Here is a 123,732-nt window from a genome sequence, read left to right on the forward strand (position 1 = left end):
AAGAGCTCTTCAAGGAGGAATTCAAGAAGGAGAAAGAAGAATGGATGGAGAAGTACAGACTTCATAAACACAGCAGAGAGAGCAGCAACAGCAGCAGCATGAACCTGACAGAGGCTTTGTCAACAGTTGTATCGACACCAAAGAGTTCTTCTTCTCTTTTCCGAAGAAGCAGACCTTATCCTGTGAGAAAGCCTGTCGTCAGAGGAGGCAACCATCTTATAACCTAAGCCATCGCCATAGCTTCAAGTTCCAAAAAAAATTTCAGGGCTACCCCATACTCTCGAAAAGAAATAACATTCCATTGCCTATGATATGTTAGTCAGTTAGAAGACAAAATACAGAAGTGAGTCTATCAGCACATGATTTCTTTATCTTGGTTAGAAAGTGCGACTCTAAGTCCTTCGTTTCCGTCGCTTATCAAAATTTTAAAAATAGTAATATTCTGTAAAAAAGTGAGTGAGTGTTTCTTTTAGGTCTGTGCGGGTTTTTTTTGTTGGTGATAATATGGATAATGTAAGTTTGGGTACAACGAAATTAAAAGAATAAGGCCCAGAACTCGGTGTGGAGAGAAGAAATATACGCAACAGTAGCGGAAGCAAGAAATGCAGACCTAGCCAGTTAGCACTCCACCCACCTCGAGAACACAAATAACATCTAGTCAACAGCCGACTATACCTAACAAACAACCTGCCCCGGAAAGAGTGGTGGCAAAACAAAGGGCCAATTATGTTAGACAAACGGTATGGCAAACTCAAATGTAATTATCGGAGGCACTACGTTCTTTTCTGGGGCCCCGAGTGGCCGAGTGATCTAAAGCGCTCTCCGTTACAGATCACTGTCATCTCACCTTTGTCTGCGTGGGTTCGAGTCTCGGATTCGGCTAATGTGGGTATGTGAGAAAGCTTGCCAGTAGCTTCTCGTGGGTCGGTGGTTCTTTCCGGGGTTTTCCCGGGTTCTTCCTCCACCATTAATACTGGCCGCCATGTATAGCCTATCGCGTGCTGAAAAATGGCGTTAACCCTACAACAACAACAACGTTCTTTTCTCACTCCGATACTACAGGCAATCTCAGCTGAAAGAACAACCACAACAACAATAACAGCGACAGACACCATAGCAGCGGATTTGAAACTATCTACCTCAACTAAAGAATTAGTATCCGAACCAGAAGAGAAAATTGAGGCGGTTGAGGAGGAGGAGGGGGACGCTAACCCTCGTTGAGAAGTACACCGAAATGGGACTAGATCAAGCATTGTATGACGTCAACAAAGCAAGGCAGTTTATTAGAGCCATACAATACGTTGCCTACAAATCTCTAGACACCTTTAAACCAAGACCTTCTCAATGGGGATTAGGGTCAGAGTTCTTCCCCAATTCTACAGACAAACCTACACTGGATACCCCCTCAGTCAACTGGTAGAAGCGCTTACATTGCCGCCCATCATGGCTACGCATTTCCTGATATCAAGAATCATGAGACTAGGAGTGCGGGAAAGAACGTGAAAGCAAAAGAGAGACGTGTTACCTTCTAACAGAAAAAACAAACTTTTTTAGGGCTCCAAAAGATTGCTTTTTATTAAATAGGGAACCATATTTGGCTTGGTATCCCTCCTTGACTAAACTATTCTCGAAACAAATTTGACCCATTGGAACACCGCAACAAACTTAACTTTTTAAACCTAACAGTGACCAAACTGGTATATGTCTCTTAGACATAATAATTTAAATAAGATCAGTATGGCTATTTTTATGTACACTAAGTACTAATATTAGATAGATATGTTAGGAAGTAGGAAATTTAACAGACTCGTTAGATTTGAACTAATTGCACAAGTGGTTAACACATTATTGGCACTTTTTACTGTCCATTAGCAAAAACGGGACTTCATTTGAAATAAGTACGGGCTAGCGTTTTGTTGAGTACTTAACACCCATGGCTGTCTTTTGGAGCACCTTTTTCCTCCTTTACCACGCTCGGACAGAAAAATGAGTGTGTGGTGAGACTATTCCCACTCATGTTTAAAGCCTTTCAGTCAGGTTGTTAAGGACTAGTTAGTCCTACACCTGAGTGGCTAAATTTAAAAGTAGTCTGTGAGTACATAAAAGCCTGGGAGATGAGGCTCTCTTTCCTTCCCCAGGAGTAATTAAAAATCACGCGGTGCGTTATTAAACCAGTGATATATGCTCCATTAGAGCGAAAATCACTTTAATTCAAGTAAGCAAGCAAGCAAGTTTGGGTACCGTCTCTAGCACTCTTGATGACACCAACAGTCTGGGTTATTTTCTTTCTTGCAAGCCCCTATGTTCCACTTCTGTTTGTGATAATAACTTGTGATACTTCACATTTTCTAAAGTGGAAATCTTTACAAGCCGTACAAAATACAAAACTTATATGACTTTTTGGCTTTTGACACTTGCACAGACTCTTCACTTTATAAGTGTCACGAGAAAATTGTATATCCCATTTTTACCATTTTCAAAAACACGCACACACTTGCAGCTTGACCAGAAATATGTACATCTTGTTTTGTGGATAAGTCACAGACAAGTCCAAGTCCATAGGTGGTTATGAACGTTAGGAATATCCCCTCATTTTTTCAGAAATATCAAAGCTTGTATGTGCCTTTTCCCTTTTCCACTCTATATTAGTGCTTAGATTTGTTCCAAAAAAAGAAAAAAGAAACGAAACAATTTTGAAGAAAAAACAACTGAATTTTGAATTCAGGTTTCTCTCTGTTTATAATTTTTTTCAAGTTGATGTTGCATGACAGAGTACATTCGTCTACCTTTCCAAAGTGAGAGACATTTCTTCACATGTCATTGCCTTTGTTAAATTCGGTTTCATTGGTTAGTTATCGTTAATCTTTAATTTTTTGATGCATTTCTTTTTGATAGAAGATTTAAGGCTTTCTATTGTTGTAACGGTATTTATGTTGTTTAGTCTGTTGATGAAATTATCTATAGCAAAGTGCTTAAGATTTTTCAGTTTTTTTATTATTTCAAGCCCTACAAAAGGAGACCAAGTTTGTCTTCAAAGACGATTGAAACTCTAAATTACACGGGCGTGAAGGAAAACATCGTTGTGTTTAATCTAATCATGCTTGCCGTATCTCTTTCTGTTTTAGAGGTCATATTTCTTCTTAAGTAAATACACGCATCAATAGACAGACAGATTGGGTCATCATCCTTGAGTTTCACTGTACTTTCGGTTCTTTACTTCATACAAACCCCAAATTTATTAGTCTGAAAAAAAAGATAACATGCCCCTCAATACTGTAACACGTCTGTTCTGACTCTACCGATGTGAGTGTGAGTGTTTATGTTAAAATGTTTAAGTGAGATATAAAAAATGGTCAGCTTGAAAACGCGAACCAATACTGTGAAGCTCAGTATCTTGATGTGGTAAGAAGAAATGGTACAACACACACACACACACACACAAAGAGGGCCTGTAAGCTCACATTTCAGTCTGTCTGCACTGTAATGGTAACAACGCAAGAACATAGGGATTATCATGCCACACAGTCCTAGAACAAAACAATGCATCACCCGTTGTAAGCCATTTCATTGGCTATACTTATTTTCTTACCGCGTTCGCTTCGAATTGACTTGAGTAGCTATTCAGACAGTGACGAGAATGGCCATGCTTTACTGGGTCTATCCTATAGGCGATTTATATAAAAAAAATATTTAAAAAAATTAAACTAATGCACGAACAATGGTTCCATGGGCGATCCCATGGAAATTGTGTCCGTCTTATTGCAAAATACATCAACATTTAATTTAACCGTGCAGATCACTAGAACAAACCTCTAATAATACACATTTTGAAAAGTGATGTGTGACACTGATCGCCATTGTCGCTTGGTGTCTGCTTTCTTCTTCGAAAAGAGATCGTTTCGTCTTGACTATAAAAATTTAATTTGACTAAGTTTTACGCACTACTTGAACTCATACATTTCACGTTGTAGGTGTAAGCCGTCGTTCTCATTTTTCTGGAAGTTCGTTTTTGCGTTTCTCAGATGTGATACTATTTTTTTTGGACCGAACGAAATTTCTTTTGGCGTGAAGCAGGACTCGTGGTTTTGTGGCATAAATGGAGAGCATTGATGAAAGCTCAGTTATGTCGTCTTCGAAATCGCTGACACGGATCTGAGCTAACACTTCAGGTTTTGTGTGAGGCGATACGGTACATCATTGCCTTTTACTTCCTCAATGAAATCGTTTCATCTTATTGCAAAATTACATTTGACTAGGTTTAATACGCAGCAGGTCCCTATATATAAGGAGAGTGTCATAGCGTCAGAGTATTCATTCCACTCTCAAACGATCAAGAAGATGGAAGAGTCAGCACAGATCGACCTGCTGGTCAAATATTTGCTAAAAGTCATACGAAAGCATAATTCACATGCGAAAGTGGCAACAAAACTTACTCTTTTGGTCGTTGATTTGATGAGAGTCATACGAAAGTGTGTGCTAATGAAGTTTGCTATATCTGCAAAGGTAAATGGGTATTTGTCTCCAGAATACCTGCTTCGTATAAGAAAGAGAGACAAAAGTCAAGATACCTAATATCGTTGTCAGGAGAAAGGACACTGGAATTCAGAGTGCCCTACGAGAAAAGAGAAGAAACAGAAACAAGACGAAACAGAGAAGAGGGATTCAGAAGAAGAAGAAGAAATTGAAGATGATGAAGAACTTGTGTCAGTAAAGACATGGAAATGGAAAAAGTGACAATGTGAGCGGATGCGTTGGCCCTGATGTGAAATTTCATACTATCTTCTTAAAGAGAATAGACCAGAAAGAAAACGTAAGTGTCTCTTGGTCTTGACATTGTATAATAAGGATGGCGTGTTTTGTTTTTACTCACACTTTATGAAATTGTCCTCTTTCACCTCTCTCTATCCCTCTGGATCATGTTTTAGTTAGAATTGAAATGGAAAGATGTTTTCCTTCACGCACGCTCTTTAGGCATGCAAGTCCGTAAACAATAGTCAGTCTATTCATCCATCATTTTGTGTCTTGATGTTTCCTAAAGCACACACTGATGCCATAAAATAACGGGTTAAATGGGTTTTGTAGTGTTGGGAGTGGGGTGTGGGGTGTAGGTGTTTGGCAGAGTTGGTCATTGCAGGTGAGGGCTTAGGTGCTTTCAAGAAACTTTTTCTTCTTCACTCTGTGTTGATGGAATATAATGGGTTATTTTCTTCACTCTCTGTTGATAGTATATATAAAGGGTTATTTCTTCACTCCGTGTGGATAGTGTATAATGGTTTTCTTCTTCCCTCTGTGGTGTGTGTGTGTGTGTGAGAGTGTTCGCGGACGTTGTGTAGATCGTATATTTGGTTGTTTTTTTCTTCTTCCTCCCGAGTGTGGATAGTATATTTGGGGTTTGTATGCGTTAGCGACGTTCTGTGGATAGTATATTTGGGTTTTTTTATGCGTTTGCGTACGTTTGTGTGGATAGTATATTTGGGGTTTGTATGCGTTCGCGTACGTTTGTGTGGATAGTATATTTGGAGTTTGTATGCGTTCGCGTACGTTTGTGTGGATAGTATATTTGGGGTTTGTATGCGTTCGCGTACGTTTGTATGGATAGTATATTTGGGGTTTTATGCATTCGCGTACGTTTGTGTGGATAATATATTTGGGGTTTGTATGCGGTCGCGTACGTTTGTGTGGATAGTTTATTTGGGGTTGTATGCGTTCGCGTACGTTTGTGTGGATAGTATATTTGGGGTTTTGTATGCGTTCGCGTACGTTTGTATGGATAGTATATTTGGGGTTTGTATGCGTTTGCGTACGTTTGTGTGGATAGTTTATTTGGGGTTTGTATGCGTTCGCGTACGTTTGTATGGATAGTATATTTGGGGTTTGTATGCGTTCGCGTACGTTTGTGTGGATAGTTTATTTGGGGTTTGTATTATCTCCCTTCTGTGTTGATAGTATATTTGGGGTTTGTTTTTTCCTCTTCCCTCTGTGTGTGTGTGTGTGTGTGTGTGTGTGTGTTTGGACTATGTTTGTCCCTATAAAACTCACTTTATCCCTATCAGATACACTCTACCTACCTACCTACAGTAGCGCGTATTCAGGTCAGCCACTTGCAACACTGTTGCCATTTATCCCCTAGTGTTCAGTACAGTGACGTCACTGACGCTGGAAATTTTGAGACTATAAATATGGACTTGGGGATTTCCACATTTTGTAGCTATACATATATAATAGAGTTCATAAACAGGAACGTCACTCAAGCTGAGGCTACAAAAAGATAGTGGGATTTTCCAAAGGAATAACCCACAAGTTGGAGCTATAAATAGATAGTGGGATTTCATAGGAATTTCAGCTGATTATAGATACATAGGTATTTATCCACGATCGTCACACAAGTTGATATTGTAAGTAGTTACTAATTTTATCCATTTTATAGTGTGTGTGTGTGTGTGTGTGTGCGTATGCCTGCGCGCGTACGTTGTGTGTGTGTGTGTGTCTGTGTGTGTGTGTATTGGTCTCTGTTTGTCCCTATAAAACTCACTTTATCCCTATCAGATACACTCTACCTACCTACCTGCAGAAGCGTGTATTCAGGTCAGCCACTTGCAACACTGTTGACATTTATCCTCTAGTGTTCAGTACAGTGACGTCACTGACGCTGGAAATTTCGAGACTATAAATATGGACTTGGGGATTTCCACAGGTTGTAGCTATACATATGTACTAGAGTTCATAAACAGGAACGTCACTCAAGCTGAGGCTATAAAAAGATAGTGGGGTTTTCCAAAGGAATAACCCACAAGTTGTAGTATAAATAGATAGTGGGATTTCATAGGAATTTTAGCTGATTATAACTATAAATAGATACATGGGTGTTTATCCACGATCGTCACACAAGTTGATATTGTAAGTAGTTACTAATTTTATCCATTTTAGTCTAAACCATTGTAACTTAATTTTCGGGGATATGTTTATTTTCCTTTAGATTCTGGGACAATTTCGTCATTTTAGCGTTACTTTTAGTCACATCCATTTTGTCGTTGATTATAGCTATTTATAGCATCATTACAATTATGCAAATTTTTGAACACCCCAGCAAGATTTCAGTTTTTGGTAATGCTTTATATATAAATCTCACGCTTGTACTAGTGTATGTATGTCTCTGTCTCTGTTGTGTTTGACCCTCTACCATCATTGTCCCTAGACAATCCCACCATGTTCAATTCCCCTTGACGCTATACAGACGCACCATGTTCAATTTCCATATGTTAAATTCCCCTAGTCTCTAGACAGACCCACACTCTATTCCTATGTTCAATTCCCTTTGTCCCTAGAGTGACCCAGCAATATTTCCCATGTTCAATTTCCCTTGACGCTATACAGTCCCACCCTGTTTAAATTCCTTTGACGCTATACAGACCCAAAATCTATTCCCATGTTCAATTTCCCTTGAGGCTATACAGTCCCACCCATGCTAATTTCCCCTTGAGGCTATACAGTCCCAAAATCTATTCCCATGTTAATTTCCCTTGAGGCTATATAGTCCCAGGGGTTTCCGTAATGTTAAATTTCCCATTGAGGCTATATGGTCCCAGGGGGGGTCTGTAATGCTAATACCCATTGAGGCTATATCGTCCCCATTCACTACTGCCAACATTTATAACAGTGGTGGATAATTTCATAAAGACATACGTTTCTACCTCGCGATTAATACGATTACGTACTTAAAATAGCAAAATTGAATATTTTCTGGAAGTGACATATAGGAAAGATCTAAGTCCTGTAAACATACCTTGCAATATGGCATGGTTAAGAATGGGTCATGCGTGTTCGTCCTCCATGAAAAGTAATATCAATTATGCGAATGTAAATTCTATTTTTATCGAACACGAGTTGTAGAAATTTAATTGTAATGATTTTCGAGAGAAAATATATTTCTTTAAGGTAAGATTCAATTAAATGTTGTTGTTATTGTTTTGGGTTTAACGCCATTTCTCAGCGCAATATAGGCTATACATGGCGGCCTGTATAACTGGTGGAGGAAAAGCCCGGGAAAACCCTGGTAAGAACCATCGACCAGCGGGAACCTGAGATTCGAACACAAGCTGACAGAGGTGAGAAGGCAGTGGTCGGTAAAGGCGAGCACTTCAGACCACTCGACCACCAAGGCCCTGAGACTGAATTAAATGGTAATGCTTAATCGCGCGATTTTTCATCTGTAATCATGGTATATCAGCACGCGATTCTCTTCTAAACAATAACGATTTCACTCGTGCTAGTGATGTGCACAACGACAGGAACATGATGGGCAATATCTGTTATGGTGTGCGGTTTTGTGGTTTGCAACAATTGTTCAGCGGCCAGTAAATTTGCCAGAGGAAGAACCCCTGGAAAACCTCGAGAAGAACCACCCACCCAGGTGAAGCTACTGGCAAGCTTTCTCAGATATTCACGTTGGACGAGTTGAGACTCGAATCTACGCGGGAAAAGGTGAGAAATCAGTGATATGTAATGGCGAGCGCCATAGACTACTCGGCCACAACGGGGACTCGAATAGTAGCATTAAAGGGATTTGAAAAAGAGCTGACTGTTCCAAATCTCTAAACCTCTTTTACATTTTCCCATTCGGAATTTTTGCATAGGTGTACGCATGCGATATAACCCCTATCGGCCCCAAAACAAGCATCTAAGACTGCGCTCGCCGATTATTGTTCTCAACTAGCACGTGAGACGGCTTCGTTAAATGAAACTTCCACTCCAGTACCACCTCGGGAATCGAGACTCGAGCAAAACACGTGCACGAGCTTGGCTGAGCAAACCCTAATCCTAGTAGACAACCGTTTGCTTTATGTTAATCATTGTTGTTCCATAAAATGTCCAATGCTTTTTACACTAAAGCGTAAACAGCTGCCTCTCAGGTGCTCTGCATTAAGAGGTTAGTGTAAGGACTGGTCAGCCTGCTTTCGGGATAATGTGACTGGGTGGGACATGATGCTACATGTCTGCGGCATGATCATCACTATAAACTGCCGCACTGCAGACACTAATAAAAATCCAAATCACACGCCCAGATATACAAAATATACTTGGACATAAAATAAAAGACTGGAAACAACCTTTATTCGCAATGTCTGGTTCTGTACAATATAAAACACCCAAAAATAAACAAACTAATATTTAAATATTCTTGCAACATTTTAATTATCATGTTGTACAAATGCAGCATCACAGGTAAGAATGTTATAATAAAAAAACAAAGAAAAAGCTAAGACGTGTGTGTGTGTGTGTGTGTGTGTGTGTGTGTGTGTGTGTGTGTGAACAACAAGAAAAGGTAAAATAATCCAGACTCTAAATGTATTTTCCTAAAATATAAAATCAAACACAATGAAAGAATTAAAAATAACTTACAGTATGGTATGAATTTCTAAAATTTCTGAATGTACTATCAATTTCACAATAATCTGGAAACGATCCAAAAGTATTCCGAGTGAAGGCTCTAATGTGCTTTAGTGCTGACACCACATAGAATAACTGTTTTAATATACAAAGGTTTTTACATCTAGGTAAATCCAACGAAAGTAATGTCACAAATGTCCTCGAATGCGTTATGGTATTCCAACGAAATTAAATAATATCCAAGTCCTTGAATAATTTCACAAAAATCTAGCAAGATACAGTCTGTTTAGAATAAATATTTTCTGCCCTACAATTTCAACGAAAACATAGTAAATAAATTTAATTCCTCTCATGACTCTTATAAACTAAATTATACAGACAGAATGAAACGCTGTATACTTATTTCATTTATATAAATATTAGGGCAGAATTTTTGAGTAAAAGTATTAAGATGGAAATTTTCTCTAAATCGTATTAAAAGTAATTTTTCATTAAATTATATTGAAAGTAATTTTCCACTGAAATATATTGAGAGTAATTTTAGGTATTTCTGTATTAGAATTGTATACTGTTTTAATAAAGATTGCGCCTTTATGGGCAAGTACAAAAAAACCCTTGTACTATACATTTCTTTGGTATCTAAGAGTCACCAAATTTTACACTCGGTTGTAAGTTGTGTAAGTTGCTGAACAAGCAAAGTCCTAAAATTTTCTTTGATTGAATAAGCTAGAAGATTCAAGCGTTTCTTGAAACAAGTAAGTAAATGCAGCAGAATTGTCTGTCTGATGAAGTAATAAAACGTAGACGGTTTCAGTGGGAAGAGACGAGATCCTCGTTCTGATTCGAAATGAACATACACAAGTACCCAGACGAAGGTCTCTATTTGGCCATGAGCATACGTTCAAAACTGCGTATAAGTTACTAACAAGCTTGCGCAAACTCAGTTCGTTCGTTGAGAATATGAAGGTTCTGTCTATGCTAACAGGTAAGACTCATCTGTGTCGTAAACTTCTTTAGAGAATATGGACTTTTTAATAGTTGAGATTTTCAGGGTAAAGTTCATATTTTTGCATCATTTTTCTGAGTTCTTTCTATCTTATATTCTAATGTAATGGAATGTTTAATTGTTTAAAAGAATTTATATTCATTCGTATTTATGCTATATATTATTGGAAAAGACGAATTCGCTACCAAATTCATGTTTAGATTTAATTTGGAAATAAAATATTCTTTAAGTAATGAAGAACAATGTTTTAGTAATCTATTCCAAATTAGTATTTCATTTTAAATTTAGTAAAATACATTTCTTCAAAACGAGTGTTGCATTAATCGCAACTACTGATTTATATACTCTTTTACTATCATGAATTTTGTCGAGATTTAATTATCTGTCTTATATTCTAAAATGCAGAAATTATACAATATATATATATATATATATATATATATATATATATATATATATATATATATATATATATATATATATATATATATATATATATATATATATATATATATATATATAATAAAGTTCGTTCATCGATAACCTGAAGGCTTTGTATCTCCTTACAGCGATTCCCGTACTTCACTCCCCAAGATGTAGCCATATCTACACCACTAGTAGTGACAGCCCTTTGTTAAGAAAGCCTGAACACCTGAACTCTCTCTCTCTCTCTCTCTCTCTCTCTCTCTCTCTCACCATGGGCAAAGACATTTCTTAACTGTTGAGTAATTCCTTCTCATAGCAAGAAATGAGAAGAAGGTTATGAGAAAAATCCTCTATCACAACATAACCACTATATACGCTTCAAATAAAAAAAAATCTATATCACTGAAATATAATTCCAGGTATGTAAATTCTTTAATATTTCGAAATATCTTTGACAGTCAATATCTGACTTTTTGAATAATTGAGCCAATCAGCAGCTATGCTGGTCATGCTATCTAGAATATAGCTGTTCTTCTAGGTTCACGTGATATTTTTATGACCTCCGTTTAACTAGTTCGTGGCCTACTTCAATCAAATCAATGGTTTACGTGAACTTTGCAATTTGACCTTTATTTATGAATGAGGAAACTGCATACGTGCATTCCCCTTATAGTACAGGTCAGCTACAAAATTGAAGAATTTAAGAATATGTCATTGTCTAAATGACCAAAATTAAACTATATTATTAAAATCATATATGTGATATAGATATCCGTAATATCCATTGTGCGCATTTCTCTTCATCAGTAAAAAAATATGGATTCTCTCTTGCCCATTTTCCAACTTTTTGGACACTACTTCCCTACAAACGATGAAAAGGTAGCATGTTGGTTCCTGATTATTGTGGCTGTCTTTAATCTTTAGAGCGACAAAACAGTTTAAGGCAGTGGATAAACAAAATCGTCATGGAACGCTGGGAAACACATTTTACTAACCAGTGATATCAACATTGTAAATATGTTCATTATTAACTGTTCGTATTGCATTGTACATCGTAAGTAGTATTCTCCAGTTCTTTTTGCCCAGTTAGAACTTAGGTACAATACACGAAATCAAGGGACTGTCGTAATCCTCGATGAGTAAATGAACACCTTGAGCGGGGCTCAATAAAATATTGACTTTTTTAAAGTATGGTCTTTTGAAGAAAACAATTAAAATTTCGAATTTCCAATTTCTTAGTAACAATATATAAATAATATGAATAAGACAAAAAGGGGTTGGGCTTAGAAATTCATTAATGATACTTTCCGATAGTAAATATCACCAAGCAATCCTGCATTAAATCAGCATTTAAGATAGCACACAACTGTGAAGTAACGCCGAAGCAATTAACATGTTTGCTTGTTTTAAATCGGTGTTGTTGCTTTCTTAAATCATCTGTTAAATCAGTATAAATTTTAAAGAAAAAACATTAAAACTGTTTGACAATAAAGACAATGACTGTTTGTAACGAGCTTCAAAACTTAAATTCGTCTTTCAAACATGCGTTTGAAGATAAAGGTGAGAAATGTTCCTCGCCTAAAGGATAACTAACTCTTATTTTCATATATGCCTTGAATGAATATATTAAGTAAATATGAATATTTACCAGAATGGTATTGATTTCAATTGTGGACTTTTAACAATATGACCGATTCATTTTTTTTTTAAATTTGCTACAACAGTCTGGTTTTGAAAGACACCATTCTGGATAGTCTGGTTCCCTGCTTCGTATGCTCCCTGCGTTGCACTCCGCTATTAAGAAAACACTTAGGACATGTATTTGAATGAATGATTCTGACAGTGAAAGAAATCAACATAGGGTTCCTTTCCATAGATCAATTTGGTAATGATGGAAAGTACAATTTTTCTGAACTTATCAACTTTTTTCTTTATTAATCTCTCAACATTTTACTGATACTGACAAAAATATTAGGTTTACACTAAGGTTTGGATTTTTATTAACCAAATATTGCAAACAGTATTCACTATGGAAGTAAATTAAATCAATGATGAAAACATTAAAAATTGATTTTCTGCACTTAACGTTAAACATAATATCATTGTCTTTCAGAGTTATGATGATACAACAAATGATTGTTGAACAGATCTTAACAATAGACGCATGTCAATGAAACCTGAATGCATTTCACAGAAATAAAAGATATTAACTACTTTTTACTGGATTGTCCTTACCACTTGTTCAAAATAAAGTTCATCCCCCCAGCTTTCATTTGACACCAATGTCAAATCTGACTGACCATTCTGTTTCCTTTACCCTGATAAAGACGTGAGATTCATGTAGACTTCATTAATACTGACTGAAAAGTAGGTGTCTAGTATAGACCTGTATATACTATGAACAAGGTTTTTAAACCATATGATGTTTGGTTTGTTTTGGGGAATCTTAATATTTTTTTAAAAAATCACAACAGCACATTAAATTTTGTATCATGCTGGGGCAAGTGATGTGCCTTGCCTAATGACACACAATGAATATAATGTATGTAAAACAATATATAGATATCAATATAACATTGTTCAAGGAGTGGCACAGCAAGAAATTCTACCATTTCTCCACCCAGACTTGATGCTGGGGCCCTCTACCCCCAAAAAGATTGTTTTATGGTAATTTCAGCTCCTACCCCCAGTTGTGAGGGTTGCTTGGGCAGTTGCTAAGCCATTTTGTTTAAGGAATCAATTGAATTGGAATTTTTTAGGTGACAGTCAGAAGAAATGTCCAGTATTGGCCAAAACATCGTACTCCCCCTCATAGAAGATGGTGTTTTGGTCTAGATGTTTGTCAAAATCTGAGTTGTCATAAACGATACATCAATATCAGTGTACACTTGATCAAGGAATCAATTTCAAATCGAAATTTCTGATGGTGTAGCCTCAGAGACACTTTTTTGACAAAATATTGCCACCAACCCCATGCAACCGTGATCGACCGGAGACCTTCAGCATGGGTACGATGCTAAATGTAAAATGAGTTTTAAATTTCGCTGTCAATCCCTCCATTCCCCACCCAACTTTTGAACATGTCTTTATTAGTTTACAAAATTTTGATATTTCATAATACGCGTAAAACACTAATAACATAATAATTATCCAGGTAACGTTAGATTACACCACAATTCCGATTTTCAGCAATAATATTTTTGTGTTCGTTTGACTTCATTTTATATTCCTTTAAGTTCATTTTCTATTGCAGCTCCTTCCGGTGGGTTGAGTTAAATTCATTTCCAGCGAATCTTCGTTCGCGTTTCGCTCATTTCGATAATTAGGCATGTACCGTCCTTTCCCCAATTTGACATAATTATATTCCCGTGAAAGTCGAAAGTAGACAAAACGAAATCTCAATACAGCTGCCCAAATCAGACCTGTTCATTACAGCTAAACATCTCATTATCTAGTTTAGACTCGCTATAATTCACCATTATTAAAGATCTAATTTAATAATGAATTTTATTTTCTGCATGTACAATTTCGGTTGCCTTTAAATTTCGATTTGTAAATATTTGCTTGTTATCTATATTTTGGTAATTAGGCACAAACTACTTCTGTCGTATATTTGAGGAGCCCTTACGTCTCCTTCATAACCTACTGACGGTAACCTAGAAAATCAGATTAACAATTGAACAGTATGTAATCATTGGCCCCTGGTATTGTATATCTATATTTTTTATAACACCTGGTGCATGATTTTATATATAATTTTTGTAACTTTTATTTATGATTGTAAGTCGTATTGATTATCTATACTATATATATATGTTCTTGTTGTACCATTTTTATAATTCTTTGGCATGACTCGGCCGGGTATCGAACCCGCGACCTCTCGCATCCGAGGCAGACGCTCTAACCAATATGCCACCGGAGCTGTGGACTATAATATTATGCTGGAACTATTGTGAATAAACTCAAAGGAGTTATAAACAAAGAGGACGTTTTAGGATTATTTTGGATTCAATTCATATCAGTATATGTTCCACTTGAAATTTCACAAACAATTTCGGATATGTAGAAACGGCATAGGTAAGCCAAATCCTTTGACACCCTCCAGGACAACGTATTTATATTGTAGAAAAAATTCGAAATAACAAAAAGATAATAAAAGACGTACAGGTGGGTGAGGCAATATTTTTCCAATACTGTTATTGGTCTGCATTCGTGTAAGGTTTCTAATAAAATGTCAATTAAAAATATGCATTGCAATTAGCGGTAAATTATGAGCGATTTTGAAAACAAACACCAATAAGTAGATAATCAGGCATAAATGCGCACGGAATATTCGAGATAAATTCGTATTATGCACGATGAATAGATTTATAATACTATCAGTTTTGTGCAACTTCCTCCAATAACCTACTGATTTTCAATGCTGCTTGATAACTAAATATGATTCCTTATGACGTAACTTTACGTTTTATCAAGACATTCCAAGATACAGGTAAAACGTATACTTTTCTTTTGAAATAAAATTATATCCAAATTAAATCCCAACTTTCAAACATATTGTGGGTAACAGGAATGGCCTGCACTTCAGAACAGGTACGGATAATTACTTTCACAGTTACGGATAATTGCTACTTTCACAGGTGAAGAGATTAGTAGCATGGTGGTATTTTGTGGGTCTGGAAAGTCGTCGATTTCATGGAGAAAAAAAAATCAACAGATTATCCCTTGTAAAAGTGTTATAAAGGCAAACTTCAATTAATATAAAAATTTCTGCATATATTTAAAAAAATACTATATATCACTTCAAGCATCGTTTGTTTTGTGTGTGTAAACATAGAACAACGTAATTTGATCATTAAAATTCTCTCTCTCTCTCTCTCTCTCTCTCTCTCTCTCTCTCTCTCTCTCTCTCGTGCCTGCTAATCAGCAGTAAGATTAACGAAACATTCACAAACCAATATAATGGGGAGTCTTTATCGGAAATTATGGCTCAAGCTTGTTCCACATATATCAATGACCACCGGTTATCTGTGATCAATAGCAATTTGCGTCTATGAGCAAATTATTAATTTTGTTATCGTTCATAATTACGATCGCGTATGCGCGAAAAAAGATCTAAGGCAAGAGGATCGTTTTATCGACTTGATCCTTATACAATTATGAACGGTATTCGGAAATTACATGGGAAAGGAAATTAATACCATCCCTATCCTACCCTGCATTATGTCGGAAATAGGAAAATAGGACAAAAGTCCTGGTTAGGAAAAGCATTTGTATTATTAATAATTATTTGATTATTCACTGTGACTGATATATCGTATGCGCCTATTAAAACACAAAGTAACCAAACTTTTTACACAGTTATAAGACAGTACAGTGAAACTTCACTTCCAGGCTCCAGAATATTTAAAATCCCCTGTAATTTCCGCTTCAAAATCGGTCTGTCTTTACTCTCCAATACTCCCAATATTTGCGTTCATTATTCCGCATCACAACCTAACATGGCCCGAATTTCTCCAACAGAACCTAAGACAACACTTAAACTTAAGTTTAGACTCGTTGATCTGACTGTCTGAAATTTAAGTCTGGCCTTAAACTGACTAATTATATGTGATAACTCTCTAGTCATAACTTTAAAACGTGTGATGCTGGAATTCGTGCCAGGCCTTTATTTCCTTAAACTTGAGTGTTCACTCAAACTCTGAGTTTTATTGCGTAAAATAAGTACAAAATTTAAAATGCAAGAGTTTTCAAGGAAATCGATTTAGTTACCAATTTCAGATACCGATCATTCTGAGTAAGAGCGATCACAATGTTGAAACGCACGGCGCTGTCGCTGTTTTGGTCCCTTTATGACCGATTTGTACCGGTCTTACAGTACACATTGGTATCTAGCAAAGAATTAACTCTCATTATTGCCTACAGATCTATATCTTTAAAAATTGATCTAACTAAAACACTAGTAGAATTGGAAGAAAATGTTGATGATGTATTTCGTTGGTTTTATCCTTATTGTATATTTAAAAAATGTATCCAAGAAGAAGAAGAAGAAATTGTGTAACATATAATACCGGCCAATATTACATATATAAAAAATTATAGTACTTCCACGAAACGTAACAATTATATGATTAACACGCTGACTCTCTAACTTGAATAGATATTTTTAGATAAAGAACAACATTATGTATGATATTAAAATCATTACTGATTCTCTACATTAAGTTACAAACAGTATGTATGATATTAAAATCAGTACTGATTCTCTGTGTTAAGTTATAAACGTTAAGTATGGTATTAAAATCATTACTGATTCTCTGTGTTAAGTTATAAACATTATGTTTGATATTAAAATCAGTACTGATTCCCTGCATTAAGTTATAAACATTATGTATGGTATTAAAATCATTACTGATTCTCTGTGTTAAGTTATAAACATTATGTTTGATATTAAAATCAGTACTGATTCCCTGCATTAAGTTATAAACATTATGTATGGTATTAAAATCAGTACTGATTCCCTGCATTAAGTTATAAACATTATGTATGGTATTAAAATCATTACTGATTCTCTGTGTTAAGTTATAAACATTATGTATGATATTAAAATCATTACTGATTCTCTGCATTAAGTTATAAACATTATGTATGGTATTAAAATCAGTACTGATTCCCTGCATTAAGTTATAAACATTATGTATGGTATTAAAATCATTACTGATTCTCAGCATTAAGTTATAAACATTATGTATGATATTAAAATCAGTACTGATTCTCTGTGTTAAGTTATAAACATTATGTATGGTATTAAAATCAGTACTGATTCCCTGCATTAAGTTATAAACATTATGTATGGTATTAAAATCATTACTGATTCTCTGTGTTAAGTTATAAACATTATGTTTGATATTAAAATCATTACTGATTCTCAGCATTAAGTTATAAACATTATGTATGATATTAAAATCATTACTGATTCTCTGTGTTAAGTTATAAACATTATGTATGATATTAAAATCAGTACTGATTCTCTGTGTTAAGTTATAAACATTATGTTTGATATTAAAATCAGTACTGATTCCCTGCATTAAGTTATAAACATTATGTATGATATTAAAATCATTACTGATTCCCTGCATTAAGTTATAAACATTATGTATGATATTAAAATCATTACTGATTCTCTGTGTTAAGTTATAAACATTATGTTTGATATTAAAATCATTACTGATTCTCAGCATTAAGTTATAAACATTATGTATGATATTAAAATCAGTACTGATTCTCAGCATTAAGTTATAAACATTATGTATGATATTAAAATCATTACTGATTCTCTGTGTTAAGTTATAAACATTATGTATGATATTAAAATCATTACTGATTCTCTGTGTTAAGTTATAAACATTATGTATGATATTAAAATCATTACTGATTCTCTGTGTTAAGTTATAAACATTATGTATGATATTAAAATCATTACTGATTCTCTGTGTTAAGTTATAAACATTATGTATGATATTAAAATCATTACTGATTCTCTGTGTTAAGTTATAAACATTATGTTTGATATTAAAATCATTACTGATTTTCAGCATTAAGTTATAAACATTATGTATGATATTAAAATCATTACTGATTCTCTGTGTTAAGTTATAAACATTATGTATGATATTAAAATCAGTACTGATTCTCAGCATTAAGTTATAAACATTATGTATGATATTAAAATCATTACTGATTCTCTGTGTTAAGTTATAAACATTATGTATGATATTAAAATCATTACTGATTCTCTGTGTTAAGTTATAAACATTATGTATGATATTAAAATCATTACTGATTCTCTGTGTTAAGTTATAAACATTATGTATGATATTAAAATCATTACTGATTCTCTGTGTTAAGTTATAAACATTATGTTTGATATTAAAATCATTACTGATTCTCAGCATTAAGTTATAAACATTATGTATGATATTAAAATCAGTACTGATTCTCAGCATTAAGTTATAAACATTATGTATGATATTAAAATCATTACTGATTCTCTGTGTTAAGTTATAAACATTATGTATGATATTAAAATCAGTACTGATTCTCTGTGTTAAGTTATAAACATTATGTTTGATATTAAAATCAGTACTGATTCCCTGCATTAAGTTATAAACATTATGTATGATATTAAAATCATTACTGATTCCCTGCATTAAGTTATAAACATTATGTATGATATTAAAATCATTACTGATTCTCAGCATTAAGTTATAAACATTATGTATGATATTAAAATCATTACTGATTCTCTGCATTAAGTTATAAACATTATGTGTGATATTAAAATCATTACTGATTCCCTGCATTAAGTTATAAACATTATGTATGATATTAAAATCATTACTGATTCCCTGCATTAAGTTATAAACATTATGTATGATATTAAAATCATTACTGATTCTCTGCATTAAGTTATAAACATTATGTATGATATTAAAATCATTACTGATTCTCTGTGTTAAGTTATAAACATTATGTTTGATATTAAAATCAGTACTGATTCCCTGCATTAAGTTATAAACATTATGTATGATATTAAAATCATTACTGATTCCCTGCATTAAGTTATAAACATTATGTGTGATATTAAAATCATTACTGATTCTCTGCATTAAGTTATAAACATTATGTGTGATATTAAAATCAGTACTGATTCCCTGCATTAAGTTATAAACATTATGTATGATATTAAAATCATTACTGATTCTCAGCATTAAGTTATAAACATTATGTATGATATTAAAATCATTACTGATTCTCTGCATTAAGTTATAAACATTATGTGTGATATTAAAATCATTACTGATTCCCTGCATTAAGTTATAAACATTATGTATGATATTAAAATCATTACTGATTCCCTGCATTAAGTTATAAACATTATGTATGATATTAAAATCATTACTGATTCTCTGCATTAAGTTATAAACATTATGTATGATATTAAAATCATTACTGATTCTCTGTGTTAAGTTATAAACATTATGTTTGATATTAAAATCAGTACTGATTCCCTGCATTAAGTTATAAACATTATGTATGATATTAAAATCATTACTGATTCTCTGCATTAAGTTATAAACATTATGTGTGATATTAAAATCATTACTGATTCTCTGCATTAAGTTATAAACATTATGTGTGATATTAAAATCATTACTGATTCTCTGCATTAAGTTATAAACATTAAGTATGGTATTAAAATCATTACTGATTCTCTGCATTAAGTTATAAACATTATGTGTGATATTAAAATCATTACTGATTCTCTGCATTAAGTTATAAACATTAAGTATGGTATTAAAATCATTACTGATTCTCTGCATTAAGTTATAAACATTAAGTATGGTATTAAAATCATTACTGATTCTCTGCATTAAGTTATAAACATTATGTGTGATATTAAAATCATTACTGATTCTCTGCATTAAGTTATAAACGTTAAGTATGGTATTAAAATCATTACTGATTCTCAGCATTAAGTTATAAACATTATGTATGATATTAAAATCATAATTGATTCTCTGCATTAAGTTATACAAATTTATGTGATTTGCATTACAAGCAATGTACGAGTATAAATAGACATTTCTCAAATTATCATACCTGGGACATTTAGCAACATAGTGAAATGCATCTTCTATATCTACACAAAGATGGTACAGTCTTTCAACATATGGATATTTTGAATCCTATATATGTGTACCATTATAGGAAAGGTTCCATTTCTGAACATGCATAGTAAGCGAACACTCTGCGAAGAGTTTAAACAATCTATACAGAATTGACAACTTAAATCGTTTCTGATCCTATCATGCAATCGTAATCCATCTATTTAATTTAACTCTCCATTTAGGTCTTGCAGAAAATATCTTTACAACCTTGTTTAAATATAATGACAAAGAGGCTCTCCTAACCCATCTATAGGTTAACCCTAACTTCTCCCATTCCGTATGAAAACAGTACATTCTTAACTTTTTTCACCCAGCAATCATAGTTCCCTCCTCATGTGTGAATCATAATTCAAAACTGGTAATGTTTTGGTATAAAATATTTGAAAAAGAGTATTTATAGACAGTGTGCCAAAACAATTAAGTCTAGTCTTCAGACTATTAAGTGCCTTTGCAGCTTGTGCTGTGTTTTTTCCCCACTCAAATACCATGTATTCTAAGAAGAAAATACAGAACCAAAATATTTATATTAAATACCGCCTCCATCAGAACATTAGAAAAAATATTAGCTTTCATGTCCTCTCAAATTTCCATATTTTCGAGAAAAAAATACTACAATTCTAGGTTTTTATTTTCTTCAGGTTTATCTTTAGTTTCCAGATACTGAAGTATTCTTGTTTTGTATTTAAATTCTTTGAACATGAATCGTGGTTTCGTCAAAGGCAACCAGTCCATCGTGCCACAGTGAAAATAACTTAGATGTGTAGCAAATTATAATGTTACGCTGCTATTATGGTGTCTTTAAATCAGTGTAATGAAAATACAATAGCTGATAAAGCACAACCTTGTCTTACCCCAGCCGGGCAGTTAAATATTTCTGTCAAGCCATTTGGCTTTTTCACACAAGCTTTGACATTTGCATATGTGTCTTTCAGTATCGAAATCAATTTACTGCTAATATTTTTATTTACTAATCCATGGTAAATTAAGCTTCTATCAGTAGAGTCACAGGCTTTTTCATGATCAACAATAATTTTTAAAAATAGCATTAAATCTATCTTTTTGTTTCCTTAAAACTCTACAAATCAATGTGCTTAAGGTAGATATGTTATCTACAGTGAAATATCCACTTCTAAAGCCAGCATACTCTTCACCAAAAATATAATTTATTTTGACTCAGTAAGTTAGTCTTTCATTAAAAATTTTAAATAAATATTTTGCTGAAGACTGGTAAAAGGCTAATCCCTCTGTAGATGTCAGGTATATTTAAAATGTGTTTTGTAACTTGGTGAATTCGGGAATCATCAGGAATCAAATAATTTATTAAAACTAGACACTAAAATTGATACAGTGATATTCCAATTGCCTTAAAAGTTAATTTTAAAGGTCATCAGTACCGTCCGATTTTCCCGACTTCAAACGCTTTATAGCAAGATGCACTTCTTCGGCTGTTTTACTATTCATATATTCATGGAGATTCATTTAATCTGAAATTTTGCTACACCTTAAAATGTATATTAAATAATTCTGAAAAGTACTGGTACCAGCCGGTGATGTTTATTTTTCCATTCAGCGTAATATATGGACATTTTAAAAGTCCCCAGAAGCGTTTCGAATCTTTCTCTGAAAGTGGAGGGGGTATGTTTTTCCAAGACTTGCCTCTTTTTTTTGTAAGGTATAGGTTGCGTTTGTGTCTGACATTGGCTTTGTACATGTTTTTATGGCGCTTATGTAAAGCAAAGTTATCCGTCATAGTATTATTTCTGGAGATTCTAAGTGCATCAAGTACAAGGTTTCGCTGCTTCTACAGTCTGCATCATATCAAGGCAGTTTTTGACCAGACCAGAACCCGATCACAAATAATATTTCTATCATTTTCATCTGCTTCGATCGTTAGTGCTGATTCACAAATACTAGCCATGAAAGAAGTTAAATAATAATAATAATAATAATAATAATAATAGAAAAAAGAAGAAGAATGTGTAGAGGGTGTGAATATCTTAATGTATAAATATAACATTAGGATTAGAAAAGAATATTGTCATGCATGTCATATAAATTACAGTTCGTCCCCGAAAGAGATTCGAAACCGTGCCCCTGGGTAACGCCACCAATTGATATGCCTAATCGCACAATCCCACAAACCCTTCGACTGAGCGCACACCCCCTTCTCCCACACACAATAGGATGGAAGATACTTTCCCACACACAAAAGGATGGAAGATACTCGTGCACAAAGTTATTCGTAAGCAGCAGACACTCTCGCATGGTGACCAAACAACTAACTAGATTCCTGACTGAAATCAAGGCATAGAGAAGTTAATAGACATAGTCATAAAAATACACCAGACAGAGCGAAAAGTGGTATAATGGGGTCATTCAAGAGGATGAATTATGATACGAAGAAAGGAAATTATACATGGAGAAATAATATCGCCATACAGGTTAGAGAATTTTTAATTTTCGTTCCCTGCTGAGATTCAAACCTGGATCAGCGGGTTACGGCACGAACTGCCTTGCCTGCATGTACCAACCACCACACCCTTTCGACCAAGCGCTTTGCGGTAGGGTACAAATTAAAACTATACTTTCCGCTCTACGTTGTATACACACATAGAAGCTACACACATGTTGCCCATACACTTGAAAACTGTGCTTTCATTCGCATGGTGGCATTCAAATCGCCTGCCACTCAGTTCATCTTTGATAACGGGATTCAGAAACACACACACACACACACACACACACACGTGGAGCTAAATCATGGAGTTATACAATTATTGGCAGTCCGATCAGTTCGAGAGATTTGTGGTCTATGTTTGTTTTCTCCAATCCAGACTTTATTATGTTTTCTTGACTAGGATTAAAAGAATTAAATCCGTGTTTAGTTATCTGTGACAATCTCATTCAAGCATCAGAGGTCATCCTTTTCATATTTAGTGAATTGCTCTTTGGCAATTTCAACCGGAGTCTTTTTTGGTTATTTCGGTAGTCAATGAATGCCTAACCAATCCTGCACAAACATTTCTGAGTTTTAACGATTCGTCAATATATTAAAAACAGCTAAGAAAAATCGAAATGTATTCCACCGAGTATTGCACATCTTCATCAGTTGCTCCCGTTACAGATGACAATGCCCGCTCACCAATTGTGGATCAAATTCAGTGGATTCGCGATTCCATCTTTAAAACGATTAAAAGACCTCAAAATTGTAGAATATGACAGAGAATTACATCCCTGAACTTTATCAGTGGAAAAATACCCTAGGAGTACCTGATCGTACCCGGAATTTAGAGCATGTTTTTTGCTCAATCGCAGAATTGTTATATGACATTTTTAGGTCAGTGTCATTTACATATGTTACACCACTCACATGTTCTGTAGGTACCTGACGTTGTGCAGCTGCATACTCAGAAATATTCAAACCCCCCTCGTGTATGTCTCTGTCTCTCTGTCTGTCTCTCTCTCTCTGATCGATTCCATAAAAAGTGTTGTGTTTTTTTTCTTTACAGTTGTGACCCCAATAAATACTTTTCGATTTTCTTTGTAAGTTAGACATAGAAATACAATGACAAATATATTATACCAAAAAGGGTAGCCTATTTAAACCGAAAAATAGCATACAACATTTCGGGTTAGGTGACTACGCTTTCACGTAAACTTACTAGCGGATTTGTACGGTACTTCCCAATCCTATAAGACGTTTAATCTCAAGGAACTTAATTGGAAATGCAATATTCCATATATGCAAGCTTATGGAAATCTTTTTAGTATAAAAGGAGACATTGCTAGTCCATAGGTATTGAGCTGCATTCAAAAGTAACGTGCTGTCATGGCTTTTCTTCAAACTATTGTGTGATCAGTAATATTAATCAGGCAGTTTCGTGCTTGAAGATTCTAATTTCAGGATAAAGGTGACACGTTAATTATGATTTATTCTCCTACATTATTGCTGCTGATAAAAAGAAAAATCTGGGAACTTTAAAGCAAACAATATTCGCTTGCAATTCAGATTACCTAGAATCTCTGATGCGTTTAATCGCGATAATTGTTCAATTGCCAAGAATATGTGATGTGTTTAATCGCGATAAGAATTCAATTGCCAAGAATATGTGCTGTGTTTAATCGCGATAAGTATTCAGTTGCCAAGAATATGCGACGTGTCTAATCGCAATGATTGTTTCAAATTGCCTAGAATCTATAATGTGTTTAATCGCGATAATTATTCAATTGCCAAGAATCTCTGATGTGTTTAATCGTGATTTTATTTTCAATTGCATAGAATCTCTGATATGTTTAATCGCAATAATTATTCAGTTGCCTAGAATCTCTGATCTGTTTCATCGCGATAATTATTTATAATTGCCTAGAATGCCGCCAGCAGAGGTAGTTAGGGGAGGGGGCAACAGGCATACACTCGTCCTTGACCTTTTTAACTCAAGTACGCCTGACGTTTTGACCCATAGAATCCTTTATAGTATGAGGTACAGTACTTCAGTAATCGTAGTTCTGATATACATGTATTATAAATGCAAGCCTGGTTATACACTAAAATATTCTATTCAACGTTAACCTTACAACCTTAACGTTAGGTTTTATTCAACAGATATTAAATATGTGTGCTGCCATGAGTACAATTTATAAGCATAGTCCAAAACAACAGAACATGGCCAAAGGTGAACTATTTTTATAAATATCTTCATATATATATATATATATATATATATATATATATATATATATATATATATATATATATATATATATATATATAGCTAGCCTAAGCGCTTTGGACTCTTAATGAGTATTTTTAGGCAAATACAAAACATAGACAAGACAAACAAATAAAATAGACAAACCGTTGTCTTTGTAAAACTTTACATGACTATGACTTATTGCGGATGCTGAAAGATATTTTACGATTAATATTGATGAATTAATTATGTTAGTTTCTGTAATTACTGTACGAGAAAATATGTTTAAACCATCTCAACAATAAGAAAAGATTTCTCATAGTTTGCCTTAAAATCGGTCAATATGCGTCATAGTTCTTCAAAAGTCTTCGATTTGTGTACAATAGATTTCATTTAAACTACAACAATAATTTAAATTACTTGACATAAGGGCGTAATTTAAAATATCTATACTGCGATCCAGCAGCTACAGGCTATTACACAAATATTAATCAATTGTGCGAACAAATTAAACGTGATCAGCATAAGATAAATACCCTGTATTAAGCGTGTGATGGTTAACTGAACATAATTACGGACACATTATATAAACAAGCAAGAAGAATATCTAAGATTAGAATGGTTTATGTTAGTCTTGTGGATGACCAGTAGCAAACAGATATCATGGACATGCAGATATTTAAAACATTTAACAAAGGATAGAAATCCATTTGATAGTGCTGGATGTCTTCTCAAACTATGCTTTAGTTAAAATAGTGAGTAAAATTAGAGGAGTTATTTGAGAAATAAAAATAATATCCGGTTTCTCAGATACAAAAAAATGCATCAATTATGGAAGCATTTATTAGAATTCTTATGACGAGAGTGTGAAAATATTTCACTCAAAATGAAACCAGTCTAACCTGATTAAGGAATATAATAATGCTTGCCACAGATTGATTGATCTATGACGAAATAATGTCATTGACCAAAAAAATAGGTTTAAAATATGGCTTAACTAATTTGGTTATCTGATAACTGAAACCTACAGGAGGTGTGTGTATACATACATACATATATATATATATATATATATATATATATATATATATATATATATATATATATATATATATATATATATATATATATATATATATATATATATATATATATATATATATATATATATATATATATATATATATATATGTATATATATATATATGTATATATATATATATATATATATATATATATATATATATATATATATATATATATATATATATATATATATATATATATATATATGCAACAAATATGACAACGTGGTTAAAATTGAAAAATGTTGAAATCTAAAGCGAAAAGAGGAAACAAATATATACTAAAATGAACAATAGGATGATTAATTTAATCATGTAAACAATTAGGTCGCTAAACAATATGCAACGTATCAAATTAGTTGCTTAAAACTTCAAAGATCCGCCTGAGAATGAAATGGAGCAATGATTATTAGGGTCAGTTATAATGACGTTTTGTATGATGATATATTAACATTTAAAAGTTTTAAGATGTCTGCTGGCACCGAACCAAAACGTTTTACACTATTATAAAATTCCATTATCTCCACCGATAGTATTGGATATCTCAGCTCAGAAATTTGTATTCAAATTATAACAAACGTGGGAAATAACATTATAAATCTTTTTGGAGTTAAATCGTTTCAGTATTTTACCAGAGCTGAAACGGAGGACAATAACATTAATCAGGATCTGTGTTGTTTTCTTGTTTTTGTTTTTTCTTTTTTGGGAGTGGGTTGGTGGTGGTGGTGGTGGTTGATTGTGTTTTCTTAAGGGATTTTTTAATCGGGTCGACGCAAGATAATAAGAACAAAAAATAAATATTTGGGTTCAGTTTAAGTCCATATAGATATACCGAATACGGTCGAAATGAGAGAATATGACATATTACATTATGAATATTTGTACCACATAGCACTGCCTGTAAACACAGCTAATAAAGATGCAATGGAAAGCTCAACATATGTTTGATATACTAGAGACAATATTTCGTCAGGAAATATATCATGATACACATTGGTTTCTGTCCAAATAAGTTATGTTAGAATAAATACAAGTAGGTACTGACCAATAAGAAGAGATTTAACAATAAACATATTTTACAACAGAGAATGCATTATAAAAGAAACCAAATGATTGTCCGTGTAGGCTAAAATATATAACCATTACAAATATATACATTGGTTTAATAACTCTCTAATAAATATACAAGTCATAAAAATATGAGAAAGATTTCAACACATCTGTTATTGTTTACGAAACGGTAAATCGACTTCCAAAGCCAGGTAGAATGGCAGCATGAGAGATATAGTCACGAATTTGATGGGACAATTATTCTTGTTATTGTGAAATAAATTAATTGTCAAGCTTAGTATAATCTCAAGGAAGCAAAATTACCTGAAAGAGAAAAAAAGACACTTTTGCAAAAAGTGTTTGAATTTGTTTTATTTTTAATTATACAAAAATTATACTGTAAAACACAGTAACATGGTTCTCTCCTGAAAATTTAAACATTACCATCAGCAACTGTGTTGTGTCGAGACTTTGAAAGTATTATAGAGCCAATTTTTGCCTCCAAACTCAACCAAATTATATCATGAAGAATACAAATGTAAAAATGGACATCATTATTAAATAAATTTACAAGAACGATTAGCCTATGATTTACAGAGGAACATGCTGCATAAAGAAATTTTACGAGCATTTGAAATAAATCGCAGAAACTATTTATAAAGAACCTACACCAAAAAACGTTTCTGATATGATATGCAGTACTAAAGACACGATAATTATAATTGCTTTAACATGTGTCTTAGTTGTGAATAAAAGAGATTAAAAACCCGCCTTTAAGGTCATCAATTGCAGCTTTTATTACAATGATCTTTGTGCCTGTTTCTGTTTTTAATTCAGTGTTTATTACAACGATCTTTGTACCCATTTCTGTCTTTAATTCAGTATTTATTGCAATGATCTTTGTACCCATTTCTGTCTTTAATTCTGTGTTTATTGCAATGATCTCTGTATCCATTTCTGTGTTTAATTCATTGATTATTACAACGCTCTTTATAGTATTCTGTCTTTAATTCAGGTGTTTCTTACAATGCTCTTTATACTCATTTATGTATTTAATTCAGTGTTTATTACGATGCTTCTTATACCCATTTCTGTCTTTAATTCATTTTTAAATGTTCATGTGCCTTCTCCTTCTGATTTAACTATATCGACTTTTTTCATTTAATGGCCATAGTCTGGTATTGCTTGCAAAGTTTTTCTTATTATGATCTGCTTTTAATGATCTGTTATGCTTGCACACTTTTGCTCAATGTCATTTACATATTTTTCTAATTGATTTGTTAGTTATATAGTTTGTCAATATTTCCTTCTACCACATCAATAATATTAACCAGTTCCAGATCAACGTATTGCTTTGTTTTAGTTTTTAAATCTTAGATTTTAGCAGCGAGTTCATATCTAACAATTATTAATGTTTGATAGTTCAGTGTTTAAGTTTTTCACCTAGGTATGTTATAGATAAATCGAGGGCGTTCAAATTTATCCAATCATAATTTCTCTGTAACTTAATTTGCCTTTATTTTCGTCATTTTTGGTTATTTATGTTAAATCATTTTTTTTTTGTAACTGTCACAAAGTATTATTGTTAGCGGTCAGTTTATATTCCATTTTTTCTTTTCTTTTTTAAATATGAACATAAGGTTATTTATGGCTGGTATTGGGCGCATGCGATCCAAAAAGAATTTTTTATCGTGGGTAGTATGATGTTGGTTTTTGAAAAATTATATATGTCTCGTGGTGGTACGTGGTAGGGTGTTGTTGTTTTAGAAATGAATATAATATGCTTCCTGGCTGGTCTAGGACACATCACCTCAATTTTGTTCACATTCATAATATCATAAAATATTTAAACGCTTTGAAATGAATTACACTGGAAATTGTTCAGGAAATTGTGCATAAACAAGACAATCAAAGTCCAACCTGGTTCAATACGGAACAAGACACATTGCTCAATACAAACTTAGATAATTCTTTTCATTGGTAACATAATTTTTGTGCCAAGCAATACACAACTACTGAGAGTATAAAAGGAAGGAAACACTATCTCTGATGTCATTCTCAGCCGACGGAAAAGGGAAAAAAGCAAGCTGGTCACTCTTTTACAGGTATGTCAATGTTATATGGCACCTCGTTTACGGAGTTTTACAAAAAGAAATCTTTGTTTTTGGATTGTCCTACATGCTAGTTTAATTAAAAACAAAGAAATACCATTACATCTATATTCACATGAGCAAAATATGACCGGCATGTTGACGGCGGACTCTAAATTATATAAACTTGTTCTAACTCTGTCACCCATCCAATAGCATAGCACTTAGAAATAGATATAGCGATAATGAACAGCAACAACGACAGCTTCAATGGCGAGTAGGTTACTGTGGTAGAACTAACAAGAAAGAGAAAATCATGTAAAACTCGTGAAAGCCTTGTCAGTTTGATTTTGTATCAGGCAATTTTTAGTGCAAACCCTTCAATGTCATGAGGAGTCAATGAAGGCTGTCAGAGTAACTTTTAGGGATGCTGGTGAACAAACAAACGAATGCGCTGTTAACCGATGTTACGAGACAGGCTTGATCAGCAAAGCATGAGAAGAATACAGAATATTCCACTTTATCCAGTCGTTATTGTCAAATACAGTAATATCCAGCAGAGAGTTTAATTTGCTTTTTTGATAAAGAGAAAATTACTATCGCTGAAGTCAATGGTAATAGATCCCTTTCGCTATCTCTAATAGGAGTACGATCAGCCTTGTCTCCGGGAGTGGGGCGTATCAAGAAATATGCTAATGGCATTAAGCTACTGACTAACAACAGTGCGACGCAAAGAACAGGCTGAAACATTGATCTCGTGTATATGAGTGCATTAAACTTGAAATGATGTCCCATTCCATTCACTTGCTTACATTTTATTTTTCCTTTACAATTTTTTTTTTTTTTTTTTTTTTTTTTTTGGTTAAATTTAGGAGCATGTTGACTTACATTTTTAGAGTTTTATGTTACGTGTTTAGGCTCGAATAAACAGTAACACAAGAAAGAGTGAAAACAACAACAAGCTTTGAAAAATACAGTAATTTATTTCCCTGGAAAAATTCTGTAAAAATGAAAATTATATGAACGTACGGTTTTAAGAATCAAATCCAAAAATAATCCAAGAATAGGCCACGAATAATATTTTAGTAATCCTAATAATAAAATGTTCTAATGATTTCAAGTTCGAGTCCCGACGAAGAATCCAAGATGGAAGACGATGACGTATGCTGTAATCTGTAGTGTTGAAGTCTACAGTTCCTGTAGAAACAAGAAATATCACTCCGGTTTTGGAAATCTGAATAAATTTTTATAAAAACTGTCCTTGTTCAAGAATTTCAAAAGAGCACACGTATTTTCCAGGAAAAAAGAATTAATCCTTTTGAATTCAAGTAATCTGAAATAAATCCAAACAGTACAACATACACCTTCCAGTGTAAAGAAAACGCCCAACTACTGAGAGTATCTCTCCAAAACTAAGGCTATATCGTATTCTAAAACGCAAAAAGGGATCACGTGATCATGTTCCAGAACATCGTCGAAATTATTTACTTGTTAAAGGCCACGTACACCCAGTGTGACCCTGACGAAAACCAATCATTTTACTATATGAAATAAAATTTTTAAAAAAAATTGTTTACATCTTAAATCAATAGTCCCATCATGACCTCGACAACAACCAATCATTTTAAAATACAAACAGATCTTATTTACGTGGTTGCTACTAATTTCGAATCAAGATCAGGCTCTATGTCAACACCTGGTGTTTACTAAAACGAACAGTCAAGGTCAAACTATTTTCTGGAAAAGTTATCATCTCTAATGAATAAATTTACATTACAATAGCATGTAATGAAAACTTTTAAAAAATTACAACTGACAAACAAACAATTATATTCAAATAAATATATAATACATCAGACATAATTAAATCAAATATGCATAGCAAGATATATACCAAACACAACCCCTCCTCCAGCAAGTCATTGTTTCATTTAGAATATTTATTTTTCCGAATGATGTTTCATTTAAATTAAGCACATGTAATTAGTATGTCCATACAGAATATCACCAGACGAAATTCACTCTCTGTATTCGTCCTGCTTTCTTAAGACATTCACGTTTCTTTTCAAACATTTTTATTTTCATATTCCTTCTTATTTACACAACAGTTGAGACATGTTTTTTTGTAAAGGACTGACAGATACACTCCGTTTCTTGCTGCAAACGACATTGATTTTTCTTTAAACAAATTCCCACGTTCTCGTTAGTAATACGTCAAAACTGGTAATGAATGTTACATTGTGAAATATATCATTTAATTATCAACATTTAACAGGCTATTTACATGTCATTTAATTTTCTCAAATCCATCTGGCTTGCAGTTTTAGTTATGGCTTTGGTTTTGATAATTCATATCACACTTGCTCGAGTTGTTGGTCTTGGGGATGGGATCAAGAGTATATCATCTAGCTATTATAATCTATTCATTTTCAGCCCCTTTCCTAAAGCGTCCGCTTCGGATGCGGGATGTCGAGGATTCAAACCCCTACCGAGTCATAACAAAGACTTATAAAAATGGTACTAACAGCTGTCTCGCTGGCGCTCAGCATTAAGAAGTTAGTGTTAGGACTGGCAAGACTTGTGTCAAAATAATCTTACTTGGCGGGATATGATGCTATATGTCTATGGCATGATGCCCCAGTGCTAGACATCACTATAAACTGCCACACTACGACCATCGTAGCGATATGACTGAAAAATTATTAAAGCAACTTTAAAAATCCAAATCATACTATTAAGATTTCATTCCATTTTAAAGTCTTTTCTTGAACAAGAATAAATGTAAAGAAACAGAGTTAAGTAGGCTATTCAGCTCTAATAGCTGATTATAATATAAAAGTACACCTGTCTTTATTGCACATAAATGAGGCATACACCCCCAACCTGGGCAAGTGGCCTGAGGTGTCTTTCATAGATCACTGAGATCTCACATCTATCGGTGTGAGTTCAATTACTCGACCCGACCAACGTGGGTATGTGAGAAAGCTTGTTACTAGCTTCCCGTGGGTGGGTGGTTCCTAACGAGTTCTTCGTGCACCAAAAATACTGGTCGCCATGTGTGTTGAAAAATGGCGTTAAAACCACAAAACCACGCAACATTCTCTCAACATTAGAACATTCTATCTAAGAAGAAAGAAAAATAAAAGCGTACAAAAATCGGTGTCTGACTGTAACTAGAAATTACTCTGAAATATGGTAATGAAATGCAAATGGCGACAAGTACAAGTTTCGGGAATTAGGCGCTGTGCAAGAAAGGAAAGAAATACATTTATGCCGCATACAAGACATGTTTGTACATGTATAACCAGCATTAGTCTTGTAATACCGTAAAGGAAGTGCACCTTGCGTATTTTCATATCGTGACGTGATAGAGAAGTCTCTGAAAATGGTTGCATTGAAGAATATCAACGATTGTGTAAAAACGTGTTTATCTTTATAGAAGGAATTCATGTAGAAATGCAATCACCGAAGTTCCCAGATGTGGGATTAAGACTGTAAGAATGCTAGCAAGGAGAAATTTCAACTTTTATGAGATATAGATTACAAATCAAACTATTTATCTTGACGCATATAATCACAAAAGAAACGCGTTTAAAATATTGTGTCCATTGAAAAAGTCATAATATGAGAAGAAGTCAATGGGAGATAAACTTGTACAATCAAGAAATGATCAAAACGAATCTGTCAAGTGAAAAGGGAAAAGGCTACTACAGGCTTAAATGTAAGAGAATCTAAAGTAACAAAGAATAACTGGTTAGACTATTTTCGTTCCTTACAATTGAGATAAAAATATGGGTGAGGATGAGGGTACAGTTTCGAGCGGAAGTCGTGAAGCCGCGTCCATATAAAGCTGTTGAACGACCTGGGAAGGTAACCTGTTGTGCCACAGTTATAGCTCCCACCAGACCGAGTTGATAAATTTGAGATGAAAGATATCTAAGATAAAAGCCGGAGAATGTGGACTCAGATTTCCATCCCACGGCCTGGACCTTGTCAGTTAGAGCACAATTTCACTCCAATGCTATACTTGTGCGACTCTCTAACCTCGTGAGCCGAAATGCATAGTAAATTCATTTTATCTGCGGTTATATCTCGATTTGAAGAACGAATAAGCCACTTCATACAATATGAAAGTGTTTGTGTTAATATATCCTCCTGTATCTTTTTGAGAAGAAAAGGCGTGATCTGCCTCGACGAAACGGCTCAGTCCCTTTTAAACATCACTTCAGAGCTTACAATGGGTCCTTTAGGTTGCCTTGAGATGAAGTGCCAAGAGCAGACAGCGATTTTACTGCAAAAGTCTGATTCCCCGGGAAGATGCAGGTCTTACCTGAAAGATGAACCAATGAGGCCATTGAGAACGGTTCAAATGGCGTCTTGTTCAGTCAGGATAGTACCCATGATATGTTCCACTTTAGGCACAGAGCCAACGTCTTTGACCATGTAAAATCAATGCTGGACAGAAGATTTTATATGTCTTTGTTTTGTCAGTTATCCTCTCTTCCATGTTGACGCAGGGTGTTGACGATCGTGAAATGGTAGCCTTTTATTGTACTTGGTGCTTACTTTTTTCTCGTCAAAAAGCAAGAGGAGGAAGTTGGCTATTTGAGGTATTGATGCCTGCAGAGGTACGATGTGTTATTGTGCACACCACTGTGTGAAGATTTGCCATTTGTCTTCAAACTCTTTTAGAGTAGAGGACCGTCTCGCTTAAGCGATCCTCTCCATCACTGGTTGTAAAACTATTTCTTTTTAGAGCGTTTTAAATATGATCCAGACGTGCAGGTTCAGTAGCTCTGGATTGGGATGAAACAACTGCCCTCGTGGTTGTTTGAGCAGACGAGGAAATGTCTCGATTTTTTCCTTGTAATATCCGTTGCGCGATTGATGAGATTGTTGATCCTCAACTTCTCCCAACTGAGCTGGACAATTAGGATGAAACGACACTCCGATTCTCTTGCTTTCTACATCACCTTTTGGAGTCAGAGTTGTTGGAGGGTAATTGTATGCGTCCAGGCAGTTCCCATCTATGGGCGGAGCATCGACTGCCCATGCTATTGGAAACGGGAGTGGCGAGACAAAGTTTGGAAGTTTGGCATTCCACATTTTTCTAAATAGGTCCACCTACGATCGGTCCCATCGAGCGCTTATCTTAATAAAACCCGAGGTATGAAGAGACAATTCCGTCTGTATCAGTTGATTGTTCTGGGACACTGAGTCAGCTAATACATTTAGTCGGTCTGGAATATGACGAACTTCAACGTGGAACTGTCCTTGAAGAAACAACTTTAGAAAATCCCAAACCAGGATGCAAAGGTCTGGGAACATGCTTCCACCTTACCGTTTGACATAAGTCACCAGTGTGGAGCTGTCGGACAGGATGAAAACTCCCTTTACATTTAGATCTTCCGGCAAGCAGTATAAGGCTTTCGAAAACATTTTCAGCTCTAGAATGTTAATATCCAAATGACACTCCTGTGGAAGCCACTCTCCACTGGCTTCACGGAATGATGGTAGTGTTTGTGCCCTCAGCCCTCTGTACTTGCATCCGTACAGACTGTGATTTCTGGCGGACGTACTTGCAGAAGTATACACGACCTGAGCCGAACCAGGTTGCTTCAATTCCGGAGATGGAACCTCACATTTGTGCAGATTGTGATAGGTTAGTCCAATGAGCAAAGTCTCTGCCTCCATTTGAATAACAGAATAATTTGTAATGGACACATGAAAAGGCTGTTATGTGTGTGTATATATATATATATATATATATATATATATATATATATATATATATATATATATATATATATATATATATATATTGTGTGTTTAACTTATGTCTATCACAGTATATTGTAATGATCATTTGTGAACAACATACCACATAGCTAATTGTTGTACTGTAGATTATATTTTTAGATAATGATCATTTGAAAGCAACATCTTAATTTTGAATTAAGTTCAGGACTTTCGTTTTTTCCGTTTGAAATACGACATGGTCTACCTGTTGTTCGTCAGCTTGATTCGTTAAAATTTAAGTAAACAGTCCTGTCCTTGTCTAGAGTTTGGGGTAATTTTCCATGAAGATAATGAGGTTTTTCAGAAAAAGTTGTTGTGACATGGGTCTAGTGGGGATGTATATATTGTTTACGTCAAAATTATTCATTTCTTTTTTAACATCTGTCTAGTGGAATCAGTCAATTAGTTGTGTTCAGTTATAATTTGAGACTATTAATTTGTTTAAATTATTCATTGGAATTACGTGTTTATTGACGTGTGGCATAATACAGTATTTTGGGATTATTGTGAATTCATTCAAGAACATTCTAGATTATATCATTGTGATACATTAAGACTGATGGCACATCAGCTTATCCAAGACTATTGGTACTGGAATTCATTCGGAACACTTTACACTTTTAGACTTATCAAGAACGTTTAGGACCATTTGAGATTGAATTCACAGTAGTACAAGTAATTTTAAATGTTCACTTTCTATTCAGGAGAATTAATTTATTTGTTGAATTTTACAAAACTTTTTTATGTTGCTTAGTTTTAAGAACACAGAGTCGTAAAAAGGGGAGCTAGGATGATGAGGTCCGCTACCGCATTGAGTAGGCCTAATAGGAAAAGGAAATCTCGAGCGGATCGAGTGTCCCTTATAAGTTAAGAAGTCACCATTATACTGATTTTTAACGTTCGTTCCTGAGGGAGACATGCTCTGTTTATTTGTATTGAACTCCATACATAGATAAACAAACTGTTGAGACGATACTTGGTCGGATTTGTCCAAGTTGACAAGAAAGCCCAGGTTGAGAATCAGAGTTACAAGGGTTGTCATATTTTGCTCTAAATTATAGCTCACCTGATTTTTTTGTAGAATGTCTTCCAGGTTGCTTGATGTCGCCAATAGATGGTCCGAACATGGGCCATTACCAGGTCTATCAATCGAGCTAAGACCCAGGGAGTGATGTTGAGTCCAAATGGAAGCTCCCTGAACGGGTACACAGTGTCTTTGAATCGCGGGAACTTCCTGGAAGCCGCTAAATGGGGACGTGAAGATACGCATCTTGTAAGTCCACGCTGATTGCGAAGTACCCCTCCTGGACGACATTCAAAACTCGTCGTAGTGTTTCCATCGTGAACCAAGGTGCGTGAATGAAGACTGAGTGCGTTTAGGTCGATGACAGGTCGCAGAGTGTCGACTGCTTTTGGGAACTGAAACAACCTTGAATAACAACCTGGAGAATTCATAATGCGCACTTTTCCGGAGAAGGTCGTTTGTTTCCTGCTGCAAAGTGGTGGCTTAGAATGGATCAGTTTGGACCTTTGTAGCTGAATGAAACACTGCCAAAGGAGAAGGTGCGTTGAATGTGATGCTGAGTCCCTCGGATACACTTGTCGGGGCCACTGGTCATCGTGGCAAATCTTTTCCCATTCGGCAGCATTTATTTTTTATGTGCTGATTTGCCTTGAATGAGGAAGAAGAATGACCTTGCTACTGTGCGAATATACACAAAACACAGCAGAACATAAACTTTAAACCACTGATATTATGCCGCAGGATCTGCTATATATACTGCTAGTCAATACATATATGCATAACAATGCAAGAAAATTTGCTTGCTCTGGTTGAATAACTGATCAATTACATCTCCTTGGTGAAAATTTTAAAAAAATTCACCCTCACTTTGATATATATTCGTTATTCGCTGGTTACAAGCAAGTATCCTTTGTATAACATTCGATGTTCAAATAATTTAGTGATCTACAATTTCAGGATAAATTTTACAAAATTATATTTTATACCTACGACAGTGGCCTTGTGGAACAATCTTGAACTTATAATAATAGTAATAATAATAATAATAATAATAATATAAAAACGTGCGGACATTGGAAACTATTCAAGCAGTGTAACTACATGGGGGAGGGGATATCCAAGTTCGAAAAGAATTATAAAGGAAAGTGGACGCTGTATTAAACAAGCATAATGTTTGTACGGAAATTACTAGCGTAAAAAATTAGTACCTAATATACGGCATTGGTGTTTTGTCTCGGAAATTAGCTCGGAAATCTCAGTTATAAAGTATTTTGCTTGCAGTTCAATGACCACTTAATTGCTCCCAGTGATTGATCCTGTATATATCAATCGGGAGCGGGGCAGGGGGAGTGGCGAATTTTTAATACAGAATTGATTTAGCAAAGATTTAGAAATTCCATTTCGTCATATATGAAAAAGCCTTCAAAATAACCTAAAAGTCAACACCACAAAGATATGAAATAAATAAGATGTAGAAACTGGATTTACGTGGAACCATACTTTATCAGTCCTAAATCTTACATAGATTTAATTACAATCTGATTAAAATCAGATCTCCACTGTTATACATGAAGATCTGACAGCGACCACTTAGGGGTAATTTTCTGGTAACCAATGTTATTACCATAATGGCTAATTGTATCAGCCAGTTAGATAAGTCTTATATCTTCACGTTTGGAGACTCTGTGTGTGTGTGTGTGTGTGTGTGTGTGTGTGTGTTATTTGGATTTTTAACAAAGCTTTAACAACTTTTCAGTCATATTGATAATATGTCTTTAGTGTGGCAATTTACAGTGATGTCTAGCACTGGAGCATCATGCCGCATACAGGTAGGATGATGTCCCACCCAGTCACATTATCCTGACACCAGGCCGACCAGTCCTAACACTAACCTCTTAATGATGAGCGCCAAGAGAGGCAGCTGCTAGTTTGGAGTCTGAGCAGTGTGGGTGAAGAGCATGAATGTGTACCGAACGATCTGATTCACTTTCAAATTTTTGAAAGCTGCATTTCCATTGGCTAATTCAAAGGTCACTAGAACATGACCCTTAAGCGGTCGTCGTCAGATCTTCACGTAGGACAGCGGAGATCTGATTTAATCATATTGGATTTAATTAGTTAAATATATTGTGTGGTGAACGAAACATATTTCAGTTAATGTTTCATGACAACTAATTCGGGAATGGGTAACAAACATAAATGAGAAACTAAGAGTTTTAAATTGCAGGCCATGTAGGAAACTTAAATGTGTATTTTACTCTATGTTAAGTCTATGGGAAATTGAAACCATGATTCTCGAGAAGGATGCTATAGGGTAAAGAAATCTAAACCTCCAAGAGATATAGCCTATGTGACGGAGACTCTTTTCTCGTCTATGACAAGCACTCATTTCCCGATGAAACATTGCAGAGTATGGAAAGGTAGTGAGGATATTCGTGTTAGAATATATTCATGGATCGTGTGGATGACGTATAAATATAATTTGTATTTTGTCTTGGCTTGTGTCCATGAGTATAGATTGTAAGGTTAATTTTATAAACAATGTATTACATAGCTAATTGTTATTATCGTAGCTGATACTTTTGGATAATTATTACTTGTATGTACGCATTTTTATATCTGAGTTCTGGACATTGATTTTCCCCTTGTAAATTCCTGGTCTACCCGTTATCTGCCGTGTTCTTTACGGGGTTCTTTAGTAAAGAACCTGACCATGTGTACAACTTACAATGTAATGGAAATTAATTTTTGACCCTCATCCTGGTTTTCTTATCGTGTCTTAGGTTTTTATTTTAAGGATATTTACATCGGAATAATTTATTCCTATGTTCACATCTGTAATGGAACCAGTTGTGTTCGGATTTAATTTGAGAGGAATCTTTTATTTAAATTATTCTTTGGAATAAGGCACTCATTAATATTTTCGGACTAAATCACTATTTTGGGATTACTGTAAATTCATTTAGAGAAACTATGGATTGTATAATTGATACATCAAAACTTTTACCACATCAACACTGCCAGGCTACTGATACACCAGCACATTCACGAACTCATTTGAAACACCAAAGGAATTCATTTGGAATAATCTATACTTTTGAATTTGTGATAGAACTTTTAGTTAAGTGAAATTGGGGATGGTTTTATCAGGCGATGTTTTGTGTTTTATAAATATCATATACCACAGAAGTACAGCAGTCGTTGTTTTTGCAAGATGCAAAAGGATCTTGACTCCGAGGGAGCAGGAAGTATTCTCTCGTAAAATTTCCCAAGGGATAGGTGTTCAAAAGTCAATTAGAGACACGGAACCAAAAAAGTAAAGAGACGACTCTCCTAAGTGAGAAGCTAGCAAATCTCGAAAGCACAAGGTACGAGGTCTTAATTCCATGCAATTTATCTTTGATACAAATTTCTTTCTCTTGAATGTTATCTGCACCAGATTTTATGAATTTCTTAAATTTCTTTTCTTTGATATTAGTCTTAAGATGATTGACTGTATTTGCTTTTTGTGAATAATGTAAGCTAAGAATTGGTTATTACTATTATTATTAGGTCTGTAGGATGTTTATGCTGACAACTTGTTCTCTAAAAAATAACATATTTATGATGAGAAATTAATTTTATTTATCTATTTGATTCATGATTTGAAATCTTTTAACTGAGAATCAGTTGTATTACCAATGGAAAAAAAATGCAGACTAGACCGCCAATTATTATCTGCCACATGGTGCAAACCCAACACTTGGTCAAGTTAGTGATTAGTAATTCATATGACAGGGGCTTAATCGTTTATTAGGTGGGAAAATAGGTTGATCTTCCTGTCTATATTATCTTGTATGTGGAAAGAACTAAGCTAATTTATACGGTATGGAAGGTTTAGACCTGAAACCATATTAGCAGTTAGTGTATGTTTTGAAATACGATATTACTATCTCTGACGTAATGAGAGAGTCGAGTATTTTGTCCAAGAAGTACAATATCCATACTGAATAATTTAGATTGCATAAATCCTATTTTACAAGTAAAGATATCTACGGGACATAGGAGAGACGATCTGTAATCACTAGTAAGAGACTGGATGCAAGAGAGGCCATTGTAGGCAACAACACAACACGTGAGAAGCCAGAAGAAACAAGTCAACCCCAACCTACTACCTGTGCTTAAATATAGAGCAACCTGCAACCAATCAGGATATGCAGACAGGCTGTACAATCAAGTCCAAAACGCTCGCTCCATTTTATGATAAAATTTGTAATATCTGTGTAAGCAAAGTGCCAACTGCATTAAAAAAAATAAAAAATATATTGGAAATTATTTTCTAGTGGAAACCTATCCTTCAAGTGTCTTGTACAATTTTAGTTTGTTGATCCAACTGTAATATTCTGTATATGATGGCTCATGTTGTTCTATTCTATATCTCTGCTCAGATCCGGATTAGTTTCACATTTTTATTATTCACTCCATCCAGCTATAATACCAAGGTCGAACATCACCTTCACATCAATAACCACCACCACCAAATAACAGTAAATATACTTCTTTCTTATCCCAAGTGCAAGCCATTCACAATGCTTATACAGATAGCTGATGTAGAACGAACAGCATTGTGCAGTAATGATATTCATTCTTTCAGTCAGAGAGATCTTGACCTTTTTAGAGTGTGCTCCACTGATATTGCATACTTCTGATAGAGTGTAAGGTGAAGTTGTTTGCAACTGAAACATGGAAAGAATGTTGGCATACCTATTGTACTTCATCTACAGTTGCTGAAATTTCTTTACATGTTGCAGTTATGAAAAATGTGCATGAGCTAAGCACACATCTTATTAAAATGGCTACCCCAATGTCCCAAAGAATCAGCCTGGACTAGTCCCAAGTATACTAAATTTAGTGGTTATTAAAATAGGGGCAACTACTTTTGCCAGAGTAGGCAATACCTGCATATGAAAACAGTCTTTTTCAGATAGCCAAGATATTCATTGAGAAAAATGTAGGATTTTGTTTTTTTCCTTAAAAATTAAACCCTGTGCAAAGTACAAAACTGTGGAGCACCACTTTATTCAGCGTGAAAGGCAGCCACAAAGTATGTTAACTACGAAGAACTGTGATCAGTTTTTTAAAATATATTTTCAGTCACTGATCTTCACCTTGGCCCCAACATAGATAGGCTATTTTCAATCAAGTGCAAACCATTCACAAGTTTTCTTAACAAGAATGTAAAAGTCCCACTGTTAGCAAAGATGTTCTTAGCTACAAATATATTAATACATTTACACAGATATCTATTAAGTTCAATCACAGCATCAAGAGAGATGGAAATAGGGAAGATATGAGTCGTCTCTGAAGAATGCATTGATGGGTACCAAATTACAACTAAAACAAAATTGCATTATGTTAAATTAACCATGGCAACATCATCCATAGTGTCATGGTATAACAAGATATGTATGTATTTGACCCACCACTGGGTACAGGGAAGCCTCAAGCTACCTAGGTGTTGAAAGAAAAAAACAGATGAGTGTTGAATTCATTTTTTACCTTTGATGGGTCATCAAAACTCAAAAACACAAAGAAATGGGAAGTATCAACAACAGTGCCTAGTGATATACCTTTGATGACTGTCACTTTACACATTACCTTGTGAGATGGTAACTTTGATGGCAATTTCCCAACACTGGGAAGTGCCAATTATCTCTCCTTTACGAGAGTTGGCAACTTTTTTATATGACACTGATCCCACTCTTCTGAGACCAGACAATTCCTGTAACCTGGATGAGCAGCCCTTTAATCAAGCTGGCAACTTCTTAAATAAGGAAAGGAAGGGATTTCCAGTGATGAAGATGGAACAAGCATGTTCCTTGTTCCAGATCGTACTGGCATGGCAATTTTATGCTAAGTCCCATACCTAATCAAGTCAAAGACAACAACAACAACAACAAACATCCATGCATGCAAATGCAGTGCATGCTTGGCAGTTAGGGTGTAAATCCCAAGCATGATTTTAAGACCACATTTACCCACACCTTGAGGCATAATGAATGTTAAAAGGAAATACAAGAAATAAACAATGAACCAATCAAGAAATGGGTATAATACTTGCTCTAACAAGTTCCAGTAAGAGATGTGAAAATGAAGAAGCACTAGAGGAACTAAAAATCCTCAAATTCAACACAGCAAAAGGTTGTGATTCACAACAGAACTGCCAAAGACAATTCTGACAATGTAAACAATGAGAGCCCAAGAAAGATAATATTCTGAATGAAGGAAGCTGAGTAAGAAATCAGACAGGACCATGCCATTTTTTATTCTAGACCTTCAGTTAACCATTTACTGGAGACTATTGCTAGAAACAGATACTGCAATGCAACAATAGCATGTATTGTATGAGACTCATCAAAAGTTTTATTTTTACAATGTACTAAAAATTATCTGAGTGATTTGTATGACAATCTGCTGCTGCTGTTGGTGGTGCTGTTTCTGTTGTTGGCTAGAATTACATTTAGAAAATAATGAATGGGAGATAACTTGGACAAGACAAAGTAAATCTTAGTAACCTTTGTTTTACATTTTCACTGCATCAAATAACACCAAAGTTATATTTAAATGACCTTTCAAGAAAAACATGAACTATACAAGAGGTAATGCATTCAAGTGGCTAGAGTTGCAAAACTATAATTATCACATAATTGGTACACTTTCCCTATAGTGTGTGCAGTTTCATATTTTTGATTATTATAAAATGTGAACACATCACTTTATGTGATTCTGGTTAGTCCAAAAAAGCCCATGAAATTATTGTGTAATATTCTCTTTACTGATTGGATGTGATTGTAGGAAAACTTTTTCAACCCCACCTTCTGGAATTTTATTTTTTCAATGAACATTTTGGAAGCCATTTTTTTTAAATAGTGTCGTTGTTGTTGTTGTGGGGTTTAACGCCATTTTTTCAGCATACGATATGCTGTGCATGGCAGCCAGTATTAATGGTAGAGGAAGAACCCAGGAAAACCCCGGGAAGAACCACCGACCCATGAGAAGCTACTGGCAAGCTTTCTCACATACCCACATTGGCCGAATCCTAGACGTGAACCCACGCAGACAGAGGTGAGATGGCAGTGATCCATAATAGAGAGCGATTTAGACCACTTGGGGCCTTTTTAATTAGAGTCACAAAAAGAATTAGGGGGAAAAATGGTCTCATCTGTCTGAATATGGACAGTTTACAACCACAGTGGCTTGTAATGTCATGTATAGATATATCAGAACAAGAAAAATGGCTGAAGCCCCCATGACAAGAACAAGAAGTAAAACTCAGTGTATTGCTCAGTTGATAGCAAGTGTGTGAGGGGGGAGAGGGACAGTAAACCTGTAGCATGGAATCCACCCTATATACAAGCATGGTTTAAATGTTAACTTACATAATTAAATAAACTCACCTCTGTTTACAGAAGAATGTAGGCATAAACTGGTCAGATCTCCAAATTGAAAGAAGTTTATCCAACCACTGCATATTTACGTGGTAAATATGTGATGCACTTCCTACTCAAAATGAAATTTGTTGACATATTCTGTAGTCTGCTGTTCCAAGTACTGCAATTATCTGGTCCCAAATACATTACAGTAAATATGGGAATTTCTGCATCCAGCAAACGTTCTTTCACATGAATATTGCAACAATGTCATGTTTAGCTGTGAACATGCTAGGTTATGTAAACATGGATCAGCTACTGCACTCTAAAGAGTACTGCATCAAACAATGTGTGTACGATTTGGATTTTTAGCGTAGCTTTAACAATTTTTCATTCATATCACTATCATGTCCACAGTGTGGCAGTTTATGGTGATGACTAGCAATGGACATCATGTTGCAGACATGTACCCAGTCATATTATCCTGACACCAGGCCGACTAGTCCTAACATTAACCTCTTAATGCTGAGCACCAAGCCAGGCAGCTGTTAGTGCCATTTTTGTAAGTCTTTGTTATGACTCAACCAGGGATCGAACCCACGACCTCCGCAACAGAGGCGGATGCTCTAACCACTAGGCCATCAGAATGGTCAAATAATGTGACATCATGCACATCGGACATTCAGTGCTGAAAAACGATTTTGTCTGTGTAAAATGTGCTATTTATTTGGAAGGTTGTTTGTTCTTTGACTTATAGTTTGTAAGAAAAGTATAATCTACTTTTAAACATTAATACTAGTATTTTAAAAGGAATGAAATAAGACAAAAATATTTAGGGTGAATATAAATGTATTTCTTTAATTATAGCATAATTTACATTCTTAATTACATTCTTAATTTCATAATATCCACCAAGTGACCAAAGATTCACTAAATATGTTTCATCAACCTCTGCTGATGACAAAAACAGTCAGCACACAACCAAGTGTTACATTAACGATATCTGTATTAAATTCCATGTAGATAATGTAAAACTTCCTTTAAGATACTGCCAACACACATGTACATGCACAAGCATGTAGAATTAGGCCAAGAATTAAAATATTTTTTACCCCAGTAAACAATTATAATTTGCTGAAAGTCTCTTACTGTTCTACATGTGATAAAAATAAAACAAAATGGACCTAATAATAGAAATTGAAAAATCTCTTTCTTTCATAATTCACAAATATGCATACTTACTCTCTAAAGCATATAGACATTCATTAAAAACAAAAACATTTATATTAATAGTATCTATGACATTCTTGTACATATTCGTAGCTTAATGAAACAAGAAATATGTCTGTGCAATATAGAAACAAATAGGCCCAATCTAACGCCAAAGTTCAAAGTTTTAACTAGAGTCCTATCTCAAGTTTTGCAAGAAATTGTATCAAAAAAAGCTTAACCAAGGTCTTTTTAATGCAAGGAGTCGTACTAAATTTGGTAACAGTCCATTAAGTCCTTCAAAAGCTGCTCTGTGGAAACTAAAGAGCAAAGTTCTAAGTCAAACTGGGGCCCAGTATCCATGAATGTTTTACAGAAAATGGTTAAAACAGAACTTTACCTATGCCATCATCATATAAAGCCTCAAACCTGGTATCCATCATGAAGTCCTTATAATTACTTAGTGGAAACAAAAACTGTGAAGGATGTATTGTAACATGTCAGGACATGCCTGAGTAAAACAATATATAACCTACACACGTATGGTGGTGGCAATCAAACCCATATCCAGTATAAGCTGTGTTAATGCCAATATGTCATTACTGTATGGATATGAATGTAAGCAACTGAATCATTTTGACAAACTACCAACTTCCACTGGTGAGAGAATGAAGCATCATTCGGACCTTTTGAATGAACAAAGTCTATACATTAAAGATTTGATCGTCTTATTGCTGAAATCAATTAAAGTGGAAATTTCCCTTTCGGAAAATAAACCATATCTCTGCACCATAGTTGGTATTAAGTAACGACTCTGCTATCTGGAGATTTACTTAATTTTGGATATTATTCCTATGCCAAGCAACTCTGAGGTCACGTCTGTATGTTAAGAGCAACATATCAGTTCCAAACACATGGCCCCACTATTCTGTTAATTTTCATGACTTACTGAAGTCAGTCTAATACATTTTTTTGGAAGTAATTTTCAACTAAGCACAATTCTTTAAAAACAAATGTGTTAATAATTAATTTTGAAAAGCGTAGAATTGCAGATGCTAAATGGAGCATTCATTATTCATTATATTAATGGGATGACTGAACTGAAATAAGATACAAGGTTAGAGGTAGACTCAACTCTATACATCCAAAAGTGCGTGCATACTTTACTACATTCACACCTTTCATTAAAAAAATTGGCTGCTTCAGTTATTAATTTCTTTATCCTTGAAAGTTAGGACAAATCTGTGCACACCTAAATCCACAGAACACATTCTTCACAAGGACTTTTGCCCTTGTTGGTGTCTCATTTTAGAATGAAATTGATTGCCTTAGTCAATACAACTGCTGCTGTATTTTGATGCAGAATTTCACCCTAAATGCCTGATGTAGTTGGAAAGCAAAATAATGCCACTGACAGTTGAAAAATGCTACCACTGCTTGCTTCATTATTTTGCATATGCAAGGAACAGCAGTGTAACTGACATGCCTAAATCATCACAACATTATAACCACTGTTCTCCTGTACTGGCAGATATGTCCAAAAGTTTCCATGCTGCTGAGGGGTCAAGCTCTTCCTGATCTCGACACAAGGCCCACACATACATAACCTTCATGATTTTTTCCTGCAACATGAACAAAGGTCTCATTATGTCCAGAAAAATGCATAAACAAATACACAAACTTGGAATGCTATAGATAGAGAAAACAAGAATGTCTTGGCCATACTGTATGGCAGAGAAGCATCATTTTCATTTAGGACAATCTATACATCAATAGTTGTCTTTTGGTGAAAACTCAAAATGGTATAGGAAGCATATACATAATTATAAGGGATCGTGCAGTTATTATTATTATCTTATCAGAAAGAGCCTGACCTTCTGACATCTGAATCAATAGGTTTCGTATTATTCTAAGTGCAAGCCACCCACACAGTTTTGTCTTGGAATTTACTCTTGAACAAAAGTTCTGGAACAAAATCGCCATTGTTCTGTACCACAATGGTGCTTACCTTTAACTTTTTGACCCTAAATTCAAACTGGTCTCTTCCATACCTGACGTGCAAGCCTTCCACAAAATGCGTTAGAAATGTGTAGAATTCAAACAATAATGTAAAAAAGGTTCTTCTTCTTTCAGTCAGTGACCATCAATTTGACCTCAGAATCATTAGGATTCTTTCCTACTCCATGTGCAAGCCATCCATATGGTTTGGTCCATATCTGCAGTGCAAAACTAATGCTATTGTGCAAAATCCATTTTTCTTGTTCAAGGGACCTCATTTTTTGGCCCCTAATCAATAGGATTCTTCCTTACAAATTGGTGGCCATACGGGATATAGGATCAATTCTGGAGGAGTAGCTATAACAAGATTTTCAAGATCTCCACCATGGTGGCCATACTTTCCATTAAGGAGCAGTAGCACCAAAATTACTTTCAAGATGGAAACCATATACGATGCCTGATTAACACCATTTTCCTTCAGGACTAGCTAGATGTCATAATTTTCGTTCTGATACAGTAGTATCATAATTTTCTTTTAGATTTTATTTAACACATTTACTATTCTTGTAAACTTACAATTATGTTCTTCCTCCAAAATCCTATGACCAAATTGCCTGAGCAGGTTATATGTTACCATGCCAGGATTTTTCTGTGAACGTTTATTGCTAGATTGAGTGGTACAACTATAGGCCCATAGGTCATTTGTTTTCACCCAAGATTTGTCCTATGTGATAGGGACTTTTCAGATCTTTTCTATTATTTTCTTGATATCTTCAGTAAGAAAACATGGCTCACACTGAACAGACATTACATCAGAAAATTCAAAGACTTTTCAAGAGAGAATTTCTTATTTTGACACTCAATTATCTATGTGTTAGTACACCCACAAGAGGACTGTTGACAACTTTCCAACAATTGCACACATATTCTTTCAAGGACAGTTTTCAATATGTAACAAATTTACAGTACAAAAAGATATCCTCAACATTTTTTTTATAGCTTGGACTCTGTGCAGATACTGTAGTTGACTGGGATGGGATTGGGATTAGGGGTACAGCTCACCTTCAACACTTTGTACAACAGCTACTTTAGTCTCCGACTCCGTCTTACGCTTTCTGGGTTTCAGCCCAAAACATATTCCTAATTCAGTGCCTTACTAGATAGTTCATTCTGCCTCTGCCTATCACGTTTGTTTTAAGATTTTAGCACCTGTTCACCTAACAACTAGTTCTTGCCAACAAATGACATATATAACACACCATTAGTTGTTCGTCTTTGGTCTACCTTACATGGTATACCATCTACATGAATCAAAACTGAAAATACATATCCCCATAGCTGTGTACTTCACCAGCTTGATCAGCCATCTTGACCCAGTTAAGCAAAATGAAAGATTGAACAGTGAACGAATCACTGTGTTATGGGTCTGCCTTCAGCTTGACCACTAATCAGCAAGGATAATATGTCTGATGGATACAAATTCAAACCAGTGATGAGGTTTGAACAGGGGACAGATCACCATCAATGCTGTCCAACATTACGAGTTAAGTATTACTGTTCCACAAGGTGATCTTTGCAGACATGAAATGTAGCCTTGATTTCCTGTGGGATGATATGAAATGTCTTCTCCTCTGGCAAACAGTTGCAAATGAATAAAGATTTTGGACCACAGGTGTGCTTGCCAACTATCTGAAATGGCAATATGTGTAAACTGAATTCAACAATTCTGGCTTCTTCAGAGGGATTCCTGACATAACACATTGTCTGCCTTGTCGATGATGGAGGAACTGCCTTATCTTGACTGAAATTATTGCTTGATCTAGATGACCAGAAAAGGTGTCACTGGGCCAGTGGGGCCATATGTAATTGGCATATGAAGAGGTGGACAAAGAGGAGGAATAGGTCTTAAAAACTCTTTAGCATAAATCTACTCCCTTGCTGGGAATCAGTTCAACTCAAGAATACATGCAATTTGCATGAGAAGGAGGATAATGAAATTGGTAACCAATTTCAAGCCAGGATGGACAGATTGTTGAGAGGGAGAGAGATCAGCTGTGAGAAAAGTGAGATAAGGTCACATGTCCTGCAATACAACCAGACCTGCCAACAAAATGAAAACTGAATCCAAGACAGGGTTTCAAAGGGAGAATTATATCATAAGAATCATCTTTCGAACTGAACTAAATTAATGGAAATTCTTCAGTGTATTCCCTTCTATAGTGGACTTTACATTTAAACTTTTTCTTAGGTGAATGTTTGTTGTCCAAAATAACATTTTTTTAATTAAAATATTTTTAATAAAAAATTTATCCATTATAACAAACTGAACACAGAGCAAACCAAACTGGTTTCAAGTCAACTTCACAATGGTGGCTGTTGATGCTGTTAAAGAAGAATACATCTATATTGGATTGACCGAAAAACAGAATTTAACAGAGATGAGCAAGAATTACTCACCAGACATGGAATGTGCAAATATAAGTTGTTTTTTTGTACAAAATAATTGGGGGTGTGGGAAAGCTAATCCAGGATATTCTCAGGTAATTCGGGACAGCTGAAAGGTCTATACAGCTGAAGTTACCATGTGTTTTTTGGAGGATGTTGTCTAGGTATACTGCAGTGACTATTATCAAGGCCAACCAGAACAGGCTGACAATGCCATTCATGGCTCGAGGCTGAGACCATATGGGAGTGCAAAAAACTGGTATATTGTTCCTTGACATGTAAACTGAAGTAACTTGCATAGAGTCAGATGGAATCGATAGGTATATTTAAGTATGGAAGTAGGAACTTGATCAGACTGAAACTGATCATAAACTTTTTTTTCATGCAAAGCCTAACTGATCATGTGGTTACCATTCTTAACTTTGACATAGCTATGCATTTGTTGGGCTGTCTGAGCTTTCTATTGGCTTATGGCACCAGAAAAAGTCTGGAATAAAACAGGATGGTTTGGCCTGTGAACCCCTTTCACCACCCATCCGTTTAAACCGTCATTGTTAACTTTCCATATGGGATTTTACCCAACTAGTCACTATAGCACATAATAACAATTCATATTGTTTTGATTATTTAAACTTGCCATACTCCTTTAACTGAAGTTAGCCAACAGAAGTAACTGTCACGAGTGCCCATTTCTCAACAGACCTACAAAGAGGCGGAATACTAAATCACAGGCATTATGTGTGTCAAACCTAAGCTGAAATTACTGCTACCAAATACAAACAAAAACAAGTCTGGTTTCTTTCAAGGTTCACCCCAGCGAGCTAATAGTATGGACTATGAATATTTAATCAGACAATGAGTAGTAGTATGGCTTCTAACCGACAGAAATCACCCAGAACTCAAATAGTGAGCTACATGGAAATAAATTGGGCTTTCTGCTTGAAGGACAATTTAATGAACAAATATTTGGCACTGAAATATATTCAATCCAATTAAAAAATTTAATATGATCAATTTTTAAAACAATACTATAGCTGCCCAACCATGCTTTCACACTGGTAAGAATGGCAGCCTGGCATATATTATTAGTTGTCCTGGGCTCCCTGGCTATGCATGTTTCTACTCCTGCTTAGGAGAACCTCCACTACCGTTTACAAATCCAGTTTTCCCAAGCTTGCATTACTAACAAAAATGCAAAAAAGCCATCTGGAAGTCTGACAAGAGTAGTCAACCCTCGGATAGAGGGAATGTATCAAATCTTTACAAAATAAAGGTCTGCATGCAAAGCTATGGTAATAGTAGTCAGACTAGGATGTAGGTCCAGATCTCCATGAGATACCTAACCAATATGATCCAAAATGCAGACCAGGAGGCTTAAGCTGCCAAGCAGGAGAAGATACCCTACAACTACTAGCTCAAAGCTGCTGGGTGGAAAAGGGGACTGGCCAACCCCTCTGCTGTTTGGATGCCTTCTGGCCATGAGCCAAGTTCTGTGCCCCTCAATATGGCAGAGTTGGGAAGCAAGAGAAGATGAGACATTTTCTGCATCCCTGAAGTGTTTCCAGACCCGAGAGAATCCTCATGTCTGATGACCCAGAAAACTCTCCGACCCACATACAAGCAATCATATGATTTTTTATCATTCTTGTTATATGAATTTTACACATAACCCCAAGAACAATGAAGTGAGCTGAAATGTCAATAATACAGGCATCAGTGTCAAATTCTTTTCCATTATAAGAGTCTTGCTGCTGCAAACACTGAACTGTCTTCCAGACTAACTATAATGTGACACACACTTTAAAAATTCCCATAAACACTTACAGGATCTCCTTCCACTACATTTCCTTTGGCATTTCTGACTACCATAATCTGCTGGGCACTGAAGCTTATCACTAATACTGGACCTTGTTCCATCATTTTCCCTGCTGCTATCTGCAATTTTAAAAAACAATAAACAAAGAATAAGGCCAGGACCTCAGCGTCAATTCTATCACTGGAACATTGTCATAAAACTTTAACCCTAACATAAACAAACTGTTGACAATGATGCTGCCACCACCACCACAGGCTGAAAAACGTCTCTCTCTTCCAATAAATGTGGGCTCCACAAAAAGTAAAATATTATAACATTAAATCTTATGCTCAGAAACTTACACTATTTAAAAATGGTGATCATTTATTTGCCCCAAATGTAATGAAAACATGCATAACTTGTAATATAGTTTGAAGTCGTTCCTTAAAGACTACACATGCATTAGCATAAAAAGACATCATGAAATCAAAATAAATTGACAGAAATGGCAAGTAAAAAGAAGGACATCATACTCTTTCAAAGAGTCCCAAATATATCTTTTAAAAAAATAACAAACACGTCCTTAACAAGAGGAACAAGTAGGCCCAATATTGTTCACCTGACTTGTACAACTTAACAGTGGACCATTTCACTAAGCATTCTTCTTAAGTATTATATGAGCATAATGAACTTTACAACAATCTGTAAAAAAATATTGCCAAAGTGAAGGTATAATTCTAGCTCACAAAGTAATCCTAGATCTTGATATAAATCTATTTATCAAGTTTTATCAAAATTTGATTACAAACGGTCTCTGAGAAGTAAATCATGTCTGTCAAGCACCACATTAATAGCAGATTTCCCATCTTAAAGAACCTATCAAAGAGTATGGAGAACTCCAAGAACTATATTTTTAATTTTTAGCAAAGTCAGACCAGAAAAATATGCCCTCCAGAGAAGTTAACAAGCTCAGAAAATCAAATACAAGATCATTTCATCAATAGATATTGCTCTTATTAAACTTTTCCAAAATCTTAATGATACAAGCTTTTAATTCCACATTTGATCAGAAATATCTACTCCTGAGTAGTAAAAAGCAATTGCAGAACAAAAAATTCACCAGTCTTGTTTCTTTAAGGCTTTACCCTGGAGAGCTAATAGCCTGGACTGTGGTTATTTCATCAGATAAGTAACCAACACGTGAGGATTAGTGTGGCTTCTTACTAACAGAAATCATCCAGTACTCAACTAGGGAGTTACATGGAGATAATTTGGACAGAGAACTGGCCAGGGCATAAAGTCACATGGCCTTACGTTTGAATTTATCTCAAGACCTAATCACTAGTCAAATAAACCTGTTTGTTAAGTAAAATCACAAAACAAGCCAAATTAACATACACTGCAATGAGAATGATTGCCAATTTTGAAGCATACCTGCCAACCTCACAGGCATTGTTGAGGAGTGTGAGGGGTAGGGGTTAAGACTCAAAGTGTTTTGATGGGGAGAAGCAATACACTTGACCCCAATATATGTAATATGTACAAGCTGAAAAACCTTCAGATTTTTGTCAGTAGTGCAATAATTGATGGCAAATGTTATACGTAGATATGTTCTAATGGGTATAAATAATACTGCAGACCATACACAAATGCTGATATTAAATTTATTCAACATGCTGGATGATACTATACGCCACAAGTGGCAACCTTGTATTATTCGACAGGTTTCGTACAACTCATGTTAAATGAACACAAGTTTTAAGATTTTGTTTATCACATAACGTTAAGAACTTTGCATTACTCAATTATATTGGTGTTTAACATTGTAAAATGTTAAATTACACTACCAAACAAAAATTTTCATGAACATCATGACACTAATACATTTTGTCCAAGAAAGCTGGTCTCCAAATGACCTGAATCAGCCTACTAAAAATGTTTGAAATAGAATCCGCTATATTACATACTTCAGTTTATCTAATGCTGTAGAATATGAATTGAGAACCAGTTTCTAAATACTTACATCTACATGATTGATGTCTAAAACTTTATTATCTATGATATATCCAGCACTCCTGGCTGTATTAATAGGGTGGGCAAGAGTGTTGTATGGCTGAAATAAAAGAACAAGCAAAACTTCAGTGAATTTGTGTTCCCTACATTCATTAGTGAAGTCAATGAAGTTCACAATAATGAACTTTATGACCTTTCAGACTGAGTTATAAAGTTACTGGGCAGAGAATAAGTAAACAAGTTTCACAGGTCTACGTTTAAAAGTATCCAAGAAAGAGTGCAGAAAGAGTATTAAAAAAACTACTAATGACCATGAATATAAAATCATAACTGAGATACATGAAATGCCATAAAAATCGGAAGCACACATGTACCATGGTTCATCCCTGTTCTTCAAACAACTTTTCTGATCTAAAGCAGAAAGAGAAGCCTACTAATACTGACATATGACCCTGATCTTGAAGAAAGGACCCCCTATGTGGTATGTAACATACACTTTAATGACCTGATCTTGACGAAAGGACCCCCAATGTAGTATGTAACATACACTTTAATGTCCTGATCTTGAAGAAAGGACCCCCTATGTGGTATGTAACATACACTTTAATGACCTGATCTTGAAGAAAGGACCCCATATGTGGTATGTAACATACATTTTAATGACCTGATCTTGAAGAAAGGACCCCCAATGTGCTATGTAACATACACTTTAATGACCCTGATCTTGAAGAAAGGACCCCCAACGTGCTATGTAACATACACTTTAATGACCCTGATCTTGAAAAAGGACCCCCAATGTGCTATGTAACACACACTTTAATGACCCTGATCTTGAAGAAAGGACCCCCTATGTGGTATGTAACATACGCTTTAATGACCTGATCTTGAAGAAAGGACCCCCAATGTGCTATGTAACATACTTTAATGACCCTGATCTTGAAGAAAGGACCCCATATGTGGTATGTAACATACACTTTAATGACCTGATGCTGAAGAAAGGACCCCCAATGTGCTATGTAACATACACTTTAATGACCCTGATCTTGAAGAAAGGACCCCCAATGTGCTATGTAACATACGCTTTAATGACCCTGATCTTGAAAAAGGACCCCCAATGTGCTATGTAACACACTTTAATGACCCTGATCTTGAAGAAAGGACCCCCTATGTGGTATGTAACATACGCTTTAATGACCTGATCTTGAAGAAAGGACCCCCAATGTGCTATGTAACATACACTTTAATGACCCTGGGGGGTGCGTGGCCTGGGTCCGACGTCCCACTTGCCAAAGGAAAGTGAAGCGTCTCTCATAGCCTCTCCTTCCCAGGTGTAGTGATCGCCGCAGGACCACTGTCTCGCTCTGCGGGGCGGGAGGTTACTTGCATATGGCCTCTCCTACACTATTGTGTCCACAGCAGCACCTTCACGCGGTGCCCCTGTTTTAACAGAGCCTGCTGTGTGGCGCGACCGAGTACCCGGCGGTATAACTGGGTGGGCAGACTGGGCTCATTAGCCTTGGCAGGCAACCAGTCTAAGAGAAGGGAAACTCTGACCCCAAACCCGGGCAGATGAAGCTCGTTAGCCTTGTCAGGCAGTTCATCTAGGAGAAGGAAACTCTGATTCAAAACCAACCAAGTCCCATCCATTGGATTATGGCTCCACTGCCTTGTGGATATCTTCGGGAGAAGGAAAGGCTACGGGAGTAAACCCAGACAGAAAATCAGGAGTGGAGCCCCTAAGGCGGCTGGGGGTCGACTACGACCTCCTTCCGGCAGCTCCTGCATCCAAACTGGTGCCAAATGTCATGCTCTGCATTCCTTTGGACCCCACCAGCAAGGACGAGAGGGGGATCCTGACGTCTGGGCAGCCCAGGATCTCCATACTCCATGCCCAGGCTTGCGCCCTGGAGAGGACACTCCAGTCTCGCTACTGAGTGAGGAAACAACACGGAAGCTGACAGTTTACGGGTTATAAGTCCCACCCGATTGGCGTAGGGAAGGGGCGCCACGGGTCAGCTTTGACGGTGGGAGGGATCATCGTGTCCCACTGGCCAACTATCGCCCGCCTCAAGCCGGGCAGCCCCCGGTCAATAAGGTGTTGACCCGCCATCGTCTGCCTGCTCCAGTGGGTGTCTGGAGCTCAGTGTGTTGTTCAGCATGACAAGCAGACGGTAATTCCACACCAGACAAAAGAAACAAGAAACCAATAAAGAAGACTCCAGCTCTTCGATTTGCAAGCTGGAATGTGCGCACCATGTGTACAGGCATCTCCGACGACCTCAGAGAAGTGGACGACACCAGAAAGACGGCCATCATCGATAGAGAACTCACCAGACTAAATATCAGCATAGCTGCCCTCCAGGAAACCAGGCTCGCCTCTAGTGGCTCCCTCAGAGAGGAAAACTACACCTTCTTCTGGAAGGGTCGAGAACCTGAGGAGCCCCGTCAACACGGAGTGGGCTTTGCCATCAAAAACAATCTCCTGGCCTCGGTTGAACCTCCCACAGGGGGCACTGAGCGTCTCTTGTCCATCCGCCTCACCACTACTTCAGGTCCTGTCAACATCATCAGTGTCTACGCCCCAACCCTCACGTCATCAGAAGACGTGAAGGATCAGTTCTATGGGCAGCTGGACGAACAGATCAAAGGATGCCCCAAAAATGAACCACTATTCCTCCTCGGCGACTTTAATGCCAGAGTAGGTGCAGACCACGAGTCATGGCCTACCTGCCTAGGATATCATGGCACTGGAAAGACCAATGAAAACGGCCAGAGACTGCTGGAGCTATGCACCTACCATGGCCTGTGCATCACAAACACCTTCTTCAAGTGTAAGCCACAACACAAAGTGTCATGGAAACACCCCAGATCTCATCACTGGCACCAACTCGACTTGGTCATCACCAGGCGCTCTGCCCTTAACAGCGTCCTCTCCACCAGAACCTACCACAGTGCAGACTGTGACTCCGACCATGCCCTTGTGAGCAGCAAAGTGCGACTACAGCCACACGTGCTACACCACTCAAAACCAAAAGGATGTCCTCGCATAAACACTGCACAGATGTCAGTCCCTGCCAAGGTGGAGGAGTATGTGTCTGCCCTGAACAAGGCTCTCCAGGACCTGCCTGAGTGTGATGCTACAGCCAAGTGGAATGCCATGAAGGGTGCCATCTACAGTACGGATATGTCAACGTTTGGCAAGAAGGAACGACCCAGCCAGGACTGGTTCAATGCACACCTATCAAGGATGCAACCACAAATCGAGGAGAAACGAAAAGCCTTCATAGCTTACAAAAAATGCCCTAATGAACGGATGCTTGCTGCTCTCAGAAGTGCCCGAAGTAACACCCAACGCATTGCTAGACAGTGTGCGAACGAGTACTGGCAACAACTGTGTGAAGGGATCCAGCGCAGTGCCGAGTCCGGACACATCCAAGGCATGTACAGTGGCATCAAGAAGGCTCTAGGCCCCACGGTGAAAAGGGTCGCTCCCCTGAAATCCCTGACGGGAGAGAAGATCACAGACCGTGGGCAACAGATGGCCAGATGGGTGGAGCACTACTCATAACTATACTCCCGAGAAACATCAGTCACTGATGCAGCCCTCAGCAGCATAAAGAATCTGCCCACCATGGAAGAGCTCGACAAAGTGCCAACCTTAGAGGAGCTCAGCAAAGCAATCGACTGCCTTCCAAACGACAAAGCACCAGGTAGTGACAGCATCCCGCCCGAAGCTATCAAACGTGGAAAACCAGCATTGATTAAACCACTGCACGAGCTACTTTGCCGCTGCTGGGAGGAAGGAGTAGTCCCCCAAGACATGCGTGATGCCACAATTGTGACCCTCTACAAAAACAAGGGCGACCGCAGTGACTGTAATAATTACAGGGGGATCTCGCTCTTGAGTATTGTTGGTAAAGTGTACGCCCGCATCATACTCAACAGGCTGCAGTTGCTGGCAGACCGTGTGTACCCGGAATCACAGTGCGGCTTCAGAGCAGGCAGGTCGACGACAGACATGATCTTCTCCCTACGACAACTCCAAGAGAAGAGCAGAGAGCAAGGTCAACCACTCTACATGATGTTCATCGACCTCACCAAGGCCTTTGACTTGGTCAGCAGGAAGGGCCTTTTTGAACTTCTGAGTAAGATCGGTTGCCCCCCAAAACTCCTCAGCATGATAATCTCTTTCCATGCAGATATGAAGGGAACAGTCCTGTATGATGGATCATCCTCAACTTCCTTCCCAATTAACAGTGGTGTGAAGCAGGGCTGCGTGCTGGCACCAACACTTTTTGGGATCTTCTTCTCCCTGCTCCTGTCCTATGCCTTCGACACGTCCACGGATGGCATATATCTACACACCAGGTCCGATGGGAGGCTGTTCAACCTGGCACGACTGCGCTCAAAGACCAAAGTGAGAGCTGTGCTCATCAGGGAGATGCTTTTTGCAGATGACGCAGCTCTTGTGGCCCACATCGAGGAAGCCCTCCAGAGACTGGGAGACCGTTTTGCTGTTGCCTGCACGCAGTTTGGTCTCACAATCAGCTTGGAAAAAACAAATGTCAGCGTGCAAGATACCACCATTGCCCCTTCAATCAAAATCAACGGTGTCACCCTGGAAGCAGTCAACAACTTTACCTACCTAGGGTCAACCATCAGCAACACTCTCTCGATTGATATGGAGCTGGACAGAAGGCTTGGAAAGGCAAACACCATCATGGCTCGATTAACAAAGAGGGTTTGGGAAAACAACGCGCTGACAGAGCACACCAAGGTCCAAGTCTACCAGGCCTGCGTTCTCAGCACCCTTCTATATGGAAGTGAGACGTGGAGTACCTACATGAGGCAAGAACGCAGGCTCAACTCCTTCCATATACGGTGCCTAAAACGCATCCTGAAAATCAGCTGGCAAGACCATGTTCCACACAGTGAGATCCTGCAGCGTGCAAGTACCCCCAGCATGTACTCCCTGCTAATTAAACGCCGCCTTCGATGGCTGGGTCACGTCCGACGCATGGAGGATGGAAGGCTGCCAAAGGACATCTTATATGGACAACTGGCCACTGGCACGAGAAGAGTCGGACGCCCCTCACTCCGTTTCAAAGATGTGTGCAAGAGGGACATGAAGGCATGCAACATTTCACCCGATGGCTGGGAAGAGCTGGCTGAGGACCGAGGCACCTGGAGACTGATGGTAAACAATGGCATATCAGTCGCTGATGTGAGGAGAGGCCAGTTGGCGGCAGAGAAACGTAAGAGAAAGAAGAACGCAACAGCAACCACAGTAACACAGACTTCCCAGTATGTCTGCACCAACTGCAGTAGGGACTGTCACTCACGTATAGGCCTGCACAGCCACAGCAAACGATGCCAACGGAGACAGACAACACCCCAAGGGCGCTATTCGCATGGTCTTTCGAGACCGAGTCGCCAATGATGATGATGATGATGATGATGATGATGATGATGATGAATGACCCTGATCTTGAAGAAAGGACCCCCAATGTGCTATGTAACATACACTTTAATGACCCTGATCTTGAAGAAAGGACCCCAATGTGGTATGTAACATACACTTTAATGACCCTGATCTTGAAGAAAGGATCCCCAATGTGGTATGTAACATACACTTTAATGATTATGTCATATGAAGTTTCATCAATTAATCTCCCAAATACAGAGGGGAATGAAACGTATAATAGAAACATTCGACCTTTACCATCATGACCTTGAAGGCCACAACCCCTATGTGGGATTGACACACCTTTTAATGATGACATGTATGTGTACTAGGTTGTATTCCTTAATCTCAAACAGCTCTAAAGTTGTAAAGTGTAAAAGTGATGGAAACAAAATAGCGAGTTGTTACCTTGAAGATTGGACCTCCAATGGGGTATGAGACATACCTTCTAGTAAATATGTTAGCAATATTTTCATCCCTTAATCTCAAACAGCTCTAAAGTTGCGAAGTGGAAAAGTGATGGAAAACAAAATACCGAACTGTTATTTGAAGATTAGATCTCCAATGGGGTATGAGTTACACCTCCTAATAATGATGTACAGATATACCAAGTTTTCATCCCTTAATCTCAAACTGTTCTGAAGTTATAAAGTGGAACAGAAAGTTATGGAAAACATACAATACTGAGCTGTTACCTTGAAGATTGGCCCCTTGAAGGGGTAAGAGGCATACCTTCTAGTAACGATGTATAGATATTCCAAGTTTGAATCCCTTTATCTCAAACAGTTCTAAAGGTATTAAGTGGAAGGGAAAGTGTAATGTAAAATGTACAATGCTAAGCAATGATCTTTACCTCTAAGATAGGACACCCAATGGGAAACAATGAAACGTGTTCTAGGACAATGTGCAAGTGTACCAAGTTTCATCCCATAATCTCAAAAGTTGTACAGTAGAATGGAAAGTGTAATGGAAATGTAAAATATTGAGTCATGATGTTGATACTGAATATAGGATCGATAAGGTAACACAAAACACATTTTTGTATCAGTATAGCAAGTTTCATGCCTTAACCTAAAATGGCTTTGAAGTTATAAAGTGAATGGATGGATGGACAGATATATGGATCCTGTGTCTCCACTTCCATTTGTAAGGGTCAATATAATATAGAAACTATCTACCAATTAACATAACACATAAAGTATTTGCTTAAATGTAAAGAAGAGAGGTCATGATGACTTAAATTAAACATTAATTTTATGAAATACAAATCTTATCAAGACAGTACTGTATGAAAGACACAAAATACTGCTAACAGTGCATTCCAATCAGTTCATTTAAAAGAACCATTTAGCTGATTTTCAAAAGCATGTACATCTCTTTTAACATAATTTAAATGGAGAATTGATAGAGCAAGGAAATGGGAAGTTGCTGATCAAAATATTTCTGTTTCCTTTCCAAAATAATTTTTCTAGCAGATTAATCATGATTATAAAAATTAAAAGTTGACATATAACAAAGCATCTTCACATCCTTTATTCAATTAGTTTTCAAAACACTTTTCTCCAAAAATGGAGGAGTTTGACAAACTATATGTCCATATAGTATAACATATATAGTATAGCACACTCTAATAAATCCTGGTCCTGCATATAATGCAAGGGGCAGGTGTGGACCAATTTGTTCTTATAAAAACTGTCCTAAAAATAGGCACGTTTCTTGAACAAAATTAAAATTGCAATCAAATTTGTAATGGCAGAGTGTTCTGAAACTTGAATCAACATCATGAAATTCCTAACTTTTAATAAGAAGCCATATATTAAATTTTCTTGTTAACAAAAATTCTCAGCACACTGTAAATAACAATATATGACAAAATTGTGATCAATTAATAATTCCTACACGTGACAGCACTTTTAGAAATAAACACCAATTAAACAGTTGTCAAGTGAAATTCATGTTTGAGTCTTTCACTTCAGTTCAGTGTAATCATCAAGAATGCAACATGCCCTCTTGTATTCGAATGTGAAAAGTGACAATCAACAACCAAAGCTATGTTCTGAGTGACTGGTCCTTTGACATTTTTTAAAATCCCAAAACAAATCAGCTTGTTCCTTAGTCTATATGTAAGCAAATATCAAAGTTTGTCTATTATGTAAAACATATGTTCTTCTGCAGAAACCATTGGTTTTTTCAGTTAGTGACCTTGAACTCTGATCTTTGGATTCCCCAATCAACGGTCTTCTTCCTTAACCCCAAAATGAAAGCTATGCACAAAGTTTGTTTGATGCATGTCATGCAGATCTAATATTGTGCGGAAACAATTTTTCTTCTTTCAATCAAGGTGACCTTGACTTTTCAACTCCAAAATCAATAGGGTTCTTCCTTACTCCAAGTGCAAACCATCCACAAAGTTTGGTAACCACAGATCATGGAGAACTCAAGTTATTGTGCATGAACCATATTTCTTTCAATCACAGTAACTTGATCTTTGATCTTTAGACCCTGAAATCAATAGGAGTCTTACTTACACCATGTACCTACAAATGGCAGGGAACCCAACTAATTATGCAAAACCATTCCCTTCTTTCAGTCACAATGACCCTGAACTTCAAGTTTTTGAGCCAGATACTGATAGGGTTCTGTGTGTGTATATGATTTGGATTTTTAACGTAGCTTTAACAATTTTTCAGTCATATCGCTATGATATCTGCAGTGTGGCAGTTTATAGTGATGTCTAGCATTGGGGCATCATGCCGCAGACATGTAGCATGATGTCCCACCCAGTCACATTATCCTGACACCAGGCCGACCAGTCCTAACACTAACCTCTTAATGCTGAGCGCCAAGCACGGCAGCTGTTAGTACCATTTTTATAAGTCTTTGGTATGACTCAGCTGGGGATCGAACCCATGACCTCCCGCATCCGAGGCAGATGCTCTAACCACTAGGCCACTGGTGCAGTCTGACAGGGTTCTTAGTTACCCCTAGTGCAAGTCATCCGTTAAGGAAGGTAACTGTACGTGTGGACAACCAAAATTACTGTCTAGGAACTAAACTGGTAACAGCTGGACAGATAAAGGGTATTATGTCTGTCTTATGGCAGACATACAAAAATGCAAATAGTGACTTTGATTTAACTCTTAACAGTTAGGTCTGATTTTCAAAACTCCACCTTAAAAGTGTGGATATGTTGGTCAAATCTACACCATTTCATTCAGAACCTATTAACTATTGCAATAAGTGTTGTAGTCAAAACTAAATGTTATTATTTATTCAAGATGAGCAGTGATAGCAAGATTTTCAAGATGGCAACTATGTCATGTTGGAAGTCAGATGATCACCATTACCATTCAGAACCAACTACATATTACCAGAATAGTGTTCAAATTATGCTGCTAAGACCATTCATTCAGGACATGTAGCCATATCAATATTTTCAGGATGCCATTCAAGGCAGCCATTTTGAAGTTTAGATCAGTATCATTTTTATGTAGGATTAATTATACATGCAGACCTGTCAACACTAACAAGACTTTTCAGTAAATCAATCAATATTTTTCCACAATTCAAACCAGTTTCAAGTTAGGTGTAGTGATATATTCTGTACTGCTACTGCTGCCTTAGAAAAAATTTGCTTTAAAATTTCTTATGTGTATTTGATGCAAGGAAGGCAACAAAGGACAATACAATACAAAAATCATGTTCAACTAAAATGTTTGTAAAATACAGTTCCAAACCTCACTGAGGTCAATGGCTTCTTGCTAGGTCTCCAAACTTTACACAATTTAAAAAAAAAAAAATTTGTGTTAATTTTACTTGGCAGTGGAAATACTATCTCATATAATGAGCAATACTCAATCAAGGCAATATGATGTCCAGTGAATGTAATGGTTGCCTTTTTTGCAATCATGGACAAGAGTCTGAATATTCCTATTTTTCCTTCTTTGCTGTCAGAACCTTTCAGGAAGCTGATTCTCCTTTTTGCCTTCAACAGGTTTTCATTTGTTGGATGAAACTTGCAATAATATAAAAGCAAAAGCTTGCTCAGACATTTTGCATACCATAAGCATATTAAACCATCTGGCATAATCCTGTAATGTTAGTCAGGCTCCCTGACCAACTACACTGAATTTAATATGAAAACCTGTATCATGAACCAACAAGGCCAGGCCTGTATCTGACATCAACAATCATATTTTCAGAATTATGCTTTTATTCTGCAACCTTGTAAGTTAAGGGCCATTTCAGCAAGACTTAAGGTCAAATCAAGTATGCAAATGGCAAGAAAGAAGGTTTCATTTGGTTAAATGTTCATATCGTTATCCATTTAGAAGAAGCAACATTTATAAGATTTTTCAAATTTTTGGGAGATCACATTTGCTTCACTAATTGCAGTAAGTAGCAATTTAGTGGAAACTTCATGCCAATACAACCATCCCTTATAGAGTAGTGACAAGATTTTCAAGATGGCCAACACTGCTCAGTACCAATTATACTTAGGCATAACTAGACTAATAGAATCCATGTTGGGGTTTGGACTAAGACAAGGAAATCCCAGTCAAGGGGTTAAATTATGTCTCCCCACCAGGATTTGTGTGGCCAGTGATGTGTATTGCCTGTGTGTCTGGAGCTGCAAAAAGAGTAAGTGCCTCACTAAAGGACACATCAATGCAGTAGATTCAAGCTGTTCAAATGGTTGGAATCGAACCAACACCCTTTTGGATACAGGTACAACACCTTAACAACTGAACCAATACAGCTACTAAGCTAATCTGGTATAATGCTGTCACTGTCAAAAACAATAAGTTATCTGTATATCTCACTTCTGCAAGTAAGGCAAAAATACTTACAGCTTCATAGCACCAATCTTTCAGAACTTCTAAATCTCCTCGCATTATAGCCTGTAAAAAAATAAATTTTAAATGTCAAGCATCTTTTGGAGAGTATGTAGGTGATGGTTTTATGTAACAGAATTAAACACTTTCGACAAGAAATTACAAAATACCACTATCCCTCATTATGATACTGTAGTCTGGGCAAATAACCACCGACTATGTTATAAGCCAAACTAAGCTAAATTGAGAACCGCATTATGGATGTAACCTAGATATACTGAAACAGTTTCATATACTGAACTGCAGTACATTAGGCACTATCAAAATATTTTAAATAAAGGTGTTTTGATGGACATGAAGATATAAGACAAAGCTTCTTGTTTTCTTTCAACTCCAACTGATTTTGGTCATGTGATTCTTAGTGCAACCGTGTTATACCTGGGATCATGTGAAAATGATGTGCATTGTAATCAGGGAGATCTGTATAAACGTCAGAATGAAATCAACTTGCCAAACCCTAAAGTAAGAAAAGGACTTGATCAATTTGTTATGCTCCCACTGTGAAATATAAGAAATTTTGTACACTTTGATAAGGTCATGGGTAAATGAGCTGATTAGACTATTAGATCATGACAACAATGTTTTTAAATACAAATTCATAAACCTTCTGAACAAGACTTTCCTTTAACAAATACACTATTAGCACCATGGTCAGCACATCTGTATTCATATCATGATTAGATATTCATGCCACTACATATATTTTACAATTTTCACAACTTCTGAACCCATGTTTTCAAACTTTTGAGATTTGGCTTTTAAAAAAACCTGGCTGGCAAAAGAAAGAAATCAACTCATAATTGCCACTGAGCTGCAAACAAACTTTTTCTACAGAGAGGGCATGAAGCTCACTCCTTTGTTGAGCCAATGCTAAGATGAGCAAGAAAACAGTCAGTTAACATAGTAGTAGTAGACACCTAGTATTCTCTCTCATCGAATAGGAATGATAGAAAAACAGCCACGGGGATTTATGTATTTCCTACTGCACCCATTGCAAAAGATTCTCCACTTGGTGTCATAGGCCTTAGATGTGGAGTATCCACTGACCTGAATGATGCACTAGGCAACTCTGCTCAAAAACTTGTCCTGGTAGATAGACTGCTTGAGAAGAGACATGCATGAAAGGAGAGAAACTGGTTTGCTGTCATGCTGAAGCCCATCTAAGACAAACTCCAGGGAGATCATTGTTCACAATCCACGAGAATGGGTCCAAATCAGGGTGATCAGTGTTCACAATCCAGGAAATTGGGTCCAAATCAGGGAGATTAGTTTTCACAATCCAGGAGATCGGGTCAAAAATGAGAGAGATTAGCATTCACAATCCAGGAGATTGGGTCCAATCAGGGAGAAATGTTCACAATCCAAGAGATTGGGTCCAAATCAGGGAGATTAGTGCTCACAATCCCGGAAATTGTGTCAAAATCAGAGAGATTAGTGTTCACACTCCAGCAGACTGGGTCCAAATCAGGGAGATTAGTGTTCACACTCCAGGAGATTGTGTCCAAATCAAGGAGATCAATGTTCACAATCCAGGAGATTGGGTCCAAATCAAGGAGATTGGTGTTCACTCCAGGAGATTGGGTCAAAATCAGGGAGATTAGTGTTCACAATCCAGGAGATTGGGTCCAAGTCAGGGAGATTAGTGTTCAAACTCCAGGAGACTGGGTCCAACTAAAGGAGGTTAGTGTTCACACTCCAGGAGATTGGGTCCAAATCAAGATCAATGTTCACACTCCAGGAGATTGAGTCCAAATCAAGGAGATTAGTGTTCACACTCCAGGAGATTGTGTCCAAATCAGGGAGATTAATGTTCACACTCCAGAAGATTGGGTCCAAATCAGGGAGATTAGTGTTCACAATCTATGAGAATGGGTCCAAATCAAGGAGATTAGTGTTCACAATCTATGAGAATGGGTCCAAATCAAGAAGATCAGTGTTCACACTCCAGGAGATTGGGTCCAACTCAGGGAGATTAGTGTTCACAATCCCGGAGATTGGGTCCAAATCAGGGAGATTAGTGTTCACACTCCAGGAGACTGGGTCCAAATCAAGGAGATTGTGTTCACAGTTATAGGAGAATGGGTCCAAAGCAGGGAGAATAGCATAACAACTATTTTTGTCATAACTTTAAGCATGAAAGTGTACATCATACCAAAACTAAGTAAATTAACTATAGTGAATAATAGTTACTCAACTTCATAGATTTTCTAACATGTTATTTTCTTAATGTCACAAAAAATAATTGATGAATCTTCACAAGACTCATTATCTGTGCTTCAAAAACTTATGACACACTGGTACCTCACTCAAACTTAGTTTTTTTTTTGTGGAACATGTGTTGTCTTTCAGTCTTATAGATAAGCTCTTTTTGCAATAATACCAAAATCATTTGAAACTCTGATTTCAAAACTGTCACACTTTGCATTTCTAAAACAGTCATAGTTTACATGATATTAATGATGACACAATTTTGCAACATAAATTTCCACAGTAGTCCATCTGAATCCTCCTCAACATCCTTAATCAGCACTCTCGGTCTGCATTACTGCGTGGCACTATATTTGGAAATCTGGATTTCTTCAAGGGTGTGGAAATTCTGCTCATGTCTACTGAGATTACAGTGAAACTGGGCAGGTCTGAGAGCTTAAGTCCCCAAACTCGTCTTAAAGTTGATGCTTGCTATACTTAGTCTGTCACTCTGCTGAAGCACAGCTTCTACTAAAATCTCCCATCTCCTCTCAGGATTCTGGTGTGTGTGTGTGTGTGTGTGTGATTTGGATTTTTAACGTAGCTTTAACAATTTTTCAGTCATATCGCTATGATGTCTGCAGTATGCCAGTTTTTAGTGATGTCTAGCACTGGGGCATCATGACACAGACATGTAGCATGATGTCCCACCCAGTCACATTATCCTGACACCAGGCCGACCAGTCCTGAACACTAACCTTATAATGCTGAGCACCAAGTGAGGCAGCTGTTAGTACCATTTTTGTAAGTCTTTGGTATGACTTGGCTGGGGATCGAACACACAACATCCCGCATCCGAGGCGGACACTCTAACCACTAGATCACTGGAGCGGTCCAGGATTCTGGTAACCAAAGGCCTTCAGGGTCTGTCCATGAATTGCAAATTCAGCTGTCATCTTTGTTGTAACTTCGTCATAGAACGACCTCACACTCCTGAAGAAGCAGCTCAGCTGAGTTGGAGAAATGTCATATGGGTTGCTGTCCATGAAATGTCTGGCTTACTACTAAGAAATAATTGTCATGCCGGTTTTCTGTCAACATAAAGTTGACCTCCATAAGCTAGCCGATGCAGTGATAAAACCTGTCTTCACAAACTTTCCTTGAATTTCTGTAGAATTTGTTGCATCTCCCCATGGAGGTATCTCCCCATTTCATCACCAACCTGGAACATGGTATTAAAGTCATTCAGTGGTTCCATGATATATAGAAAAAGTGGTACATCAGTTTCATCTCTGGGTTATTAAGGGCATCTGTTCACTCTGCTTCCCATCATCTTTGTTATGTGTCGATTTGTCACTTGCAGTGTGTTGCATACTTTTCAACTGCCTTGTAAAATAATTTTGTCCCCTACTAGAAATGTTCAGATGTGTGTTGCAGGTCATGCAGTACACAAAGCTTTCTCACTTTTCTCTTAACTTTACAGATTTAAATTTATCTCTCTAAGCACTGTTGAACTAGCAACATTTCATTTTTTAATGGTGTATTTTCATTTAAATCCATTCGAGTGTTCCAATATGGTACCAAAATTATGATATTTCAAAATAGTTCAAGAACTGTTTTATATTAGTCAGGTTACCTGTAATCTGTGTGTGTGTGTGTGTGTGTCTGTGTCTGTGTCTGTGTGTGTGTCTGTCTGTGATTTGGATTTTTAACATAGCTTTTTTAAAAATTCAGTCATATCACTATGATATCTGCAGTGTTGCAGTTTATAGTGATGTCTAGCACTGGTGCATAATGCCGCAACATGTAGCATCATGTCCCACCCAGTCACATTATCCTGACACCAGGCCGACTAGTCAGTACCATTTTTATAAGTCTTTGGTATGACTTGGCTGGGGATCGAACCCATGACCTCCTGCATCTGAGGCAGCTGGTCTAACCACTAGGCCACCGGAGCAGTTGCCTGTAATCTGTTATACATGAAACATTACTTAATACTAAAATACTGTGGAGTAAAACAACTTATGTGTGTACTATAAATGCATCTGCGTGTGTTATGAGCCATGATTTGATTTGTTAGGTTGCTAACAATTTGATGGATAACAATAGTCATAAGCAGTCTATTAAAAGATGGAAATAACTATGCTTGGCAGGTGTTATTTTGGCTGGAAATACCTATGCTTGGCAGATGATGTTTTAGCTGGAAATACCTATGCTTGGCAGGTGTTATTTTAGCTTGAAATAACTATGCTTGGCAGATGTTGTTTTAGCTTGAAATAACTATGCCTGGCAGATGTTGTTTTAGCTGGAAATACCTATGCTTGGCAGATGTTGTTTTAGCTGGAAATACCTATGCTTGGCAATGTTGTTTTCGCTGGAAATACCTATGCTTGGCAGATTGGCAGATGTTGTTTTAGCTTGAAATACCTATGCTTGGCAGATGTTGTTTTAGCTGGAAATACCTATACTTGGCAGATGTTGTTTTAGCTTGAAATACCTGTGCTTGGCAGATGTTGTTTTAGCTTGAAATACCTATGCTCAGCAGAGTCTTTTATTTCCTAGGAGTTTTGTCGGCAAACTGGTAGATCAAAAGATGGGTCAAAAATCAAAAGACTACCAGACAACCTGGTAGACATGGCGTGTATGCATCTAGGATCCCAAAGGCATGGGACACTACGTCCCCCACCCTAGAAATTTGGGAGAAACATCATTTTTAAGGTACCAAGAAAAATTAAAGTACATAATGCACAAATACCAGTAAAATAATTACATCTTATTTGCTTTTGAGTTTTGCCCCTTTAACTTTGTCTAAGTTTACTGCAATACATATTTTACCATCTGCTCAGGTAACTCATGAACATCTTGTTAACCTGAAATGAGCTGTACCATGTTATTTTGTATTCCAGATCTTGCTCTAAATTATCATTCACATTACTCTTTATCTAACAGCGTTCATTTTAATAAATACCCATGTTATCTTAATTATTTTCAATTCACATTGACAAAAAATTCATTAAATGACAAGTAACTACATAAATATATTGTCTCTTTTGTCATTAATTCAAACTCCAAAAAAATATATTGTCTCTTGTCATTAGTTCAAACTCCAAATAAATATATTGTCTCTTTTGTCATTAATTCAAACTCCAAATAAATATATTGTCTCTTTTGTTTTTAATTCAAACTCCAAATAAATATATTGCCTCTTTTGTCATTAATTCAAACTCCAAATAAATATATTGTCTCTTTTGTCATTAGTTCAAACTCCAAATAAATATATTGTCTCTTTTGTCATTAATTCAAACCCCCCAAAAAAATCTTCCTCACCATAAGTGTGACTTTAAATTTGAAAATATGTTAGTGTGAATCAAGGACTTTACACTGCAAACTGGCTGACCATCACAAACCTTGAATGTTTTTATTGTCCGACAAATTGTTTTAAATTGGATAATCATTACCATCTTACAGCATTTATCACCTTTAACGACTTGGCCATTGCTTTCGCAAACTAATTTTTCAATGGACATCCACTAAATAAAACTTATTGGTGCATTTTTTACATTTTATTTTACCAAAAAAAAAGTGTGCCCATGGTCAAAATTTTGGGGACATAAGACAAAACACTGCAGTAAATCCTCTATCCTGTGCTTGAGGTCCATCACTCTTAATGTGCCATCCTATTTAAGGAAAAACAACACTCCACCAATGTCTGCTCAATCAACTGTCCTATACATCTGCTTAAACAAGTTTATCACCACATCTATGCCCATGCAAATTAATGTTTTTAATTTAGATTCAAAAATGCAAATCAGTTACAATTAAGTTATGAATATGAAAGTCACTGTCATTGCAATCCGACAGTTACATGCATAACTGTACTGTCGTCAACTGTTGACTGGAACAGAACCATTGAAGTTGACATCAGTGGTCCAATAGTCATGTGATGTCGACAATAAAGAAATTTTCAAAGTTACTGTGATAGAATTCAAAATAAGTCACATAATGTTGGTAAATAAATATATTGCACACTTAATTCTCAGCATATTTATTCTGAGAACAATGACCAGAAACCTGTCAGCATTGCAGCAAGGTGGAGAAAACCACAAGTACTGAGCACATGTCAGTGATGTTCTTTGGTGGTATCATGACATGTGCTCTCTGCACTGAGAACATGGTTTTCTTCAAGTTGCTCCAACATTTACAGATTTCTGGTCATTGTTTTAAGAATAAATACTTTGAGAAGTTTATGTTCTTTCATTTTTCTATAAAGATTACACGACTTTCATTTATATGCTCGATTTGTTTTCCAAGGGCAACACTAGAAATGGTTTATTGTTGATATCACATAAATATTTGACCTCTGATGTCATTGATAAGTAGGTTGCAAGATTTGTGAAGTCAAGTGACTAGGAATGCAAATGGCAAGATCCAGGTCAATTTCATCAACGCTGTAGTTTCATCTTATGTCAGCAGATTAAGAACGAATGCTAAGCACAAAATTTTGGAGAAAATAAATCATATTCCTATCTATTTCATGCTGATTGTTACATATATCTGATTTAATTCATATTTATTTTAATTTAATTGTTTGTCAGTTTAAAATTTTTGATTCTATTATATGCTATTATAATGTAAATTTATTCACTGGAGATGATATTTTTCCAGAAAATCAGCTGACTTGAATCATTCTTCTGTAAACACCAGGTGTTGATCTAAATCCCGACCATGTTTCAGAATTTGTAGTAACCTTCGTAAACAAGTTCTTTGTTATTTTAAAATGATTTGTTTTCGTCAGGGTCATTTTTTGTGTATGTGACATAAACACGATCATGTCCCCCCCCCTTTTGATTTTGCAATTCCGGTTTTCCCACTACTGTGCATTTGTTAGTTTTAATAGAGATGCTTAGAGAGAGAGTTCTCAGTTTTGGGCTTTTTACATTGACGTCAAGTTATTTTGTTGTAGCTAGATTTTGAGTTATAATTTTCTTCAGATCACTTGGATTTCGAAAGGATTAATTTTTTTCTAGAACTATTTTGAGGAGTGCCTACACAGAAATTTTGGAAAGACATTGCTTACAAATTTAATATGGATTTCCAACACCGGAGTGCCATTATTTGTATTTCTACAAGGAACTGTAGATAAGCACAGTGCTGACTACAGCATGTCATTGTCATCCATCTTGGATTTTCCATCAGGATTCGAACTTGAAATTATTAGAACATTTATTACTTGGACTTTTGCAATTTAATTCGTGGATTATCCTTGGATTGTTTTTGGATTTGATTCTATAAAACCATAAATTCATATTATTTTTATTTTTACAGAATTTTTCCAGGGAAATAAAATTTGTTAAATTTTAAAAAAGCTTGTTGTTTTCACTCTTTCTGTGTTACTGTTTATTCGAGCCTAAACACGTAACAAGATATATCTCAATGAAAGGTCGTTAAAGTTTGCTAGGCCAGCTAGTAAGCAGCTACCCTATGCTGACATCAAATGGTGTTGGTGAATTCCAACTTTTTGACAGACAATGGACTCTGACCCTACACCCCAACACAAATGTCCAAATATAAAAAATGGGGTGTCAAGGGTCAGAGGAAACACAGACTAGATGTACGAGTGACATAGGCTATGACAAGTGTATGATGCTTTGAAGACCAGTCATCAGGAACGTGTCCAATACTAAATGCTGACAGCACCACTGATCGCTGACAATGAAAAGATACTTTAAATACAGGCAGAACGCTTCAGCAGCATCCTCAATCAACAGTTACCTATCAGTGAGGAGGAAACTCAATGACTGCCTCAAGTGGAAATCAACACGTCACCTGCTGATCCTAAAATGCTGACTGAAAATGAGAAGCAACTGACCTGCTGTCTGATGGTAAAGCACCAGGAGACCATGCTATACCAGCTTAAGTCTGCAAAGTTGGAGGTTTGCACATAACAAAGAAACTGAATGAACTCTTCAGTTAATGAGGACTCAAAGAACTATACCCCAAGATAACAAGGATACATCCATGATTTAACTGTACAGGTGGAAAGACAAGATATAATCCTGTGACAACCATCATGTCATATCCTTTTAATTTCCTGCAAAATCCTTCCAAGAATTCTGCTGAATCGCTTTGTGTATCATGATAATCAAGGCCTCCTGCTTGAGAGCAAGTGTGACTTCAGGACTGGGCAAGGTACCATAAACATAGCATGTGCAGCTTATCAACTCCAGGAGAAAAACCAAGATCAAGAATCCAACCTGTACACAACATTCATCGACCTGACAGAAGCATCTGAAATAGCATATGGGCCTTCTGGAAGATCACAGCAAAATCTGGTCGCCTGAGGTATTCATCATGATGGTTTGAAAATTTCATGATGGCATGCTTGCTTGTGTCATGGACGACAGTGATTCATCTGAACTATTCCCAGTTATCAATGGAAGGCTGTGTTAGCCCCAATGCTCTTCCGTATGCTGTTCTGTGCTATGCTGACTGATGCCTTCCATGACTACCACAATAGGATGGACATCAGATACTGAACTGGCTGCAAGCTTTTTAATCTGACGCAAAGATAAAGTTACAGGAAGTGACTGTGATTTCCTGTAATACCAATTCTAAGTCTGACATGCCACAGAGTATGGACCATTTCTCTTTAGCTTGTGACAATTACGGTCTCATGAACAATATCAAGAAGACAGTGGTGATGCACCAACCTGTGCCAAGAAAGCCTTATATGGGGGTCTATTATCACAGTAAATGGCCAAGCCTTCCTGGCAGTGGACAAGCTATCCTACCTTGGCAGCACACTGTCATGAGCAGTCCACATGGACAACGAAACCAATGCCAGAATTGACCTTAAGCGAGATGAAAGATCGCTCCTCCTACCAATTCACGTGACATGATGCCCTGCTAACCTCCGACAAACATGCAGTATTTGGCAAAGAGATATGTTTCAGCTTTAGTGATACGTGTATTAAAAACTATTTGTGTTATTCTTAGAAATGTACAATTTCAAAGTTGCATTAATTATACTGCAGTAAAGTTCATATAGTAATACTCTAAGTGTGTTAATGCAGTAAATAATTTTTTTTAAAATTAACTTTACAGCTGCTCGAGAAGTTATTCATGTACAAGAAACTTCAATCCAAAAGACGCTAATGTATTTAGTATATAATCTTATCCATATTAATTTTATCTGGTTTATGTTCATCCTGCATTCGAAGTAAATGAATTAAAAATCAAGAACAAAATCGCAGATAATTACTGTTTAGAAGTACACTGTTGTACATAATAATTTAAAAGTTCTACCATGTTCATCAGATGTAATTTTGATCAATGATGTTGTTAATGTAAACATAAATGCACGCTTAACATATTGGACTATAATTATCTGAAACCAGTGTTTTTGTATTTCTTTATTATTATTTTTGTGTGTTCCCACCCTCCTTCAGCCCAACAAGATGGTAAAGAGCCACTCAAGTGTCTGAAAGATTGAGACGATAAATCATTACTTTGGGGACCATCCAACTGTAAAGTGTAAATTTTCAAACTTTTAAATAATGTTGTCTGACGTTTAGTGCTTATATACAAGAAAAATAATGTAAATCAAAGCCTGAAAGTTGGGGTGGGGAGGGGTGGGGGTGTCTCCACCCATATTCTAGAAACATTTATTTTTACATATTTTTCAATTTCTATTCTTTTTCTTCAAGTCATCGACAGGACATGCTTTTTTACATATGCACAAAAAAGCATTATAATTGCCATCAATTGTTTCCATATCAGCTGATCGTACACATGATCACATAAGGGTCTTTATGCATCAAAGTTTTGCTGATGTTTTGGGAAAGGAATATGAAATCTAATTACTCCATTTAGATGATCTTGTTATCGCCAGTCAGAATTACACGTTTCCCACTGACTGCTTTTCACCCTTCTCGACTGGATGGTGTACAGTCTCAATGACAAAAAGCTTAATCACTTTTACATCGGCTTCATGAAGAAACTGATCAGGACAAGATGGCAAGACAAGGTCTCAGACACTGATGTTCTCACATGGGCAGGCATTCCAAGTATCGACACTCTGCTGATGAAATCACAACTGAGATGGGTAGGCCATGTCACCAGGATGCCAGAAGAGAGACTACCAAATAAAGACTTCTACAACACGCTGAAGAAATGAAAGCAATCCCAAGTACCTTACAGTATGTCATATCAGAAATTTTTAAATTTAGGACCAATTGGACAACATTAACGATGCCTTCTTTTGAAAACCCAATGTCAATACGACTTTCCACAATGAAGGAATAGTGAAAACAACAAAGGCACCATTTTTATTTAGAACTAAATGGACATCATTATTAGTCTCCAGGGAAAACCTCTTGTCAATATGACCTTCCTGGAAGAGCAGTAACAAGATTTTAAAGACTGCCTCCAGACTGGTTGTCAGATCAGCATCAATTTCATTTTGGATAACTACGCATCATAATAAGACCTTTAGTGAAAACCCCAATCATATGTTCAGAAAGAGTAGTGACAATATTTTCAAAATGGCTACTGAAGCAGCCATATTAGATATCAGATGAGCATCATTTTCAATTCAGACAAACATTATAATAAGTCTTTTAGTGAAAACTCCAAGCAGAATGACTTTCCATTTTGAGGAGGTAAGAGATAACAAGATTTTCAAAATGGCTATCACATCAGCCATTTTGGATGTCAGACTGTCATAGTTTCATTTAGGTCAAACTAGACATCATAAGAAGTCTTATTGACAACCCATGTTAATATAACCTTGACATTTACGATTACTACCGATAACAAGATTTCAAAATGGCAGCCTTGATAGCTATACTTGATGTCCAAGGGGTATCATTTTCATTTAGGACAAATTTGACCTTGGGATGAATGTGTCTGGATAGTTTGGTAACAGTTAAGTCTATCATTCCATTTCAATGTTTTATCCTTGAGAATTCTGTCATTATTGGACTGGATGCTGACAGGGCTTTGAAATGTCCAATTGCACTAACTATCCATTAAACTAACTTAAGACTTTTCTATCTTTAATAGTGCATCAAATATTGTTTCAACTAAACATCTTTTTCTTCCCATTTTTCTTCCTGCCTAACTTACCTCTCAGTCCATTTACTCATTTGCCCCTAACAATTCCTTGACTAAGACAATATTTTGCATGTTTATACATCAGCTCATGTGAACAACTTTGCCTTGCAGATGTAAACAGGAAATTACTACATCCACCATCTGGCGATGGGAAGTTCAGATCACATGTCATAAAGCATTAAGTGCCAAGTGCTCAGTTTTGACATGCGAAGAGAATGCCTTTAAGTTCTAGTCTATATTTGTAAAGTTGGTGAAGATGAAGCACTGTAAATTCTCTGCTACATGGTTAAACACAGATAAATGATGCAAGTTTGTTCTTCCCATAAATAAAACACTGAAAAACATTATAGCTATTCAACATATTGGCCACAGACATTTACTTTAATTCCCTTAGACCATAACGTTAATGTTTAATTAATTTGTAACAATAATTCCCTTGTAATTGTCCTCTCTCAAAATCTGAACCTTTAAGATACCCCTGCTTACATTCAGGTGTATCTATGTAGAAATTGAGAAACGTGAAAACTGATACAGGCTGAAAAATAATTATTGGAATATCAAACAATTCTTGACAGGGATGGGTGAAAGAAAGCTACATGTATGGGTAAATCGTATACAGTAATAGGTATGAACCTTAAGTCATTTACCAAGAAAAAAATATATTCAAACTTACCTCTAAAACATTCGGAATTATTTCTTGTTCACACATCGTTATGAACTTTTGGTTGTCAAAATTAGGATCTATTTTACATATTTCTGTTAAAACTTCTGACATTTCTGTTTTGGAAAACATGCCACCTGAATATATAGAAAAAAGTGCCATTGATCAAAGTTAGTAAAACTGAACTCATAATTGATCAATGATAAACATTATTTTTCTTCCTTAACCTATGAGCGACGTCTAAAAGCCCATTAAACCTATTGTGTGTTATATGAAGTCAAAAATATCTGGATAAATTCTGACACTAAGTGGGGACAAATATCATGTAGAGATCTTTTGTGGCTAACTGAGGATTTCAATTAAGCAAATTTATCAAATATCAAGGGTTCCACAGAAAATGGTCAATGAATTATAATATCATGTAGACTACCTGTAATGAGATTACATGATCCTGCCCATATATGCATCTGTGCAAGCACCTGTAATGTCATCTTAAATGGGTCACACTTCAAAATTTTAAGATATGATTGGTGAGGTTTGTAGGTGGGCACAATTGTAAATTACGGGACTACCATGTCTGTGAATCATGCACATATAAATATTGACCCAAGTGTAAACAAATGTCAGATAGTGGGTTCAAATCAGACTGGGTCATGCATCAAGGACATAACAGCTGTGGTCCCATCATACTGCAGAAACTATTTAGATCCCCACACTTTCACTATACATACAAATGAGGAATCAAAATACGAATCAGACATAAAACTAACATTGACCCTGGATCTATTCCATTGCTCAAGACTTGACCTAATGGCACAGATACTGGGCGAGGGTGGGAAACAGCATGGGAATACAAAGATACAAGTTTTACAAATACTCTAGTTTTTCTTAAAATATACCATATGATACTTGCTTACAAATAGGTTCCAACTATATAGACCTAGATCTGCCACTGTATAATTCACCAATTGATCTGGGTTTAAGGAGATTGTCAGTATTAATCAGTAAAATAAAGCACATGATTTCACTTTATAAAGTAACACTTGTGTTGATTTCCTGTGTAATTGCATGATTTTATTTGTAGTTTCACACACTTGCTCTCATTTAAATTCAAAGGGGTTGCTTCAACAGTTTTTAAAAATGTTTTAGACTTGATCTTTTTCTGGAGAACCTACAGAAACTAAAAAATCAATTAAATTGCTTATTTAACTGGCAGCTGATTAAATATTATCCCTATTTGTTATTCCAAAACTGTATATAGATGCTCCTATCAGATGAAGTTTATTACAATATAAAATTTTCTGCTGTGCTCATTTGAAGTCATATGGCAAACATATGTGTAATGACCAAGAAGGGTGTATAAAGGTAGGCATCTGCAAAATTAAAACTATGAATTAAAATAATTATAGTAGTAATCAGTGAATAACTCATTTCCTGCCAACTTGCTTATGTTATTTCCAAACTAAAAGCATCTATTGATAGGAAGTGTTCTCATTCTGAAACCCAAATGTACAGTCACATCGTCTGATTCAAGGAATTCAACACTAGTGTTACTATACCAAATTAAATCATGTTCCCATCAGACAATGCCAGAGAAAATTATAATTTTGGTGTGGGCAGTAAATAAATTAAACACAGTTGTTTGGAAAAACAACTAAAATTAGAAACAGGTGTTTGGAGATAAAACAAAATTAGGAGCAGTTTATCTAGAGAGACAACTAAATCAGGAATAGTTGTTTAAAGAGACATCTAAGCTTGTGTGCTGAACTTCAGTTTATTACCCATCTATCCTAAACCTAAATATGCCGATTTTGCCATGATTGGAAAGCAGGCTGTACTGATTTATTTAAACCCAAATGACTCTGTTGTGACTTCGAGAACAGGCTGTTACCGGTTTATTTAAACCCAAATGACTGTTGTAACTTGAAGAGCAGGCTGTTACTGGTTTATTTAAACTCAAATGACTTTGTCGTGATTTGGAGAGCAGGCTGTTACTGGTTTATTTAAACCCAAATGACTGTTGTGACTTGGAGAGCAGGCTGTTACTGATTTATTTAAACCCAAATGACTGTTGTGATTTGGACAGAAGACAACTACTGGTTCATTTAAACTTAAATATGCTGAGCAGACAAGGGGTCAATTATGGGTGCCCTATTACAATTATGATTACAATGACAGGTTGTTTGGCACTGATGATTATAATATTGATTTCACTTTATTCAGAAACCATGATTATGATTATGGGGGATGACTATGATTTGATTACAACTGCCTTGTATTTGCTTGTTATCTTTTTTTCTTGTTCTAGGCAGATATTATACATTGTAAATTGTAAAACAATTTTAACTCCATGTAAATGTAAATTAACATGCCGAATGAGCACCACATTAGCATCACATTCACTTCAACAATATTAGTTGTTACTGTTGTTACAATGAAGAAACATTAGGAGTTCTAAGTTAGCATCTTCTACAATCATGTTATTAACTGGACTTCTGCTCAGAAATCAAGTGCATTTATTAGACGTATACTTCACTACTGCTAACTTATGCCTGATGAAAGAGTTGCTAACTAAACATGAATTGTTTGAATTAACAAATGGTCACCTAAAATTATAAGACTATAATTTTTTTATAAATTAGCTTGCATATTGGCCACCTAAATTTACCCATTCCTTCTTGTAATAGTCAACATTTGTGGTGTTGTGTTTATGAGAACTTTTATTATTCTTACAATTATTAAGAATATAATTAGTGATTTTTGGTTGTAATCATTTGTAATCATGGTTACACTATGCAATTACACTGCAAAGGAAGGATAATTACGATTATAGTGCTTCTGAAATCAATGATTACAATTATGATTACGATTACAGCTCACACTGTAAATGATTACAATCAATTACAATCATAATCTGCACATTGCCTGATTCTGCCACTTTTATGACTGGAAAGCAGATTGAGACTGGCCTATTTAAACTTAAAAGACACTGTCATGACTGGAAGCATGACAGCTACATAACTGTGTTGTGCTTTTAAAGTTCTGTCAGCTTCTAACCTGAATATAATGCATAATATATGAGGCCTTTAAAAATATAAGACAAGAGAGTCTGCCCAATCATACACTAAGACTAGTTTGTGAGAAATCATGACAGCTCCTGATACTAATCATACTTACCAAATAAATTTTAATTATATCAAATCATACTTACCAAATAAATTTTAACTGTATCAATCATACTTACCAAATAAATTTTAATTGTATCAATCATACTTACCAAATAAATTTTAATTGTATCAATCATATTTACAAAAAAAAACTTTAATTGTATCAAATTCAATCATACTTACCAAATAAATTTTAACTGTATCATACTTACCAAATAAATAGCTCATTTTATCTGTAAATGCCCTTGTTGCTCTAATGGCTACATTGTCACTTTCATCATATTTCATCTTCAAATTAAAAAATTCTGAAATTACAAAAAAAACATGAAATTTCTTTTGTAGAAGAAAAAAAAATCACACAACTAAGTATCAGTTCACTTAAGTATGTCTTCAAATTAAAAATGTATCTTATAATGATTATCTATTCACCATGCCTATTTAATCTTGGTTGAAGATGCTCCAATGGAAAAATAAAGTTTTATGTGAAATGAGGATGGTTTACTGACAAGACCTGGAGGAAGATGTCTAAATTAGTTTACCATGTACATACTTTCAACAACCATAGTTTAGACCAAGCATGGGCAACTTCCTCCAGGGTGTAGACTGCATAAGTGATTTTTAAAGCCAACAACCTAGGATGTAAATTAGCAGATAAAACCAGGATCTGACCTGCTGGCCATATTTTGCCCACCCTGGTTTAGACTAACATGGCCATAATGGTAAAATATTTGTAAATTTATGATCTTTCCCACTATGATGTTGCTGCAGCCCAAGTAATGCAAATAAACAACCAAACAACCCACGTCTTTGATCTCTGACATTCCAACTACTCTATTTCTCTACTGAAGTGTGACTAATCTGATAAAAACACATGTAAAGAAACAAAACATCTAACCCCATTAAACAAATCATGACAATTAAATCGGAAAAAATTAGATACCACGGGATCTTAAGCTCTGATCCTTACTCCATGAATGCAACATGTACACTTATGAAACTGGGTTAGAAGTCTAATGCAATCTGATGACACAAATCCCCCAATCACCAAAACATTAGAAACTGACCACTGTGATCTTGACCTTTCCACCTCCAAAGCAGTGGCTATAATGTATGCCATGGTAAACATTTTTTTCTTTTGTTTAATATAAATTCATCCATGACAACATATAGTGCTGTGTGATCCAATAACCTTTTAACCACCATCCCCCTTTGAACTCCTTGGCCATCAAACTCTATGGGTTTGCATCACTCCCTTCACTCTTCCCAGTGCAAGATAATGGTACAATATTTGAGACAATCTCTAATAATGATGAGTGATAACAAGACTTTAAAACTGGCCACAATGACCAATATGCTGGATTACAACCATCCATTCAGGACGAGTAATGAAAAGATTTTCAAGGCAACCATAATGGCAGCCATAATGGATAAAAGAAAGGCACAATTTTCATTTAAGACCAACTATAGATCAAAGAAGCGTTTTGATGAAAACCCAATGTTGATAAGGCCATCCAGTGACAAGCAGAGATTACATGACATTCGAGATAGCAATCATGCTGGCCATAATGATTGTCAGATTAGTATTTTTTTCATTTAGGACCAACCAGACATTGTAAGAAATCATCTGGTGAAAACCCCATGTTGATATGACCATCCATCAAAACAAGACATGGATGCCATGCTGGAGGTCAAGTCAGTGATTTTCAAGATAATGCATGCCATATTGGAGGTAAGTTCAGTACCATTTTCAATCAGGACAAACTAGATGTTATAAGAGGTCTTTGGTGAAGATCCCATGACAATCTGACATCAAGAAACAGCAATAACGAGACAGTTCCCCAACCTAATGGCTAAATTTGAGGTCATCATCATTTCATTTAGCCTCTGTCTGCATGGGTTCGAGTCCAGGATTCAGCCAATGTGGGTATGTGAGAAAGCTTGCCAGTAGCTTCTCGTGGATCGGTGGTTCTTCCCGGAGTTTTCCCGGGTTCTTCCTCCACCATTAATACTGGCCTCCATGCATAGCCTATCGTGTGCTGAAAAATGGCGTTAAACCCCACAACAACATCAACAACATTTCATTTAGAACCAAGTAGCTATCATAAATCTTTTGGTGAAAACTCCATGTCAACATGTCTTTCCATCTAGGAAGTGTAGCAACAAGATTTAGAAAATGGCTGATATGGTGGCAATACTCAAAGTCAGATTCACACTAATTTTATTTAGAATGAAGTAGACATTACAAAAAGTCTTTGGTGAAATCCCAATTCAACTAGATCATCCTTCTATGAATAGCAATAATAAGATTTTCAAGATGGATTATTGATGGTCAGCACATTTTTCAGCACACGATAGGCTATACATGGCAGCCAGTATTAATGGTGAAGGAAGAACCTGTGAAAACCCCAGAAAGAACCACCGACCCATGCAAAGCTACTGGCAAGCTTTCTCACATACCCACATTGGCCAAATCGGAGACTCGAACCCACGCAGACAGAAGTGAAATGGCAGTGATCCCTAATGGAGAGTGCTTTAGACCACTTGGCCACTCCGGGCCCCGCCAGATTGGCAAGTAAAACTATGGCTGATGATCTTAAAATGGCAACTACTGATAGCCTTGTATAAGCAGCATACAACACTGCCATTTCCATTTTTCAATGCCATGTACTGTACTAATTAAATTACCATTCTGGCTGTGAATGAACACTCGCTTATCTTATTTAGTGATTCTGATTATTAGGATCAACAATACAATTACCAACAACTGTCGGAAAACACAAATCTAAAATCTGTTCAGATAAAAAATTATGGGTGTGGAAATCTTAGAACAAAGCAGGGGCTTTATTCTTATCTCATTGGGATGGGTGATGGGGTAAAAATTTGAATGTGTGTAAAATATTCGAGATGATGCATAAAAAATGTTTTGTAGCTCTAAATTTCTTTAAAGTCTGTTTCCAATAATAATTAACTAAGCACTATAACTTCATGTGATAATATAAATTCCTGGATAATTTTTAAACTTATTCCATGCTTTCCCAAGGGATTTTTCTTTTAAGTGTCTTTTTTGGAGAAAACTAAGCAATGTGATTCGACGGGGAGTGTGTGTGTGTGTTTTGATTTTTAACGTAGCTTTAACGGTTTTTAGTCATATCGCTACGATGTCTGCAATGTGGCAGTTTATAGTGATGTCTAGCACTGGGGCATCATGCCACAGACATGTAACATGATGTCCCACCCAGTCACATTATCCTGACACCGGGCCGACCAGTCCTAACACTAACCTCTTAATGCTGAGTGCCAAGCGAGGCAGCTGTTAGTACCGTTTTTTAAGTCTTTGGTATGACTCGGTACATCAACATAAAGGAGTGTTATTATCCTGACTTACTGTTTACATATTCATTGTTCTCCTTAAAGTTTTGCCAGCTCTGGTACCACTTCGAATCTTTATGAAGTTCCATGGATGTCTCCTTTCTGTTACAAAAAAAAATTACAAAGATAACAAAAGGGCCAATAGATCAGAAAAAATCAGTGTCATGAGTTGCTAACGACAAATATAGAGTTTAAATCAAAATAAATGACTGGCAAGAAAAAAAAAAATGGAGCAATCAGAAGAAAAGGTAAATATAAGAGATATGTGATTTTAAAAAAGACAAACATAAAGTCTGGTATACAGAGTTAATCTGAAATATTTGTGTCTTAATTATTAATTAGAGGAAAAACATTAATGCAATGTTCAATCTAGGTGTTTGAGTTGCCTTTCACACATCAAGAGTTCGACTGTAATCAAATTCTGCAACATTCACTTTGTGTAATGAATTCTAATAAGCCTGCTGAGCCTGTATTCTGACAGTCTATTTTCATGAACCTGTATTCTGACAGTCTATTTCCATGAGCCTGTATTCTGACGGTCTATTTCAATGAGCCTGTATTCTGATAGTCCATTTCCATGAGACTGCATTCTGATAGTCTATTTCCATGAGCCTGTATTCTGACAGTCTATTTCCATGAGCCTGTATTCTGACAATTTCCATGAGCCTGTATTCTGACAGTCTATTTCCATGAGCCTGTATTCTGACAGTCTATTTCCATGAAAAGTTTTTAATGTCATTTTGTACTGAAAATCTATGCTCACAATCTGCAGTTTGTAGTTTTACGATAAAGTGCAAGTTAAGCAAGTTTAAGTAAATTGTCTAAAATTTTACTGTGATGCTTGTGTGACATTTTTCACCAAACATATACTGTCAGAATGATACTTTTCTGCAACACAAGGGGTTTCAGTAGTGCCCAGTCCCAGTCTGATTTTACTGCAACATCAATATAAGCAGATGGCCAAGGTTTTTCAGAACAATAGATTTTACACAACAAATGAATTTCATCCTTTCTGAGAACTGATCATTTGATTTCTCACAGAAGAATGCCAAGTAAATCAAGGATGATATGGGGAGACACCACTGACAAATCCTTAGATGGAAATCTTTGTCAAATCTCTTCTATTACAGCACTGATGAAATCTTTGCAAATGTTCTGGAAGTGAACAAGTCTATTTTATTGTAACAGAAATGGTATGATTCCTAAGTTCAAGTCTGTTATTTGACAAAGCTATGAATAATTCCTGCATATAATGTCCACCATGTTCCAAAAGGCATTCCAAGTGGCTATGAGTAGACTGGACCAGAGGCTGTAAAATGGTTCTAGTCAGACTTTTCCATTTAGATATACTGAGCTTGCTAAGTACTGAGATAACATCTACCAACAGGTACGTTACAATGATGAACTCAAACTGAATCCAATGCGAGTGTTTTTCTGCTTGTTTTTCTGAAGACCAAGTATGAAAAACTATCTCTGAAGCTTGAAAGAAAGCAAGCCACCTCACTATGAATTTCTTTCATCTTCATTTGCTTGTCATCCCAAGTTCCACTATCTTGTTGAGATTTGATGCATGCAAAGATGAATATTTAAAATGGCATTAACTTAAGACAGCAGTTTTTCAAACAAGGTATCCTACCTGCAGATTGGCTTGTGCACAGTACTAATTTGTAGGCTACATTTATACAATATTTGTAACGTGCCAAGGGTCAAGGTCAAATAAAATGGAATAGATGGACAGCTCATGCCCTTTTCAGTTACTAGACCTCTCCAGTGTATTGTAGTGTCAAGAAATCTGTGTTCACTACAAAAGTTCTTATATAGGTCATAAAAGCACAAAACAAAACAAATATAAATAGTCAACACAGTTTATTATATGTCTTCCAGGACTGAATGTCTTTTCTCACAAAATCTAGTGCTCAAAATAGTGAATTATATGATTTGCCAATTTTCAGAACAGATGTTTCATAAAGCATGTTGAAATGACAACAATGATTTCAGTGTTAAATTGCATGTGAAAATCAGCATAAACGTTCCATTTGTCCTAATTCACATCATCTCTAACTCAGATAATCCCAATTCCCAAACGAATCTTATACAGAAAAAGAAGCTAATTATCTCATCAAAGTTTGTTCATATAACGTACCCAAGTGGTAATGATTTTGTGCACCCAATCAAGGTTCAGAACCAGACCCAGGTTTGTGTTTTTGAGTCCAATGGTAAATATGTTAGAGGCACAGTCTGGAACCGGATGTTAATAGTGTTGTCGCATTTCTTGGCTGAGACACAGTGTATCGTTTTGAGCGACACAGTCTGAAACCGGATGTCGATAGTGTGTCGCTTGAGTTGAATGCGACAATGTGTGTTGTTTTGAGCGACACAGTGTGTCTTTGTGTCAGGTATATTATTTTGACAACTAAATGACACAACCACTACAAAATGGATGGAAATTTGTGATTTCAAAAAGTTACATGAAATTGAATAGGAAATTCGATAATGCCAATCAGAATATTAAATTTCCAATGGATAGCAGACGGCTGTGTTCATGACGACACAGTGACAATGTCGTCAGCTAAATCCCTCTGTGGGAGTTTTTATCTGATATAACAAGGAAATAAACGTTGAAACAATTTCAGAGAAACTTTATAGTAGTCATTATGAGTACTAAATTTAATGTGTCGGTAGTAACTAGTCTACCTTGCTTTTAAGGCTTGAAATTGTCAGTTGAGACTTTTTGCTTGGTCTTGAGACCTATACTGGAATCCAGTAGAACCACAACTGCCAAAGCGGCAGATCTCACTCCTATTTATAGGTTTTGGGGACACACTCGGGAAATTCAGGACAAAGTTTTCACGAATATGACTAAATATGGAAGAATTCGGAAAGATTAACCTGAGCGCCTCCTAGCGGAAAGCCGAGCGCCCAATACACAAAGTAGTAAAAATGGCGCCTGATTTCAAACGACAAAAATAGCAATTATTTCACAATAAATTATACAAAGATTCAACATTGATGACGAACAGTTTCATCACAGTGGTGACGAAAAATTATGAACTTACACGAGTCTTACCTTAATCCTGGAGAAAAATGGATACAATTGCCTATTTCTCTCGCAAAATACAAGGTAAGTGATAACAGTTTACGATCCTGTCATGTAACACTGAGCTTCAAAAATCTTTATCCAGATGATAAATATTTAAACAAATCATTTTTATATGATTTACATATTGTATCAAATCACTTTTCCTTTGTCCAGGCATCATATTACAAAAACTGACACTTACGGTTACTATTATTTGCATTGGAAACAGGTACGACTTTCTAACATGAAGGGAATGTAAACAATAAATGGAGATTATAAATTATTTCCAACATTAATGATATGTGCAAATGCACTTTATAAAAATACAAGTTGACAGGTAGTCAGGATTGTTTCACTATGGCTGGTCATGAAGTAAACTTGCAGCTACACCCCATTATGCTAAGTCATATCTGAATCTGTCAGATACAAAAAAAAAAAAAACACTCTGATCATGGCAATGCCTTGGGCAGCTGATTTTAATGTCATTAGAAATTTCAACATCATCCAACAATAAAGTGTTCGGTGTAAAGTCACCACCTTTTGCAATAAAGCATATATAACAAATTAGCTTCCTTCTCACTGAAACGTCATCGCTCTTATCACACATTAGGGACACAATATTACAGCTGCTTACCTTCTGTTCAAGTTTGCCCTCAATGACTGATGAAAACTGACCTATCAGACAGGTATGCAGCATTATCCACACTATTTAAACGATCAAAATCAGAACACCCCTGCCGTTTCATTAATTCTATGAGGGAGGGGTATTTTATTGTAACAATTCTTTCTTTTGCTAGCCAATGCACTGACCTCACGGCAGAAATTACTGTTTTATTCTTCTTGCTAAAAATACTTTTAAGTTTCTGATGAAAATTTGTTCCCTTTTGTCTGACAAGCGCTCATGTGATCTGATGACTGATGCCTTAACATTGATATTTGAAAGTTGGAACAATTGGTAGTAAATGGATTCCTTTTGCAAGTCAATGCAGATCAAACATTTTGTGTTGTTTAGGGTTTTATCGTATATCACCCATGACCTAAACCTGCCACCGTTTAACAACTTTGACTTAAAGTTCAGTGTTTCTTTTTTTTTCAATGCTGGTTGCGGCTTTAGGTTCTATTGATGTTTCATTGCTAATATTTGTAACAGTGTCTGGTTTGGTTACTTTTGATCTTTAAACTTTCCACATAAAAATAATCAGAAATCTGCTTCATTATCTCCAGTATTTAAATTATTTAAAGCTTTGATCTGACTCACAAAAGGCTTATTTACAGCAGGCTATCAGAACAAGCACCATAAAGATATATTTGGCTATTTTCAGGCATTTGGCTATTAATGTTATAAAAGCAATGATGATAGGAATAAAAAATACAAGTACTTGTATTGGCTAGTTGAAATGTTGTGCACCAATCTGGCCAACTGACTAGTTGCCAGTGTGTCATTTACATATATAGTGCACCTATGGCACAGACTAGATTGAACACTGATGTTTTTCATACTATGTATAATTATTTTATTTTTGAATGAACCTATAAGCCTACATTAAATTACTCATGTTCATGCAGAAAAAACAGAAATGTGGCAACTACAGGAGCAGATGAAGTTACAGGAAGTTACTGTTTGATGTCCTATTTGCTAATAATTGCTCCCTGAGTGCCAAATATAAGTCTGACGGGCAACAGAGCATGGACCATTTCTCTTCAGCCTGTGATAATTTTGGTCTCACAATCAGCATCAAGAAGATAGAGACTTAAGTAGAAACTAACATCACAGCAAATGGCCAAACCATCTTGACAGAGAAGTTCACCTATCTTAGCATCACACTGCCAAGTACAGTCCACATCAATGATGAAAGCAATGCCAGAATTGCTAAAGAAATTGTGTGTGGCAGCACAGAGGCATAGATCTACAAATAAAACTGAAGGTCCAGTGGCTTGAGAAACCAGGACAATGAGCAGACACCATGCCAAAAAGCAGAACCATTCTCACATGGGCTGCCAGTGGAAACTAATAAGATGGCAGGACAGGTTCCCTGACATTGATGTTCTCACATGGGCTGCCCGTGGAAACTAATAAGATGGCAGGACAGGATCCCAGACATTGATGTTCTCACATGGGCTGCCCGTGGAAACTAATAAGATGGCAGGACAGGTTCCCAGACATTAATGTTCTCACACTGGCAGGCATTCCAAGCATCCAGGTGAGCAGGCCATGTCATCAGGATGTCAGAAGAAAGGCCACCAAAAAAGATCTTAACGTGATCAGGTAATGTATTTGACAGAGAAAGACAATGTGTGTGTATATGTGTATACTAACAGAATATATGGCCTCCTCCTCCCCTCACAGCCAATCCATAAACTTTCACTTCTCATTATGCACTCAATTTAATGTCAGTATGCATCAAAAATAGGTGACAAGACTCGTAAATAAATTATCACATGATACCCTTCATGTAACTGTGAATGATAATCAAGAAAATGTATCTCTAAAATCTTCAGCACAGTATTTCCAAAATAACTTAGTACATTTTAAAATATACATTTCACTCTGATGTGAAAGAAACGACATCTGAATCAGGAAATTCATATCACTTGAAGCAAATTATTTGGACCAATACACAACTATTCCTTATCAAACAAGATAGTATAAGCTGCCTGGACACCTTGGCTTTTTATCACTGATTCACTTTGACATTTGTCTCTTTTCATGGGAAAAAGAAATCCTAAACTTGCAAATAGTCTGTTTGCAAGAGGAAGCTTCTTCAATAGATGCCTGGTCAATATGGAAAAGAAAGCTCTAATGGACAAAAGCTCTTTCTTCTGCTAATATGGTCTTAAGTTTTCCTTAAACAGAAATTTTATTTATTAAGCATATATTGGGCTAAGTATGTAGTACACAATCGGCAAAATTAAAAAGGAAAAAAGTAAACATTTCAAAAGTATCACAACAAAAAATAAACACTATAGCTATACTAACTAGTATATTCAAGTAATAAACTGAGATAATATACATGTTTGAACTCAAAAATGGAGTTCAGGAATACAATTTATTAAAACCATTGACTATTGTCACATATGCCATTCGGAAAATTTAAAAATATAGAAAGCAAGATTCTTTTTTGGGGGCAATACAGGAAAAATAAAGGAATGTTTAAATTTACAGAAATTTATACAAACTTAAAAGCCAAAAAGTACAAAATGATAAAATAGTTAAGGTTTTGGGGAGGCAAGTTCTGACCAAACCAATTTTTTTCCAACTTGGAAAATGCAAAACACTGCATGAAAATGTAAATATATACTGCACTATCTACAAACACGCCAATAAATTCATAAAACTGCAGGCTGATTAATCAATGTTTCGTATTTTTCTAGAAACAATGGTGGAACAAATAAAAAAATGTTTGAATCCTTTCTCATTCACTTGATTTTTTTTTTTCCTTTTGCATTTATTCGAAAGCCACTTTCACCCATCTCATAATACTGGATGATTTTTTTTACACAATTTACATCTAGCAGAAAATACATCTTCATCTTTTTCCAACCAAGGAGTGTACTGCGGTTTGGATAGCCAACTCATTTGAAAACGTGTCTTGCTCGCCATTACTGCAAGCCAGGATAAACCAGATGTGCAAGTTACTGATAACCCGGATGTACAACAGCTGTAGTTGATTTCCGGTGCATCATACATTTTTTTTATCATGCAGTGCTGACTTTTTCATACAAAAACTTTAATTTACCTTTTAACTGCTGATTCAGGTGAAGACTTTTAAGGTTTTCTTGTAATTTGTAAGGTTTCTTATTCAAATTTTAGACTTTTGTTTAGGTTTTTTACGTTAAAATGAAATATTAGGTTTTTCAAAGTTTTTTTAGGCTCCCTATGAACCTGGATAATATGATCTTGATATGATTCTATTCATAGTTCAAAACATGGATAACATAAACATTTGCATGTACTTTTCTGCATTACTATACTGCAGACTGACTCGTGTTTTACTGTCAATGCCAAGAGATACTGCATGCAAGCAAGAAAAAGAAAGAGGACCACAAAAACAAAGAAATACTACATGTACTCACTTTTAAGTCATATCAAACTGCAAACAACAAAAATCCTGATATGCTTTAGTATATTGCGCCAGCAGATCAGGGTCTATGTTGTTTGTTCTACTGATTACTCATAAAAACTGCACAGATCCAGATCAGCTGGCGCATTATGTGAAGGCAGATTTGGGTTTGTGCAGCTGGACTCATCTTACAAGTGAGTACATATGGTATTAAACAAAGATTAAGAAATAGCTCTTGACAGTGATTAGAAAATAATTAGTCTTACTCATTAACTTCTATCGGTCTCTCACTTGGGTCCATGCTCATCTTTTTCTCTGTCCTCTTCCTTAATTTTGCTGCAAGAGTTATACAAATCTGTATATATGACATACAACCATTTAATTTCTTTTTCAAACAAACCATCATAAAATAAGGCCTCTGAGATAAGAAACAGATCTTAAAGTGCCAAAACAAGCGTCCCTCCAAAATATTTAACCCTGCTTTTCTGTAGATAACTATTATCTCAATTAATCATAGGCATGCAGACCTAATGAGTCTGAATGTATGTGACAAGTCTACATATGTCATCCAACCACACTCACATTATCAAAAACAAAAGAAAAACATACAGCCAGACGACAAATTGTGCCTAGGATCTTATTAAATCATGCATTCAATTTACTGTCTAAGCTACCTCAACTGATGTAACAAACCATTATGCAAGTACATGTTCCATTTGAATCGACCATGTAAAATCCATTATGCAAGTACATGTTCCATTTGAATCGACTATGTAAAACCCATTATGCAAGTACATGTTCCATTTGAATCGACTGTATGTAAAATCCATTATGCAAGTACATGTTCCATTTGAATCAACTGTATGTAAAATCCATTATGCAAGTACATGTTCCATTTGAATCAACTGTATGTAAAATCCATTATGCAAGTACATGTTCCATTTGAATCGACTGTATGTAAAATCCATTATGCAAGTACATGTTCCATTTGAATCAACTGTATGTAAAATCCATTATGCAAGTACATGTTCCATTTGAATCAACTGTATGTAAAATCCATTATGCAAGTACATGTTCCATTTGAATCGACTGTATGTAAAATCCATTATGCAAGTACATGTTCCATTTGAATCAACTGTATGTAAAATCCATTATGCAAGTACATGTTCCATTTGAATCAACTGTATGTAAAATCCATTATGCAAGTACATGTTCCATTTGAATCAACTGTATGTAAAATCCATTATGCAAGTACATGTTCCATTTGAATCGACTATATGTAAAACCCATTATGCAAGTACATGTTCCATTTGAATCGACTGTATGTAAAATCCATTATGCAAGCACATGTTCCATTTGAATCGACTATGTAAAACCCATTATGCAAGTACATGTTCCATTTGAATCGACTGTATGTAAAACCCATTATGCAACTAAATGTTCCATTTGAATCAACTGTATGTAAAACCCATTATGCAAGTACATGTACATTTGAATCGACTATGTAAAATCCATTATGCAAGCACATGTTCCATTTGAATTGACTGTGTGTAAAATCCATTATGCAAGTACAGGTTCCATTTGAATCGACTGTATGTAAAACCCATTATACAAGTACATGTTCCATCTGAATCAACTGTATGTAAAACCCATTATGCAAGTACCGTACATGTTCCATTTGAATCAACTGTACGTAAAACCCATTATGCAAGTACCATACATGTTCTATTTGAATCGATGGTACATACAACCCATTATGCAAGTACATGTTCTGTTTGAATCGACTGTATGCAAAACCCATTATGTAAGTACACATTCCATTTGAATCGGCTGTATGTAAAACCCATTATGCAAGTACATGTTCTGTCTGAACTGACTGTATGATAAAATATGGTAGTTATCTTCGAAGTAACTGAATTACTTATACTAGACCACCAGATATGCTTGCTTACAAGTCAGGTCCAATTGCAAACTTCACAGACCCAAATCTTCTGTCCAATAATGTACCAGCAGATATGGATCTATGCAGTTTCTTAGGAGTAATCTGTAGAACAAACAACATAAATCAGGGGTTGGTAACCTACAGCACGTGTGCCACAAGGTGGAACATCAAGAGGTTTTGTGGCACGTGAAGGGCAGACAAAAAATCGCGATTTTAACTGTGTTACTATCTTACTGGTGGCACACACTCATTCATTTTGTAATTGATCCAGAAAAAAAGTGGCACATTATGTAAAATAGATTGGCAACCACTGACATAAATCCTCATTTACCAGTGCAATAGCAGATCAGGGTCCATGTTCTTTGCAGCTGGACCTGCCTTAGAAGTGAGTATATTATGTTAGAGACCTGCCTTAGAAGTGAGTATATTATGTTAGAACAAAAAAATTCTGGCACCATTTCTTTTGAAGTTTTAGTGTACTATGCAATGTTAAGATGTTAAGAATGAAAGCTCTGAAGTCATTTTTCAAGTACATGAAAGAATTTTCTCTATTCCTGTATACCTGGTGCTTTGTATAATTTTCCTCTTGACAGAGTGCTTTCATCTATTTCTTCCTTGACAGCTCTCACACCCTAAAAACAATTTAAAATTTATTTAATTAAGGCATAAGGAAAACAGGGATAGACACATTATCTTGGAAATTGTCATTTATAAAATAAAAGGTTGCTATGGGCATCTACATGTGACTGGATACATTTATTTTGAATACCCACCTAATATACTACAAAAAATATGTTTTTGCTTGATGTCATGCACAGTTGTTTCCTGCTTTCCAAGCAAAGGGGATCTAAAGGAGCATGAGTCGAAGGGTATTTTGTACTTTCAATGGGCTCTGCCTATAATTTGATTATTTACTTAGTATTTGCCTGTTACATCATCTCAATTATAAATATCCACAGGAAGTTCCTCAAATTACTGCAGTAAATTGATTCTAGTTGATTTGAAAAAAAACAAAAAACAACAAATTATTGTTTTAATTAATACATTTTCTTATGTAATAAAAAATACATTTATACAGAACAGATATAATAAAACTGTAACAACTGTCCCTACACATACATTATTTCTAACATGACTGCTTCCATTTAAAATGTTCAGCTGTTGATAACAAAATTAAATGTTATTTTCATCCTTTTGATTCAATAACTTAAATATTCAATGAGAAGCTTGTCACATCATCTGAGTGATAAAACCATGCATCATGATGACTTAGTGGACTTGACAAATTGTTGGGATATAAAGCACAAGACAGCAAACAATAAAGACAACTATTTTTTGTGCACCTATTATGACAAGTTGTCAATGATACATGCTGCAAAAAGAAAGGTGATCATACCACATTGTGGGACCTTGGGAAACTCACCAGCTATGATATGAAGTTTATTGACACCACCACCCATATCAAGGGTTTGAACTGGAGGTTATGCTGAGAGATGTCTGTCATCTAACCCTATATGTAAAATGTCGGCAACTGTTATAATATCTGATCATTCAAGATAAAAAATCCTACAGTTGATAAAACAGGTACCCTCAAGATTTTTATGCAAATCTGGTCCCAACACCTATTGTCTAATGAACATAAACAAAAGTAAGAATTAGTAAATAGTTAATGGATTAGCAATAACCCACAACAACAAAAGGACCAAATTAGGGTTCATAAACATTCAACCATTTATTCATGTATTCTTGTTCATAAAACTGCATGCACACAACTGCACTCCTTTTAACATTTTAGGCTGAAATCATTAAGTTGGTAACTTTAAACCAAAACCTTGAAAAATTTACTTAAAGGTAGTCCCAAACTTAAATATGGCATCAATACACAGGAAGCTATAATTATGTTTTAAGGTTTTATATTCCTTGTAGGCAAGTTAATGTAAACGTTGGGCAAGCTTATTAAAATAAAATACATCTGGCTCTGTCAATGTGCTCCCACAAATAGACTCCATTCTAAACAAAAACTAAAGAGGTACAAAGCATGTCTACAGCCAATGTTCAAACCAAGTCACAATGAAAGGCCTCAATAATGTTGATTCAAGCTGAATGTACATTACCTCTGAAAACGTCTTGAAGGAAGCACTTTTTCCTATGCTTTCTCCCTGCTTATATAAGGTCTCGGTTACTCTCCCTGCTGATTTACTCAGTTCCTCTGTAAACTCTCGTCCCTTCTTTGCAATTTCGGACTTCTGGGCTTCATCCAGAGTCTGAAAAATAAATTTTGGGGGATACCGTTCCAAAAGAAAATGTAAAAACCTAATAGTGACACATCATGGGCATGGACAGATGGATATGTAAAGTTCTGACAGCACATACGTGTGATGCAATCACTATGAATGGATGGCACTTCCATCATATCAAAGAGTGCACAATAAACATTTTAAGCATCCAAAAAGACCTTTTTGCTTGTAAATATTAAAATTTACTGTAACATTGTCCTGTGAAAATAGACTTTGCTAAATTTAGACCATTGTTATCTGAATTTTTAAGTTATTATTGTAAAATATCAGAGAGAAATTCGTAATATATTTTAATCTTATTATACAAAATATTCTCATATCCGTTAGATGGTACATATAACACTTCTTTTGAGAAAGAAAAACTGGAACCTTTGAAGGGCATACCATCACTCGTGGTTGAACTGTGCCTGGGGTGGCAGAGTTTAATGACAGTGCACAGTGGCAGAGTTTACCATCCCAGCACATCTTGGCAGAGTTTACTGACAGAGAGCATCATGGCTATAAAATCCATAAAACAGTTTGTGGAGAAATGCTTGCTCAATTCTAATACAATTTTCTTTTCACAATATTAACAAAACAATGTTTCGATTGGCTGAGACAAATCTGTAATTTGTTTAGGGAATATAAACAATAAATATTATTATAAACACATGACTGTATTATCTCACTTTCGAAAGAGGTTATATTTTATTCTAAGAAACAAGTCTGAAATTATTCATTTATTGTAGATGTAAGCATCAGGACGTCCCCTACCTGTTTCAGTCACTAATCTACATTAAGGACAGATTTTTCAATTAAATAAAATTTATTATATTGGTTTATAATCAACATGCTAAATTGTATTTGTTATTGACAATTGTTACTGCTCCACTACACTAAAGAATAAGGCTGACTTTTATTTTTCATGGGGTGAAGATGCAAGATGTCCTAAGTTTTTCAGTTCTGCCTTTATCAATATTTATGGGAATACATATTTATTTACTAGACATTTTGCCTGTATTGGTTAACAGCATTCATAGTTCTACAATTAACCAAATTATGCTGACTCTAACATAACAATAAAGAGACATTAACGTTTTTTTTGCAATAATCCATACATCAACTCTGATAATCTTGCTTTTTTTATTCTAATGTAACTGTACCACACATGTACTGAAGGTTTTTAAGGAACTTAGTTTATTTCAGAAGGTCAATTTTGAAGTAAGTTGTTTCTCTGAGAATACAGGATTACATTAAATTTACAACAACAAAAAACTCCACTACATAACAAAGGGAAGAAACTCTATATTACTTCCCATTTCCACCACTGGTTAGTTACCTGTATACTGGATGCAAGTTTAAGCTTAAGTAAAACAACAAGGATGCTCTCATTCCATTGATAGGTACGGAAAATGTAATAATAACGTGATCAGAAAAGCATTCTTAAAGAAACATAATTAACAAAAGAATGACTTTCTCTTCCAAAAATTCACCCATCACATTAGCATTAAGAGAACTGGGAATCAGTGAGCATCTAACCTTCACGTACATTATTAAAAAATAATCACAACCCCTCCCATCAGCTTCAAACTACATCTTAATATTAGGATGATATTACCCACTGTTTTTTGTGTTGCTGATTTGCCAGTGCAATGAGAGACTGATGGCCTCAAAAACTGGTATAAATATTGATCTCACCTTGCCAACATGAAAAAAATCAAAATCAGGAAAATCACAATTAAAAATCAGGAGGTACAAGAGTAAGGTGTATATATCATGATAAAGATGTCTACTTTTGTTATTTCACTTCACTGTATGTTGCAGATTTGCATTTCTGCAAAAATTCATCATTTATTTGTCCTTGGGTGCCAAATTGCTAACAAGAATAGCTTCCAGGGCTGATGATGACAGGCTGGCTCTTTGGCTAGTTCTGTTTTTTTCTGACCATTGAAAATGCTTTCTCAGCATTGCTGTTGCTGTGTGATATTGAATGTATTGATAGCATTACTCTCCCAAGGGTTGGAAACAACAGTTGGCCAGATCCATCCTTTTTTCTCCTGAGAGCAACCCACTGCTCTTACCACATTCAATTCTGAGTCTAAACTGTACATTTGGTAAAGCTGAAACTCTCTATGCAGATCATAAGTTCGGCTGGAGAAAAAGGCCAGGTCCTTAAATGATACTAAAGATTGTTTAGACACATCTGCAATGCTTGCACTGTGCTTATTAATGTCATCTAGACCACCACATTGAACTGAGAGATGCTGTGAGCAACATTGGCAGAATGCATGATGGACAAATGAAAGCAAACTCCTTCTCCCAATCACTCCTATATTTTTGGTCCCCTTTCTTTTTCTTGGCTGGTGAAACTCATCAGTTACTTCCTTTTCTTCACTTCTTGCTCAGAAACTTATCCATTATGTTGATGTGGTTTACTGATGGGGTCGGATCAAGAGAACCACTGTGAGACAGTCTCTTCGTATTGGCAGATGAAAACCAGAAATCAAGCCGGATATGGTAAAGTATTAAGAAACATACCAAACACAGAAAAACCATAAACAGAAACAGGGAAATGGAAAATGATGTTTTGTTTTTTTTTAAATATGATTTATTTTTTTCTTGAGTTGAAAAATTGGGATTTTTTCTTTAAAATCAGGAGTAACGTCCAAAAATCAAGATTCTCCTGATTTTTTCAGTAGGATTTTTCACTACTGCAAGTTGCCCATCAGCATGGTTAACATTTTGCACTGCAACTATTGTGCTCAAAGAAGACATGCCTTCATACTGGTATGCCAAAGACCAAAGGAAAAAGTAGGACAATGTAGAAAGTGACTACCAAAAGATGACTCCCAAAACATCCTCCAATGACAAATAACTGACAGGCCCATAAAGTAACAGTAGCCCTTATATCAAGGGTTTTCATTTTCATTACAGAAAGGTCACACTTTGCAAAGATCTGATAGGCTCTCTTGATAGTGAGGACAATACGTCTTCTCCCTTTAGAGTGGGCCAATTGGACCTGTAAAACACGAACTAGGAATATGACTTTTCCTCACTCACAACAGAAATATACCTGTTTTGCAAACCTTACGTTTCCAATCTCAGTATGGTTATCTCAGTCATGGTGTTCACATGCACAGCCATATGGGGAGACAAATAATATAATCCTTTTGACTGGGATTTCCATGTCTCAGTTCAAATCCCAACACAGATCTAATCCTGATCATCTCTAGCACCGAACACCTGAGACTAAGGGGCCCAGAGTGGCCGAGTGGTCTAAAGTGCTCTCCGTTACGGATCACTGCCATCTCACCTCTGTCTGCGTGGGTTTGAGTCTGGGATTCAGCCAATGTGGGTATGTGAGAAAACTTGCCAGTTGCTTCTCTTGGGTCGGTGGTTCTTTCCAGGGGTTTTCCTCCACCATTAATAGTGGCTGCCATACATAGCCTATCATGTGCTGAAAAATGGCATTAAAAACCACGACAACAACAACAACAACCTGAGACTAAGGATTTCTGATATGAAGTGGATCAGATGTATTGAAGGAAGCTGGTGTCCAGCTTAAAAACCTGGTTGACGAAGGAGAGAAACAGGTTCATAACTGCCAATGAAATGTATACAACCTTTCTCTATAAACCAGGAGTGAAGATACCTCCTTCATCTTGCAGACACTTAGGAAAGCTTAAAAACAGGTTGAAGGAAAAGGTTCTCGAAAGAAGCATCATTCAATGATTCACAGATGGGTGGGACAAAGACCAATGGCTGGGTCTTTTGAGAAATAAAGCATGATGGTACAAGCGTAATCTTCCAAGGGGAGCCAGGTCTGCTATTGAGTTCAAGGTCAACAGTAGGATAGATACTAACAACCCGACCACAATGACTCATGCTATACGGAAATACTTTAATAAAATGACAGAACATGTCTTTGACAAGAGAAAAAGCAATATTTTCTGTACAGCATTATGAACTGATCAAAAATGGCATCTATGAAAAAAGAGGCATAGCAATCATGAAAGTCACTCTCACAAATGTCCAGGGTGGAGGGGGGACTAGCAGGGTTTTAAAATCGTCATGAAACTTTTTTTTTTTCAACAGAGGCCCCAGAATGAAGTTCTACAGAGGTGGAGGGGTGGAAGCCAGAATTTTTTGGTATGCCACTGCAACTGTGCATTGGTCATTAATATCAGGGAATAACTGGGTCTGTGTTCTTTCAAGTTCTGGAATTTTTGGAACTTTCCATCTAATGGGAGAAAAAATTATACATGAACAAGGGTACAATTTTCCATCGCAGATAGGTAAGCAATGCAACACAGCACCAATAGGTAATGTATTGCTGTTATTAAACTGCCAGTTTTGGAAACCTGTGTATGTATGGGATACACAATTTATTTCAATGAAGATTTCGGCGAATTGGCTTAAACAATTTCAATGAAGCCACTTCATTGTTTCCATTAAGTCCTACTCAGTAAATTTGTTCCTTAAAACTACTTTTCAATGTACCAGTTAAACTCTGTCATCGTGGTTAAAATGTAACATCTCTGGTAATTTCTCTAAAAAAAAAAAAAACAGTGAAGGAATGTTTCATCTAGCAAAATTTGAACAAAATATAAAAGTTCTACAAACCAGGAAAGCTCAAATTTAATTTTAAATTTTTTAATTTTAATTTTTTTAATAAAATAGAATACTACCTCATATACTTTTTTCCCAAGTTCCTCCATTTTTTTCCTTACTATAGTCGATGTTTCAGCCCCTTCAGCACTAATCCTGTCCTGTAATAATTGAAAAAATCATAAATACACCAATTATCTGATTCCTTATTCTGTCAACTTTCATTTATCCATTTGTATGAGGAACAAGTTTATAGCACAAACAAATATTTTGTCATAAGTGATTGTTCTCTGTACTAATGTGCACTGTGATGTCCAAAATGATCACATGTGTGTATGTATGTATGTATGTATATATATATATATATATATATATATATATATATATATATATATATATATATATATATATATATATATATATATATATATATATATCTGTAATATGCCAAATTTCATTTCTATACAGCATATTCATCCGCATCACCATTACTATCTTGATATTTGAGATTAACTTAAAGTTCTAATAAGACTAATTATTGATACATACTTAGGACAATGCTGACATACTATCTAATCTGCCAGTATAGCATATAATAACCTCTAGCTATACTAACCTACCTTAATAACATTTCATTTCCAGTATAGCCACTCAGCAGAGTAGACTTTTGTCAAAACTTTAAATTATGAATTTATTTATTTCCTGTTTCAGCTTTCCATTAATCATTAACAAGAAATTCTTTATGTCTAGAATTGTCTTGAAACGCATTTTATTTTGTTGTTTTTTTGCAAATGCTGAATTTGCAACCCAGCAAAATGCAAAGCCGCATGATAGAGTGGCTTTTAGTTGATAATCTTCAATTCAGGAAACTACTACTGCCAGACACATATATATATATATATATATATATATATATATATATATATATATATATATATATATATATATATATATGTATATATATATCATACAGATTTGCCTGTGACAAGTCCAAATGCAAACTGTATAGATTATGATCCTCCAACATGTAATGTACTCACATATCTAGGTCTATGCAAGTTTGGTAGGAGTAATAAGTGGAACAAACAGACTGGTCTGCTGATTTATTATGCACTGGCAGGTCAGGATCAAAGTTGTTTGTGGTTCGACTCTCAGCAAGCATTAATGTGAGGTGAACTTGGTTCCCATAAAGGTGTACAAAATCATTGATTTATTTAATTTAAAGAATTCTCTATAATTAACTTGTTTACTGTCACCTTGACTACATAAATAACTGAAAATGCATTGCCAATATCAATCCAAATTATTAGACTTGAAATAGAAATAGCATTATTTGTTACCATAATATTTTCATAACATTATCTGTTAATACGACACATTACACAACAATCTGAGATATTGATTTTTGCTCAGCTGATATGAACTGAATTGACTTTATATAGTTTACACTTGAAGCAAACACAAAACGAATTTGTTAAATATTACCAAATTTTCAAAAACTCACAAATTTTTCTCGAACTTTTTGTAGGGATTCTGACTTTTCTAACCTGTCTCGCTCTTCTCGGAATTTCTTCAGACTTTCCTTGTAAAGAGAAATGTGGAAATAAAATTACATAAATATTATTTTTTTAAACATTAATGATGACAAAATTAAAATGTATTTGCTTTATCAATAGCTAACAGAAAGATGAAATTAATCTACTCAGAGGCTTATTAGCTACTTAGCTCCCAATGAACCTGAGTTTTCAAATTTATTATAATTTGCACATTTGCAACTGCCTGTTCTTTACAGTAGGATACAGAACAAGCACACTGTATAAAAGAGTTGGAAGTGATTAAGTAAAATGTTGCTATTACTTGGTGTTAAGGCCTTTTAGTCCTTCATGGACCTCTCATTGACCACAAATTAGATATATATGCAAAGATGATCCTAACAATTTTCTTATGAGGGAAAGGTCTCTCAGCAAAGAGCACGTGGAAAGGGTGAGTCATATTTATCCATGGTGTGGGTATGTGGGGTGGAGTGGACACTTTTTCAGGCAACAGTTCTTGTATCAAGTACAGATATGCTGACACAAGTCTGCATCACCACATATGGTACCTATGAGCAACATCACTGTGTGGTCCACTTTCTTTAATCACTTTACATTGGGAACTGGGACATGACTCTTGACTGCTACTGACTTTTCACAGTCTATATATTTTCTTCATGGCAGGTGAATATATTAAGATGCTGTACTCTTCTAAGTCAGAACATCTCGAGAGTTTCTACATAAACCACACCATATCTTGATAATACAAGTGAAGGATTTCAAACACATCTATCTAATCAACTGAAATCAGAATAAAAGGTCACAAACTTTACATGAAAATCAGTTATTTTAACCTTTTCCAAATTATAACATAAGAAATGCGTACATTGGGTAAAACAAAACTTCAGTTAATTTGCACTATTTGTCCCCAATAGGGTTTCAAAAGTTGCACCACTCTCTTTAATTTTCGCAAGAAACCAGTGATCCACTGTATGTCAGAATCTCTATGTATGGCCATCCACATTTACCTGGGATGACTCTGTGGTATATACACTGCCATAACACCAAGAAATGTCTCTAAAATAGGTAAAACTTAACAATGAAGTATGAGGCAAAAGGCATACACAACTCGAAAAAGCCAATAGTTCAACTAGCCACCAGCAGAAAATGTGAACTCTCAAGTTATACGACAACAAAACAAAATTTCTTTAAGCAAGCATACTCCTAGAATGTTCTCAATTCTAAGCACGTTTTGTTCTAAAAATTACAGAGCCCTGACGTTTTCTGGGGTTGAATATTTAAAAATGTGAACCTTCAAATTCTATAGATTTGGCAAAAAATGAACATCCTCCAGGCAAGTATACTCCAAAATTCTTTTCATTTCTAAGTATGTTTTTGTTCTAAAAATTCCTGATACTTTTGCCTGGGTTTAAATACTTGTATCTTTAAATGAAAAGACTGACAGACAAGAGATAGCAACAAATCGTTCACCTTCATTTCTTTGTTCTTGGCCCATTCTGTCTTTAAATTCTCAATAAACTGTTTCAAGAAATTTCTCTCACCACTAGACATCTGTCGGCACTGAAACATAATTGAAATTCATTTAGTTTAATACTTGTATAAAATAAACTTCTTAGTAAATTATGTTCTCTACCCAGACAAAACCGCAGTATTTTCTCTAGACTGTAAAGATATTCATATGAAGATAGGTATCCTGTAGATCTATGTGAGATCTATTAATAAATCCCCATTCATCTAACCTAAAGCCATCTTTGAATGGGGCAGAAGAAACTTTTTCATTGGAAAGATAAATAGTGAGTTGAAACTTTCCCCCTTTTTAACCAGGAAAATCATGAACTGTTTCTCAATTTCTCTACTGTACACATCCTTACAAGACTGTATACCCCTTGACTCAGAAACCTCAATTGAGACAGGTTTAAACCAAATGGAGGGCCCCAGAAAATGTCAATAACCTTCCTTTCTTGTGGAAAGGACACATCATTCATGCGGTCTGTCCAAGCCACTGAAAAGGGTTCAGTCTAGTACCTACTGTGACATAAGGAATTGGCAGATTAGGCAGAAAAGGCTTCAACTTAACAGGACCAACATTCTCCCTCAACAGACTTCCTCCCCTGCTCACCCTCACCCCTCCTCTTTGCGAAAGACAAGGAAGAGAATTTTAAATTGAGTTTTAAACTGGGTCTGATGGTACCCTATCCAACCATCACAGGAGCTGACAACTTCCTGTGAAGTGTTAGTGATCTCTCCTTTGTGGAGCTGGTGATTTCTGTACTCCAGAAAAAGCCATGAACCTTCCCAACATTATGAAGTGACCTAGATCCCTCCTGGGAATGGGGGGGGGGAGAGTCTTCGCGTGATAAAGATGAGGAAGCAGGTGCTTTCCTATTGCCCCTACTGGCAAGATAACTGTTTGCACACTCTGAAAGACCAAAGGCAACAAACAAGACATACGGCCATGCTAAACAAAGTGTACATCAACCAGGTGGGGTGCAAGTCCCATGAAACCCTATTAATGACTGTATATACGTATACCTTGAGACAAATTATTGGCTGAAGGAGATTTTTTTTAAAACACTGACAGGAACATGAATCAGGTAGGTACCCTAATGATGGTTGCTTAGAGGGGACAGAAAAGAAATAAAACTTAACAATCGGGGTACTAAAATCTTCAATTTGTGGGGAAAGGACATGCATGACCAAAACTCTCACAAGTAAAGGTCTTCAGTGAAAATATCAATTATAATACCAAAAAATACATGATTAATACCTATCTCAAAAGACTGCTTGGATGATGAAAAAGATAGAGAACCTTGAAACACATTAATTCCAAGGAAATGAAGGATGATAGTCTGAATAAATGAAGTTGACAAAGGTATGAGACTGATCATGTTCAGAGGAGGCAATATTCACCTTGAACTGAGGACTAATGCTAGGAAATGACATGGCAATTCAACATATTACTGCTATTAAAATGCAACATTCTTTTGCGACAAGGGCTTTGTGCTTATGCATACAATCTCGAGTCTGAAGATTCTACAACAAACAGTTTAACAAATAAACTTAAAATACAAAATTTAATCAAAGTCAATAAAGAATGAAATATGTGATCACAATGACATACTTCTGTGATACAGCTGTAGTAATCAAAGCATACAACTGGGGTCCCCGAGTGGCTGAGTGGTCTAAAGCACTCACTGTTACCGGATCATAGCCATCTCACCCCTGTCTGCATGGGTCCAAGTCTCAGGTTTGGCTAATGTGGGTATGTGAGAAAGCTTGCCAGAAGCTTCTCATGGGTCAGTGGTTCTTTCAGGGGTTTTCCCAGGTTCTTCCTCCACCCTTTATACTGGCCGCCATGTATAGCCAATCTTGTGCTGAAAAATGACAACAACAACAAAGCACACAATCACTTACATCATTCAAGCATGAAAAAAGCATAACATCTTTAAAAAAATGCAACCAAAGTCAGTGAAACCTTACATATAGGTCACACTGACCTATTTTTGTTACAAGGGAGTATTATTCATCAAGATGCATCCCATCAACAAGTTTCATGATTCTAGTGTTTATAGTGTACAAAACAATCTGAACTAAATGCAAAAACTGAACAAACATTGTACAACTATGGCGCAGTGGTTACCATGTTACTCACGATGGAAAGGGTATGGGTTCAAATCCTACCATCAGACCTGCATGGGTCAGCTACTATGGTGTGTCCTTGGGCAAGGCACTTTACTCCTATTGCCCCCTAAACACTAAAAAACCTACTGTTGATGTACGGTAAAGCACCAAACCAGAGTTAGCTCACAACAGCAATCCATTCTAAACTGTTCATTATCACCTAGGAAAAATCGTTTCATTCAGAATAGAGGACATATGTATCTGATTTCATATTTTCACACTTTGATTCCAGTGTAGTATATTTACAGCAATACTGCCTGCATCCGTTTCATTTTATTGGCATCGACAGTTGGCTTCATTGTTTGAAGTTTGTCAAGATGGATTATGAGTGATCAGAATTGTTGTGCTTCGGTAATTAAAGTTGTTATGCATCATATTATAATGCCAAAACACCAAAATCTAAGCAACAGAAATATCATGAAATTCAATAATTGATGGAAATGTGAATTTCAAAGGTTTCTGAGACAGTACCAATCTGTAGCATTTCTGCCAGGCATTTAACAATCTGAATCTACCCACAAGCAGGAAACAATTTAAAATTCTTGGTGGGATCAGCAGCGTTGTAGTAACATTGCCACATTCCAATGCAGACAATGAAAGGACATTTCTATTCTGTGGAAAATTCAGACTGACTCCAGGGGAAACCTGGATCCAGTAACTGATCATCTCCCAAGTTTTAATATCATCAATGATGAGGACTGACACCAATATATTTAGGGTTTTCAACAGACACGTACCCTCGGATTTTGATGCATGAAATTTAACAATAACCCATTTTTTATGTGCGGAAACGTTTACTTGTACGTCTTTTTGACGCATGTAGATTTGGGCTGGAATATCAATCTTACTTACCCTTGATTCGCTTCCAGCTTAGTTTCTTACTAAGAGTAGCTGTCTATAACAAATTTACTGTAGAAGGCACTGACTGATATTTACTTGACAATAGTTTAGACCTTGGCAGCCAATAATACTGCACCAATGGAAGATATACATGAATTGGGCGGAGCTAACAGTTCACTGAAGTCAGGCTTAGATTCAACTGAATTAGGTTGGATTGTTTTGAGATTACGTTTGAAGTTTATGATAAAGGAAGAGGAAACAATCATCACATGAATGGACTGCTTTTGATCAAATATTAGCACTGGTATGTTTGGACATCAAATTATAATCAACTGGTCAGAAGTGGAGCATATCATTATGGTGGCTTGTGAAGCCGGTTGTCAATAGAAGTGGACCAAGTTAATTGTTTTATTGGCAATTTGCTTCGTTTAGTGGGATGTTTAAAAGTTCTGAGTCATTTATGACTTCACTAGATTCATTTATGATAAAATATCAGCAATTGTTTAAAATCACAGTGGCATAAAGAAGTATATTTTCTTTTGATTCTGTATCGGAAACGACCTGCCAGTGATGAATTTTCTAATCCTGAGACTCTAACAGAAAGACAATGTCATCTCTGATAAGAAGAAGAGTCAATCTCCGAAATTTGTTAGAAAATTTAAGGACAGTGGAAAATTGAACTGTCAATTCTGTGATGTACATCCGCGATATCTGAATAATATATCACCTTCATAGTTGTATGGGTACATTTTTGCACGAAAAATGATTTGAGCAGTTGATAATAGAGTATGTTCTAACATTGAAAATATAATAAAGTATAAAATAATCCTGTGTTTCATATACAACATATACACACAGTAACATATAGCTAGAAAGATAAACACTTGTACAAAAATGAGATTGTATATTTCTTACAAACTACTGTACAAGTATTTCTCATTATTCAGCATGAGACGAGAAATCTTAAACATCATTTGTTTCCACCAATAATGATGTTGTTGTTGTTGTTGTTGTAGGGTTTAACGCCATTTTTCAGCACACAATAGGCTATACATGGCGTCCAGTATTAATGGTGGAGGAAGAACCCAGGAAAACCCCGGAAAGAACCACCAACCCACGAGAAGCTATTGGCAAGCTTTCCCACATACCCGCATTAGCTGAATCCGAGACTCGAACCCACGCAGACAGAGGTGATCTGTAACGGAGAGCGCTTTAGACCACTCAGGGCCCCTCCAATAATGAAGAATGACAGCTATGGGCTCATGACTGTCCAAAATAATTGACTCTTGAGATTATGGGGGTCAAGGGTCAACTGACTCTTCAGTTTAGAAATCTATTGAGAACCCTGATAATCCCTGCAATGATCTCCAAAGAAATGCTAAAACCACTTGAGGTATATGGAAGGAGATTATAAAAGGCAACAAGTTAATGTGAAAGGACCAATTTGATGAGATCATGTGCAAATTTTAATATTTAAAAAATGTTAATTTGTTCAATAGCTGTAATTTTTCTCTATTTGCATGCTAAAAATCAGGTTGATGAAAATCCTTCCCTTTTTAAGGTCAAAACTCCTGAACCAATTTTAGAAAGTCTCGTAATCTATTTTGACCTTACCAGCCTTCATTGCCACATGTATGGATTACAAGCAGTATGAAAATAGTTGATGAACTACTGCATGCATCGAAAACAATTGTGTGTAACTGATGCATTTTCAAGTTCAGGTTCTGGTGTCAAATCAGTACTCAGTGCCAAAATAGTTTTCTATGCTACACTTCAGCAAGAATATGTGTAACACTGTTCCCTCAAATTTTAATTCCATTTCATTTAAAGCAATATTTCTGTTCATTTTCTTAAACTCCTATTTTCATCTTTCAAAAGAAATTTTTTAGTTTCACAATTAAGGTCACATGACAACGTATTCATAGCAATTACAGAAAATAACCATGCCACATAAAATTGGAAATTATGGCTTGCAAATTTAAGAGATTCAAATAATGCACACCAAAAAAACTGGGTGTAAACACTTTGACTTTAAGAAGTTATTAATCCTCTTATTAAGTTTAATTTTTTGAAAATCATATGGTTGTTGATCAATGGACTGAACCACTTCTGAACTAGTCAGCTTTCTGGAATTTAACACAAATTGATCATTTTTATTCATCAAGGACAAGACAGCATAATTATAGTTCACCAATTGTTATGACTACAGTATATGGTATTAAGCTAAGTTAAAACAGAAGCAAATCAAAAAGAAATTGTAAAACATAAATAATTTAATTATCAAAGTTGTAAAATGAAAATTTAACAAAAACTTATTATAATATGAACTGAATCCAAAATAATCCTAAAAATGTTCCACTTAAATCCAAAAGTCCTGATGTATCAAAATGGTACTGTCCAGAACTCCTGTGAACAAATTCACAATAGTCCCAGAATGTGTATTATGTAATTCCAATGAATAATCCAAACAAATGTCTCCTCTCAAATTATCTAAACATTGCACTAAAAGATGTTACAACAAAACATAGGAAATAAGAATGAAAAATAAATTGTACTTTAACTACTTATATACAGGCATTAAGTCCTAAAACATTTTTCCACTACTCGTTACATGACATTTTGCAAATATCCCAAGACCCATCCAATGGAAAATAACGTAATTCTTCTAAGAAACCACCTGACCCACCTATCCAATGGGAAACAACCCCAAAATAGTAAACAGGTTTATTATTAATATTATTATTATTGATCATAAACATCTGTTTATAGATCCTGTGCAATCTACAGGCACAATTAATATCTTAAAATAAAATTTATACCCATGCACAAAAATTAGCTATCGAATATCTTGATTATTGATGATCACTACAATAGACAGACACAAACAAACTTACACAAAATATAGATCAAGTCATGTACCAAAAGCTAAAAAAATATAGATATACACAACACAATGATATATAAAGAACAGAAATAGCAGTGTTGACTATTCATGTCTTTGATGCTTCACTTGGTAAACATAGCCTCAACTGAACATTAATAATTCACCTATGTCTTTTTGGGAAGTTCAGAATAAATGTGCTAAGTTTCCCTGAAGGAGTTTTTCAGGAAAATAAAGAGATCAATATAGTAGTCAAAGAGATCAATATAGTAGTGTTTCTTTCACTCTTTAGTTTTATAAGCCCTATGGCAACTAACATAAAATATTGGAGAGGTCCGATCTGATCTAGAATTGGGGATGGCATTGGGCCTGAGGTATCATGTAGTTATTTCCAAATGGTTTGAGATGTTGTTGTTGTAGGGTTTAACGCAATTTTTCAGCGCAAGATACGCTATACATGGCAGCCAGTATAAGTGGTGGAGAAAGAACCCTGGAAAACCCCAGGAAGAACCACCGGCCCATGAGAAGCTACTGGCAGGCTTTCTCACGTACCCACATCAGCCGAGCCTAAGACTCTAACCCACGCAGACAGAGGTGAGATGGTAGTGACCTGCACCGGTGAGCGCTTTAGTCCACTCGGCCACCCGGGGCCCCTGGTTTGAGATGAAATATTATATACAACATGCTGTATTCACATACTGCAACTGAATAAGCAGATTACCAAAATTTTCTTTTGATAATTCTCTCCTTTATAATTTATATATTGGTGGTTTATGACATTAAAATGCATGCCAGCTAACTCAATAACATTGAGGGTTTGCCTTCTGGTTCAAAGTATTCCCTTGAGTCTAGTACCATTTACTATCTGAAGCAACTGCAGCATCACCAAGAAAGCCAACTGTAGCATGGATAGCAACCATTTGTTCCAGCTGATCTAAAGGTAAGTGGTGGTAAATACAAGTTAGTAATCCTACTGCTTCTAAAGTTTCCTACCCCCTTAATCTCTAACAATTATAAATGCCACCCAAAACAACTTTTTTATTTCTACCCCTTAAATTCATCTCTAGCAATTATATATGCCACCCAAACACCATGTTTTTATTTCTAGTCCCTTAAAAACCATCTCAAGAAGATACACACGCCACCCAAAGTATACATTTTTATTCCAACCCCCTTAAAGACAATCTATAGCAATTATTTATGCCACCCAAAATACAAACTGTTCAACAGAATTCTGCTTTTAAAACACATCCCAATCCTTCTGTTTTCACTTCCATCCCAAAATCTGATACTTCTGGGTAAGTCACTGAGCGTAAGGACTTCCTCAGAAACCAGTGTCAGATGACTATGTGCTTATGTTTTTTCATGCCCAGCAAATATATTGTTATTGGGCAGGGATCTCTAGGGTTTCATGCTCTGATCTAGGGGTTAAGTAGTGACGAGTTAAAATGGATCCATGACAGGTAGCATTTGCAGGTATAAGACAAACATTTTTATGCCCACCAAGTGCATATATACATGGTTATAGCGTCAAGAGCTGGATAATTTTGAAGTTAGAACCATGAGGCTACATCCTTAGACAGTGTTCCCCTTTATCTTCATTTGGACATCAGAGACGCCCAAATTTTTTAATCTGACACCCAGTTTTCACACTGAGGGGATTATCTATCAATCTTGCACCCCTAGGGGATACATTGTTAGAGGTAAGAATGGACCTTGACGTCAATGTCAGCAGCATCCACAAATTTTGTCGTCCATACTCAGTAAATGTATACAGTAAAATATCAATTATCTAGAACCTTTTCATCTTCGCTAGCCAAGGTTCAATTAACCCTTTCTACACCTTGGTGGATTGAAAAGCTATATCAGTGTTTTGTCCTAGCAACATCTATTGGATTTCATGTGTTGCCTCCCTTAGTATGCAATTCCAACTAACTACTAGTGTGATGCATTGTACATTGGCTGAAAACAGTGGTGGCAACTGACGTAAAAAAATTACTTTGTAAGTTTAACATTGAAAGTATGACTATGTACCAGATGGAAGCCACTACAGGTCTATTTGGGTGAAAGGTATTTGTGCAAACATCAACCGGTATTGGAAAACTTAATCTTGACTGGATGTGGTGGCTTGAATGAAATTCACAGACCCGAAGCACAGAAATATCTACTCAATATTCCAAGGTGTAGATAGAGTTATCGAAAAACCTTGGCTAGCGAAAATGGAACCTTTTGGAAAACAGATTTTTTCCTGAAGACTGGTCATCCAGATGATGGAAATTTGGTTAAAGAACAGTGAAAGGAAATACAATTATCTGGATTGAAAAGGGTTTAATAGTTACATGTTTTAAGTAAGAGTTAAAGTTTTGTACATATCTGATTTTTTCCAGCAAAAAAGTAAAAACAATAAAAGTTATTATTAAGATACTTTATTTAAATACTTCACACAAACTCATTCTATGCATGATGTAATGAAAACATACATGTGATTAATGGTGATTTTGTGTGGTCTAGTGAACAGTGTTGAATGGCACTGACTTATGTAAATTCAGCTGTATTGGATTCTATTCATACTTTTTCCGGTAGTTGTCATCTTTTATCACCTGTCAAGAAAGCACTGTTTCCTGATCAAGAGTTAATTATGTAGGCTTTGATTACAGACGGAATCTTATATACCGTTATTAGTCTTTAGCCATGCTAAAGTAGTTTAGGATTTCTTTGTGACAAATTATATATTGTCATTACAGCGCTAACTTTGTGACAATCTTATTTAAGTTGCTCTCTCTCTATGTCATTCTCTCCCACCCTCTCTCCTAAATACGCACACTTGTACTTTAGAAAGAAAATTTAGATTTTCATAAAACCAATTCTAACTGCAGAATCATGACCAGCAAATTAATTTCAATTATAGATATATGTACATGGTAACAAGTAAAAATTTAAGTGTACTTAGTCTGTGTCCAGATAACTGATGTTACAATTTTATGATCTTAAAATAAGTAACAGAAAGAAGCAAAATCAACAGGTTTTGTAAAATCTATATCCCTAGAACATAAAGTGAAAATTTGAAAAGGAACTTATAGTATTGTGAAATAAATCCCAACTAATCCTAAAAGTTCTATCCCAAGTCCATAAATATAGAATGTTCCAAACGAATTCCAATTTTTAAGGTGCTGATGTAACTATAGTCTTGAATAGGATGATAATAATAATAATAATAAGGACTTTGTATAGCGCCTAATCTTTAGAAGCTCTAAGCGCTTTACAACATTAGACAACACCTATAAGATAAAAAACATATAATGATATGATTACAAAAACAAACACCATGAAATTAGAAAACATTAAAAAAACATGCTGAGAATATTTAAGGTAGGAAACATTATTAGGTCTTTAAGTTTGTTCTTGCAGTCGAAATAAGTGAGTTTTGAGAGCCCTCTTGAATGTGATCACTGTGTCTTTATGTCTAAGTTCAGTGGGCAATTCATTCCACGTTGCTGGGCCCTGGTATGCAAAAGAACGCTGTCCATATGACTTTGTTTTCATAGTGGGAATAATGAGTATACGATTGTCAGAAGAGGAGCATAAGTATCTTGCTGGTGTGTACACATGGGTGAGGTCGGATAGGTATGTTGGACTAGAGTCCAACAGTGAAACGTAGCACAGAGAACAAATTTTGTGTTTGATTCTGGATCGAATGGATAGCCAGTGTACGGTATACAGCAGCGGGGAGGTGTGCTCTGATCGGGGTACTCTAAGTATGATCCGAGCAGCTGTGTTTTGAACTTTTTGAAGTTTCTGGAGCAGATATTGAGATGAACCAGACAGAACTGAGTTACAATAGTCCAGTCTTGAAAGTACTAATGAACACACAAGTGTTTTAGTGGCATCAACTGAAAGATATTTGCGAATGGAGCTGATGCATCTCAGCTCAAGATATGCAGCCTTGCATATGTTCATGTCATGTTGGTGCAATGTGAGAGTACTGTCCAGAGTAACACCTAGGTTTCGTACTGACTGTGTGAATTTAATGTTGGTGTTGCTGATATTTATTGTTTGAGGTAAAGGATGTAAATGAGAAAGTCTCTGTATTGTGATCAGAATGGCCTCAGTTTTATCATCATTCATCTGCAGCTTGTTACATGTCACCCATGATTTCACATCAGAAATGCACCTCTCTACACCTTGGATGGTAGCATCAACTTAAGCTGGGTGGCTAGATTTGTATATTTGGGTGTCATCAGCATACAATTGGTGAGACACTGGATGATGATCTATGACACTTGAGAGCGACTGAGTGTACAGAATGAAGAGAACAGGTCCAAGAACAGACCCCTGTGAACACCACAACATAGATCAACTGGGCTGGAGTGTATTCCATTTACAGATACAATTTGTGTCCTGCTGACCAAGTAGGACTTGAACCACAGTAAGACTGTATCATGAATGCCAAATACATGCTGGAGACGGTGAATTAATATATCATGGTCTATTGTGTCAAATGCTGCAGACAAATCAAGGAGGGTGAGGACTGTAATCGTTCCGCTATCCAATGCAGAGAGAATGTCATTAACTACTTTTAGAAGAGTAGTTTCAGTACTGTGGCAAGGGCGATATGCAGATTGTACATTGCTAAAAAGACTCTTTGAATTCAGATGAGATACAAGCTGGGATAGAACAACCTTTTCTAAGATTTTTTATATTAATGGGAGATTAGAAACTGGGTGGTAGTTCTTTAAATCATTATGGTCTAGTGTTGGTTTCTTCAGCAGAGGCTGTACAATGGCAGTTTTGAAAAATGATGGGAATTCCCCAGATGAGAGAGAGGTGTTAATAACATCAGTTAGTGAAGGCATTACTGGATCTAAGCACTTAAGCAGCAGTGATGTTGGAATTGGATCAAGTGCACATGACTTTGGTGCACTCTATCACGATTGTACGTATGAAATCCATAGAGACAGATTCAAATGCTGCTAATGGTTGCTGTTCAAATTCTGTATCCCAACTGTGTGGTGACGACGAGTCAATTGAAATTGTGGTGTCAAGTTTATCTCTGATGGTTTGTACTTTGTCATGGAAGAAATCTGCAAACATGTCCGGAAGGTCGACTGGAGAGAAGGTAGTTGGAAGTGGTGTAGATTTGTTCCTTGACATTAGCTTGTTAGTAATCTCAAAGAGTTCTTTGCAGCTGGAACTTTCCATAATCTTAGTAGTGTAGTGGGCTGATTTCACTGCATGGACTATATCTGTGACATTCTTCTTAGCGGCTTCATAGATTTGCTTATGAATAGCGAGTCTGGTGGAAAGCCAAAGCCTCTCAGCCAGTCTCTTTTTGCAGTGCGAAGCTGGCCCCTAACACTGTTATACCATGGAGAACATTTCTGAATTGATACTCTGCACTTGGTAGCTGGTGAATGTTTGTCAAGCAATGAACGCAGGCAGTTATCAAGTTGTTCTGTGGTAGGAGGTAAGCAAGTTGTTAAGATAGCTTGAATGTCCTGCATTAGTTTGGTTCTATTTATCAATAGTCATGATGTATCACAATGATATAATCCAGAATGTATTTTGATGAATTCACAGTAATCCCAAAATAGTGTTTTAGTCCAAACAGAGAATGAGCACTTCATAATTCCACTGAATAATTTAAATAAATGATTAATCTCAAATTATATCTAAATACAATTGTCAAAATCTGCATCCATGTCACTACCATCACATGCCTCTTTCATTGCTGTTGTAGGATTTAACACCATTTTCAGCACACACAATATGCTATACATAGTGGCCACTATAAATGGTAGAGGAAAACCTTGGGAGATTCCTGGAATGAACTACTGACCCACGGGAAGCTACTGGCAGCCTCTTGGGCAATGTCCACCATTTTGATCTCTGCATGGTAGAACTTCATTTTGAATCAAATATTCACAGGTTTTTGGTCATTTTAAACTCATGAAGACTCCATGACATAGCACTTGTGTACCTTCTACCTTATTTATACCTAAAACAAGGGTTTATTATAGTTAAATGCACAAATCTGTTGAAAGGTAGACTGAATGTAGTGAACATACAACTGATATCTAATTCCAAATGAAAAGGTAAAGCATGGAATCATATCCTATATGAAATGGGTTAACCCAGGGGTGGGCAAACTATGGCCCACGGGTTTTCATGCGGCCAAGGAACAAGTCAGCATTCGCACTGACTCTGTTTATCAAATAAATGTGATTCTTTTGAAGTTTAAGTTTTCAAATATTAACAACATATTAACAACTGAAAATTAATTAGATGTTATTTAGAAAAACCTTTTGTTTTTGCTATTTCAAATATTAATTATTTTACTTAATGAACTATGCGGCCCACGACAAGGTGTAAATTTGTGTATGCAGCACTTGCACTGGAAAGTTTGCCCACCTCTGAGTTAACCCTTGGCTCACATACCACATGACATGTGAGACATATAGTTCAGTCTTGATACAGCCTACAGCCAAAGGTCTATCATTTACGCAAGATTTTTTTCATGTGTCTGTCATTAAGAGTAAAGGAATTTAAGGACATTTCATACTTACAGCCCTATATATGTCTGCAAGAATGAATCACAATATCCCTGTAAGTGCTAAGATAAAAACTGTTCAAGTATTGTAAAAATAACATTTTAAACAAAAATGAAAGATGCAACAATAAGCAATATCACAATTATGTACCTGTACTAACTGTCCACCAATCTGAAAATTATGGTGTAGGATGGGAGATTCCATCTGTTTGTTTGGCATACTGGAGTAATTGGATTTGATACATGCTGACTGGCCTAATAAAACCTGCAATGAAAACCCAAACTGTTTTACAAATCATCCTTTATGAAGTGCTATCTGGACTGCTAAATCTTATGATCTTGGATAAAAGACATGTGCCCAACTGTTCCAGTCAACAATATTAATGAGATAATGTTAAAATGTTTTTGGGCAGATTTTTTGTTACATAAGATGAAATGGTGGTTTTCAAACAATTTTAATTTTATACATAATGATTCTATTCAGTGAAATCTGTCATGAAGGACCACTGCTACAACATCACCAGTTTTTAGAGACCAAATTCTCAAAGCAGATTGGTTGATTATAGTATTATAACATGTAATGAAAGACAAATAAAAATTTCATCTGATTATTTGACTATTGTTAATATAATACAGAAGAAACTGTTTTGAGAGACCTTGCATTTCTGGCAGAATGGGGGTGTTCTTCAGATAATACTATATTAACATGTCAAATCATCTGATGAAATTCATATTTTTCTTTCAAATATCAATATTAGAAAGACAAGACCAATTTTTTTTTTGTCCACCTTTCAGCCTGCCAGTATGTATGTTGTTGTTGTAATGGGGTTTAACGCCATTTTTCAGCACAAGATAGGCTATACATGGCAGCCAGTATTAATGGTGGAGGAAAACCCGGGAAAGAACCACTAACCCATGAGAAGCTACCGGCATGCTTTCTCACATACCCACATTAGCTCAGCCCGAGACTTGAACCAACACAGACAGAGGTGAGATGGCAGTGATCCGTAACGGTGAGCACTTTAGACCACTTGGCCACTCGGGGGCCCCCAGTATGTATGAATATATGTATGATAGATAGATTTTGAAAGTGCTACCACTGTTTAATTTTATAATGTTTACAGAATTTTAATGATTTAATTTTTATTCTACCTTATTGTACTTCATGTTTACACTAAAAAGCAACAGCAAATCCAGAACTGAAAATGACATATTTTCAAGTAACTTTAATTATGAGTTTTCTTCCAGACACAAATTATTTAACTTTATTTTATATTAACTTTCACAAATATACGCTCTCTAGTATTCCAACTTGAAAAGTGAGATCTATCAGCTTCTAACACTGGTTGTTCACCCAAATTGTATTCCCACACCATAGATGGCTGATGCAAAGCTACTGAAAAAAAAACAATAGCCTAAAGAGCAGAAAACACACAGAGTGACATCAAGAGCAACAAGTACCTCAGTTTACTCCTATAGCTTGTTTTGACACTGGACCCTGTCTATCATATTAAAGAAGAGACATAGTAAGTAATTTCAAACTCTGCTTTCACATTTGACCTTGATCTATGGCTTCTAAGCACATCTGCAAGGGCACTCTGCCAAAAAACACCAACATGAATGGGAATAGCAATTCGAAACTGAGGGTCAGGAGTGAAACTGTTTGGAAACTGGGAAGTGTCCAATCGCATGGCCTGCACTTATCAACTTTTACAAAGACTTCTGTGTACCCATAATAGAAAACAAAAACACCGGACACCGACCAGTGAATGCATTAGAGTACAAATATTCCAAATAATATAAACTCAAATAAATATTGCATATACATAAGGTTCTGGTCAGGAGTGGGCAACTACATACTAGAAAGCTGATGAGCAACACGATAGCTTGTCTAATAAATTAACCCCTAACCCGGCTTACTCATGAATACCATTAAAGGAGCTGAATTTACTGAACTACCAAACACCACAAAATAAGGAAATTGTTTATCTTTTTTTGCTGTGCAATTATCTTCAGTAATGAGTAACGTAAAGGTTAATACAAAAGATAAGTAATATTTATCAAGTAATGATCATGTGTAAATGGTACAGTGAGAAATATAGCAGATAACAGTTAACATAAGTCATTCATGATTATTTTCTACATGCGATTATGGATAGGACTGGTAATAAATTGTCTTAAATTTGTATTACTGCAGGGGTAATCCTACAATGTAGCATGTCAACCCCGATATTTATATTTTTGGGTGGACATTTTAAATAAACAGTACTGTTTAATCTAAACACCACCTGTGGCTGTTACATCCTCATAACAACAATAATGCTCAAGGTGGCTAATCACTGGAGATGAGCGCCTTTTATTTCCAAACACATCTGTTTCACCATTGCAGTATTAACAATTAACACCTCATCAGATATGCATCAAAACCATTTTTGACTGGCCAATTGTTTAGAATTGCTAACCTGATAAACTGCATGGCTAGCTTTAAGGTGCCAAAGGACATTAAAATTGAAAATCACAGATACATACACATATTATGATTAAAAGGTAACTAGCACATTATAATATAAATATTGATGCATATCATCATGGTTGAACCATAAAATGCAATAATAACCTTGATATTGATTAACAAGGATGAAATTACATTCTCGAGATGATATGTTCAAGAATGTGGTAGATATAAACAGTAAACAAAATAGCTTGTACACAGGTAGTATTTTATATATTTTACCCAGACCACCAATGTTAAATAAAATTTCTTGGTCATCGTTGGGTTGGGGTTTTTTTTTACTTGTCTTGCAACCTTTAGTTTTGCCCAAGACAAATTTAAGCTTGTATCCTGATTTCTGGCACATGGATTTGTAAATACCTGATCACATTACAACCAACTGAAATGAATATCAATGGAACTTGAAATGCGTGCAAAAGATATCAAAGTACAGTCTAAGAAAAGCAATTACACTTTATACTGTGGAAGTGTCAATATGAGCTCTCAAGTGTCTGAGATATTCCTTTACTTCCACTGTTGGTTAACTGGGGAAAACACAGCACCATGCCATTTATTTTGGAGTTAAAACATTGACACAAACAACATAGGCCAGATTAAGGTGGTACGAGGCCTAGAGCGATTTCGAAAATATTGGTCCCTGTAATATAAACTGGACTGAGATAGGGGAGTCCTGGAGCAATTGCTCCTGCTGCTCCACCTTTAACACGGCATTAACTGTACCAATTTTATCTACAATGACGTGCAAAAATTGGCTGATCAGGTACATGGATGATGTATCATAAATAGCTTTAATTACATATGCAGCAGTTGTGGAAACAGCCTTCTGTAAATCATGTATATGGCAGCCATGCAAATAGTCTTTCCCATTTAAAGTGCAGTACAGTGAAACATCAAAACACATTGAAAACACCAAATTGCAATTATATTGTATACGCCATAGAGTATGATTAGTTGCATATGTAGAGTTAACGACTTTCATAATTTAATATCAGTTATATAGTAGAGTAGGTGGATTTACAATGACTAAATTAAATGAAAATAAATTAAAACACACATTATTCTGCAAACTTTTACCAATATGCATACTTTATATTAAACTACTTTAAGGTATATATTATGTTTAATGACAACTTTTAATCAACCCATTCCAAATTGATCTCATCAGTTTGAATTCATTGTCATAATATAAATAACAATAATAATATAATTTAATAATATCAACAGAATTTAAAATATAATACTTTTAGGATAATTAGGTACAATGACTACATTTAATGACTCCATTCTTAATTTGATAGGTTGACTTAGAAGTTGCTTCCTGCCAATCATGTCACTTAAGCTTAATCATTTTGTTAAAATTCTTAAACTGCAACTGTTCCCTTAAATGATGTTTTGCACTACATAACATACCTGGGACATAACGAGATTGATGGACCGAATCTACCTGACTTTTTGGTCAGAATCAGTTCTCATTTGTTCTGAATCAGCCTGTACCCACAAGAATGAACTGCATAATTATTCACTTTGTTAAATAAATGTCGTTTTTGGTTGTTTGCTATAATAATTAAACATAAGGCAAAAGAAAAGCTTGTAAAAAAATTTATTCATAAGTAAAACATGAGATTAAAAAAGCAATTAACTCACTACTGTTTTTAAGATAACTTCCAGCTTGTTATTAATTTGATTTCCAATTTATGCCAGTAAAATTTACTGTTGCGTCACTTTTTCGCCAGTAACGAAAGTACACATATCTATAACTATACAAATTTATCAAAGTAATATATTCTATATACACACCCAATCATACACTGTAAAATAAAATATAATTCAAGTATGTTCCAGTGTTTCAATACACCTCAGCAGGCATGTGAAAATTCTCTGCCTTCAAATACTATGTGTGGATCAATAACGGATGCAACTTGTTCCGCCCTGAAAAAAACAGCTTCACTTTCATGTCCACACTGACTGGCCATTCAGGGATGTTCTATTACGCCATTTCTTATGTTTATTTTCATTGCTTCTTTAAAATAAACATCCAATATAAACTCTTGATACATTAAATTCATAATGCAGTCACACTAAGTTCCAAAAACATGCTGGAATTCAGGATTATAATTGTTATGAAAATTTCAGAAACTTGAATTCCATGGTAGTAGCTTCTGCACTGATTTAATATTATCATAGTTTTGAAGCTCAATCAATAAACAATATAAACCTTCAAGGCTTTTAAGTGTAATGGCCATACAATGTTTAAACTTCCTTTGATTTAAATTGAGGGCTCGTTTATGCACAAACTGGAGGCTGATATTTTAAAGATGGCAACTGCCTAAGAATTTTTTTTGTTTTGGACACTGACTTTACAAGTTTCTGCATCTAATGCTTCTGAACGACATTTGATTGGTTATTATTTTGAAGGAAAGGTTAAATAGTCTAAATTCTTTTCAGTAGGGCATGTTCATAATTACTCACTTTTCTGCTGATTTTAGGGTGTCGTGTCAGAAAGGACCAATACGGAAAGGGACCGGTCCAGAAAAAACGAGAACAGATCAGAAAGGACTTTTACGGAAAAAGACCATTATAAAAGATTCAGTAATATTAATAATAATTATTATGATTATGATTATTGTCACAATTTCAAAATGTTTTCATCCTTGTTTTTAAATAAGCCATTAATCACTTTTCTTTTTTTTCTTATACTTGGAATAGCAACCTGCAGTTTATACTGAGAGTATTTTCAAAGCCATATTAGCAACAGGTGGACAATGTCATTTGCCCTATATTTTTCCAATGATTATCGTGTTTTCTTTCTCGAATTAATGACAACTTTTCTGTAATACCCGTGTCTATTCACTTCTGATAAGAAGTTCTTATCACTTACATTTCTATTGCTAAATCATTAAGTGTCAAGAATTAAACATGGGTCAGTAAGGATTAATGCCAAGACTCAAATGAACTACAGATAGCAAGCAGCAGACCTGTTCAGATTATACAGATTGCAGTACTGGTATCAGGAAAGAGCATCCACATTTTACCTTTCACACTTCCTTTACCCGTTTTCTGTCTCAGAAATATTTATTATGTCAGGAAACTTTGATAATCACAATTGAGACATGAACACAAGTCACTGCAATCACAACTCTTTCCCATGCCTCCAGTCTCAACAGAGCTTGATGTGTCATAATATTTTAAAAGTTTTTGTAGTGATTACTGAGATACTCCTGATTGAACTACCCCAGCTGATTACATGTAAATTTCATATATCAGAATCAGTTTAAAACCAGTATCGCCAGTGCCATCTTTGTTTAAAAAGTACTCAACTGTTGATTCTTATTCTTGTAATAGGTAATCAGATTATTCCTATTCTTGTAATAGGTAATCTGATTCTAATAAGCAGTAAAAACATAACACATTTTCTCCATTTGAATCTGTTTTCTTTAGCTTGATTAAATAATGCAGCTGATTCTTATAACCAGTTAACATGATAGCCAGTGTCTGCTGTGTGTGTGTGTGCGTGAAAGAGAGAGTTGTATGAAATACTTGGTACATGTCATTTACTTATTTGTTATCCGTAACTACAAAAGACAAAATAAGCTAAGAATCACAAGTGAGAAAATTATGTCTCTCTCATTTGTATGAGGATTCCCCTCTTTTCTTTTATTTCTGCTCATAACCAACACTGCTCTTTATCTTTCTTTGCCCTTTTCTGTTGATGGTTCTATAAAACCTTTTCTTAGAAAAATCCCTTTGTATCCTTGACTATGATGTCATTCTGTTTCAGATTTTTCATCTCTTACCAGGATCCATCTTCTCATCTACTGTATCAATGAAATCTTTTATAGATTTTCTACTTCCTAAACGTGGCTTGACCTGAACCATCTGAAATTTCTATGTATGTTGTGCATTGTCCGTTCTTCTTTACATACTTCCCTGATCAAAAATTTCATGAAGATTTCATTATTCAACTTCTGCTTGTTCTGGTTCTTTCTTCTCACGTTTTGCTAAATGACATTCTTAGAATAAACTAGCAGTGTTGGAACCACCGAGGGGTGCGGACTGGTTAGTCCTACATGTAAGACCTGACGCTGATATTTATGTTGTGGGCATCAGGGTCTTACAGCCTAACTAACGGCGCTGTGTAGTGTTTTAATATCGACTAACATCGTTACGAAAGTAAAATTTTCAGGAATGTTTCACACAACTGACAACTAAAATAACAACACTTTTCTACAAAGTAAAGTTATAATGTTTTAGTCAGACTTTACTTACTCAGATGCCTTTTCTCTAATAAATTCAAATTCTCACAAAAGAAATGGACCTGTTTTCAAGTTTCTTTGGCCTACATTTCAGTTGGCTGGAAAGTGATGAAAGCCGAGAATGCAGAAATCGGGTTAAGTTGAAATATTTTTTTTTTAACAAAACAAATAAAAAATATATTATGCCTATTGGAACTGTAAGCAACAGTTCGTTTCATTCAAGAAACAGATCCCCAACATGAACCTACTTGAACTTACTTCGGCAAACCTCGACTACCATCGCATTGCAACAAATTTAAATGTATGTCAATGGAAAGTGAAAATGCACCCATTTGCTAGTGTCACATTTTCATTCCACCAGGATAAAGACAGCACAGTAAGTATATTAATTACACATAAATTAGTGGGAAAATGTTGATATAGGCTGCCAAGTGTGTGAGATGTTCCTAAAACTTTGATTACTCATTCTGATGTCAACGACATCAGAACACACTATACAAGGCCGTTATTTGGATAGTAAGACATAGCACCTAAACAAAATCAAAATGTGCTATATCTTACATGTAGGACTACGGACTGGTGTCTTCCCTTGTGTCATACTGTTACAGGTTAGAACCCCCATCTCGTTTCATGGACGGATACTCCAAATTGTCTTTGTAAAGAACCCGTGCTCTGTGCCGACACTAAATGTCGGCGAATTCCAACTTTTCGATAGGGTGTGGACTCTGAATCTACACCCCGCCATAAATGTCCAAGTACCAAAAATAGGGTAGCAAGGGTCAGAGGAAACTCGTACTATGGTTCAATCTACTTCAAAGTTACGTACTTTGTCTCTTTTATATAAAGATAGGTGTTCCGTGTCAGAATGTATCATCGGAACAACCTCAGATTCGTTTGTCACTCGGTATGATTTTTCTTTTTTTTTTTCTTAAGGCTATTGCTTCACGCGCCCCCTCTACATCACGTTTGCATCAGTCAGTCAGTCACCCAAGCACGGATCATGACCTTCCCGGCGATAGGTTTATAAATTCGCTTAAACAAATTGTTATGCATCAAAAGATTTAAATTAATTTGTACAATATTTTATACAAGTTTATATTACATGTTCTGAACAGCAAATAACTTTAAAATAACCTTATTGCGCGGTATTTGTCCTGATAACTTGCTCAGCGATCTATACCACATGGCCATTGTGAAACGCTTCCGGTTGTTATGGACATTCTAGTTCATAGACGGACCTCCGATACAGACTAGTACAAGAATTATAATGTGTGTATGTTTCACGGGATTGTTAATTATAGTTCATAAAATTGGACGAAAAATATGAAATACCAGTGTCTGTACTATAAATATACACAATCAAACTTATTGTTTAAGAAAGAGATCAATTAAAAACGTAATGTATACCTCAAGAAAGCTGTAACTGAGATTCATACGCACAAAATGTAAAGGAAATTAGTTGGTTTGTTGCATAGAATTTACTATTGCGTGGCTTGGTTTGAAGGATATTTTTTTAAAACATTATTTTGCATAAGGTGTCATTCCGTTGTTTGGTATATGACTAAAAGGTTGTATATCTGGTATTACTTACGAAAAACGTTTAAAATCGCCTAAAGAAGAGTATGATGTAAAACAGAAAAGTAATAGGAAAAGTGCAATTGCAAAGGCGTTATGTAACTATTACCTACCTTGCCTTGTCAGTGTATACATACTTCATAATGAACACAGTGTTAAGTAAAGCTGAATGAAAGAACTTAACGTATGTACATACGCATACAAAATAAAAGGTTGTGAAGCTGAAATCTACTATGAGATAACAGAAGAGAAGAATATGTTGACACTGACATCAGATTCTGGTTGCTAACTGTTTAAACGTCGTTTCTCATCAACTAAATATATTATATCCAGATGCTCATACTGTTCAGTCATTAGTGAAAATATTTATTTCAGTAGCAGTAATGTCAAAGAAACATTTAAGACGCGTTATGATATTTACTTTGAAACCTCTATTGTTATGTATTTGTAAAAAGAAACATGATATACAAACCCGCCAATAAGTATCTAAACGCATAAAGAACCTTGGATTTAATACAAATAACTTGATCAACTCATCTTTTTAATCTCAACGGCTTCCATACTTTGCACAATTTTTCATTTAAGGCGATTGATACTATTAATTCGGAAATGGAACTTGGGTCAGAAACACATTATCAGTAACAGTATTGATTGCTTTAAAGTATTTTGCCTGCAGTCATTCTAGGTGTGTCTTCTTCTCGCCTGTAACCTATACAACGCAGCTATCTTTTTTCTTTCTCATAAAATTTTATTGTCATATGTACAGGATACAAGATTTAAAAATTAATTCATAACAATACATACATAATATATGATTAAAAACAAAACCATCACTTTCTTTGTGTGTCAAAAACGCATCATCAAACTGGTTGGGCTGAGTCGACTTTAAGGGCTATTGGTTATTTCTTTGTCTGAGCCGCACTTTGTTGTTACGAACTACAGCCTGGTTTTTTCTTTTGCCTGCTACTGCATATAAATCTAACCCATAACCAAGAAAATTAATATTTTTTACATTTTCATTTTTAACTGTAAAAAAATGGCACCAATATTAGTACAAAAATATCGTGCAATTTAAAAACGTACGATTTATTTGTGTGCTTCGTTTGAACTATCCATTTTTCAACATAATAATAAAATAATTTCAGCTTTCCTCATTTTAAAATAACGATATTATAAAACTTTCAATCGTAAAAATCTTTGGACAGTAATTGTACAAAAGATGCATAATTCAATATTAATTCCGAAATGGAATGTATATTAAAGGAAACATTTGGCATCACCGTTTGAATACTGCCAGACACATCTGAAAAGTTCTAAGATTATGTATCATTTCCATTTATAAATTCATAATGCTTAATTAATGTTACATCTTAAAAGGAAATCGAAATGTTTGTCTCTGTTATATATGTTGTACCAATAAATAAAAAGAAATTATATGTCTCGCTGTACAAATGATATGAAAGAATGGGAACCAGTCTATAAATGGGTGATTGGGTTTGGCTGGACAGAATTAGTTGATTGCAACAGTAAAATTTCAGTAAAATTAATCTTTTGAGAGTTATCCTGGTTGTAACTGAAACCAAAAAGAGACAATGTTTTATTGATAGAATTTCATACTTTTATAGACCTTAGTTTTGGAAAACTCATTAATGGCATTAGCACCTGACTCTTTGGTGCAGAATTAAAAGCACGCTTCGAAAACATGTTGTGTTACGACTGTAGGTTTTAAAATAAATAACAAGGATAAAGTTAAACTAATAATTTAAGTAAAATCAACAATTTATTTATTTGTCTAAATTGCAAAGTTTAAATTTAACAAACACTTACAGAATCGTATTGTGAAAAAAATCCCAAATAATCCTAAATATCCTATCACAAATCCAAAAGTATCGCATGTTCCGAATACATT

The 123,732-nt window shown here is 35.7% G+C and overlaps 1 protein-coding gene and 1 pseudogene across 1 annotated transcript; both read right to left on the reverse strand.

Annotated features, from left to right (window-relative positions):
* Window positions 1–44,536: 44,536 nt before the first annotated feature.
* LOC149801550 (mitochondrial import inner membrane translocase subunit TIM44-like) lies at window positions 44,537–121,456 on the reverse strand. The gene is made up of 15 exons (XM_089955752.1): window positions 121,383–121,456; window positions 113,635–113,748; window positions 101,005–101,094; window positions 99,486–99,563; window positions 98,062–98,142; window positions 93,212–93,361; window positions 91,660–91,729; window positions 89,422–89,491; window positions 82,032–82,117; window positions 78,859–78,951; window positions 75,492–75,616; window positions 63,473–63,523; window positions 53,169–53,258; window positions 51,175–51,285; window positions 44,537–46,529 (listed from the first exon to the last, which is right to left on the reverse strand). The coding sequence occupies exons 1-15, from the start codon at window positions 121,437–121,439 to the stop codon at window positions 46,410–46,412; spliced, it is 1,386 nt and encodes a 461-aa protein (XP_089811878.1). The 5' UTR covers window positions 121,440–121,456; the 3' UTR covers window positions 44,537–46,409.
* Window positions 83,187–88,782, reverse strand: LOC149801551 (uncharacterized; annotated as a pseudogene).
* Window positions 121,457–123,732: the final 2,276 nt, after the last annotated feature.

Source organism: Sinohyriopsis cumingii, chromosome 4 (assembly GCF_028554795.1).
Source record: "Sinohyriopsis cumingii isolate HCF-2022 chromosome 4, ASM2855479v2, whole genome shotgun sequence".
In the NCBI taxonomy this organism is placed as follows: Eukaryota; Metazoa; Mollusca; class Bivalvia; order Unionida; family Unionidae; genus Sinohyriopsis; species Sinohyriopsis cumingii.

Excerpts from the sequence above, each read along its gene's own strand:
- LOC149801550 (XM_089955752.1), bottom strand. The coding sequence starts at position 121,439 with ATGGCCATGTGGTATAGATCGCTGAGCAAGTTATCAGGACAAATACCG. Across the intron at positions 113,749-121,382 it reads GACAAATACCGCGCAATAAG|GTTTTATTAGGCCAGTCAGC; the intron begins GTTATTTTAAAG and ends TTTTCATTGCAG. Across the intron at positions 101,095-113,634 it reads TTGGTGGACAGTTAGTACAG|TGCCGACAGATGTCTAGTGG; the intron begins GTACATAATTGT and ends ATTATGTTTCAG.